Genomic DNA, 144,179 nt, shown 5'->3' on the forward strand with positions numbered 1-144,179 from the left:
TGTTAGAAAGGCAAATCAAAACCACTGCTTGACTGCAAAAGACACTCAGAAAGATTTAGCAGACTCTGGAGTGGTGGTGCACTGTTCTACTGTGCAACGACACCTGCACAAATATGACCTTCATGGAAGAGACATCAGAAGAAAACCTTTTCTGCGTCCTCACCACAAAATTCAACATCAGAAATTTGCAAAGGAACATCTAAACAAGCCTGATGCATTTTGCAAATAAGTCCTGTGGACTGATGAAGTTAAAATAGAACTTTTTGGCCACAATGAGCAAAGGTATGTTTGGAGAAAAAAGGGTGCAGAATTTCATGAAAAGAACACCTCTCCAACTGTTAAGCACGGGGGTGGATCAGTCATGCTTTGGGCTTGTGTTGCAGCCAGTGGCACGGGGAACATTTCACTGGTAGAGGGAAGAATGAATTCAATTAAATATCAGCAAATTATGGAAGGAAACATCACACTGTCTGTAAAAAAGCTGAAGATGAAAAGAGGATGGCTTCTACAACAGGATAATGATCCTAAGCACACCTCAAAATCCACAATGGACTATCTCAAGAGGCGCAAGCTGAAGGTTTTGCCATGGCCCTCACAGTGCCCCGACCTAAACGTCCTCAAATCTGTGGATAGACCTCAATAGAGCAGTGCATGCAAGACTGCCCAAGAATCTCACAGAACTAGAAGCCTTTTGCAAGGAAGAATAGTGCACAGCAGAATTAGTTTCCTTCTCTTTCTATTTTTAATCATTGTTCTTATCAACCTGATGGGCATTTGGTGCCATTCATTACAAATCTGTGGAGATACAGTCACTTTAGAGTGACTTTAAGTGTTCTCCAGTTTAAGGGCAAAATTAGACTCATGGATGCTTGTTAAAAAAATGGAACCCATTTGATTACCAAGGAACCTGTGTGTGTCTTCACATTTAGCGTTGGCACCCAATGGGAATTCCTTTCCCAATCTAGTGTGAGATTTCCTTTTGGTTATACAAGATATTAAACTTAGTCTGAATGAAGTGCACAACAAAACAATTTATGCTGAGAGGAATTTACCAACAGGAGGATTTGCATCAGACAACTGGACAGCAGAAAGGAATTGAATCTCTAATGTATATTTTCATCTGCTTATATTTTTCTAAAAAGCATTCTTTAATATTGACGTTATGGGTATTAAAAGGGGTGCCAGTAGCATGATGGTTAATCTGAGGACCTGGGCCAATAATCTGCAGGCTTGAGTTCAAATCCCACCATGACAGCTAAGGAGAGTAAACTAAGGAAACATTATTATAATTCTGGATTTATAAAGTATTAGCAGTGATGTTTAGTTGTATTAACCCATCTGACATGGGGCTGCATGGTAGCTTAGCGGTTAGCATAATGCTATTACAGTGCTGGCAATGTGGGTTCAATCCCCACTGCTGTCTGTAAGGAGTTTCCTCCAGGTGCTCCATTTTCATCCCACATTCTAAAGATGTACGGGTAACCAGGTTAATCGGTCACTAGGTGCAATTAGGTGGCACAAATTCATTGGCCTGTTATCTCTGAGTGTGTGAGGCCACCATTGGTCAGGGTTGACCATGGATGTTGCAACCTAGCTGTCTAGATACACTGGCAGTACAATGTAGAGAGCAAGCTGTTGCCCATGTAGCAAGCTCCCACACATTTGAGGAACCCAAAGGAACGGAAGATACCGATACAGTTTGGTACCAGCAGCATGCAGAAGTTGCCAGTCAACATTGAACTCAACGTAGGACTGCCTTAGGAACTCCAGCTCCGGATTTTACTCCCGAAGCTTTCCCCTGTGTGATTATCACCGCAAGGCAGCAGAGGTTTAAGATCAGAGTTTTCCTTCTCGGTGAGCTACCAACCATGGCCGACAAGCCCCGTCTGTCCAAAGTGACTGGTCTTAAGGTGCCAGTAACCTGCCTTTGCCCCTTCTCCCGACAGTAGAAATGGTTCCGCCAGGCTCAGTAACTAAGCCACGCGAGACGGCCAGGTGCTGGACTTGGTTGTCAGAGGCTATTTGAGGTGTTTGAACCTGAGTGCATATCTTATTCCAAGGAAGGAAGTTGTGTGGGCTCAGAGATAATTATTTTCACCTGGGAATTGTGTAGGTCAGCAAGTTTCTCGTTGGAAAAATAAAGTGACTAATTACTTCTCTATGCCCCCACATTTCTTACAATTGCACAATTTTCTCAAAGGCAGCACAGTGTCTGCCAAAGCACAGTCCACAGTACTTACATTCAGTCATAATTCTGAAAACGGACCATTGGAGTCAGAGTTACACATCATGGAAACAGGCTCTTTTGTACGTTCTCCCCGTGGTCACGTGTGCTTCCTCCCACATTCCAAAATGTTAGTGAGTTGAAGGGAAGCTACGTTGGTGCCAGATGCTGCCCGGTACCCCCAACTAATCTGATTTGTTGCAAACAATGTATTTCACTGCATGTTTTGATGTACATGTGACAAATAAAGCTAGTCTTTTAAGTTTTTATTGTACCTGCCTCAACCACATCCTCTGGCAGCATAGAGGCCGCCCTTTGTATAAAACAAAGTTGCCCCTCTGCTTCCTCTTTCCCACCTCAGATTAAACTTAAGTTCTCTAGTTTTTAATTTCCCAACTCTGGGAAAATAAAACTGAATGCATTCCATGTCCCACATAACCTTTCATACTTCTATAAGATTACCTCTGAGTATCTTATGCTCGAAGGAATGAAATCCTGAAGCAAATTTAAATAGAAAATAGATATAATTTAGGAATCTATTGGACATGGCTTTTAAACAGGAATTGTGTAAATATTGACAATCTGATTCTGTTAGCACTTTAAGACAACTATAAGATACCTCAGAGAGTCTGAGGTCGGGAAATGTGCCCAGAAAATGATGGAATTAAATAGCATGGAGATAGGGTCTTCAGCCCAAACAAGACATCCATCTGAGCTAGTCCCATTTGCCTGCATTCTGTCTATAACCCTCCAAACACTTCCTGTCCATAGGTCTATAAAACCATGAGACATTAGGGCAGAATTAGGCCATTTGGCCCATCGAGTCTGCCATTTCATTAAAAAGATGCCATTTCATTGGTTTTTCACTCAACCATGGAACATCTGGACTGCAAAGATAGATACATCAGGATGCTCTTTATTGACTACAGCTTGACATTCAATACTATCATCCCCTCAAAATTAACCAATAAGCTTTAAGACCTTGTCCTCAATACCTCCTTGTGCAACTGGATCCATGATTTCCTCACTTGCAGACCCCAGCCAGTTCTGAATGTCAACAACATCTCCTCCACAGTCTCCATCAGAACAGGTGCCCCCTGCTCTACTGGTGTTATACTCATGACTGTGAGGTGAACCACATGTCCAATGCCATATTCCAGTTTGCTGATGGCACCACTGTCACTGGCCGAATCAAAGGTGGTGACGAATCAGAACACAGGAGGGAGATTGTAAATCTGGCTGAGTGATGTCACAGCAACAGCCTCTCACTCAATGTCAGCAAGACCAAGGAGCTGATTATTGACTTCAGCAGGAGGAAACCAGAGATCCATGAGACAGTTCTCATTAGGGGATCAGAAGTGGAGGGGGTCAGCAACTTTAAATTCTTCGGTGTTTTCATTTCAGAGGACCTGTCCTGGGCCTGGCATGTAAATGCAATTATGAAGAAAACACAGCAATGCCTCTACTTCCTTAGGGGTTTGCGAAGATTCAGCATGACATCTAACACTTTGACAAACTCCCTATAGATGTGTGGTGGAGAATATATTGACTGGTTGCATCACAGTCTGGTATGGAAACACCAATGCCCTTGAATAGAAAATCCTCCAAAACTCTGTTGCCCGGATTGGGGAGCATGCCTTATGACAATAGGTTGAGTGAACTTGGCCTTTTCTCTTTGGAGCGGCAGAGGATGGGAGGTGACCTGATGGAGGTGTATAAGATGATGAGAGGCATTGATCGCGTGGATAGTCAGAGGCTTTTTCCCAGGGCTTCAACAGCTAACATGAGGGGGCTTAGTTTTAAGGTGCTTGGAAGTAGGTACAGAGGATATGTCAGGGATAAGTTTTTCTCACAGAATGGTGGGTGCATGGAATGCACTGCCAGCGATAGTGGTAGAGATGGATACAACAGGGTCTTTTAAGAGACTTTTAGATAGATACACGGAGCTTAGAAAAATAGAGGGCTAGAGTAGGTTACATGGTCGGCACAACTTGTGGGTAGATTTCTGTGTAAAAGGTGCAGTCCAGTCCATCATGGGAAAAGCCCTCACCACCATTGAGCACATCTACATGGAGCACTGTTGTAGGAAAGCAGCATCCATCATCAAGGACCCCCACCATTCAGGCCATGCTCTCTTCTCGCTGCTGCCATCAGGAAGGAGGTACAGGAGCCTCTGAACCCACACCACCAGGTTCAGGAAGAGCTATTACCCCTCAACCATCAGGCTCTTGAACCAGAGGATAACTTCATTCAACTTCATTTGCCCCCATCACCGAAAAGTGCCCGTATCCTATAGACTCACTTTCAAGGACTCTTCATCTCATGTTCTTGATATTTATTGTTTATTTATTTATTTGTTTGATTGTACCAAAGTAACATGTCTGAATGACTGGTGTCCTGTTGCACTCACCTCAATAGTAAGCAAATGCTTTGAGAGCCTGGTCAAAGATTATATCAGCAGCTTGCTGCCACCCACACTGGACCCCCTACAATTTGCCTACCGACACAACCGATCCACAGATGACACAATGGCCACAGCTCTACACACCGTCCTTACACATCTGAAGAAGAAGGATGCTTATGTGAGAATGGACTACAGTTGGACTACAGTTCAGCGTTCAACACCATAATTCCCTCCAGGCTCGACAAGAAGCTCAGAGACCTCGGCCTTCACCCTGCCTTGTGCAGCTGGATCCTGGACTTCCTGTCAGATCGCCGGCAGGTGGTAAGAGTGGGCTCCCTCAACTCCACCCCTCCAACTCTCAACACATGTGCCCCTCAGGGGTGCGTACTGAGCCCCCTCCTTTACTCCCTGTAAACCCATGACTGTATCGCCACCCACAGCTCCAATCCGCTAATTAAATTTGCTGATGATACTGCATTGATTGGCCTAATCTCAAATAATAATGAGGCAGCCTACAGAGAATAAGTCATCATCCTGACACAGTGGTCAAGAAAACAACCTCTCCCTCAATGTCGCAAAAACAAAGGAGATGTTTGTGGATTACAGGAGGAATAGAGATGGCCTAACCCCTTTAGATATCAATGGATCTGGGGTTGAGGGGGTGAACAGCTTTAAGTTCCTCGGCATACACATCACCGAGGATCTCACGTGGTCTGTAGATACCAGCTGTGTGGTGAAAAAAGCACAACAGTGCCTCTTTCACCTCAGATGGTTGAAGAAGTTTGGTATGGGCCCCCAAATCCTAAGAACAGGGGTATGGAAACACTACCTGGTATGGGAACTGTACCTCCCTCAATCACAGGACTCTGCAGAGAGTGGTGTGGACAGCCCAGCGCATCTGTAGACGTGAAATTCCCTCTACTCAGGACAATTACAAAGACAGGTGTGTAAAAAGGGCCCAAAGGATCATTGGGGACCTGAGTCACCACAAACTGTTCCAGCTGCTACCATCTGGGAAACGGTACCACAGAATAAAAGCCAGGATCAACAGGCTCCGGGACAGCTTCTTCTACCAGGCCATCAGACTGATTAACTCATGCTGACACAACTTTATTTCTATATTATATTGTTGTACATACTATTTATTACAAATTACTATAAATTGCATGTTGCTCATTTAGATGGAGACGTAACGTAAAGGTTTTACTCCTCATGTCTATGAAGGATGTAATAAAGTCAATTAAATTTTCTTTTGCATTGGCACTGTTTGTTGTCTTTTGCACATTGGTTGCTTGTCCCTTCTGTTGGGTGCGGTCTTTCATTGATTCTATTCTGTTTCTTGGACTTACAGAGTATGCCCACAAGAAAACAAATATCCGGGTTGTATATGGTGACATATATGTACTTTGGTAATAAATTTACTTTGACTCTGCTCTGCCATTCCATCATGGCTGATTTGTTTTCCACTTAACCCCATTCTCCTGCCTTCTCCCTGTAACCTTTGATGCCCTTACCAATCGAGAACCGATCAACCTCCATTTAAAATATAGCCAATGACCTGGGCTCCAACAGCCATCTGGGGCAATCAATTCCACAGATTCGCCATCCTCTGGCTCAAGAAGTTCCTCCTCATCTCTGTTCTAAAGGGACGTCCTTCTATTCTGAGGCGAAATGTCTTTTAAATGTTGTTATTGTACCTGCTTGAGAGCAAGAAGGAGATTTGCCCATGATTGAGATGAATAAAAATAATGAACAGTACACCTACAATGAATAAACAGAAGCCTGACGGTCAATAAAACTCCAAATACTGGAAATCTAACATAAAAATAGAAATATTGGATGCAGTAAGCAGGTCAGGTAGCATCTGAAATGTCAATATCCAGGAACAGAAAAGACTACAGAAATTGGTGGATGCAGCCAGTCCATCAGAGGCAAAGCCCTCCCCACCAATGAGTACATTTACATAGAGCACTGTTATGCGAAAGCAAAGCCTTAGGAGAGAGAAACAGAGTTTATGTTTCAGATTGAAGAAGAATTGTAACTGGAAAGGAGACAAAAGAAATTTGCTAGCTGCAGTAAGGTTGGAGGGTGTCAGTGGAATGTCTTTGGTGGGGGTAAAACCAGGGTAACCATGGGGATAAACTATAAACAGGATTATCTAGTCAGTGAGCGTCTGGGAACAGTCAGAGGGCAAGAACATCGAGAAAAGAATACAGACAAAAGAATGGTTGAGCTGTGAAACGCAGAGCTGGGAGACGTGCATGGGCATGTCCTCCGATTCGAAAGGAAAAAAATACAGTTGGACGACTTACAACTTAACTTTGCTGAGTACAATATTGGTAACCAAATTACATGATTTGCATGATGAAATTCTCACAGTTGCGAAATAAATACTGCAATGCTGAATCGCAATATAATAAAATAGTAAAAACTAGCTGAGATATCAAACATAACAATTCACTTAAAATAGACTGCAGAATGTTGAAGGGGCTCTGTGGAGGCAAAAAAAAACAACCTCTCATGTTGGCTCAAGAGTGGTGATTGACATGCTGTGACGCGCAGTCTTCCAGACTGACCAAGTTCTTCCAGCGTAGTAACAATTTATTTTATCATACTTCCACATTTCAGGTCCTTCCCCCACTTCATTCAGTGGGCATCCTCCTTCCAAAACTGAAGAACTAATGAGGGAAATTCCAAAAATAGAGAGAGAGGAAGAGGGAAATACTCTCTCAGAGTGCAAGTTCACTGTGATCAAAGTTGAAAGCAAATTTAACATCAAAGTATGTATATGTTACCACAAACTACCTTGAGATTCAATATCCTCGCAGGAAAAAAATAATACAATAGAATTTACAAAAAAGCAATAAAAGAGACTGACAAGCAATGTGCAAAAGACGGTAAACTGTGCAAATAAACAAAAATGATACTGAGAACATGAGTAGTCCTTGAAAGTGAGTCTGTAGGTTGCAGCGTAACAACTGTTCTTGAACCTGGTGGAGTGCGGCCTAAGGCTTCTGTCCGACGATGTAGCCTGAGTGGTGGGGTCTTTGATGATGGATGCTGCTTTCTTGTGCCAGTGTTCCATATTCAATGCTGGGGAGGGTTTTGCCTGTGATGGACTGGGCTGTATCCTCCACTTCTTGCTGTCATTTCCATTCCTGAACATTGGTGTTTCTATACCAGGCCCTAATGCAACCAGTTAGGATACTCTGCACTGTGCACCTATCGAAGTTTATCAAAGTTTTTGGTGACATGCTGAATCTATGGAATCTCTAAAGAAGTAGAGGCACTGCCGAGCCTTCTTCTTGATGACACTTAAGTGCTGGAAGACACCAGCAGTATTGTGGAAATTCCAGGTGTCAGGGGTCATGAAGTGTGTGAAGTTACCATTACTAGCAAGAAGGTTATTGGGAAACTAAAAGGCCTGAAGGTAGATAAGTCACCTGGACCAGATGGTGTACACCCCAGGGTTCTGAAAGAGGTGGCTGAAGAGATTGCAGAGGCATTGGTAATAATTATTCAAGAACCACTAGATTCTGGAATGGCTCCAGGAGACTGGAAGATTGCAAATGACACTCCACTCTTCAAGAAGGGAGAGAGGCAGAAGAAAGGAAACTATAGGCCAGTTAGTCTGACCTCAGTGATTGGGAAGATGTTGGAGTTGATAATTAAGGATGAGGTCACAGGGTACTTGGAGGCACATGATAAAATAGGCCATAGTCAGCATGGTTTCATCAAGGGAAAATCTTCCCTGACAGATTTGTTGGAATTCTTTGAAGAAATAACAAGCAGGATAGACAAAGGAGGATGGATTGATGCTGTGAGTTTGGATTTTCAAAAGGCCTTTGACAGGGTACCACACACGAGGCTGCTTAACAAGCTATGAGCCCTTGGTATTACAGGAAAGATTCTAGCATGGATAAAGCAGTGGCTGATTGGCAGAAGGCTAAGAGTGGGTATAAAGGGAGCCTTTTCTGGTTGACTACTGGTGACTAGTGGTGTTCCACAGGGGTCCGTGTTGGGGCTGATTATTTTTATGATATATGCCAATGAATTGTATGATGGAATTGATGGCTTTGTTACAAAGATTGTAGACAATACAAAGATAGTTGGAGGAGCAAGTAGTTTTGAGGAAGTAGAGACTACAGAAGGACTTAGACAGATTAGAAGAATGGGCAAAGGAGTGGCAGATGGAGTGTCAGCAAATGCATGATCATGCACTTTGGTAGAAGAAATTAAATGGTTGGTTATTTTCTAAATGGAGAGAAAGCAGAAAAACTGAGGCACAAAAGGACTTGGGAGTACTTGTGAAGGATTCTCTAAAGGTTAATTTGCAGGTTGAGTCTATGGTGAGGAAGGCAAATGCAATGTAGCATTCATTTCAAGCGGACTAGAATATAAAAGCAAGGATATAATGTTGAGACTCTATAAGGCACTGGCGTGGCCTCATGGAGCATTGTGAGCCGTTTTGGACCCCTTTCTTAGAAAGGATGTATTGAAACTGGAGAGGGTTTAAAGGAGGTTCACAAAAATGCTTCCAGGTTTGAACAGCTTGTCATACGAAGAGTGTTTGATGGCTCTAGGCCTGTATTCACTGGAATTCAGAAGATTGAGGGGTGATCTCATTGAAACCTATCAAATGGTGAAAGGCCATAGGATGTTTCCTATGGTGGGAGAGTCAAAGACTAAAGGACCCAGCCTCAGAATAGAGGGGTGTCCTTTTAGAATGGAGATGAGGAGGAATTTCTTCAGCCAGAGAATGGTGAATCTGTGAAATTCTTTACCACTGGCAGATGTGGAGGCCAAGCCTATACGTACAATTAAGGCAAAGGTTGATAGATTCTTGATTGGTCAGGGCATGAAGGGACGTGGGGAGAAGGCAGGAGATTGGGGTCAGAGGACAAATAGATCAACCAGGGTGAAATGGTGGAGCAGATTTGATGGGCCAAATGGCCTAATTCTGTTCTTATGCCTTATGGTCTTATTGGCTTATGGACTGATGGAAAATAATGCTGGAGGGGTAGTAATGGGAGAACAAAGAAATGGCAGATGAACTTAATAAACATTTTGTGTCAGTCTTCACTGTGGAAGACACTAGCAGAATCCCAGAATATTGAGTGTTGGGGGCAGAAGTGAGTGTTGTTGCTATTACTGTGAAGATGCTTGGTAACCTGAAAAATCTGAGGTAGTTAAGTCACTCAGAGCTAATGGACTGCACCCCAGGGTTCAGAAGGAGGTACCTAAAGAGATTGTGGAGGTACCAGTAATGATTTTTCAAGAATCATTGACTCTGGAATGATTCTGAAGGACTGGAAAATTCCAAATGCCACTCTTTAAGAAAAGAGGGAGGCAGAAGACAGGAAATTATAGACAATAGACAATAGGTGCAGAAGTAGACCATTCGGCCCCTCGAGTCTGCACCGCCATTCTGAGGTCATGGCTGATCATTCACTATCAATACCCAGTCCCTGCCTTGTCCCCATATCCCTTGATTCCCCTATCCATCAGATATCTATCTAGCTCCTTCTTGAAAGCATCCAGAGAATTGGCCTCCACCGTCTTCCGAGGCAGTGCATTCCACACCTCCACAACTCTCTGGGAGAAGAAGCTCTTCCTCAACTCTGTTTTAAATAACAGACCTCTTATTCTCAATCCATGCCCTCTGGTGCTGGACTCTCCCAACATCTGGAACATATTTCCTGCCTCAATCCTATCAAATCCTTTAATTATCTTAAACGTTTCAATCAGATCCCCTCTCAATCTCCTCAATTCCAGCGTGTACAAGCCCAATCTCTCCAATCTCTCTGCGTAAGACAGCCCTGCCATCCCAGGAATCAACCTAGTGAATCTACGCTGCACTTCCTCAATTGCCAGAATGACCTTCCTTAAACCTGGAGACCAAAACTGTACACAATATTCCAGGTGTGGTCTCACCAGGGCCCTGTACAAATGCAAAAGGACATAGGCTAGTTAGTCTGACCTCAGAGGTTGAAAAGATGTCGGTCTATTATTAAAGATGAGGTTTTGAGGTATTTGGAGGCACATGACAAAATAGGCCAAAGTTTGCATGGTTTCCTTGAGGGAAAATCTTGCCTGACTAATCTGTTGGAATTCTTTGGGAAGTAACAGTCAGAATAGACAAAAGAGAGTCAGTAGATATTGTTTATTTGGATATTCAGAAGGCATTTGACAAAGTGCCACACATGAGGCTGCTAAACAAGATAAGCCCATGGTATTGAAGGAAGGATACTCACATGGATAGAAGATTGGCTGCCTGGCAGAAGGCAAAGAGTGGGAATGAAGGGAGCCTTTTCTGGTTGGCTGCTGGTGACTACTGGTGTTCCACAGGGGTCAGTGCTGGGACCATTTTTTTCATGTTATATGTCAATAATTTGGATGAAGGAATTGATGACTTTGTGGCCAAGTTTGCGGATGATACAAAAATAGGTGGAAGGGCAGGCATTGTTGAGGAACCAGGGTGTCTGCACAAGGATTTAGACAGATTAGTAGAATGGGTAAAGAAGTAGCAGGTGAAATATAGTGCAGGGAAATGCCTGGTCATGCACTTTGGTAGAAGGAATAAAGGCATGGACTATTTTCTAAATGGGGAGAAAATACATAAATCAGAGTTGCAATGGGACCTAAAAGTCCCCATTCAGGATTCCCTAAAGGTTAGTTTGTAAAGGTTAGAAGGCAAATGCAATGTTAGCATTGATTTTGAGAGGACTAGAAAACAAAAGCAGGATGTAATGCTGAGGTTTAATAAGGCTTTGGTCAGATTGCACTTGGAGTATTGTGAGCAGTTTTGGGCTCCTTATCTAAGAAAAGATGTGCTGGCATTGGAGAGGGTCCAGAGAAGGTTGAAGAAAATGATCCTGGGAATGAAAGGGTTAACACATGAGGAGTGTTTGATGGCTCTGGGCCTGTGCTCATTGGGGCTTAGAAGAATGAGGGAGGATCTCATTGAAACCTATTGAATATTGAGGCCTAGATAGAGACGATATGGAGAGAATGTTTCCTACAGTGGGGGAGTCTCAGACCAGAGGACACAGCCTCTGAATAGTGGGACGTCCATTTAAAACAGAGATAAGGAAAAATTTCTTCTGCCAAAATGCGGTCTGACTAATCCCTTCTGAAGCCTTAGCATTACATCTTTAACGCATTATCTGTCCTTTCAAGTTGATGATCATTTCTGAGAACTGCGTCCTCTCCTGATGCAGGGTCTTGGCCAGCCCTATCCCTCTCCAGATGTTGCTTGACCTGCTTTCAATACTTACAGTACTGCCTGCATCAAGAATATTTAGAGTGATACTCTGTTCAACTCGGAAACTTGACATATGCTCTGACCACCTCTCACTCATGTCAGCAAAACCAAAGAGCTGATTATTGACTACAGAAGGTTGAAATCAGGGTCCATCAGCCAGTGCCCATTAGGGGAACAGAGGTGGAAAGGGTCCATAACTTTAAATTCCTGGGCTTTATCATATCAGAGGATCTGTCCTGGCACTAGCACATAAATGGCATTTCAAAGAAAGCACCTTTACTTTCTTAGTTGTTTGCAAGAGTTAGTATGTCATCTAAATCCTTGATAAACATCTATAGATGCACAGTGGGGAGTATCCAGATAATTTGCATCACAGTCTGGTATGAAAACACCAGTGCCCAAAATGGAAAAGCTTACAAAAAAGTTAATCACAGGAAAACTCCTCCACGCCAATGAGCACATCTACAAGATATGCTGCACCAAGAAAGCAGCTTCCATTGTCAAGGACCCCACCATCCAGGCCATGCTCTTTTCTCACTGCTACCATCGAGAAGGAGGTACAGAAGCTATAGGTCCCACACTACCAGGTTCAGGCACAGTTATTACCCTTCAGTCATCAGGCTCCTGAACCAGTGTGGACAACTTCACTCAACACCACACTGAACTGAGAATTGAACACAACTTATGAGCTAACATTCAAAGACTATACAATCCCTGTTCTCAGTATTATTTATTTATTTACTGGCATATTTGCGTAGTTCGTATTTTGCAAATTCATTGCTTGTCAGTTTGTGTGTAGTTTTTCATTGATTCTATTGTACTTCTTTGTTCTACTGTGAATGCCTGCAAGAAAATAAATCTCAGGTTAGCATTTGGTGACAAATATATTGATAATAAATTTACTTTGAACTTCATATTTAATGTTTTAACGAGCCAGTTATCTCAATTAGCATTTGTTGGTCAACATACAAGCAATTCAGAATTTTTCAGATATAGTAGATTTGCAGTTGGATATGGAAAATCTAACCTTGCTAGCAAACTTCTGGCCTTATTGTATGCAATGACTTCTATAGATGCACAGTAGAGAGTATCTTGAGTATCTTGACTGGTTGCATCATGGCTTGGTCTGGAAACACCAATGCCTATGAACAGAAGAGCCTACCACAAGTGGTCGATACAGCTCAGTCCATCACAGGAAAAGCCCTCCCCCCCCCATTGTACATTTACAAGGAACGCTGCGGCTAGAAAGCAGTATCTATTCCCATTCACGTTCTGACATATTGGTCTGTGGCCTCCTTTTATACCACGATGAGGCCACTCTCAGAATGGAGGAGCAACACCTCATATTCCGTCTAGGTAGCCTCCAACCTGATGGCATGAACTCTGATTTCTCCTTCTGATAATTTTTTTCCCTACCCCTTCCCTCTTCTTCTATTCCCCACTCAAGCCTCTTACCTCTTCTCCTCACCTGCCCATCACCTTTCCCTGGTGCCCTTCCTTCTTCCCCTCTCTCCTCTCCTACCAGATTCCTTTTTCTCCAGCCCTTTACCTTTCCCACACACCTCTCACCTTCTAGTTAATCCTCTTTCCCCATGCCCCCATTCACCTTTTTAATTGTGGAGCCTGCTCCCTTCCTTTCCAGTCCTGAAGAAGGGCCTCGGACTGAAATGTTGATTGTTTATTCATTTCCATAGATGCTGTCTGACCTGCTGAGATCCCCCAGTATTTTGTGTGTGTTATCTATCATAAAGGACCCACACCATCCAGGCCATGCTCTTTTCTCGCTGCTGTCATCGGGAAGTTGGTACCACATCACAAGGTTCAGGAACAGTTACTACCCGTCAACCATTAAGCTCCTGAACCAGTATGGATAAACATAAATGCCATTGAACTGATTCCATAATCTATGGACTCATTTTCAAGGACTCTAGAACTCAAGATTTCAGTACTATCTATCTATTCATTCATTAATTAATTCTGTATTTGCACTTTTTTTTGCACATTGGTTTTTTGTCAGTCTTAGGGTGCAGTTTTCATTGATTCTATTGTACTTCTTTTGCTGATAAAAGAATTAATATTTGGTACAAGAGCCACTACCAACCACTACTCCGTTATTTTTATTGCAAAGCATAGGGGCATTGTATAGAAGACAAGGAATGCTTTTGGAATATTGAATTTCCAACCTTTGTCTTTTTAACACTCCTCTCTGGACACCACCTGTCTATTCACTAACAGGCTTTTAGTAATTTGCCAACATTTCCATTCATCATAAATTTCGTTGAACATTAACTGATTTATATTTAAATCCAGTGAACTCATTAGTTGCTGTTTAGTTCTCTCTTGATGTATACACAATTTATTAAATACCACATCCAATTTTTTTTCTTTGTCCAGTTATACCGAAGCAAACTGCAATGCCAAGTATAGAGAGCAGTGTTGTGACTATGACCGAGTCACTGGAGAGAGAAGCTGAAAATTGTCTTTATTCAAACCAAGCAGGTCTTCAAAAAAATCTAGTTTTCCTCTCTCACACTCAGTAGCAATGTCTTTCTAAACTAAATGCCAATAAGTAACAGTCTACGTTCAGTGGCCATTTTATTAGGTACGCCTGTACACCTGCTCGTGAATGCAAATATCGAATCAGCCAATCATGTGGCAGCAACTCAATGTATAAAACCATGCAGACACGGTGAAGAGGTTCAGCTATTCCTCAAACCAAACATCAGAATGGGGAAGAACTGACTAAGTGACTTTGACTTTGATTGTTGGTGCCAGACAGGGTGGTTTGAGTATCTCAGAGACTGCTGATCTCCTGGGATTTTCATGCATAGTCTCTGGAGTTTACAGAGAATAGTGTGAAAAACAAAAAAAAATCCAGTGAGTGTCAGTTCTGTGGGCAAAAACGACCACAGAGAGGTGGGCAAGAGGTCAGGGGAGAATGAGCAGACTGGTTCAAGCTGACAGGAAGATGACAGAAACTCAAAGAGCCATGTGTTACAGCGGTGGTGTGCGGAGGAACATCTCCGAGCACAAAACACATAAACACTTTTAATGTAGACAGGTAATTTTGCAGAATTACATATTTACAAAGCAAGCACATTGTAACTGAGAATCCCCTTAAATATTCAAATAGCAGTGGCCGACGGGGATTTGAGCACAACACACCAAACAATATTAATAGGTCAGTAGATGTGTTCTAAATGGTACATTATGTGGGAGGGATATGTCTCTAATCATGTGTTAATACAGGAGATGGCCACTTATTTCTTTCCCTAATCTCATCATGAGAGTTTCAATAAGGGTAGTAGATAAACATCACATGCTGTACCGGCCAGACAGCATCTATGGAAAAGTGCAAGCAGTCGATGTTTCGGGCCTAGACCTCTAATGAGGCCCTGATGAAGGATCTCGGCCCGAAACATCGACTGCTTACTCTTTTCCGTGGATGCTGCCTGGCCTGCTGTGTTCCTCCAGCATTTTGTGTGTGTGGCTTGGATTTCCAGCATCTGCAGATTTTCTTGTCTTTGATTCACATAGTGTTTCCCTGCATGGTTACAATGGTATAGAACTTTTGGCATCCAATGACTCCTTTCGATGGCTTATAGTATCTCTGTGGAAGTTACACTGTGCAAAGCTTTTTTTAAGTATTGTTTCTCATTTGAATTAACCCCAAACTGCAGAAGTCTTGAAGATGTCCTAGGTATTCTCACACAGCAGTTACAGTTCTACCACCAAGACCACTTTAATTACGACTAGTAGAGCCAGCACAGATCAGGTAAGGAGGGACCGACCAGTTAATGCAAATGGCAGCACTGTAGCGTAGTGGTTAGCATAACATTATTCCAGTGCCAGTGACCCGGGTTCACTTTCCACCACTGCCTGTGAGGAGTTTGTATGTTCTCCCCGTGTCTGTGTGTGCTTCCTCCGGGTGCTCTGGTTTCCTTCCACATTCCAGAGACATATGGGTTAGTAATTTCTGGGCAGGCTACGTTGGCGCTGGAAGCATAACGGCCACTTGCAGGCTGACCCCAGTAGGACTCTGTTGGTCAGTAATGCAAACAACGCATTTTACTGTATGTTCATCTTTTATCTTTGATCAGAAAGATATTGCCTTTTGGCAAAGAATATTAATCCTTAATTGTGAATGGTGTAAACTGATTGATGTTTCTCTCTCCTCTCCTCATTCCAGAGATGTATGGGACAGTAGGCTACATAGCCACATGGGTGTAACTGGGTGGCATGGGCTCATTGAGCCGGAAGGGCCTGTTACTGAGCTGTCCGTCTCGAAATCTAAAATTAGAAATGCTAACATGAATTGAAATATTCAAGTGTTAAATTATATGAACATTTGGATGAAGCACATCAGAATTCAAAATGTTAAAAACATTCAAGTAAAAATGGTTGCAAGAAAGTAAATTCTGAACACTCACAAAAATTAATTATGAAATTTTCTTGAAGAGTTAGCAGCAAACATTTTGTTGGGACACATGCTGTGGAAACTCCTGTATATTTGCTAATCTGTTAGAGCTGAATCATTTCTAAATATGACACTTCTTTATGAAATATTCCTCCATTTAATATTTAAGCATTAAAATACTCCTCAGTTTAATGGCCATTCAACATAGAACAAGCTTAGGTTTGCATGGGCTAATTACTCACCCAATCCTGTTCTCCACTACAGAAAGAATACAATATAATATCAAAGGCGACATGAGTGAATCTGCATATGCTGGAAATAAATAAAACACAAAATGCTGGCAGAACTCAGCAGGCCATACAGCATCTGTGGGAGGAGGTAGTGATGCGAAGGGTTTCAGACCGAAACGTCGTCACTACCTCCTCCCACAGATGCTGTCTGGCCTGCTGAGTTCTGCCAGCATCTTGTGTTTTTATTTTCAATATAATATCAATTGGGTCTCATGCTGAAATGAAGTTCCAGGCCTGCTGCTTCTACACACAAAATGTTACATTTATAATTACACCTGTATTTTAAATAAAACTTTCAGTTCTTTTTCTGATAAAACTGGTAAGCATGGTGGCATTATGAATAGGTAGAAGATAATTTCCTCTTCCATTCCCGATGAAGGGTCTTGGCTCAAAATGCTGACCCTTTGTTACATTCCAAAGATGCTTCTTGACCTGCTGAATAACTCTGAATTCCTCCAGCAGTTCGGTTTTTTAAGTATAGAACAGCACATTGGATTAACAATAAAATTAAACAAACTTTTCAACCCAGAGATAGCATCTGTATGAAATTATTTTATTTTATTCTGAAAACCCATCAAGTCTCCCAGCAGTAAAGATCATATACAAACTGGATCCTCAGTTGTCTTACACTTCACACTGCGATTTCATTAACTTGATGAAAATATGAAGCTTGACCCGAGTATGAAATGTAGCATGTGTACAGATTTCCAAATATAATTCTTCTTTTTAAATGATCAAGAGCACAAACCCATGTCAAGCAAATTATTTTAATGTTACAGCTTCCAGTTACTTTGAGGTTACAGGTATCACCCGATCTATGATGACCACTTCTCAGGACTCCTACGGAATTTGCAAGTTCATGGTGACCTAAGCTTTGCTCCTCTAATTCAATGTGTTTGTCTGTCTCTTTTCTCTTTTCCTCTCTCTCTCTCTATCTATCTTTCCTCACCTATCTCTCTCTCACACTCTGTCTTTCATCACTGTTTCTATATCACTCTCTCCATCTCATTTCTCTATTTCTAACTTGCTCTGTCTATCTCTCCACCCATCTCTCTCACTGTCTCTATACCAGTCTCTCTCTCTCTCTGTCTCACTCTCTCTCTTTCCAGCTTGCTTTCTCTATGTATTTCTTTCCCTCTCTGTCTGCCTATTGCTCTCTCTGTCTCTCTCTCCATCTCTGTCTCCCTCCATCTCTTTATCTCTCTCTCCTGTTAACAAAGGAGACAAGATTTTCAACAAAGACAAGATATTCTTTTGTTTTAACAACTTCCATTTTCAAAACAATAATTTTCATTGGTTTAGGTGAATTACTTTTAACTCTAGTTGTTAGGCCTAATAAATGTCTTAAGGTACCCTATACCCTCATTTAGTGCCTTCAGAGTACTACAGAATGTAAAATATATACATCAACTCAAATGTCCTTTAGGATATGGGAATTAATTCCATCACTTGAATGTCCATTAGGATATGGAGATTAGTTCTAACCCTCGATGTTGATACAGTTCATAAGGTACCAAATGCATTCAACAGCACAAGAGCTGGAGCTCCCTTCCTAGTGGGACAGTCAGCTAGTTGTTTCCTTTGTAGTTGATCATAGCAAGTGATGAATTTTCTGTGCTTTGACAAGTTCCTTGATGCTGCTTATCTCTAGATGAAGCCTCTTCTCTGTAACTGACTTGTTGGATTTGATGGCACCAACCAGAGAGTAGTTGCCCGTGAACCGAGGTATTTGTAGACCTTTCTTCTTTAGGTAGCACGGAAAAGCTCAGAATAGAGTGTGGCCAGATAAACCACATTGTCAATAGCTTCAGGCATTGTAAGGGTTTCTTCTGCCAGCATACAACATACAACACTTCGGATCCTTTCTTATTGCCAATAGAGATATGAAACCCTTCCCTCTTCTCCCATCAGTACAATAAAATGACTCCTTGAGTATCTTCATCAGGAAGATTTCCAAGAGAGGCATCACTGAAGACAACGAGCCTCAGTGAGCTATCTTTTCCAAGCTGTTGAAACTTCAAGACTACTTTTTCAGATTGAATTCTGTGCACTCCCTTGTTTGCCTCATGTAAAGTTTGTACTGTGGCATTTTTTTGTGCTGGACGCCATGTTGCAGGCATCAAGCATGATGTCAGGTCTGCTCTGCCTTGCCACCCATACAATCTGACCTATCTTTGACCTGAGTTGCTCAGCCTCAGCTCCACTGAGTGGTGCATTTCATTGTGTGGCATGTGAGGATTCCATGTGGATTGTCTGAAGATTCCTGATATAGCTCTCTTGCTGCAATTGTACTGCACCAAGGGTATCTACTCCTACTTTAGAATGGAAAAGTAGTTTCATCTGGAGTCATGTTCTCTGTGACAATTAGTACTTCCTTCTCACATTGATTCTCAGTAATGTCTTTATCTAGAATGCTCGCACAGCAATGTCCAGAGCTGGTGAGCTCAAGAGACACGGGTTGCTGAAAAGCTGTTGCTTCGTCATTCTCCATAACCAGCACTGCCCCTGCTTTGTTCCAGGAAGTTTTACTCAAGGGTAATGGAATGTTAACTGGTACCACCTCTGTTTTGATGTAACATTTTGTCTGTACTTATTTTTGTGGGAATTTTCACTTTTTTGGTAGAATGTACAATCTTTCCATCTCCAGATTTGAATGCTTTGTTACTAGGTGTATCTGTGTTCACCAGTGTTTCACACTTCATTCTGGTTTAGTTCACTTACATAGCTTTCAAGCCATTTTTCTCTACATACTGTGTGTGTGCATGATGTATCAATAACAGCAGATCCTAGAGATTCTATCTCTGCATCAGTGATTCCTTTGCAAACAGTGTGATATGGCTCTCTTCTAAATCTTCAGATTTATTATTTTCTTCAGTTAGCTTAACTTGTTTGCTTCTGTGCAGTTTTTTTTTTGTCCCGTGATAAGTACTCTAACAATAAGCACTTTTTGATCTCCTGCTGTACTTGTCTAGTGGATTTGTGCCAGGTAATGTTGCCCTCGTCTGGTCACTCAGAGAACTATACCTGCTACTTTCTTATTTCTGCTCAGCGAAGTACTGTATATTGTTTCCTCAAATTAATCCTGGCAGTTGTCTTGGTGGCATTTTCTCCAGAAATGCTCTTCAGTGCCGATTTCACACATGCAAGTCTAAGTCCTGTACATGTAATTAAAGCTAGCAGTATCCAACAATTTTGAAAGCTATCAAAATTTTGAAAGCTTCCTGTATCAGGAAGGTCCATTTGTATTTACACATGTGACTGTACTGTTGTTCAAGATCAATGAAATAACTAGCTGCATTTATAGAAATATTTAAAAATGTCAGAGTCTGAATAGGCCTCATAAATCCAATCCTTTTCTTCCTTCAGAAAAACGGAGTCAAGTGCATTTATTAGCTTAGTCATTCCGTCACCTTTGTTCAAGTCTTCCACTGAAATTTTCGTCCCAGTCTCTCTTCGCTATTCCCTAAAGTGACAGTACATCTGCAAGTATTCACCTCCTTTAATATGACACACTAAATCATCACTGGTGCAGCCAATTGGTTTTAGAAGCCATATAATTAGTTCAATGGAGATCTATTTTTGGAGACCTGTGTTGCAATTGATTGTAGTAAAAATACACCTTTTTCTGGAAGTTAGTATCCTGCCAACAACTACACCATGAAGACAAAAGAACACTCTGAGAAAAGGTTATTGAAAAGCTCAAGTCAGGAGATGGATACAAGAAAATTTCCAAGTCACTGAATATCTCTTAGAATAATTAATTGAATCATCAAGAAATAGAAAGAATGTGGCACAGCTGTAAATCTGCTCACAGCAGGCCATTCTCAGAAACTGAGTGACTGTGCAGGAAAGGGACTAGTGATGGAGGCCACCAAGAGACCTATGACAACTCTGGAGGAGTTACAAGCTTCAGTGGCTGAGATTGGAGAGATTGTACACATCCCTACCAGATGAATATATAGCCCGAATGAATAGAACTCAACATCTTCTCCCTTTATCACTCTATCTTTATCTCTCCCACTTTCTCTCTGTCTCTCCTTCTGAAAATCTGTATCTCTCTCTGTGTCTCTCACTCACTCTGCCTCTCTAACCCTCAACACACATGGCTGTGTCCTAAGCCCACTCCTTTACTCCCTGTATACCCATGATTGTGTCACCACCGACAGCTCCAATCTGCTAATTAAATTTGCTGATGATACGACATTGATTGGCCTAATCTCAAATAATAACGAGTCATCACTCTGACACAGTGGTGTCAAGAAAACAACCTCTCCCTCAATGTCGCAAAAACAAAGGAGATGTTTGTGGATTACAGGAGGAGTAGAGATGGCCTAACCCCTATAGTTATCAATGGATCTGGGGTTGAGAGGGTGAACAGCTTTAAGTTCCTCGGCATACACATCACCAAGGACATCTCACGTGGTCTGTAGATACCGGCTCTGTGGTGAAAAAAGCTCAGACGGTTGAAGAAATTTGGTATGGGCCCCCAAATCCTAATAACTTTCTACAGGGACACAATTGAGAGCATCCTGACTGGCTGCATCACTGCCTGGCATGGGAACTGTACTTCCTCAATTGCAGGACTCTTCAGAGAGTGGTGTGGACAGCCCAGTGGATCTATAAATGTGAACTTCCCACTATTCAGGGCATTTACAAAGACAAGTATGTAAAAAGGGCCTGAATGATCATTGGAGACCTGAGTCACCTCAACCATAAGCTATTCCAGCTGCTACTATCCGGGAAGTGGTACAGCAGCATTAAATCCAGGACCAACAGACTCTGGGACAGCTTCTTCCACCAGGCCATCAGATTAATTAATTGATGCCGACACGATTGCATTTCTATGTTCTATTGACTGTCCTGTTGTACATACTATTCATTACAAATTACTATAAATTTCACATTGCTCATTTGGACGGAGATGTAACGCAAAGGTTTTTACTCCATAAATATGAAGGATGTAATAAAGTCAATTCAATTCATCTCTATCTCTTTCTATCACTATCTTTCTCATCATCTGTCTCTATTTCACTCTCTACCGCTGTCTTTCTGTCTATCTGCCTCTCTCCACCCCGTCTATCTCTCTTTATCTCACTCTCCTCCTATCTCTAACTCTGTCTCTTAGATAGCATGATGTTCCTTCCACCATGAAGTTTTAGCGTTGGTGTGCAGTGTCTTTTTTCCTCCAAACATTGTGTGCATTTCTGCCTACACATTCAACTTTAGTCTCACCTATCCACAGAATATTGTCCCAGAAGAGAGAGCAGTGGTTTCCTGAACAGTGTCCTTCCATGAACACCATTCTTGTTGAGTGTTTTTCTTATAGTGGACACATGGACAGAGACTTTAGCAAGTTCCATTGATTTCTGCAGGTCTTTTGTTGTTACCCTTGGGTACTTTTTCACTTTCTTCAGCATTGCACGTTGTGCTCTTGCGGTGTGATCTTTGCAGGATGCCCACTCCTAGAGAGAGTAGCAACAGTACTGAGATTCCTCCATTTATAAACAACTTCTCTTACTGTGGACTGATGAACATTCAGGTCTTCAGAAATGCTTTTGTAGCCTTTTCCAGTTTCAAGCATCTCTACAATTCTTCTTTCAAGATTCTTTGAAAGTTGTTTTGAACGAGGCATGGTGCACACAGATTTCTTGAGAAGAGCAGGCTCTGTCAGTAGCCTGCCTTTGTGTGCCATTTTTTGTAGGGCAGGGTTCCTCTACAATCCACACCTATCTCATCTCATTGATTTAACTCCAAATAGCTTTTGCAGAAGGTATTATCCCAGAGGTTCAATTGTTTTAGTGCTGACTTAGATGAAGATCAGACCACATTTTAAGTAATGCAGAAAACCAGGTAATTGCAAAGGATTCAATTTTTTCCTCCAACTGTCTCTCTATTTTATTCCTCTCCCTCCCACATTGTCTCCATCTATTTATCTATCCTCCTGTCTTTCTCTATCTCTGTCCATTTCACACTGTTTCTATCTTTCCCTCCAGAGAACCCGGTTTCATTTAACTTGATATACAAGCATTTTTGTGTACTACTTTAATCAATGCTTGAATCAATCCGACCATTACCTGATAAATCCAATGATTCTACAAATGTTGTCAATAAGTATGTGGTATGGCCACATAACAAGATCAAGTGGACTCTCAAAAATCATTCTTCAGGGAACGGTGCAGGGGAGAAGAAAAAGGGGCAGACAACATTGCAGAGTGGACCAGAGAGAGCTCTACTGCAACCCAGGCACTCACCCACAACTGTGAGAAATGGAGGGAACTGGTAAAGTGCTGATCTGTACAGCATCCATAAGACCCAAGCAGGTCACAGGATCTGTATCTGTAACAAATGTATCAACACAATAGATGCTGGAAAATTCATCAACATACTAATTTGAGGACTTGATTGAGGGTCTCAACTCGAAATATTGACTGTTTATTCCCCTCCATTGTTCAGTTCAGCCCCACTGGTTCCATCCACTTGGACCATGTGGGAAGCTTCAGAAGATATTGTGGAGACCCTTGCAGTGTATTTTGCTTCATCTCTGGTCATAGATGAGATTCTGGAGGACTGGTGAGTGGCTAATATGGTCATCATCATCATTATGTGCTGCATTGTCTGACAAGGTCAATCACTGTCTTTGACTATGATTGTTCTTGGCAATTTATGGTTTGTCATTGCCTTCTTCTAGGCAGTGTCTTTACAAGACACGTGACCCCAGCCGTTATCAATACTCTTCAGATTGTCTGCTTGGCATCAGTGGGAGTTGCAGAACCAGAACTTGTGACATGCACCATCTGCTCCCATGGCTTTGTGTGACCCTGATCAGGGAGCTAAGCAGGTGCTACACCTTGCCCAAGGGTGGCCTGCAGGCTAGCGGAGGGAAGGAGCATCTTGCATTTCCTTTGGTAGAGATGTATTTCCACCCTAATAAGGTACCATTGTTTAAAAAGGGTGGCAGAAGTAAGCCAGGAGACTACAGGCCAGACAGTTGGATCCACTAACATTTGGAGATACATGGTCTGTTTTTAGGACTTGCAGCATGGCTTTTGTGCACGGAAACTCATGTCCAACAAATCTCTTTCAGTCCTTCAAGGTAACCAAGAGTGTAGACAAGGGTAGGACAGTGGATGTTAATTAACAATATAGACTTTAGCAAGGCCTTTGACAAGGTCTCTCATGGTAGGCTAGTCTGCAAGGTTAAACTGCATGGGCTTAAGGAGGAATATAGTGGATTGGATTCATAATTGGTTCATTGGTAGATAGGATGAGGTGATGGTCAAGGGAGATGGGGTGATGCCACAAGGATTGATACTAGGACCTTTGTTATTTATAATTTACATAAATAATTTGGATGTGAATGCACAAGACATGGTTAGTAAGTTTACAGATGATAAAAGCAGCTTCAAAGGTAAATATGGTGATGAAGGCATGCTGGCCTTCATCAATCAGAGCATTGGGAAGTTATGATACAATAAGGCACTGGTGAGGCCACACGGCATATTGTGTACAATTTGTCACCCTTTTGTGGCACCCTTTGGTGGGAAAGATGTTATTAAACTAGAAAAGGTGCAATAAAAATTATCAGGATGTTGCCTGAACTTTGGGGGAGGGTTAAATTACAGGGAGAGATTGCGTAGACTAGGGCTTTATTCCCAGGAATGTAGGATATTGAGGGATGACCTGACAGAGATATACAAGATCATGAGGGGCACGGACAAGGTGCAAGTACATAGCCCTTTTCCCCATGGAGGGGGGTGTTATAAAACAAGATCAGCGGTAAGAGATTTAAAGGGAGCATCAGGAGCAGTTTCTTCACACAAAGGATGGTGCATATTTGAAATGAGTTGCCAGAAATAGAGGTTGAGACAGGGACATCAAAGGGCAATGGGCCAAACACAGGCAGATGGACTAGTTCTTTGAGCAACACTATTGGCATGGACCAGTTGGACCAAAAGGCCTGTTTCCATGCTTTATGAATTTCAAAGTCCTCATAGCTCAGTATAAAGTTATGACAATTCCCCAGGACAGACATTGCAGTATAGAGGAATGGCAACAATGAAAAGATATTAAAGTAACCAGACACAACAATTTATTTTTTTTCCTCATTTTAAATGAATTTACATGTTTTACTTTAGTAAAAAAAACAAATAAAAATGACTTTAATACATTATTAGCATTTCTGAATATCAGAGTCATTTAGAAATATTCATAGCTTTTGACGAGTTTAGCAGCAGGCTAAGCCAGGAGGCATGGCTTAGTCAATTGCCAGAATTCATTTCCAACTGTTTCTTGCATGGAGCTTGGTCCAACAAAGCCCATGGAGCACCTCATCTGGGTAACTGAGCCCTTCGTTCCAAGCCCTGGCCACCAGGGATATGGATATCTTCATCCAACAGGTTCAAGCTGCAGGATGTGATTAAATAAGTGCATGTTTAACAGAAAGTACAGTAGTGAGACTGGCCATTTGTCACTGACCAGAATACCTAGGTCTTCCATATATCTAGAATTAATATTGAGCTCCACAAACCTCAACATTTTTACATCTGTCATCACAGACTAAGTTGTAAGCAAGTGACTAATCAAACTCCAGCAGGGAATCTGTGGTTATCTGATCCGACCAGACAGTATGTAAAATTGTTCCTAAATATGCAATTCAATGAAAAAATTGACGTTGGATTTTTGCCACAGTTGTTCTCAAACTTTCTTTTCTGCTGTGCTGTGTTAATTTCTTAGTTTAAAAGAGCATGAATTTAAATAGATAGTCATTAATCATAAAGTAAGAATCACAGAACTAGAGAACTAATATATTACCCATGGAGAGCAGATTGGCTGAAGGACAGAAAGCAACATAAGAATAAATAAGTTATTTTTAGATTCACAGTTTTACTTGTGGGATTAGCCCTGGTATCTTCAGTTCATCACAGCTTATACTAATAACTTAGATGAAAATACATCAGTCAACATTGATTATCTATGTACAACATTACTGTTTACTTATGACCCAGAAGGGAAACTGAAGACACAAAATGTCTACAAAAAGATGATAGATTAAGCAAATGACAAGATAGCATATGAAGTCAATATGGGAAAGTGTGAGGTTTCTCTTTGGTTACAGGAATAGCAATTGTGAGAAGATAATAGATGGGTCATAAGATACAGGAACAAAATATGCAAGTACACAATTAGGAAGGCAAATGATAATCTGGCCTTCACTGCAGAAACATTGAATTGCAAAAATAAGGAAGATGTTGAAATTTTACTGGACTTTGGTCATAAAGTGATAAACTGTTACAACACAGGAACCTGCCATTCAGCCCATCAAGTTCATGTCCACCACCAATCAACCATTTACACTAAACTGCATTAATTCTTTTATTAATTCTCTACACATCCTCTTTAATGCTACCAGATTCTACCTAATGATTTACATTGCCAAATAACCAACCTGCATGCCTTGGGGATGTGGGAGGATACCTACAAGTCACAGGGAGATTGTGTCAACATAGCATTTGATGTCAGGATTAAACCCATGTCTGGGGCTAAGAGGCATAACTCTACTAGCAGCAACACCATGACACCTCACAAATGGAGTACTGTGTGTAGCTTTAGTTTTGCAGCAGAGATCGACAAGATTTATTGGCTCTTTATCCTTTAGCTCTCTAGTTTTAGACATTCTGTGCCAAAATGGAGAGTGTTGTGAATGCTTAGTGCTTAAGTGCTTCTGATACTGAGATTGATTGCTTCTCAATAGTGAGAGAATTGAAGAAAATGTTAATCAGGTGACAAAGATCAGCCTTAATCTTACTGCAAGTAGAATAGGTTCATGAGTCTCTATAACCTACATCTGCTTCTATTTAAGTTCTTACACGAATACAAGTCCACGGTATCACATGCATGCGACAGGATTTATCAACACACAATTACTCTATACCAAACTAGGCCTGGAGACTCAACAACTAACCTTTAAAGTGCAGCAATCGCCTTTGCAGCAACCCTGCGTCCCAGAGGGAGACCCAGGTCAGTTATTGCTAGCACAGTCTTTGGTTTGGATAGAGCAGGCAATTTCATGAGTTCAGAAACCTGTTTTAGAAAAAAAAATGTACAGTGCAATCAAACACAAAGAGCACCTGAATTGTAAGTGATACTGAGATGCAAGGGCTCATTCGGAAATTTCCGTTAGGTTTTACTTGTAACTGGCTACATGATTTATGTTTTTTTTGTTTACAGAGAAGATCAACTAAATACGGTTATATATTGTAGCTTCATTTTTTGAAAATCTAGTCCTGTTTGCAATTTCTAGACAAGAAATTATATTCCAAAAAACATTCATTACTTAATGGTACAATATAATTAAATATAATATTGTATGTCACATTCATATTTAAACAGAAGTCATCTAGTTTTGTAATGTTATATTAAAAACAAGTGTGGAGTAACTTAAAAACAAATTCACAATCATTTTGCACCTTTTACAATAAAGCACTCAAAGCTTTATCATTTTTATTTTACAGCCAATTAGGCAATTTTGAATTTGTTAGACAGTAGGTACACAACAAGTAGAAATAAACAATTACAAATAATCATTTATGGGGTATTAGTTGAGCAATAATTGTTGATACTGGAGAACCTATCTGATTCTCTTGGGATCATTTATGTAACTATTCAAGAGGACAGGCATGGTCTGGGTTTAAACCACTGATGAAAAAGAGCATGTTCAGCAGTATATTTTTCATCCACTAAAGTGCCAAACAGGATTGTACAGTTAGTTCTGAACCATTAATCAATAATCTGAAATGTTAACCTTCTCTAACTCTGTATACTTAGACTGAAAAGAGTCCCCTTGTGAAGAACAGGATATACTTGGGGCACCCACAACATAGCAAAACGTTGCCTTCAGTAGAGAATAGGGCAAAATAGAGCAATACTACAAAGAATTTATTATTGATCATTCAAACTAGTTATCTATTCAAAGCTATCTTAGAACCATTTGCAACAGAGAGACAAGGCATTAAACTAGCAAGAGGGAGGTTCCATTCTGATGATACTTTCCCATGAGTGTTTCAGGGAAATTTCACAATTAGTTCACAACATTTTGTTCCTTTGGAAATTCAAGCTTATACTTGTTTCTTGTTCTATAATGAAGATTAATAGCATGTACAAAGTGAATAGAATGTAACAATCATCAGCAAACACTTCAAGTTCTGATTTAATGCTGAAAGGATAGTCTGAATAATGAGCCCTTAAACAAAGCTAACCTGAAGACCATCGAGTTGTTTAACCATTTTCACAAGATAGCTTACATCTGAACCTGACTCAACACCATAAGAGCGTGTTTCACAAAAAGGACTAGCTTCAGTTCTTCCCAGTGAGGCAACATTTCACCTGTGAATCTGCTGGGGTTGTCTATCCGGTTGATGGAGTCTCCTCTACATTGGTGAGACCCATTGTAAATTGGGGGACCACTTTGGCAAGCAACCCCACATCATCCACCACAAGCAGGACTTCCCAGTGGCCAAACATTTTAATTCTGATTCCATTCCCTTTCCAACGTGTCAATCCATGGCTTCTTCTTGTGCTGAGATGAGGCCACCCTCAGTGAGGAGGACCAACACCTTATATTATTGTCTAGGTACCCTCCAACCTGATGGCATGAATATCAATTTCTCCTTCCGGTGAACAAAATCCACCACCCATTCTGACCTTTTACAACTATTACTTTCCCCTGGGTTCCCTCTTCCTTCCCTTTTCCCTATTTTTCACACTCCTCTCCTGTCAGATTCTTTCTTCAGCCCTTAATTAACCTTTTCCACCCACTGGGCTTCACCCATCACCTTCTTCCTTTCCCCTGTCCCCACTATTTAATTCAGGCATCTCCCCCCCCATCTTCTCAGTCCTGAAGAAGGGTCTCGGCCATAAATGTCGACTGTTGACACTTTTCCATAGATGCTGCCTGACCTACTGAGCTCCTCCAGCATTTTGTGTGTTGCTTTGGATTTCCAGCATTTATAGATTTTCTTGTGTTTGTGGTTTGTTAGTTTTACATACCTGTTTTGTAGCATTCAAAGCTAAACATTGAGCATGCAGAAAGATCTACAAAATTTATGCACTCATTTATATTTGGATATCAACCAATTTGAAGAATTGACTTACCATAGTAAAAGGCATGAACTGGAGAATGCTACCACGGCTTCCTTGGTCCAAGCATTCTACACATTCTTCCATAAACCACTGGACAAACTGGGTGTGTGGACCAGCCACCTTTGAGCTCAGGATTGAGGAAATCAAGAGGAACAAGTTTGCTGAAAAGGAAGTTGAGAAAGTCAGTGCTTCACCTTGTTTTGACCAGCTTTTAATGAATATTCAGCAGCATCAATTCAACATTCTGTTGAATCTGAAAGACTCTCCACTATAATAACACCTTAACATGATTTAGATTTCTATCAGCCGAATAAAATAGAAATGGATGTACATCTGGCTCTTTATCCTTAGCTCACTGGTTTTACACATTCCTGCCAACACAGCATGCCCACGATGTTCAGCAGAACTGCGGAACACCTGCCCAGTCTCATCATTTACTAGCCCTGATCTCTAACTCCCCATCATCCCTATCCCTAAACCCTAACGGATTCCCTAACTCCCAGTGCTTCCCCCAAAACTATCCCTATGAATAGTTTAAAAAAAACAACCAAGTTTGAGCCACAACATTGGTGGAAATCATAGCTTGGCACCATCTTGACTGGAAAAGTCCTGACCTTGGGCGTTGCTTGTAGAGTTTGCACATTCTCCCTGTGACCACATCCCTAACACTTTGAGTTAATTGGCAATTGGCTACTGTAAGTTATCCAAATCAGTGTAAGTGGCAAAATAATCACATTGGAGTTGATTGGCATGCAAGACAGAATAAGTTACAAGGTTATAATAAGGTGGAAATAGAATAGATAGGATTAAACACAAGAGATTCTGCAGATACTGGAAATCCAGAGTAACACACACAAAATGTTGGAACTTAGGAACTTAGCAAGTCAGGCAGCATCTATGGAGGAGAATAAACAGTTGATGTTTTGGGTCCAGACTTTCATCAGAACTGAAAAGGGGGAAGAAGGAAGTGGGGGTGGGGGATAAGAGTACAATCTGGCAGGTGACGGGGGAAGGTGGGTGAGTAGGGGATCTTTCCAGCAACCAGCTTGGACTGAATATTCATTTTGTGTTACAATAAGTAAATTTAGAAACAGTAGGAAAAGCCTTCTTACAGCACAAGCTCACATAAGGTCATGCCAGTATGGCTGGGGAGATAGGGCTTATGAAATGTTCACAGCAGAGAAGCATTGAGGACACCAGGAGCTGTGCAGCTGCAAATGTTAAATGTAACTAGGAGCATTCAGTGGGAGGCAAATGTGAGTTGTAGTCCAGACAAGCATGACTACACCCAAATAGAAATAATGTTTAATTACTATTTTTCAATGTTACTTGAGTATGTCCCAAACACAATGTGCTGAAATTTTAAAACTTTGACTTGTACTAGAAGTCATTTAATATGCTTCAAATGCTCTTAAAACTGTATGTCTATTGATCTGGCTCTTCTTCGTGTACAAGATGATCATTGACACCCAAGAAGATGTGTATTCAAAATGTGCTTATCTGAGATCAAATTTCACCAAATATCAAAGTGGAGTGAGCAGCAATTAACAGTATGGGAACTTCTCTCCTAATTTTTAAGAGATGGCAGAACCATTATACAGAGATCGCATAGACAACCTTCATAAGCCAATCTATACTTTCTGTATTAGTGAATCTGCAGTGTTATCTGGAAAAAGAGCACTGATTTTCAAGTGCCCTGACAAACCTCTTCTCATCAAAGTGAAATAAAACTAGCAACCATTTAAACACGAGAAAGTCTACAGATACTGGAAATCAAAAGCACCATACAAAAAATGCTGGAGGAACTTAGCAAACCAGTTAGTATCTATGGAAGTGAACAAAGAGTCGATGTTTCAGTTAAGATGCTTCTTCTGGACCATTTATCTTATTGTTTTGCATGGCATCTTACTTCAATGGTTTCAACTTTTACCAAAGTGAATAATTATAAATGCAATTAGTCGGCTGTACAATGCTTTGGAATTTCTAGAGGGCTTTGTTGTCAATTTATTTCCTCAAAAAGTTCAAAATACAGTATATATTAAAAAATCCCTTTTTAATTTTATGGACTTTCAATCTACAGAAATTTGTTCCAATGATTTTTTATACTGCCTTTGTCAAATCATATTGTGATATCAGTTTAGCAATAAATACTACCACAATCGCTTTCTGTTTTATTTTATGCAAAAACCTTTATTTTATGTATCTATCTAACTGCGTAATGAGGCAAAACAGTTTCCCCTTTGGTGTCCCCGTCAGCTGCAAGCTCCCACTGAATAAATATGATACTAAACAATGACCTCTCAAACATTGCTTAACTTCTTCCTTTCATCAGTTTTTGTCCTATTGTCGATTACATAACTCATCAGAAAGATCACTTCAGTATCAAATTCAGATAATAATTTCTGAGAAACTCCATTTGAAGTAAAGAATCAACTTACCAGTATATCACAATTTCAATATGCTTTGTAATGAAATAGCAAAAAATAGATATCTGTAATTCAGCAGAATATCTGGATACTGGGTAAAGTAATATGAAAACAAATTTAAAATCTAGATTCCAAAGAAGGAACCAAGACAGCATCTTTTGGACTATTTGAATATCCCAATGTGATTTAATCAGAATTAAATACAGCCCTGCATCTAAGTGTATACACAACACACACCTGAATGTGTTTGAATGAACACTGAGAACTTACCCAATACTCTTTTCAAGGGATCTCTCATGTTTATGTTATGAAGCTGAGAGGCTGACAGTGAGCTGCTCATTGAACGGTCACCTGAAGATTATATGTTAAAATGATTATAAAATACACATAAGTAATGTGAGAGAAGCAGAAAATTTTAACAAATGGCTGGAGCCCTGATATCTAATTAAATCATAAAAGGGAAGATTAAAAAAAGAAAAACTGAATTGTCATCATTATTTCAACATATTCATGGAAGAGAGAGAGAAATAAATTTAAAATTCTTTGGAACTGAGTCATCCAGAAGTTGACATGCCTGATGATTGAAGTTAAATTAACCGAGGGGCAGAAATTGTGATTAACATTCAAGCTTGGCAGGCAGCTCTTTATTTATTTCATTTTTATTTGGATATACACTGCCTTATTTAACACTAGCCTAATCAAACAACGATTTATAATGACCAATTAACCTACTAACCAGAACGTCTTTGGACTGTGGGAGGAAACCCGGTCACACAGGGAAAATGTACAAACTCCTTACAGACAGCGCTGTAACTGAATTCCAAGCTCGGAAAACCAGAGCTGTAATAGCATCGTGCTTACAGCTATACTTCCAGGAAGTATAAATGAACGACCAGTCCAACCTATCAATGAGAACTGGAGCAAAAGGTTGGACAATAAGGAGATAGATATCTCCCTATTTTGTACTCAATATAAAGTCTTTCCATTTAGAAAACAGTCAACCCCTTCATTTCTTCTACCAAAGTGCATGACCATACACTTTCTGACACTGTATTCCATCTGCCATTTCTTTGCCCATTCTCCTAATCTAAATCCTTCTGTCGTCTCTCTACTTCCTCAAAACTACCTGACTGTCCAACTATTTCCATATCGTCTACAGCTCTGCCGCCATCCCTGCCAGTGTTCTTTTCCAATCAATTCTGGCCAACTCCTCTCTCAAGCCTCTGTAATTTCCTTACTCCACTGTAATACTGATACATCTGACTTTAGCTTCTCCCTCTCAAATTGCAGGATGAATTTGATCATATTATGATCACTTACCCCTAAGGTTCTTTTACCTTCAAGCTCTTTAATCAATTCCAATTCATTGCACAACACCCAATCCAGTACAGCTGATTGCCTAGTGGGTTCAACCATGAGCTGCTCTGAAAAACCATCTTGTTGACATTCTAGAAATTTCCCCTCCTGGAATATAGCACCAACCTGATTTTCCCAATCTACCTACATATTAAAATCCCCATTGCAACACTGCCCTTTTGGCATGTATTTTCTATCTCCTGTTGTATTTTGTAGACCATATCCTTACTACTGTTTGGGAGACTGTCTCCCATCAGGGTGTTTTTACCCTTGCAGTTCCTTAGCTCTTTGCACAATGATTCAACACCTTCCAACCCTATGTCATCTCTTTGTAATGATAGGCTATAAGACATAGGAGCCGAATTAGGCCAATTGACTCTGCTCTGCCATTTAATCATGACTGATCCTTTTTTTCTCCACCTCAACCCAATTTCCTGGCCTTCTCCCTGTAACCTTTGATGCCATGTAAATGATATAATTTCATTTATTTTTATTTTTTTACAGAGCAATGCCACTCCCTCTGCCTTCCTGCCTGTCCTTTCAATACAAAATGTATCCTTGGATATTAAGCTCCCAGCTATAATCTTCTTTCAGCTATGATTCGGTGATGCCTACAACACCACACATGCCAATCTGCAACCGTGCTACAAGTTCATCTACCTTACTCTGTATACTGCATGAATTCAAATACAACACCTTCAGTCCTGTTATTTACCTTTATTGATTTTGTCCGCTTTTTACACTGCAACTCATCCTGTTGACTGCAATTGCTTATTGCTTATCCTCACTACACTTGCCTCAGTTTATAAAACAGCCACCTCATCTTCAGCGCTATCATCCACCTTTCCTACAATACTTCTTGCATCGAAATATAAGATCCCTGAGGAACATGACTGGTCACTGATCTCTAGCCAACACAACACCCTTCCACCATTACCCTTTGTCTTATATGGCCAAGGCCAATTTGGAATCCCAGTTACCTAGTCACTGGATACAATGCATCTTCATCATCTGGATCTAAGGTGACCTGGTAGGGGCTGAATGGTTTACTCCTATTTCAGTTTCTTAGGAGACAGAAATATGGAAATGCTGATATGGAGCAGATTCTACCTAATCGAAAATAAAAATGAACTTTGTGTTTAAAAATTAAGCAGTGGCCTCATTGACCCATATGTTTTGGTCTTGTCCCACTTTACATAATTATTGGAAGGATATATTTACTACTATTTCCTCAATTTGGAATATAGATTTACAACCTCATTTTATTACTGCAATTTTTGGCATACCAAATGAAGATGGCAATCAGTTTTCCCCCTCAATCAGACGAATGATTGCTTTTGTAACATTAATGGCCAGAAGGTCTATACTACAAAATTGGAAAGAAGTAAATCCTCCTACTACATTTCAATGGCTTTCTCAAACTATTTCTTGTCTGAGTTTGGAAAAAATTAGAAGCACTATTTTTGACTCATCAATTAAATTTGAAGAAACTTGGAGACCGTTTATTCGACATTTTCATATGAATTAATTTGGCCTTCTCCAGACCTTTCTGCTTATTCATGTTCAGGTATGGAGTTCCGGAGTTCTTTGACACTATCTTATACTTGTAAACTGTTATTATTGCCTATGTTAGTTTAGTTTAGTGTTTTATATTTTTTTTTAATATATTTTTTTTTCTCACATATTTTTTAATATTTTTTTTTTCTTTTTTAATGGTTATTTGTTTTTTTTTCATATAATCATGTGGACTTGATTAAGGTATTTTCTTTTGTTGATGTTTAGTAGGATATTATTATCTTATTATCAATGTGATTTCAAGTCTATTGTATTTATAATTTACTTATTACTATGTTATTTTTTTTGTGTATATGTGAAAATCAATAAAAAGATTGAAAAAGAAAGAAAGAAAGAAAAATTAAACTTTGTGCAAAGTAAACCACTGGATCATTGGCAGGGTGATTACTATCTAGCACCTCCCATTCTCTCAGGTCAACAGTTTCGTACTATAGCTATCAACTGCAATTAACAAACACCCACACACATCCAATTAATTTTTACATTTAATCTTTGGTAATGACTCTGTGAAAGAAAACGCAAGGTCTTTAGAATCACAAATCCTAAATTTGCGGAGCTCCTGTTGCCAAAATGCGTTGTCTTATATTTTATAGTATTACTCAAAACAAACATACAATTTGACTTCTACCCACAAATCTTTCTAAGCGGTAAGCTGTAAAACAACATAACAGCACATCCATATATATCTAAATGCTCACTGCTTTTTACTAGGCTGGGAAATTATTTAATTCAAGAATGCCTACCAGGGCTAGAAAGGATATTTGGATCCTCTTCATTTGAACTTAACAATCGCAACAGTTTTGACGGCTGGCTGTCATCCAAAGGAAATAAGTTGATGTAGTCCTGTGGAAAGAGAAGCCCAATAGTTATCCAAGCCACCATTTATTGATGATACATTTCCTAGAGAGCTAGGATGCAACATCTATGATCGACCACAGCCAATGGAGGGCCTCTTTTTCAATTAAAGCAAATACTTCAGGTGGAAATATTCCAGCTATCTGATTGGTTTTAAATCAATTGTGAAAGCTGCATGGAAAACATTACGTCTAATTCAACACAATTAGCACTTCAAATATACCTCATTTCAGTTGCTATCACCAATCTGTTCCGATTAAAACCAAAGTGGAAGGAGCAGTTTTCTTTTGAAATTTATTGGAGGCAATTCTATACTTTTGAGTTGAGTTGTAGACAAATTGTAATGGTTCATGAGAAAATTTCATTGCAATATATGACAGGATGGAGATTTTAATGGGGTGTCCACAATGGACGAATGACTACTAAAATCACAAGATAAATACGTAGTGCACAATGAATAGAAAATGCATGGACAGATACAGAAAGCAGTTCTACACCAATGCAGGAGTATATATACATGTCAGATATGAGGCTCACAAACGAGACACCAAACCCCATCTGTATTTTCTATGCTTCAAATGATTGTTTAAAATTGATCACCTATGAAAGTGATCAATATAAGAGGCATTTGCTGAGGCAACCACTGAGGGTCACAAATCTTGAACTGTACCTTGTGCTTCAACTCTGTATAACCCTTTCTGGTACGGTGCATGTCACATCCATCCTTATCTCATGTCAATACACATTGACATTTCATTACAATACAGACAGACAGACATACATTATTGATCCCAAGGGAAACTGGGTTTCGTTACAGTCGCACCAACCAAGAATAGGTAGAAATATAGCAATATAAACCCATAAGTAATTGAATAATAATAAGCTGATCATGCCAAGTGGAAATAAGTCCAGGACCAGCCTATTGACTCAGGGTGTCTGACACTCCGAGGGAGGAGTTGTAAAGTTTGATGGCCACAGGTAGGAATGACTTCCTATGACGCTCAGTGTTGCATCTCGGTGGAATGAGTCTCTGGCTGAATGTACTCCTGTGCCTAACCAGTACATTAAGGAGTGGATGGGAGTCATTGTCCAAGATGGCATGCAACTTGGACAGCATCCTCTTTTCAGACACCACCGTCAGAGAGTCCAGTTCCACCCCCACAACATCACTGGCCTTACGAATGAGTTTGTTGATTCTGTTGGTGTCTGCTACCCTCAGCCTGCTGCCCCAGCACACAAAAGCAAACATGATAGCACTGGCCACCTCGTAAAACATCCTCAGCATCTTCCAGCAGATGTTAAAAGACCTCAGTCTCCTCAGGAAATAGAGACGGCTCTGACCCTTCTTGTAGACAGCCTCAGTGTTCTTTGACCAGTCCAGTTTATTGTCAATTCATATCCCCAGGTATCTGTAATCCTCCACCATTTCCACCACCAGCTCCTTAATCTTTTTCACATTAAGTTGCAGATGATTCTGCTCACACCATGTGACAAAGTTTCCCACCGTAGCCCTGTACTCAGCCTCATCTCCCTTGCTGATGCATCCAACTGTGGCTGAGTCATCAGAAAACTTCTGAAGATGGCAAGATTCTTGTGCAGTAGTTGAAGTCTGAGTATTGCATTATATGGAAAAAGTCTGTACATAATGTTAAAATAAAGCTGCATTTCCCTCCTAAGGGAGGAACCAATGATCTGATGGTTCCGTAGGCTGCTTTCTGTTATTAAGGTCACACGTTAATAAGAAAAAAAATCTGAACATAACTCAATGCTATTTATGAAGTCTTACTATGTGTCAAGATTCAGGAGCATCTACACTCCAAAAGTATGTATTATTCACAATCCAATTTTGAATATCACCAAGAAATGAAAGATGCTTTATTAATCAAGTTTCTGTCTCTCTGGAACAAATTGCATTTCCATGAATTAGTTTCATAATTTATAATCAATTCTAGTGGTCATAGATTAAGTAATGGTTTTACCAATCTATTTTCCCAACAAGACCAATATATAGATGGATGCCAGTCCATGGCCTCCTCTACCGCCACAATGAGGCCACACTCAGGTTGGAGGAACAACACCTTATATTCTGTCTGGGTAGCCTCAGCCTGATGGCAGGAACATCAATTTCTCAAACTTCCATTAATTGCCGCTTTCCCCGACCGTCACAATTTCCCATTCCCTTCTCTCACCTTATCTCCTTACCTACCCATCACCTCCCTCTGGTGCCCTTTCTTCCATGGCCTTCTGTCCTGTTCCATCAGATCCCCCCACCCCCCAGTCCTTTCTCTTTCACCAATTAACTTCCCAGCTCTTTATTTTACCCCTCCACCCTTCACCTACTACCCTGTGTTTCTTCCTCCGCCGCCCCCCCCCCCCCAACTTTCTTACTCTGACTTCTCATCTTTTTTCTCCAGCCCTGATGAAGGGTCTCGGCCTAAAATGTCAACTGTTTACTCTTTCCCATAGATACTGCTTAGCCTGCTGAGTTCCTCCAGCATTTTGTCTGTGTTGTATAGATGGATATGACTATTGAAGTGGCACTGCTCTTACCTCAATATCTTCTCTATGTCTTTTCCTCTGCTTGGCTGTGGCCTGACCCTTGCTATGCGAGGAATGAGAGCTCAGAGCGCACCAGACAGAGAGCCTACATTAAACAGAGGAAATAGGTAAATTCAAAGAATATTTCCCATAACCAAGCAATGAATCAACAACTGAAATTAAACTGATAAAAAAAATCAAGGAATATAATCATGACATTAAGACTTGGTGGTTGGAACCTTAACTGCCCTATTCTCCATTCCTAGGTACAAGCATAAGTTTAAACATCTGAAGAATACACAAGGTAGAATCTTTGATCTCCAAACGCTTCAGGCTCTGGCACATTTAAAAACCTCAAAGAGGACCACAACCTTGCTGTGGTTTGTAGGCTTACATGCCTCAATGACCGGAGAGCTATGCTGACTGGAGTCAGGGCTCTTGGTAGGGCACCCATGCCAAAAAGGTCAAAGGGTAGAGGCCAGACCAAGAGTGGTCCACCGGTCCGCTGGGTTTGGGGGTTCAGGGCTAATAACCTTGACTGGAAAAGAAAAACTTTTACAGAAACAGCACTGAAGAATCCTTCTACGTCTGTTTGTGATGGCACTCCTAAATTTCCATCGAGACTTGCATGGCCCCACTTCACTGGATCCCTGAAAAGCGGAGGAAACACAGGAGACCAAAGACAACTTGGTGCTGTATCATAGAGGTAGAAATAATGATCCTGATCTACACCTGGGGCTCAATAAAGACAGTCATGGACAGACAAAGATGGAGGACCTTCTTCATTGCCCTAAATGCCAGAAGATGTAAAAATTGTTCAATGTTGTCCCACAAGTTGTCAGTGGACTCTCACATCACTTCATTCTTGAATCAGATCTTGCGTCACAGCAAGGACTCCCATTTCGTTTCTTTCCTTTCTTCCATGCCCTTCTCCTGTACTTGCTTAAAATCTGTTAAATCTTGAAACTCTCAGAGAAGGCCCTCAATCCAGAATTGTCACCACAGATGCAAGCTGACCAGCTGACTATATCTCGCCCTTGGTCTTATTCCAGATTTAGATTGTCTATTTGTTACGAGAAGCCGAAATTGCTACAGACTAATCAGAAAACAAAAAAAGACAAAGCATGTCATAAATCTGAAACAAAAATAAATAAGGCAGTTATTTGGCTTGAAACGTCAACTGTTTACTCTTTTCAATAGATGCTGCCTGGCCTGCTGAGTTCCTCCAGCATTTTGTCTTTGTTGCTTGGATTTCCAGCATATGCAGACTTCCTGTTTGTGAAAGGCTGTCAATCAAGTCAGGCAGCAGCTGTGGGGCACAGAGGGACATACATAAATTGGATGGTCACAGTCTTACTCACAGGGTAGAGGAGTCTCAAACTAGAGAGCATAGGTTTAAAATGAGAAGAGTAAGATTTAAAGGGGATCCAAAGGGCAAGTTATTCCATACAGATGGTATGTGGAACATGCCACCAGAGGAAGTGATAGAGGCGGGTACAATTACTACATTTAAAAGACATTTGGACATGCTTATTGGTAAAAAGGGTTTACAGGGATAACACATCAAATGGGACTAGATCAGGAAGGCACCTTGTCGGTATGGGTGAGTTGGGCTTGAAGTCCCATTTCCATGCTGTTTAACTGTGACAACACAAACAAGAGCTGAATGCTGCAATTTAGACTGGTGTGAAGAATAAATCCATTCAGTTGGTAATTTAATTAATTAAATGAAACAGCAATTCAATGTTGCAGTACCAAATTACGCTTAGAGGTAAATTTCTGGGTGAAGGAAAATTCCAGTTGGAACGTTCACAGTTTGTTAGTGCCAATGAAAGCAGAATTAGGGTTGGCTACATTATCTAGTCAAAACCTGAAAAAGATGTCTTGGGTTACTTTTCAATCAAATTCTTTTAAAGCACCTATCTTAATTACAATAAAGCTGTTTATAAAAATGACAAAAGTTTTTAATAATTCTTGGTAATTCTATATCTTTAGTGAGTTATAATACAAACCCACAAGTGCTGCTGTCAATCAAAATAAAGTACAAAAGAAAATGACCAACTTAGTAATAGGAAAGATTAAGATAATACAAAAAATTACTTGGCAAGAGCTCGTCCAGGTGGATCCATGAGCATCTGCCACTTTAAGGAGTTGGTCAGGAGCCCAGGCAGGATGTGGCCCAGTAGACCCAAGGTGATTTGCTGCATGTCCAAGCAAAACACACTATGAAGGAGCTCAACAGCTTTGTAACAGTGTTCCTTCCTCGTCTCCTTCAATAGCTCCTAAGGGGAAACAGAATACACGTATTAAGTAATCAGTTGGCGACAGAGTCAGTAATCATTCTCAATAAGAACAAATGAGACAGGCTAATCAAATCAAGTTTAACTATCGTTCAACCATAATAGATACAGTGAACGAAAGAGCATCCCTCTGTGGCCAAAGTACAAAACAAACAAAATAGCACTTTCAAAATAGTGAGCAAAGAAGCACATTCACGCAAAAATAATATATATCGTCTAAGACACTCAGCAACAAGACCTGCAATTGACGGTACTGTCTCCAGGCAGTGTAGACACACGTAATCCAGCCCCTCATTCCACTGCTTGAACACGGGAGGGCTGACCCCAGCGACTGAGGATGCCACGCTCCACTGCTTCAGCCATTTTCTCTCCTGGTGTACAGCAACAGGCAAACCCAAGGCTTGAGGCCTAGTCCTCTCTACAACCGAGGCTACACAGCTTCCGCGCCACCAGACAAGAGTAACAGGTCTGCGGGAACTTCTACTATTACTGTCCAGCAGTCTTGTGACCACAAGTGAAATGTCTGAGACAACCTCCCACGGTTATATTACATGCTCCAGGCAGCAATACAGTCTGCAGCCAGGTCAGCTCCTCCAGCATCCTGGCCGGCACCTTTCTCGACACGTCGGCTGGCTCCGTCTCCAACATCCTGGCCAGCTCCGCTGCCCGGCACCAATCCAGCTACTCCGATCAATGAACTGATGGAGTAGCCTGGTAAGGTCTTGGAGTAGAATTATCTTGTGATTGTAAAATAACACACTGAACAAAGAGAAGCACCACCTTTGGTTGGCCCCCGAGAGGCCGCTGCATGCAAAAGCGTCGCCATCTTACTGGAAAGAATAAAATTCTTGTGCAATAAAACTCAAGGAAAAAAATGGCTGGGTGAAGGGAATGTAAATTATTAGATGTAGCTCATGCAATGGAACACCCATATTCTGCTGCATTTGAGAGTTCCACAATTTTCAAACATATAGGAGGAGCTTAGGAGGATTATTGGCACCTAACAGTGACTACTTTGCTTGCATCTTTGAAAACAACTCTATTTCCATCTTTAATACCTTTCAGGGTACTTTTAAAGACACTGATCTGGAGTTACACACTGACTACCTTTCTTTGTGGGAATGGGACCCACTCTTGGGGTTTCATGACTGGCTGTTATTCGGCACACCAAGGGATCAGCTCGCCTTTGGAGGGCTGAGATATTGTGGCTCTGGAGACAGGTGGATCAGTGCGTCGTGGGAGATGGAAGGTCTAAGGCTGTGTGCCCAGAGACACGAGATCTTTGGGCACAGAACTCAGAAAAAAACGACACAACAGACTTTTAACATCATAAACCAGCGAGTTGTTTGTTATGTCTCCCCTCTTGCTGTGAAACGGAGACATCTCTTTCTCACTTATTAGTGAGAGAGAGAGCCTGTGGTATGTTGAATACCGGGTGAACGAGTAGTCTTTGGAGTAACTGCAAGTCTGTGTCTTCGCTGTTGCTTTGCTCATGCTTGAGTGCTCGGTGGTGGGTGCCGGTGCTTTTTTTTTGCTGGTGGGGGGGGGGTCGTTGCTTGCTGCAGGAGGGAGGGGAGCTGGGGGTGGACTTTAAGGTTCTAACATTTAACTGTCATTCATTCCTTGGGGGCACTCCTCTGTTTTCGTGGATGGTTGCGAAGAAAAAGCAGTTCAGGTTGTAAATTGTATACATTTCTCTGACATTAAGTGTACCTTTGAAGATTTTATTTTTGCAACGCAAGAGACTGCAGATGCTGGAATTTGGAGCTGATCTTGTCAAAATGGACAATTTCACAATTTTACGACATCAAACTTTATCCACTAATTTAATTCACATTCATCCCTTAGCCTCCTCCTCTCCTCTTCCAAAATTATTTTCTAACCAACTTTTGCATCAACAGCACATTTATCAATCAAACCCTTCGTGAATTTATCAGTCACTGAACTATGTTGGAAAAGGTCAAGACCTTAGCACCATTTGCTATGATGCAACTCTCAATATACCTTGTCAACCAGAAAAGGTCCTGTATCTTAACAATAAGCAGTTACTATGCAACAGAAGTTGTTTGGACAGAGACAGTAATTATATGTACATCAGAGAAGTGTCAAACATCCTGTATGCCCCACAGCATGTGCCCTTGAGCTATGCAAGGCAGTTGCAGCAACTTCTCCTTCTGGCCTTCCACCTAACCCATCTCAGCCCAGTAAACACTTGTATCTTCTTTGCTTGGGAACTTTTGTCCTAATGAAATCAAGCAATTACTATGAGATTGTGATCATCCAGAACTCCTCACAATTTCAATCAAAGACTAGCTTTATTTCTCACACGTACCGAGTGAAATATGTTGTTCATGTCACCAACAACACTGCCCAAGATTGTGCTGGGGGCAGCCCGCAAGTGTCATCACACTCCCGATGCCAACACAGCAGGCCCACAACTTATTAACTCTAACCTGAACGACTTTTGAATGTGGAAACTGTACACCGGGGGGACATTCATGCAGTCATGGGGAGAATGTGCAAACTCCTTACAATGCTAGGAAATGAACCCCGATGATCATAATTGCTAGCGCCGTAAAGCATTATGCTAACTGCTATGCTACCTTGATGCCCATCAATTTAACTTTTTGACTGGAAAATTATTACTAAAAACCAGGAAGCATCTCTGCATGATCCTTGAAAATCACACTTAAGATAATGGCACAAATGACAACTTGCACTGTTCCATTAGATGTAAGAGTAGTGCAAGTTACAAAAGTCAAATGTCACTGAATGAAAAGACGGATTGAGACATGTTCCCTTACACAAAGAGAGCAATTCTCATGACAGGCAATGGCAGTTAAGAAACATGCAATGACTGTGGAAATTATTAAATGTCTTGCGTAACTAGATAAAAGATTAATCAGGCTCCCTAACTTCTTCCAGATCCCAAGCCCTTACATAATCTTACCACATCCTCAGTTTGGTAACCCCTACTGTCATGAAATCAAGCATGAATTAAACTTTCCATCCAAATCACCAAAATGGTACATTTAATCACACTTTTTAATTGCCATCTCCCTAAGTCATAAAAATGATGAGTAGCATTTTAATTTTAGAAATATCGATGCAGAGTGCAAGAATATGGAAGTAATAATCTTGCACAAAAATATTGGCTACAATAGTAGATTCAATTTATAGGAAATAAATCACATAATAGTTAAAGCAATAGCTAGAAACTCAACAGCTTCTGAACAGAACAGTTGTATTTAACTTACAAGATCTTGCCATATACTTCCTGTAAATAAATATGCGCACTCAACTGACTAAAGATATACACTCAGTGGCCACTTTATTAGGTACAGGAACGGAACCCAATATGGTCTTGTGTTGCTGTAGCCCATCCACTTGAAGGTTTGATGTGTGTTCAGACATGCTTCAGTACACGTCGCTGTTGGTTATTAAGTCACTGTGGCCTTCCTGTCAGTTTGAACCAGTCTAGTCATTCTCCTCTGACCTCTCTCATTAACAAGATGTCTTTGCCTACAGAAATACTGTTCACTGGATTTTTTTTTTGTTTTTCACACCATTTTCTATAGACTCCAGAGACTGTTGTGCATAAAAATCCCAGGAGATCAGCAGTTTCTGAGATACTCGAGCTGTCCCATCTAACGCCAACAATCAAACACTGTCAAAGTCACTTAGATCACATTTCTCCCCCATTCTGATGTTTAGTCTGAACAACAAATGAACCTCTTGACCATGTCCGCATACTTTTATACACTGAATTGCTGCCACATGATTGGCTGATTAGATATTTGCATTAACAAGCAGGTATACAGGTACCTAATAAAGTGGCCACCAAGTATAGCAAGAGTGAGACTTGCAATATTGAGAACTCTCAGTTTTGGTTGTTAATAGATGTAATCAGAATAATAGTTTATGCCAGTCGGAATTAAAAACGGGTAATTCCCAAATAACATGCAGCCAATTATTCCCAATCAGAACAAACTGTTTTATTATTTCTAAATAGATTGAACTTTACAGCGTGCTATATTAAAAACAGAGAATTCACACAGAGATGAATTATAAATATGTTAGGCTAGCTTAACAAAGCTTTCTCAATATGTCCACCCACCTTGACCAAGTTATTGCAGAACCAGTATACACCTCCCATATGCAGCAGTGCCTCAAATACATGGATGGAACGGCTATCCACCCAGCCTTTATTCAGTATGTTGTTGAAATTGGTAATGAGCACTTCTTTTATTGGTTTTTTAACTGGTAGAAGGTTGCGGTATGGGATAGGGTCCTGGTTTGTTGAAAACTTTATGGAGGTTGCTGTCTGCTGCAGGACATCGGCACACATCTGTTCCAAGATCAGGCTCATGATAACAACTCTGGGAGAAAGAAGGCAGAGGGGTACAAATGACAGGTTTTCCCAGTAACCAAGTGAATAAATTATCTGACTATGGTTTTTCAAATCAATACAAACCCTAAGATTCCTAGATGGAATAGGTTCAAGTACAGACTATACTGATTTGTACTTGTAAATATGGATTCATACTCGATTACTTAGATAAGTTAACAGGGTGGGATGGGGGACACGGACACAATGAAACAACCTTCAGCACAGGGAGTAAACTAACTTTAAAATAAAAAAAACAAAAAAGCATTACTTCATTAACTTCAGCCACTATTACCAAAGTGTATTTAACCTTTACAGTACCAGTTACAAAACACAGAAAAACAATGAAGGTTCCTTCGAAATAATATAATGGATAAAAAAGCATAACGTTCATGTCACGGGTAGCCATATTTTGTGCTTTTACTTGGAAAAATATGAAATTGAATGGATTACTACAAAATTGAGAAATAATGCTGAACTATGATTTGTATTCATATAGAATTTCAGACAAGGATCTTCTGAAATCCAATTGTTAAAATATTCATAATATTTCAAAGATTGTCAAGAGATAACATTAATTCTCTAGGATTATGCAAAGGAATTTGTGCAGAGTGATTCTTCAAGCAACAACTTACAAGCATTTGATTATACATGAGCCAGGATAAAGAGTGAGATTAAAAAAAAATCACAGTATTTATCACACTTTTCTTGGGTACGATCACTGCAATCAATAGCCTGTAACTTTCCTTTCAGAGTTGAGCAGTTGAACTGCCTGAACAACCTGGCATTTTGGAGGTGTGAATTGAAGTCTAAAAGGTGTAGGATGGTGGCGGCGTGGTGGATACACGGAATTGAGGTGGTAGGGCCCAGACATGAGCCAATGTTTGATCATTGCTAGACCAGACTTGGACACAATTTGATGTGGCAGAACTGAGGTGAGGTGAGCAGGGGCAATGAAAAATCAAGCTGGTGGAGCCCAGGTCCAAGAGCGAGGGACAATGAGGTTCGTGAACTTGAGGTCTAAATGCTATTTGCTTACTTTTATTGTTTGCATGATGTGTTCTTTTTTTCTCCTGCTGCACATTGGGTGTTTGATGGTCTTCTTTAAAAATGGGTTTTATTGGGTTCCTTTGTTTTATGGCTGCCTGTCAGGAGATGAATTTCAAGGTTGTATATATACTTTGATAATAAATGTACTTTGAACTTTGACTTTGAAAATGAGGTGCAGTCACTTCATGCACATAAATCCTTACATTATAATGGGCATCTATGACTGGAAGAATGCAATGCAACACAATGCTTTGAGTCATGAGGACAGTAAAATCTCATATTCAACCAATTTGGTCAGAGAGAAGAATCTAATTTTTTTTGTGAAGCATCTCAGAATCAAGGGACTATCGAAGCCAACTTCAGAGAAAAACTGACAGGATTCTGGAAACTAAGCACCATCTGCTTTTCAGCCTTGGAAAGTTGAAGAAAGGATAAAAGAAACATATTTTAAGACAGTTTTCAAAAACCAAACAAACAGATTTGATAGGATTTGCTTTCAAAGCTAGTATGCAATGAAATTACCTTTCATTGTAGAATTGAAGGGTGTTTTCTGCATAGACTGGTGTTACAAGTTGGCAGATCATTTGCAGCGGCTTCTCACGCTCCTCCAGACCCAACATCCTAACATGCGCCACTAACCATGCAACTGCACAGATAGCCATGCTGCAAATCTTCCCCTTGATATTATCAGTGATTTTCTAGTTAAGAAATTGAGCAATGATTCACATAAGCTTATTCATACTTGTAAAAGGTCATGTACTATTTGCATGGAATTGAGAGTAGTAACACACTTTAACATGGATAATGGGATATGATCTTTTACTTTTACGCAGCTCCCATTAATCCTTCTCAGGCATTCTTGAGTTTTACAATCTAAATGGTAACTGATACAGTACTAGTTTATAGAGTAATTGGGAGCTTCTATAAAAATCATTTTACAACAGTATTGATCTTTAAACACTTCCCCTAAATTCCAACACATGCTGATTTTAAGGCACAGTTGAGGCAAGACTGTTTTGACACTTTAAAAAAAAATAACTTTAGTTTGTATTATAATAAATTTAACAACTATAAGCAGAAAGACTTTTCTAAAGTCATTGTGTCATAGAGTAATACAGTACAGAAACAGGCCCTTCAGCTCAACTCATCCCTGCCAACCAACAAACCCAGCGCGTACCCATTTGCCCATCCTTCTGAACCTTTCCTATCCATATACTTATCTAAAAACTCTTCAATTAAAAGCAGCTGAAATGAATTAAAGGGCAACAAATACCCTACAACAAAACATTCAAAGTAAATAATTGAGGAAAGATAAAAAGCCAACAGATTTAGTCAGGAAAGTCATGGAAATGATTTTCAAAATTGTTAGAACACAGAGGATATGAATTAGCATTAGAATAAAGGCAAGATCAACAGGAGTTCAAAATCAACTTCACAATTCTGTACTTGCAGGTTTCTTTTATATTAAGAGATATAAAAGAGAGTATTGTATCTACTTTCTTATGTTATTAATCTCACCTTTTCTTAATATTGATGTTGTGCTGGGTATGCAGTTTCATACCTACCAGCCAGCCTTCAGCTCTTTACCTATCTCGCCAACCTTGATCTTGGAGGGATATTCTACACTCTGAGGATCATAATGAAGACTGATTTTTTTTCTTACTTGATAGCATATATAGTTGCTGCACTCTAGCAGGAACTACTAAGCACTGAATAGGAGTGGGAAATCTTTTCTCATTTTCCATTCCATCATCCACCCAGGGGTATTCAAGTCAAATGTGCACCCTATTGTTACCTTGGTGAGTTCAGGTAGATTGGCAAAAGTTCTAAGGCTTAACTGAGTAGCGACTTGCCAATTAGACATTAGGCCCAACACACTTCGTGATCATGGTGCAATCTAAGACAGAAATTTGAAGGTTCTGTTTGTATTTGAGATACGGGCACTAAAATATTTGACATATTATTTTAGTTACTTTTTTAATGTTTTAACTATTTGTCTTCTTTTGCACAATGGTTGTCAATCTTTGTTATTTCAAGTTCTTTTAATAGATTCTATTGTTTATATTTCTCTGTAAATGCCTGCAAGAAAATGAATCTCAATGTAGCATTTGGTGCCATATAATAAATTTACTTTGAATTGTTAAGCTTTGAAGCACAGTCATCAATTAGACTCCCATAGCAGCAAAACCAAAGCAATACCTGCACGGCTTCAAAAGTTAGCAACCCATGTTCCCAGGCATTGAGGACCTCCAGAATAGCCGCTGGTGTACAAGAACATACTTCATGCCATTTCACCTGGCTTGAGAATAAACAGGAGTCTGATTATTCCTGGTACACATATACAACCAAATGATAAAGCAGTAACAAAGCTTGGAGAAAAATCACAATGAATACAGGAAGGGAAATTTGTTTTGAAGAAGCATTTTTATCAAAGAGATCTAAAAACATAAAATAAATAGTTTTAAAGTTTTGCCAATTATAAAACAGCTAACTTTTTGATATTGATGGAGGTTGAATAATGTGGATTCCAAATATAGCACTAAAACATTGTGATCTACTCATTGTTCTTCTCAATCCATTCGCAGTCTTGGACACAAATGACCTCTCCACCTCCTCCAATCTTTCTGTGCTTCCATCTGACAGGCTGAGTTCACACTCCGATGGTTCAGAACTCACCTATGTGGATGCAGCCAGAAAATCGCCTGCTCTGGATGAACCATTCCTCTGGTATCTCTCAAAAATCTATCCTTAGTTCTCAAAATTTGCTTCTCCAAAACAGCATTACTGGAAAACATAGTTTCCATGCATACAATGACAACATCTGGCTAAACTTCAACACTTCTTTTGACTCTGCTGCAATCTCTACAAATTCTTGGACTGCTAGATGGCAGAATTGTCCTCCAGCTGCTCACTAGGAAGATGTATGCCGCTCCATGCCACAAACTTCAAACTCTGGTCACAGATGCACATGCCAATTGTTAAGATACAGATTCCATCTCTTTTCCCTGCATTCATCTGATTGTCTGTAACCTTATTTCAACATACTTGTCTGAAACTCTGCTGCTTACCTTCCTCCTACCATCAGAATTTTTGCTGACTTACATTAGATCTCAGTTAAGCAATGTTTCAACTTTAAAATTCTTACCATTTTCACTGTGATCTCTTTCAATCCCTCCAAGATAACAGTGTGCCATACTCTGCTAGAGCCTCGGTGATCACTTTTTTTTTTCAAGTGGTTGTCTTGGAGGAAAGTTTCTGTGAGTGGTCCCCAACGTCCTTCTCACAGTGCAGTTGTTTTTTTTAAAATGAAGCCGAGTTGCGAACTCGCCACTCAACCCAGCACGGATGGAAAGCGTGTCTGGGAGCGGCCCAATTTGGGTTCGAACTCGGGAACCTTCGCTCCGGAGTCCGGCGCTGATGTCACTGCACCACATAACTGCAGTCCTCTAATTTTGTTTTCTTGACCATCCTCAAATTTAATACTCCAGCTCCTAGGAATAGCTTGACTAATTCCTTTGCTCCCCTCTCCTCCTAAAATACTTCTTAATATCTTCCTCTGGGTAAGCTTATGCCCCTCTGCCCTAGAAGATCCACTTGTGACGCAAAGTCAAATTACGCTTGATAACCATATGCTTTTGTTGCAGTGTATTGTATAATTCATCAGATGTGATCCTGTCTTCTTGATCTTTTACAAAAATAGATGGTCGTCTTAGCTGACATCATATTGATACTCTGCAGTCAGTTAGATACCATCTGACTAAACTGAATGTTTTGTTTATATTAGTCACTTAACATTCTATTGTAATTGTTCAGCGACTTGTTCGACAGAGCTGTTGCTCAACATTCTGAAGAAAGTATTCACTGAATTGCAAATTTCCATGAGGCTAGGCAAACCATCCCAACAAACACTCAGATATACTGAACAAAATACTTTCAAATAGAATTAATGGAAAGTAAACAGAGCACCATACACAAGTTTCATTTCTGCAGAGGAATTCAGATGAACCACCAGAGACTCCACTTTAGTGGGGTCAGCACGGAACCCCTGCTCTGGATTTAAGATTTTCCCTTCCTCTGGCATGCATGTCAGCATCCATGTCTCAAAGAATGCCACCTCTCCTGATGGACAAGGGTCTGACAGAATCACCTGCAAACAAAACACAAAGTTACTAGCTCTTCCCACCAAATTTGAATGAGATGACTAACACACGTCTTCTGTCTTTTGAGTGTTCTGTACTTATTTGTAACTTCAAAAAAAGCATCAATGTACTTGCAAAGACACATGATTATAATCAACCTCTTAAATGGTGGTGACAATCTGCGCTGACAGGAATGAATGACCACAATGATGTTTAAATACACAGTGTTTATTATGCATAGCAAATTTTATTTCTAACAGATTTATGAGCTGAAATTGCACTTACATCAGATCCATAAGTTTGAGCAACATGACACAACATGAGGAAGGAAATGTCAAATAGTAATGCTCGGACAGAGGCTGCTTTTGCTGGAAAAAAAACAGAATACATCAGTTAATGAGTTTTAGCCAGTCTGCTCTTCATTGAAAGTTTTCTTATTGATCTAAAAAGAATTTTTCAAGAAGCAAACCAATAAACTTTGTTTTCTTTTTACTTTGTCAGCTTTCAAAGATATTGCTCACAACTAAATGCTGCTGGAAGTTGATGAGTCAGCTTATTAAGACTACTGAATCCCTTTCAGTGAATATATTCTGCTAGTGCTATTCTGTAGGATTTACTTCAAAAGGCATTAAAGGATCATTTTGTTACAAATTAAAATAGCGTGCATTTTGGACAGCAACCCGAACACAGCTATGGCTGTGATATTGGGTTTGAGGATCTAGCAGGTAATTTTGGAGAGGCCTGGGTGAATAACTGCAGTGCATTTTGTAGATTGTTCACAGGTGCAGCTATGTCCACCAAGCACAAAGGGAATTAATATTTAAGACAGATGCTGCATTTACTCCTGATGCTATCGAGCTTCTTGAGAGTTGTTGCAACAGTGGAAATCATTCTATCACACTCTGGACTTGTGCACTGCAGAAGGTGGAAAGGCTTTGGTGTGTCAGGATGTTAATCATTCATAGCAGGTCAACCAGACTCCAATTTGTTCTCAAATGGCTAATCTGGTAAATTGTGAGGGCTTCACAGATAGTACTGCTACTAAATGTCAAAGTAGAGAGTGAGGCTCTCTTGTTGGATATGATCATCTTCTCACCCCTTCATTTATCAGCCCATGTCTGAATTTTGCTTAGGTCTTGGTGTATGCAGATATGGCTTCTTCATTTGCTGAGGACTTGAAAATCTAATTGAATATTGTGCAGCCAGTGGACATCTCATTTCTGACCTTATCGTGGAAAGAATGTTATCGATGAAGCAGCTGAAGATGGCTAGCCTAGGACATTATCTTGAGGAATTCTGGCATTGTTATCCTGGGGTTGGAATGATAAACCTTCATCAGTCACAACAATTTCCCCTTGCACAGTTTACTGGAATGTTGTTTCTTTGATGTCAACTGATTTAAATTTTTACAAATGGTGCTTGATGCCACACTGAAAGGTATGAGGTATTTTTCTCACCCACAAAACACTGACTTTACCAGACTCTGCACAAATCTCAAAACTCAGCTCAACAGAATCAGAAAAATGGCCAAATGCACAATCAATTAAAGATCTCTGACTCAATGCAAACCAGAAATAAGAACTTCCAATTTTACATTTTAAGTGAACTGATGATAGAAGCTAAAATATAAAAATTTAAACAAGACAACTATTTTAAAGTAAACTGATTGAAAGGATTAGATGTTACAAATTAAATCACATTTTTAGGACCAAGGACATTGTTCAACAATAATTATGTCTTTATAATTTGAGTTACAGCTAACTTAAAGCATAAGAGTTGACTTTTGTACTTCAAGAACGTGACATAAAATAATTAAAATTCACATTGTAATCTGCACAGTATTACTCATTCAATGTTGAAGACTTGAGCAATTTACATAATAGAGGAGTACAGTATCAATGACAACAACAGCTGGACTCCAGCATTTAAATCCCACACCACCACCCCCATCTCTCACCACATGTGGTTACCAGAAGTTGCTTCACAGAGTTTTCATTTATCCATTCCTAGGACGTAGGTAGTAAAGCCAGCAGCGTTCTTGAACTGCTGCAGTGCATGTAGTAAAGGTACTTGAATAGCCCCCAGTGATTTTGAACAACTGAGTTGTTTATGTGGCCGTTTCAGTGGGTAACAAACTGTTAAGCAAATTTCTCTAAGTTTGGTATCATATTGGATAACCAAAGTATATTTTCTTCCTTAAAAGGGCACTAGTGATCAAAATTGCTATTGTTTTACAAGAATATAGTAGTTTTACATTCACCATTATGTACATTTGCTTTTTATTCCAGATTTAGTTAAATCATTCTTTTTCAATCTTTTTATTAATATCAACATGATAAGATTAGTATATAGATAGTGGGATTACAAAGTTATAAAATTAAAATGAACATAAAAGGATACACAAGCAATAAGTACATTATAGTTAAGTCTTCCCAAATTATGAATGATACAAATATCATATAAACGAAACCAAAAAAAAACTAAGTAATTCATGTTGGAAAAAAAACAGAAAAAAGGAAAAAAAAATTACACCCTAAGAAAAACTAAACTAACAAACTAACCACTAACTATTAAGAAAAAAAAAGAAGAAAAAAATGGGCTGTTTATAGTATCTATAAAAAAAATTACAAAATCATCAGTGTCCCCAACTCCGATCCTCTCAACATATATATATATAAATATAAAAAAAATCAAAACCGGCCATTAATGTAAGAAATGCAATCATCCGACAAGCAGAAGAAGATACATGGATTGACCCCATCATTGGTAAACCAAAGATTCCAGTAATAGGATGTGGTTGTAAATCAATGTTCAATACCGTGGAAATAATATTGAAAATGTCTTTCCAATATTTTTTCAAAAGCGGACATGACCAAAACATATGAGTTAAAGAAGCTATGACATCTGTCACATATAGGATTTATATGGGAATAAAAAAGAACCAATTTATCCTTGGACATATGAGCCCTGTGCACAACTTTAAACTATATCAATGAATGTTTAGCACATATAGAGGATAAATTAACTAATTGAAGAATTTTATCCCAATTCTCAATAGGGATAATAAAGTTAAGTTCTCTTTCCCAATCATTTTTAATCTTATAAAAGGCCTCTGAACGTATTTTCATAATTATATTGTAAACATTTGACATTACACCTTTCTGAAAAGGATTTAGTTCCAACAATTTTTCCAAAATACCCGAAGTATCAAGATTTGGAAAGGTAGGAAGTATAGTATTTAAGAAATTCCTAATCTGTAAATATCTAAAAAAATGTGATCTGGGCAAATTATATTTATTAGATAATTGTTCAAAAGATATAAAACAATTATCCAAAAATAGATCAGAAAATCGTAGTATTCCTTTAGTCTCCCAAGCTGAATAAGCTTGGTCTATAATAGAAGGATGAAAGAAGAAATTGGATACAATAGGAATAGTTAAAACAAACTGATTCAACCCAAAAAAATTTCCGAAATTGAAACCATATATGTAAAGTGTGTTTGACTATTGGATTGTCAATTCATTTATGCAATTTAGAAAGAGCGAAAGAAAGAGAAGTTCCTAAAATAGAACCCAATGAAAATCCTTGCACAGATTTAGTTTCCAGATTTACCCAATGAGGGCTAGGAGATAAATCCCAATCCCTTAACCAACATTTCAAATATCGAATATTAATTGCCCAATAATAAAATCTAAAATTAGGCAATGCCAATCCACCTTCCTTCCTTGCCTTCTGTAAATATCTTTTACCTAATCTAGGATTTTTGTTCTGCTATATATATGAGGAAATTTTGGAATCAACTTTGTCAAAAAAGGATATTGGAATAAAAACTGGTACCGCTTGAAATATATATAAGAACTTGGGTAAAATAATCATCTTAATAGCATTAATCCGACCTATCAGAGATAAAGACAATGGTGACCATTTAGTGAACAAACATTTAATCTGATCAACTAAGGGTAAAAAATTAACCTTGAATAACTCCTTATGATTTTTTGTAATTTTAATCCCTAAGTATATAAAAAAGTCATTAACTAATTTAAAAGGTAAATTTCCATAAATTGGAACCTGTCTATTTAAGGGGAACAATTCACTCTTATTAAGATTCAATTTAAACCTGGAAAAATTACTAAACTGAGCCAACAATGATATAACTGCAGGAGTGGATTTCTCAAAATCAGAAATATATAATAACAAGTCATCTGCGTATAATGATAACTTATGTATATCTATCCCACGAGTAATACCAAAAACATTAGGTGATTCTCTGATAGCAATTGCCAAAGGTTCTATAGCAATATCAAATAATAATGGACTAAGAGGACAACCTTGCCTGGTATCCCGAAATAAACGAAAAAAGGGAGATCTTTGTTAGTAAAAACCGAGGCTACTGGAGTATGATATATCAATTTAATCTAGGATATAAATGTTGGACTAAAATTAAACTTCTCAAGCACAGTAAATAAATATGGCCATTTAACTCTATCAAATGCTTTCTCCGCATCTAATGAAATGACACATTCTGAGGTGCTGCGTGGAGTATAAACAATATTCAATAATCTCCTAATATTGAAAAAATAGTGATTTTTAATAAAACCAGTTTGATCCTCCGAGATAATTTGAGGTAATACCTTCTCCAGCCTGGTCGCCAGTAACTTGGAAAAGATCTTGGAATCTACATTCAATAAGGATATTGGTCTATAGGATGCGCAATCAGTAGGGTCTTTATCTTTTTTCAATATTAAAAGAAATGGAAGCTCAATAAAAAGATTGTGGCAATTTACCTAGTCTAATTGCCTCTTCAAAAATCTTGCATAACCAAGGAGAAAGAGTAGAGAAAAAACACTTAAAAAATTCCACTGTATACTCACCTGGACCTGGTGCTTTCCCAGAATTCATAGAGGAAATAACAGCTTTAATTTCTGCATCCGTAATAGGAGGTTCTAATATTAAAAGTTCTTCTGATGATAATTTTGGAAAATTCAATTTCCCAAGAAAATCATGCATGGTATTATGATCATGAGGGAGTTCAGAATGATACAGAGAGGTATAAAAATCTTGAAAAGATTTGTTTATCTCATCATGGTTAACTGTCAGTTCACCATTCTGTTGACGAATCTTAATAATTTGACGTCTAACTGAAGCATTTTTCAATTGGTTAGCGAACAGTTTACCCGATTTATCACTATGTATATAAAAATCAGTTCTGGTTTTCATTAATTGATTTTCAATTGAAGATGTAAGTAATAAACTGTGTTCCATTTGAAGCTCAACCCTTTGTTTGTAAAGCACCTTACTAGGAGCGATCGAATATTTCTTGTCAATTTCTTTAATCTTATCAACCAATAAAAGAGTTTCCTTCTTAATACGTTTTCTCAAAACAACAGAATAGGAGATAATCTGTCCACATATATATGCTTTAAAAGTGTCCCAAAGTATTCCGCAGGAAATTTCATCCGTGAAATTAGTTGAAAAGAAGAAATCAATCTGTTCCTTCATAAATTTAATGAAATCCAGATCTTGCAGTAAGGTAGAATCAAATCGCCATTGCTTAGTACTAGAAGCTGTATCCATTAATTTAATAGAAAGCTTCATTGGAGCATGATCAGAGATGACTATAATGTCATAATTACAACCAATTACAGATGGAATAAAACGAAAGTCAATAAAAAAAATAGTCAATTCTCGAGTAAGAATGATAAACCTGTGAGAAAAATTAAAACTCTTTGTCCTTAGGATGCAGAAATCTCCAAATATTGAAAATTCCATTATCAGTCAAAAAAGAATTGATGTAAGTGGCCGACTTATTGGTAAAGTCTGAATGGATATAGATCTATCCAGCAAAGGATTTAAACAACAGTTGAAGTCACCACCCATTATTAACATATATTCATTCAGATTAGGTAGAGAAGTATTTGGTTTCAATTTCGTAAATTTTTTACTCTAAAAAAACTTTGTTCTTGATAGCCCTATCTTACTTAATTTTTTCTTTAAACCCTCTTTAACAGATCAAGCTTTTAGTATATGGAAAAGGAAAGGTATAATATGTTTTCGTGATCTTTTTTCTGAAGGTGGTTTGATGTCTTTTGATCAACTTTCTAACAAATTTAAATTACCTAAATCTAATATTTTTAGATACTTACAAATTAGAAACTTTTTATATAAAGTTTTACCATCCTTCCCTAATTCAACTTTGATAGATTTTTCAGATATGATTTTTACTTTAAATCCCTGTCAGAAGAGATTAGTGGCTCTTATTTATAATATGATTATGAAGATACAATGAGAGATATCAGGTAGAATTAAACAGGAATGGGAAAAAGAACTTCAATACAATATTTCAACGGAAAAATGGGAAAAAAATTTACAAATGGTTAATTCGTCTTCTATATGTGCTAAACATGCTTTAATACAATTTAAGGTTGTACATAGAGCTCATATGTCTAAAGATAAGCTTGCTCGATTCTATTCTCATATTAACCCTCAATGTGACAGATATCATTTAGATGTGGCTTCATTGACCCACATGTTTTGGTCATGTCCTACTTTACATAATTATTGGAAGGACATATTTGCTACCATTTCCTCAATTTGGAATATTGATTTACAACCTCATTTTATCACTGCAATTTTTGGTATTCCAAATGAAGATGATAGTCGATTTTCTCCTCCAATTAGACGAATGATTGCCTTTGTAACATTAATGGCCAGGAGATCTATATTACAAAATTGGAAAGAAGTAAATCCTCCTACCACATTTCAGTGGTTCTCTCAAACTATTTCTTGCTTAAGTTTAGAAAAAATTAGAAGTACTATTTTTGATTCATCAATTAAATTTGAAGAAACTTGGGGACCGTTCATTCGACACTTTCACATGAATTAATTTGACTTCTTCCAGACCTTTACTCTTATTATTCTTGTTCAGGTATGGAGTTCCGGAGTTTTTTGACACTATCATATACTTATAAACTATTATTATTGCCCATGTTAGTTTAGGTTTAGTTTTTTTTTATTATTTCTTTAAATATACATTTTTTCTTATATTTTACATTTTTTTCTTTTTCTTTTGATGATTATTTTTAATCGTTTCATGTATAATCTATATAGATTAGATTGATATTATATGATCATTTTTCGCCGATAGTTTAGTAAGATATTGTTATCTTGTTACCAACTCAATTTTAAATCTATTGTATTCATAACATATGTAATATTATTATGTTATGTTTTTTTAAAAAATTAATAAAAAGATTGAAAAAGAAAGAAAGAGAAGTAAATAATGACTTAAAGAAATCAGGATAATCCACATTTGGAGCATGAACATTAACTTTAGCAACCTTAGTAACCCAGTAATTAACAAAAATCTACCACTTGGATCCAAAATAATATCGTGTAGAACAAAAGCAATAGAGGAGTCAATAAAAATTGAAATTCCTTTTACTTTAGCATTCGAACTCGAATGGTACCCCTCCAAAACCTAAAAAAAACGTTGATTGTCCTCTTTCCTCACATGAGTTTCATGTACAAAAATAATATGCGCATTCAGTCTTTGGAATACTTTAAAAATCTTTTTCCGTTTAATCGGATTGTTTAAGCCATTAGTATTAATGGTCTGAGCCATATTTCTAAAATCAACCCTTTGGTATATAAAGAGTTAACCAAAGTATGAACTCATGCACCCGGAAGAGGAACAAAAATAAGGGGAGGACCTGGAAATGATGACATTGCAGACATTTTAGTAGTTTGAAATCAGCCCAAATGAAAAAACTAGAAAAACTAATAAAAAGAGCAATAGAATTAAAAAGGAACCCCCGCCCACCACCCACGGAAAAGAGACCCTCCTGAGCCTGAAGAAGGCCAGGAAAAAAAGAAATTGTGAGACTAAATCTACCCCCATGTCTCCAGAAGGCGACTCCTCCAGACATATAAAGGAGAAAAAAAAGATCCACTCAAAATCCTAAAAAGTAATTAACACTATACTAAAACAGACTTCTTAATATAATAGCTAGTAAAAAAAAAACAAGAAGAATATAAACACTGGTAACTTATAAATCGGGTTTAAAACCCGAACAAATAAAAGTTAGGATGTGATAAGAAAGGCATTATAGGAAGAAGACAACAAAAAAAAATGGCGAAATTTTAAAAAAAGCAAGAAATATTTTTAGAAAAGAAACCACCATCTTAGTTACACAAAAAATGAAAAAGGTATATATCAAAACATTAAAAAAAGAATTCACCTTCAAAGGATTAATAATAACAACCAAAAATAAAATACAATGGTTAAAGTAAGTAAATTGAAAAGATTAGTACGTCGATAAAGAAAAACTTTAATTGGAATATAAGATGTAAAATAAACCTACACCAATAGTCAGAAACAAAATCTGGTTTTGGAAACAAAAAACTATCTTGTAACGATCAAAACCATACATTTATTAGAGATGAGAATCTGAAGCTGTAGGATAGTTCTCATCCAGAAAGCTTTGAGCATCAGATGTGGAGAGAAAAACACGACATGGTGCATTCAAAGGCGAGATTCTAAGTGTCGCAGGGTATAAAAGCACTGGTTTTAGGTTTTTCTCAAAACATTCAGACATCAAAGGTTTAAAAATGAGCCGCGCCTTCATCACTTCTGGGCTGAAATCCTCCACAAGCCGTAACTGGAATTCTCTCAATTTACCCATCCCTAAACGCTGAGCCAAACGAATAAGGTGCTCTTTAACATGCACATAATGAAATTGAACAATTACAACAGGTGGTTTAGATGAAGGACTTGGTGATAGGCGCATAATTCTATGGGCACGACCAAGTAACGGAGGACTATCTGGAAATACAGAAGGGAACGCATCCTTTAAAAGTTGAGCGAAATACTTCGAGGGGTCCCCTTGTTTAATACCTTCCGGGAGACCAAGTATGCGTAAGTTCTGTCTTCTGGACCGATTTTCAAAATCGACACTCTTGGCTTTAAGTATTTCCGACTGTTTAATCGCCAAAGATAATTTCTGCTCCAGTTTCTCGATTTTCAAGACTCGCTTCTGAGCGTCCTCTTGCAGAGTCGTGATTAGAGTTTGATGCTGTTTAATTTCATGATCAATCTTATCCTGAGAATCCTGGAAAGCCTTTAAATCTGCTTTGAAAGTTTGTCGTTGTTCTTCAAATTTTTCATTCAAGAGCTCCAATATTGCATCATAAGTCAATTCAGTACGCTTAGGATCAGTCCTTTTTTCCCTTCCATTGCCATTAGAATCTTTCCCAAGGTCTCACCCTTTAGATCTTAAAGCCATTTCAGTACTCATTTCTTCAAAATTCAGAGTACCCTCTTAAAGATAAGTCCAAAAAAGTAACAAGAATCTTCTAGAATAGGTAAAAATAAGTTAAATAAGGGTGATCATAGGTTAAACAAAGTAAAGGTTATGGAGCAAATCTAAAACAGAGCTCACTCCATGGGCGTCTCCTAGTTAAATCAGTGAGTTTAGCTTCCCCATCTGTCTTGATGCATTATTACACTATGCCTGTATATAACAAGCCCAATGACACATCTACTGTTCTATCAAAGCAGCATTTCTCCATTGTTACAGTTCCCCGTGAAGGTACAGTTCTCTGCAATTATCAGGGAAACTCAACGTGTGCAGTAAGTGTACCGTTTTATCATTCAACATGTCGAGTGCAATCACCATGTTCTGAGAATTAAAGATCAGTAATGAGTGAAGTTCCATTACTAAAGCAGATTTAATAATCAACACCCTTTACTTGGCAGTTCATTCCTTCATCTCACTACAATAACATGATGGAACATTCTGGAAAGTGCAGTGGCTCATTATGCCACATTGTGTTATGTTGAATCACATAGAAAGGATGTTTGACCTGCTCTGTTAGTTAATATAGACAGATCGGTTTCCAGCATTCAATGGTTTGGCAAAAAATGCAGTCAGGTTTTTGCCTCTTACTAATCCCACTGGCTGAAAAATGCACGCATTGTACACCTCAGTAATCATTAGCCCCACATTAGAACTGTGAATACTTAATGCTTATGATGCTAAAAGAACAGGCACTTGGACATGATATCAGATAGAAGACAAAACTAATTAAATCAGATCTTAATCTTACATAAACATACTTACACCCCTCTCCGCTGATGTGCTTGGCGAACTCATTTAACCTAAGACAATTAATTCAGAAAATCAGAAAATTAATGATATAGAAGGCAACTACTTGACTCATCAAGTTTGTACAGGTAAAGAAAATGCCCTCCAGCTTAACCTTACACCCAACTTTACAGGTCTTCAAGAACACACGTGTTGCTCGAATACGAAAGAGTTTTCTGCTTCTGCCACCCTATCAAGCAGTCATTTGCAGACCCATACCAAATTCTCGGATGCTAGATTGCCTTATTTTATGTATTAGGGACATTTTTTATACTTTCATACTTTATAATGTGCTAATAGCTGCGTCAATATGACATTACAAGATTTAACCACTATATGCAAAAATGTTAGGCACTTAGACCATATGACAGGTGCAGAATTAAGCCATTCAGCCCATCAAGTCTGCTCTGCCATTCCATCATGGCCGACTTCTTATCCCTCTCAATATCATTCCCCTGCAACCTTTGATGCCCTGACTAATCATGAATCTATCAACTTCCACTTTAAATACATCCAATACCTTGGCCACCACAGCTGTCTATGGCAATAAATTCTACAGATTCACCACCCTCTGGCTAAAGAAATTCCTCCTCGGGGGGTGGAGTTTCAAGATGGCGACGTAAACATCTGCCTTTTAGGCGCTCTTCACTTTTCTAACTATAATCACCCTTTAATCAAATCTTTTCGAATTTAATCAAATGAGTTGATATTTTCGATTGACTTTTTTTTTCTTTTAAAACTATATTTGATCTAACTTTGCCAAACTTAAAATGGCTACAAGTAAGAAATCATCTAAGGGGCCTTTATCTATTGATGCAATTTCTAATCTTCTGGACACTAAACTTGCAAGTTTGGATAGCAAGCTGGAAAGTAAAATGGCAAGTTTGGAAAGTAAAATGGCAAGTTTGGAAAACACGTTTACCACGAAAATGTCTGAACTTGAAGGAGCTGTTAAATCGCTTGATACTAAGTTTCAGTCACAGGCAGCGGATATTCAGCGGCATGAAGATAGTTGGAGACCCTTGAAAAATTAATTGTTGAAAAAGCATGTACACTTGAGGAGTTGGATAAGAAGGTACAATCGACTCTTAAAGTTGTAAATCAGCATAAGTTTAAAATTTCTGATCTCGAAAATCGATCTCGCAGACAGAATTTGCGTATTATTGGGTTTTCCGAAAAAGTTGAGTCCGGTGATTTAACTGAATTTTTCTCTAATTTACTATGGGAAATTTTCGGTGAAGGTTTGGAAACTAAACCTGTTATTGACCGTGCTCACAGAGTTGCGAGGTTTTCAGCTGCGACTGATAAACCACGAGCGGTGATTGTTCGCCTTCATTATCCTCGTGAGAAAGAGCTTTTAATTCGATTAGCTCGTAAAAAAGGTATGATTTCCTACAAAAACTTTCAATTTCGAATTGTTGAGGATTATTCTTATGAGGTTATGAGAGCCAGAATCGCTTTTAAACCAGTGATGGCAGAGATCCACTCGATTGGACTTAGACAAGCTTTAATGTATCCAGCGAAGCTTAGAATTGTGCTGGACGACAACAGTCAACGATTTTTCAACACTCCGGAAGAAGCGAAGAAATTTGTTGAAGAATTTCGATCTTCTACTGCAACTTGAACTATGTGTTATGTGGAAGATTTTTCGGAGAGAGGATATCTTTCTATTTTAAGTTTTAACCTATGAAGCTGGGTTATAACTTTTTATTTTTTTGATCTATGGGTCCGGTTTTTTTTTTACTAGCATCATTGTTTATAGATGTTCTTTTTAATTTTGATAATATCCTTTTTTTTCTTTCTGTTTTGGTTATATACGTTTATATTTTGCAATAATGATTTACCTTTTTTTTTAAGATGTCGTTTCTTTTTCCCGTAAGATTCTGTTTTTTACAAGCATTTATCTGTTTGCCTGTACTCAGATATGGGACGAATATTTTGGATTTTTGGTTTTTTTTTATATATATGTTGTACTGTTTATTATATCCCTTTTTTTTAAATGTTATTTTGTCTTTTAACAGATTGCTGAACTCACATTTGTATTTAGTAATATGGCTTTTTCAAAATGGCGTTTCTTCTTCCCATAAGTCTTTGCTTTTGAAACGTCATCTTGTATTTGAATATGGGATTTTTTTTTAAAGGTATATTACACTTTTAAATTTTGACGTTTATACTTTTTTTATTAATAATTGTTGTATTATATTAGTTTTCTTTTATTCTGATTGATATATATATACATTTTTTTTGCAACTCTATATCTTAATTTGGGTGTTATATAGTTTTCTTTTAATCTTTTTTATAGAGCTGCCATCTTGAAATGGGGGTAATATAAGTATTAGATTATGCGCCTGCCGCTTGGCTTTTTTTCGAAGGATGGGGGGAGGGGGTAGGGATCTTTTTTCACGCTTTTGCTTTTTATTTTTTTGCTTTTAGTTTATGGGCCGACTTTAAATTACTAATATTGTTGAGGTGTCATGTTCTCCGGTTGCTCCTGAATCAATTTTCCTCCTTCCTGAATTGTGGGTTATGTGTCTTTCTAACCTTTTATGATACACACAATTAATATTGGTATGATGGATAGATCTGTTAACTTTATCTCCTGGAATACTAATGGTTTAAATCATCCGATTAAAAGTAAAAAAATATTTAAAGTATTCCATAGACTGAATGCTAATATTATCTTTGCACAGGAGACCCATATCAGGAGGGAGGATAATCAACGTTTTTTTAGGTTCTGGAAGGGTCAACAATTTCATTCGAATTGTACTGCTAAAATTAGGGGTGTGTCTATTTTTATAGATCCCTCAATATCGTTTACACATCATGAAATTATCTCTGACCCACAGGGTAGATTTTTGTTGATAACTGGCTTACTCTTCCATCGGAAAGTTGTTCTAGTTAATATTTATGCTCCAAACTTTGACTGCCCTGAATTTTTTAAACGTTTATTTACCTCTCTTCCTAATCTAAATGAATATATGTTGATAATGGGTGGAGATTTTAATTGTTGTTTGAATCCTTCGATGGATAGATCTAAACCTATTCGTACTCTTCCGAATAGATCAGCCCTACTTATTAATTCATTTATGGTTGACTCGGGAATTACAGAAATATGGCGGTTTTTGAACCCTAAAGATAAAGAATTTTCATTTTTTTCACATGTATATCATAGCTATTCTAGAATTGACTATTTTCTTATTGATCATCGGTTATTAACGGATGTTATTGATTGTAAATATGATTCTATTACTATTTCGGATCATGCACCTTTGAAGTTATCTATTAAGATTTCGGACTATTCCAATAATACCAGATCTTGGAGACTTAACGCTACTTTGCTTCAAGACCCAGAATTTATTACTTATATAAAACAGCAAATTGACTTGTTCTTTTCTACAAACTGTACTGAAGAAATCGACAGAGGAATACTTTGGGACTCTTTTAAGGCTTTTATTCGTGGTCAAATTATCTCATATTCTGCTGGTAAAAGAAAACAAAGATATTTAGATATTGCTTTATTGGTGGATAAAATCAAGGAAATTGATAAGATTTATTCCGTGACTCCTACCAAAGAACTTTATAAGAAGAGAGTTGAGCTTCAAATGGAACATAGTTTACTATTATCTTCTTCAATTGAAAATCAATTAATTAGGACCAGGGCTCAATTTTATATTCATAGTGACCGTACTGGTAAACTGTTAGCTAATCAATTAAAGGCTATCTCGACTAAGCGACAAATTATTAAAATTTGCAAATCAGACGGTAATTTAACTACTGATCATAAAGAAATTAATAATACCTTTCAAGATTTTTATAAATCTTTATATCATTCAGAATTTGATGGTGACCAGTCCATGATAGATAATTTTTTTAACAATTTGAATATTCCTAAACTGACTGATGAAGACCATAGCCTGTTAGATGCTCCTATTTCTATGGTGGAAATAGGAGAGGCTATCTCATCAATGAATTCAGGGAAAGCTCCTGGTCCTGATGGTTATATAGTAGAATTTTTTAAAACTTTTTCTTCTTTGCTTTCTCCTTGGTTATGTGAAATTTTTAATGATGCGTTTGCTAAGAAGAGATTACCTCAATCTTTTTATGAAGCTAATATTTCTCTAATTCTTAAAAAAGATAAAGATCCTACTTTATGTACATCTTATCGCCCTATATCACTATTAAATGTAGATTCTAAGATTCTTACAAAAATTTTAGCTATTAGATTAGAAAAAGTACTATCTCAGATTATTTCAGAAGATCAAACTGGTTTTATGAGGAATTGGTATTCCTTTTTTAATGTTAGAAAATTGATTAATATAATTCATACTTCACCACCCACAATCCCAGAATGTGTTATTTCATTAGATGCTGAAAAAGCTTTTGATAGAGTTGAATGGATATATTTATTTAATACATTGAGAAATTTTAATTTTAGTCCTAACTTTATATCATGGATTAAATTAATATATCATAAACCTGTTGCTTCTGTTTTTACAAATAACTACAGATCCTCTTTTTTTCAATTATCTCGTGGTACGAGACAAGGCTGTCCCTTAAGTCCTTTATTATTTAATATTGCATTAGAACCTTTAGCTATTGCTATTCGTGAATCTCCTAATATTTTTGGTATTACCCGTAATGAGAAGTTATACAAATTATCTCTTTATGCTGATGATTTGCTGTTATATATTTCTGACCCTGATAGGTCTATTCCTGCTATTTTATCCTTGTTGGTTCAATTTGGTACTTTTTCTGGTTATAAACTAAATTTAGATAAGAGTGAATTATTTCCTTTAAATGCACAAACTTTATTGAGTGATAGGATACCATTTAAAGTTGTTACTGATAACTTTACCTATCTAGGTATAAAAATTACCAAGAAATATAAAGATTTATTTAGACTGAATTTTTTACCTATGCTTCATCAAATTCATCAACTTACTATAAGATGGTCTCCTTTGTTTTTATCATTAATTGGTCGGATTAATGCTATTAAAATGATGATTTTACCGAAATTTTTATACTTATTTCAAGCCCTACCAGTTTTTATTCCTAAATCTTTTTTTGATAACATTGATTCAAAAATTTCCTCATTTGTGTGGCAAAATAAAAACCCTAGGTTAAGTAAAAAGCAATTACAAAAATCAAAAAAAGATGGTGGTTTAGCTTTACCCAATTTTAGATTTTATTATTGGGCAAATAATATTCGTAATTTATTGTATTGGAAACTAGATTTGGATTCACCATTGTGCCCACAGTGGGTAAATTTGGAATGTAATGAGGTAAAGGGATATTCTCTATTCTCTGTTCTTGGTTCTTGTCTTCCTGCGGATTTAGTTAAATTTAATAAACAAATATTTAATCCTGTTATTAAACATACATTACGAATTTGGTTTCAATTTCGTAAGTTTTTTATTTTGAAAAACTTTGTTCTTGATAGCCCTATCTTATTTAATTTCTTTTTCAAACCCTCCTGGACAGATCAAGCTTTTAACATATGGAAAAGGAAAGGTATAAAATGTTTTCGTGATCTCTTTTTTGAAGATACTTTGATGTCATTTGATCAACTTTCCAACAAATTTGAATTACCTAAATCTAATTTTTTCAGATATTTACAAATTAGAAATTTCTTACATAAAGTTTTACCATCTTTTCCTAATTCAACTTTGGTGGACATTACAGATTTGATTTTTACCTTAAATCCTTGTCAGAAGGGATTAGTAGCTTTTATTTATAATATGATTATGAAGATACAACCAGAAATATCAGTTAGAATTAAACAAGAATGGGAAAAAGAACTTCAATATAACATATCAACAGATAAATGGGAAAAAATTTTGCAAATGGTTAATTCTTCTTCTATATGTGCTAAACATGCTTTAATACAATTTAAAATTGTACATAGAGCTCATATGTCTAAAGATAAACTTGCTCGATTCTATTCTCATATTAACCCTCAATGTGACAGATGTCATTCAGAAGTGGCCTCATTGACCCATATGTTCTGGTCATGTCCCACTTTACATAATTATTGGAAAGATATATTTACTACTATTTCCTCAATTTGGAATATAGATTTACAACCTCATTTTATTACTGCAATTTTTGGCATACCAAATGAAGATGGTAATCAGTTTTCCCCTTCAATCAGACGAATGATTGCTTTTGTAACATTAATGGCCAGAAGGTCTATATTACAAAATTGGAAAGAAGTAAATCCTCCTACCACATTTCAATGGCTTTCTCAAACTATTTCTTATCTGAGTTTGGAAAAAATTAGAAGCACTATTTTTGACTCATCAATTAAAATTGAAGAAACTTGGAGACCGTTTATTCGACATTTTCATATGAATTAATTTGGCCTTTTCCAGACCTTCTTTCTGCTTATTCATGTTCAGGTATGGAGTTCCGGAGTTCTTTGACACTATCATATACTTGTAAACTGTTATTATTGCCCATGTTAGTTTAGTTTAGTGTTTTATTTTTTTTTAATATATATTTTTTTCACATATTTTTAATATATTTTTTTTCTTTTTTAATGGTTATTTTTGGTTTTTTTTTCATATAATCATGTGGACTTGATTGATTAAGGTATTTTCTTCTGTTGATGTTTAGTAGGATATTGTTATCTTATTATCAATGTGATTTCAAGTCTATTGTATTCATAATTTACTTATTACTATGTTATTTTTTTTGTGTATATATGAAAATCAATAAAAAGATTGAAAAAGAAAGAAGAAATTCCTCCTCATCGCTATTCTAATTGGACATCCATCTATTCTGAGGTTATGTCTTCTTGTCCTAGCTATAGGACACATCTTCCCACATCCACTCTATCCAGGCCTTTCAATATTCAATAGGATTCAATAAGATCCCTCCTCGTTCTTCTAAACTCCAGTGAGCACAAGCTCAGAGCTAGCAAATGTTCTTCATACGTAAACCCTTTAATTCCCAGAAACATTCTCATGAACCTCGTCTCTAATGCTATAAGATTTCCATTTTTTATATATTTACAAGATGGTGTCAACGACACTATCCCACAGACAGCTCACAAAACTACCACTTCTTTAAATATGTTTTTTCTCCTGTGCTGTGATTGATTGCAGTCTGTAATTTCCATTTTGATTACGTATTTTTGGGCCAACTGAGTGAATGAGTATAGTTATGTATTCACACTGTAGTTAAAAGCCAGGGATTGGGCTGAGGTGATTTTTTTTTTTGTTGACTGTTACCACGTAGGACAACTGATTACATTATTAGACCGCTATATTGCTAGTTTTGCTTTTGTTAGTTTTTTATCACTACAAGATCGTTTGCCTTTGTTGGTTTCATAATAAAGGATAGTACGTACTTTCCTCGATTTGGAAATTCGCTATTTTGGAACTGCGTCCTACAGTCTCAACCTCCCCACCTGTACTCAGTGTCTGAGTGGTTTTGGTTTGTTTTCAAGTAATTGCTGCAGGTGTGTTTGCAGTTACTCTTTTTTTTACTACTTGCCTGATTTGATTGCTGCGCTTTGGCACGGAACTGGTTCCGTGGCTAAGGGCTGCAGTCATCGACACAGTGCTAAACTGAACTATTCCAGTGACTGTTCTCGGGGACTCTGCAATTTGATGATTAATATTCTGTGTGTTATTTACTGATTGCATGATTTGCATATTTTTCCTTGCGCATTGAGTGTATGATGTTTTTCCTTTAAAGGGTTCCATGGTGCATCTTTGGTTTGTGGCTACCCATGGGAGGACAAATCTCAGGGCTGTATACTGTCTACATACTTTGATAATAAATGTACTTTTAACTTTGAGCATCTTTCCTTAGATAAGAGGCCCAAAACAGTTCACGATACTCCAAGTGCAGTCTGACCATTGCCTTATAAAGCCTCAGTATTACATCTTGCTTTTATATTCTAGTCCTCTCAAAATGAATGTGAACATTTTATTTGTCTTTCTTATCAGATTCAAAATGCAAGTTAACTTTCAGGGAATCCTGCCTGAGAACTCCTACGTCCCTTTGCACTTTAGATTTTTGAATAATTTTTTCCCCATTTGGAAAAGTCTTTATTCTCCCTACCAAAGTGCATAGCCATACACTTCCCCACACAATATTCCATCTGCCAATTCTTGGCACATTTTCCTCATTTGTCAGAGTCCTTCTGCAGGCTCCCTGCCTGCAAACTTGGCCACACAGTCATCAATTCTGTCATCCCAATCATTGACATACAATGTGAAAAGAAGCAGTCCAAACAATGACCCCTGTGGAACACTACTAGTCACCAGCAGCCAACCAGAAAAGGCTCCCTATATTTAAACTTGCTCTCTGACATGTTCTATCACCACCTAGTTTTGATACATCCTGTACTAACCTTCACAGCTTACATCCAGAAAACTTCATAAACAGCTCATCAAAAATTGAGATTATATATCTTACTCTGCTGGAGGTTTTATACATCTTTCAATTCACTGGCTTGCAAAAGCTCAAATAGTAAAATAAAAAGTGCTGGTAGTAGGCAATCTGTCAAAAGGCTAGGAAAATATCTGAGACATTTACCTTCACTCAATGTAAACCAACACTGCTATTTATTCCGCAAATTTCTTGTCTCGCCTTATATATGAGTCAATTTGAACAGAATTCACCCAGGGATCAAACCATACATATAAGCTTACTTTGCAAGATAATATTGAATTAATTTGGTCAATCAATTACATTAGGTAAGAAATTACTGCAATCATGTTATGAAAATATCTAAATTGCAAAGCAGGCCTTCAGTGAACTCTAAACCACTTTGCACTTACTTGACAAACTTCCGAGCGAAGGACTTCAGTTTTCCAGTGGCTGCAGCAGCTGCTAGTAGTAAATCCAAGCTCTTCCCTGAGAGCATGTGACCCAGGACTCCCAGCAATCCCTCAGGGGATTTGGAGTGGTCTGCATCCATGGTCTGGAAGAAATAGAGTAAAATATTGTATTGTTTTAATGGTCAGATTTAAGTGCATGATATTGTAGCTTCGTTGATGTCAATGGAGCAGAACTGCAGAAGCAGGATATATATTCTGCCTTTTCATTGCAAATGACAGGACAATGAAAAGACCCTTGTGGCTTTGTAAGCAGGAGCAATTCAGGGATTGCTTTGAGGTAGGGTATATCTTTTCATATTATTAAGTTACATGAGGAACAACTTAACAATTTTTAAACTCTCAACACCTCATATTGATGTTGGAGAAGTAACAATTCATATTCCATCTGGGTAGCCTCCAACCTGGGCCGGCCAGAGCTGTAGTGGGATCAGCACTGGACTTTGAGGCGGATGGTCCTGAGTTTGAATCTGGCCGGGTCTCAACCTGGGCAGCTGCTGTATCTGCACGGAAGAAAGGCCTGGCAATCTACTTCAGTATCTTGCCACGAAAACCCCATGGGCAGCAATAACAGCCTCCAACTTGACAGCATGAACATCAATTTCCATAAACTTGTAGTAATTTCCCCATCTCCCACTCTACTCTTTTTCTATTACCCATTATGCCTCCCCTTCCCTTTAGGAGAGGGTCCAAAGAAGGGTCCTGAGAGTGACTCCAGGAATGAAAGGGTATGAGGAGTGTTTGATGGCTTTGGGTCTGTACACCTGGAGTTTAGAAGAATGAGGGGGGATCTCATTGAAACCTACTGATAGATAGGCCTAGATAGAGTGGATGTGGAGAGGATGCTTCCTATAGTGGAGGGGTCTGGGAACAGAGGGCATGGTCTCAAAATAGAGGGACTTCCATGTAGACCAGTGATAAGGAAGAATTTCTTTCATCACAGGGTAGTACATCTGCAGAATTCATTGCCAAAGACAGCTGTGGAGACCAAGTCATTGAAGATATTTAAACTGGAGGTTCATATGTTCTTGATTAGTCAGGTCATCAGAGGTTATGGGAAGAAGGCAGAATAGGGTTGAGAGCGATAATATATCAGCCATGATGGAATGCTGAAGCATACTCGATGGGCTGAACGGCTTAATTCTGCTCCTATATCTTATGGTACTACCCTTTCTCTTCTCAATTGCCTATTACCTCACTCTGGAACCTGTCTTCCTTTCCTTTCTCCCATCATCTCCTATCAGATTCCATCTTCTTCAGCCCTTTAGTTTTTCCAAGTTCAAGTTTAATTGCTATTCAACCATACATGAATACCCATGAATATAGCCAAATGAAAGAGTGTTACTCCAGGTCTAAGGTGCAAAACAAAGTACCAACAGTCACACAGTACAAGGCACATATAAGATATCAGTCAAACACAGACACACAAAAATAGACTGAGACCCTGAGTCCATGGATGTTGCGGGGGTCTGTTACAGGTTGCCTTCTGCCGAGCGATCATTGGGGGCAGCACCGAGTCCAGCTTGGACATCACGCCACACCACCTTCACTGGAGTGCACTGACTCGAATGCCTCTCTCCTGGGCGGCTGTAAACAGGCTACACCGCAGCTTGAGGCCTAGTCCTCGTGACAACCAGGGCCACGCAGCTCCTCTGCCATCCACTAATAAATGAGTTGGACTTGTAGCATTCCACATTAACAATGTCCAGCAGGGTCTTACGATCACAAGAAGTGACTAAGATGATCAATTTCTGTTAGACTGCACACTGCCTTTGTACACCGACTCTCTGACGCAGGCAGCAGCATGATCCACACCAAGTCCAGCTTGCTCACTTTCTCCACCAATGAGCACCTTGCTAATTGGGTAGACCTGCTGTACTTTGTCTTCATATCTAGCAGGGTTTTGTGCTCATAAAAATTGTTTAAAATGGACAATAGCACCTTTGGTTGGCCCCTTAGAGGGCACTGTGATTGAATATGCCACCATCTTACTGGAAGGAGAAACCACTATCATCACCCAGCTTTTCATTTCATTCTCTCTCCCCCACCCACTCACCTTCCCGTACCTAACACCTTCTAGTTTGTACTCCTTCCCAAAAGACCATAACACATAGGAGCAGAATTAGGCCATTCCATCATAGCTCATTAATTATCTCTCTCAACACCATTCTTCTGCCCTCTCCCCATAACCTTTGATGCCCTAATCAAGAACCTATCAACCTTGGCTTTAAATATACCCAATGTCTTGGCCTCCACTGCAGCCTGCGGCAATGAATTCCACAGATTCACCTCCTTCTGGCACTTTGCACCTCCAACATCTAATTTTCTCCCCATTTAGAAAATAGTCTACACCTTTATTCCTTCAACCAAGCTAGATGTCCATACACTTTACTACACCATATTCCACTGGCCACTTCTTTGACTATTGTCCCAATCTGTCTACATTCTTATGCAGACTCCATGCTTCCTCAACACTGCCTGCTCCTCCACGTACCTTAGTATCATCTGCAAACTTGCTCACAAAGCCACCAATTCTGTCATCCAAATCAATGATACACAACATTAAAAGTAGCAGTCCCAATACTGGCCCCTGCGGAACACCACTGGTAGCCAACCAGAATAGGCCCCCTTTATTCTAACTCTTTGCCTCCTGCCAGTCAGGTAATCTCCTATCCCAATAAATAAATAATATAAGCAAAAATCATTGAAAAGTTAGAGGATTGGGAAGCTTTTAAAAACCAACAGAAGGCAACTAAGAAAACCATAGGAGAGAAAAGATGAAACATGAAGCTAGATAATAATATCAAAGAGAATAGCTGAAGTTTTTTCAGATACTGTATATAAAAGAGAGGCAACAGTAGATATTGGACTGCTAGAAAATGACAGTGGAGAGGTAGTAATGGGGGACAAAGAAATGGTAGACAAACTTATTAAGTATTTTGCATGAGTCTTCACGAGTTGTATGCCAGAAATTCACAAGTGTCAGCGGCAGAAGTGAGTGTAGTTGCTACTACTAAAGAGAAGGTGCTTGGTAAAGTGAAGGGTGTGAAGTAGGTAAATCACCCGGACCAGACGGACTACACAGAATCAGAATCAGGTTTATTATCACCAGCACATGACGTGAAATTTGTTAACTTAGCAGCAGCAATTCAATGCAATACATAATATAGAAGAGGAAAAATAATAAAAATAATAATAAATAAATCAAATACAGTATACGTATATTGAATAGATTAAAAATGTGCAAAAAACAGAAATGCTGGATGTTTAAAAAAAAGTGAGGTAGTGTCTAAGGGTTCAACGTCCATATAGGAATCGGATGGCAGAGGGGAAGAAGTTGTTCCTGAATCGCTGAGTGTGTGCCTTCAGGCTTCTGTACCTCCTATCTGATGAGAAAAGGGCATGCCCTGGGTGCTGGAGGTCCTTAATGATGGATGCTGCCTTTCTGAGATACCTCTCCCTGAAGATATCCTGGGTGCTTTGTAGACTAGTACCCAAGATTTACAACCCTCTGCAGCTTCTTTCAGTCCTGTGCAGCACCCTAGGGTTTTGAAAAAGGTAGCTGAAAAGATTGTGGAAGCAACAGTAATGATCTTTCAAGAATCACAGGATTCTGGAATGGTTCCAGAGGACTGGAAAATTGGAAGTGTCACTCCATTCTTTAAGGGTGGAAGGCAGAAGAAAGGAAATTATAGGCCAGTTAGTGTGACTTCAATGGTTGGGAAGATGTTGGAGTCCATTATTAAGGATGAGGTTTCAGGGTACTTGATAAAATGAGACATGATAAAATAGGCCAAAATCAGCATAGTTTCTTTAAGAGGAAATCTTGCCTGTTGGAACGCCTTGAGGAATTAACAAGCAGGATAGATAAAGGAGTCAGTGCAAGTTATTTACTTGGACTTTCAGAAGGCCCTTGCCAAGATGCCGTTCACGAGGCTGCTTCACAACATAAGAGCCCATGGTAATACAGGAAAGATGCTAACATGGGTACATCCATGATAGATACATACCAAAGATGAAGTAGTATTCTAAAGGGAGGATGAGGCAACCGTGGTTGACAAGGAAAGTCAAAGATAGCATAAAACTAAAAGAAAGAGCACATTATCCTACTCTTCAGCCTCTTCCCTAACTCCCTATACTCACTGCACAGGACCTCTACTCCCTTTCTAGCTGTGTCATTGGTGCCAGTGATCTCTGGTTGCTCATCCTCCCTCTTGAGAATCTTTTGCAGCTGCTCTGCGACATTCTGGACGACCCTAACACTGAGGGAGTAACACATCATCCTAGTTTCCCATTTGCAGCTACAGAACCTCTTGTCCATCCCCTTAACTATCGAGTCTCTTATCACTATCACTCTGTGTAACTTTACCCTTCCCTGCTGAGCCTCAGAGCTGGCCACAGTGTCACTGGCCTGGCTGCTGCTGCTGTGCCCTGGCAGGCAATCCCCCTAGCAGTATCCAAATGGGTATGCTTGCTGCTGAATGGAATGGCCACACGGGAACCCTGCACTGACTGCTTACTCCCTGTACTTCTGGTGGTCACCCATCTACTATCTGAAGCCTTTGCTGAATGTGAGCACCTCAGTAAAAGACTCATCTATGAGGTTTTCAGCTTCCCGGATGGACCCAAGTACATCCAGCTCCAGTTCCAGTTCCCTGACCTTGTCAGGCAGGAGCTGAAGTTGGGTGCACTTCCCTCCACATACAGTTATCCGTTGGGTACCCTGAAATCCCACATCTCGCAGGAGGAGCATTCCACTACCTGAACTACTTTCCTGGCTACACTTGTTATAACTCTGATTTCTCAAACTTAAGTTCTAGCCTACGCCTGTTCTCGCCCATGCCCGACCACTCTAACACTGGCCCACTCCCAGAATGGCCACTCCACTTATATGTCACTTCTTTTTATTGGCCCTTGCTGAGTGTCTAAAAGATTGTGATGATTTCAAAAGGCCCTGAGCTCCTTTTAAACCTCGCACAGCCGCACCAATGAATGAACTCTTGTGATGATTGCAACCCACTGAAAAACAATTAAACTAGGAAGTTAACACATTTCCCAGAACCTTCAAAAAAAAATTTAAATGTAGACTATATTTTAATTAAATGACTGAAATTAATATCATATCAGAAGAGCAGATAATGTGGGTATAAAGGCTAAATGGAAAAATAATGCTGTGTATGACCGTGGACACTAAAGTGAGAGTTTAGATTATGTGGTCAAGTCTTTGCAGCAGGCCTCAAACCCATAAACTAGACAGAAAATTGTGTCAGAAATTAAAATAAAATGCAGTAAAATTCACCTTTAAAATATTTGTCACCGTGGGCTCTGCACGCAGAATAAGACCGGGATTGGGCTGAATGCTGGCATTTTCAGCAGATTTTAATCGTGGAGCTAATTCTCTATCTGCTGTCCTGTAATGTGAAAAAGAAACAAAACTTAAAAACAAATTCAGCGAGAGCAATGAAGTTTAATGTCTGGTTAAAAGATGCATATTTCTTTACAAAGACTGCCAGTAATACAGAAGGAAAATTTGTAGGTTATTTTAATTAGAAACATTAGGGTTTGGACTTTTCCAAGAATGTCAGAAGTATTGCTTGGAGATTGCAGCATTCATTAACCTGTAAACATTAGGAAGTTTGTTAAGCCAGCTGAACCTACACCAATTTAGATCTGCTGCTATAGATATGAAGAGGAATAATTGCAGGAAAAAAGGCAAAATTTGGCTGTATATTTAAAATTTCATTTCTAAATTTATTTTAGGATATTTTACACACTTCATTTTAAGGTTCTTGTAGGTTTTTGAATCAATCAGTAAAAAGGATAGAACACAAAGAGAGGCCATTTGACCTTTCAGCTATTCTGGCTCTTTGCAAATACAATCCTGCCAGTCAAACTCTTCATCCACTCTTCAGAGCCTTGCTAATTTATTTCCTTTCAAATACAGTGGATTCCTGTAATTGGGACATATTCCGATCGGTACATTTTGGCCAATTAAGTAGCTATCCCAATTGGCCAAAGTTTCATGGACATAGTTAAAGAAGTATAAAAAAGACAAACTGAGTAATAAATTATTTATTTAAATGAAATACAGAACAAATTAGAACACCCCCAATACTACTGCAGTTCAATAAAACTGTGTATTAGATCCTAATACAGAGGAATTCATCCACATTGTGTTCTTCTGACTGTAAAAAAACACGTAATGCAGATAATGGGCTGTCATCATATACTGCTGTCGCCAACTGCATCCTCTAAATCTTCATTTTCATTGTAACGTTTTAGATGATTGTTGATACCCTCAAATTCTCCATAGTTTCAAACTTGTTGAAACATAGAAACCCTACAGTACAATACAGGCCCTTCAGCCCACAAAGCTGTGCCAAACATGTCCTTACCTTAGAACTACCTCGGCTTACCCATACCCTGAAGTAGTGAAACAGTTTCATTTCCACTCTAAGCCATTTCTGGCATTTCAAGCCTGAATGCCTGAAACTGTAGTGAGTGAAACAGTTCTGATTTGTCTTATTGCTTACTTCTTGCCAACCATCAGTGACAAAAATCACTGCTTTTTGAACACAAACACATGCAAGTAATGCTATTTAAAAACTATTCACCTGAAGCACAGTGCTGTGTCTAACGGCCACGCAAGTGCACACGATTGATGATGGCTAGAAACTGTTCGGCAACAGTCTCCTGTCCCAATTAAGTGTCTCAAATAAACACAGGGAATACTGGCTATTTTCTCAATTAGTTTTTGTTCTTTAAGAGTTGGCCAAAATAAGCGGTTGCCCAATTAACCAGAACCTGTTTTCTTATGAATAAATGAATCCGCCTTCACAGATGTCACCGGCAGCTCATTTAAGATTCCACTCCACACACCGTAAAGTTTATCCTCCACAACTGTTCACTTGGTTAACTGCTTTTTTTCCAATATCACAGGATACTACATTTTCTGCTAATGGATACAGCCTCTCTCTTACTGTGTCGACAATTGTCATGATTTTAAATAGCCAAATTTGATCTGTTCACAACTTGCTCTGTTACAAGACAACACTTTTCCAGGTCTCTAGAGACATGTAATTCACCCGAATCCTTCCTCTCTGGGATTGTTCTAATATATATATTTCTTCCGCACTCAGTTTCTAAGGCCTTTATAACTAAAGACCAAGATATTGTATGCATTTTTAATTACTTTCTTGACCTATCCTGTTGCATTCAATTAACCATGTTGCACCTTTTAGAACTTAATCATTTGCGGTCTATTTCCTCTTCTTGATCTTTCTATGTATTAAATGTTATCAACCCCACATCTTTATCTGCTTGTAATCTAAAACCAAATCCAATGCACAGTTCATTGCACTTCTCAGTTGGTGCCATTTGTAAATTCAGAAATTGTTCCCTTTAACCCAAATTTAAATTATTAATATACATTAAGAACAATAGTGATACCCAGTACCAGCCCTTGTGGAATGCTACAATCAGTGGCCAATTTATTAGGTACACCAGCTCGTTAATGCAAGTATCTAATCAGCATCATGCGTCAGCAACTCAATGCATAAAAGCATGCAGACATGGTCAAGAGGTTCTGTTGTTGTTCAGATCAAACATTGGAATGGAGAAGAAATGTGATCCAAGTGATTTCGACCATGGAATGCTGGTTGGTGCCAGACGGGGTTGTTTGAATATCTCAGAAACTGCTGATCTCCTGGGATTTTCACCCATAACAGCCTCTAGAGTTTACAGAGAATGATGTGCAAAACAAAAAAAAAAAAATCCAGTGAGGGGCAGTTCTGTGAATTAAAACTCCTTATAAATGAGAAGTCAGAGGAGAATGCCCAGACTGGTTCAAGCTGACAGAAGGGAGACAGTAACTCAAATAAATGGTGTGCAGAAGAGCACCCCTAAATTCACAACCTAACAAACCTAGAAGTGGATGGGCTACAGCAGCAGAAGACGAGGAACATACCCAGTGGCCACTTTATTTGGTACAGGAGGTCCCTAATGAAGTTGTCACTGAGTGTATGTCAGAGATATTTATAAATACAAAGCATTTTGATAGCTGACTTGGGCTGGGGTGGAGGAGGGGCACTAGTGGCACAGTTACCATCTTTCTCCAGCATTTCTACGATCAACGCTTGTTCTAGCCATACTGCTTCCTTGCCTTAATATGTAGAAGGATTGTAATACTTGCTTCAAGGAAATTCTTACCAGGGATGTGCACATGCTGACCATAGGCTTAGTGCACATGCAACAGATTAGCCTGGCTGATGGATCAGTTTCAGGAAACACTGTGGCTATGATTCTGAAAATTCTAAGTAAATTCAGTCTTCAAAAAAACTACTCACCAGCAGAGGCAATCCAGATTCTATTCCATAAGGTATTTTTATTAAAAATAAAAATAATTCTACATGCAAATGCATATGGTAAAATTAAAATTTCTTCTACTCCAAAATAAGTTAACAATATTTAGTCTGTCAATATTTGCATCTTAAAAAGTGAAATAAACTCAAATCATAAATTTAACACAATGGGGTTTACTTGTAGCTTTGTCTGGACAATCAAATTAAGCAGAAAACCAGTTATTTCTCTTTTAACTACACAGAAAGAGTTTGGCCCATTTCCCAGCTTCCCAAACCTCCCCATTTCCACATCCAAGATGAGGGCAACTCTGAACTCTGCTGCCAGAACACAACAATAACAACTGGTCAATCTACCTGAAGAGGGGACAAAACACTTCCATGCAGACATGTTTTCAATGAGAGGCGTTAGTTTCTAGTAAACGAAAGGGCAAATATAATAACTGCTTTTATTTTATAGGGTTCAATAAAATTATCTTCTTGTCAGCTGGCAGTGTTCCCTAATTTCTACTATTAGATTCAATTAACATAAAGTCTATCCTAAGTGATCTGTCAATGAAATAAGTTTTTCTTTCCATAAGGACCTAAGCAGAATATTTTCTAAAAGTTAATATTTCAAGCAATCTAAGCTTACCAGTTGTTTTTAACTGGAGGATATTTTTCTCCCATCAAATTGTAAAAATTATGTCCCATCTTTGAAAGTGGAATGCAATGCACCATAACACTGAAGGGCAAAAAAACCAGCATTTCACCTCCCCTCAAAATGGACGATAGGCAGCACCAGTCTCACCTTTTGTTAACCAGGTTTTTCATGTTGACTTCTGAAAGCAATCCCAGTTTTCCACATTCCTGAAGCAGGAGACTGACACAATCACAGCTATGAGAAAAACAAAAATACATCAGTCTACTGGTTTTAGATTAATTAAACCAAACCTCTTTGCAGTGGTAGTTGCTATTTTCTTACCACGTAGCTCAATTCCTTTCATCTCCATTGCCTCCAGCCTTTTTAAACTTTGTACTTTGTTTTGCTCAATGATTTAAGGACTTTTAATAAAGGGTGTACAATCAGGAAATTTCACTTTGTGAATATGCTTGAAAGGATGAAGCATTATGAAGACTAAGAGTTAGTTTCCTTGTTTCTCAAGATGCTCTAGCCCTAGCTTGGAAGATCAATACATGCATCTGCAACAATGAAGGGTCTTTGCCAGAAACATCATCTGTTTATTCCTCTCCACAGATGCTGCCTGACCTGCTGACCTCCTCTGGGCCTTTGGGGGGGGGCAGGGAGGAGAGAGGGGGGGGAGAGAGGGGGTGAGAGAGGGGGGTGAGAGAGGGGGGTGAGAGAGGGGGGTGAGAGAGGGGGGTGAGAGAGGGGGGTGAGAGAGGGGGGTGAGAGAGGGGGGTGAGAGAGGGGGGTGAGAGAGGGGGTGAGAGAGGGGGTGAGAGAGGGGGTGAGAGAGGGGGTGAGAGAGGGGGTGAGAGAGGGGGTGAGAGAGGGGGTGAGAGAGGGGGTGAGAGAGAGAGAGATTGAGATTGATTTTCTGGAATGTCATTTTCTGGATTTCCATCATCTGCAGAATCTCTTGTGATTATAACCTGCAACAAAGCTTCATTTTTGTTTTTTCCACTCGAACCTATTGAATAACCTATTAACATGTAGCGCAATTGCCATTTAGGTTACATAGTGCTTCCAAGTAATAAGTAGCAATCCAACAAACATTCAGTAAGCTAAGCTAGCCCAGGAACCAGGGGTAAAACATAACTTCATAATCTCATTTGATATTTTTGCTTCAAGGCTTTCCAATTGCAGGTTGATGGAACTTAGCAGAATAAATTTGGCATGGACTAGATGAAATGAAGGGCTCGTTTTTGTGATGTGGTGCTCCATTACTTTATGACTCTAATTTGTTAACGATTTTAAAACAACTGGATTGTCAAACACAAGGAATGCCTCTCAACTGATACTCTCAATATCTTTTCAACCTTCTCTCAAATAATTTGCATGCTATCCTCTACTTTCAAAGGCAAATCAGCTCCCACATTCATTGCTCTCTATAGAGTATAGTCTAAATTGTCTGTGCATAGCAATAAGCTTGTTTTCTTGGATTTTATAACTAGTAGCAAGATATTGTCTGTGTTCCAATTGCACATCATTATTAATTCTGAATATCTGAATAATAACTTTATCATATATTATTTTTTCCAAACTTTTCCCACATTCAGACACAATGATTGCAGCAGTTTGGAAGCATTGTCTATTTCTTCCAAAACATTTGTAAGTATGCTTTCTTAATTTAATTAACTCACAGAGCCAGATTTGCCTATTGGTATCAAGAAATGCTTTAGCCAACAAAAACACAAGCAACTATCTCCACACCACTTGCTGCACTGTGATCAACATTTTAATTATACATCAGACACAACTGTGCATTTTCAACCACTAGATGGCAATAAGTATTGTGAGTCAAGTAAATAACTGCCAAAAGTACATGTAGTCAGGTTCTGTAAAAGTATTCTAACAGATGAGAAGAATCCATGTAGTATAATAACTCCAATTACTTTGACAGCTTGCTTAAACTGTATGAATGTGAAGCCGAACTAGATCAAAATGAGAAGACTTGAACTAGCTTACTGTGGGTTCATTATGTGCAAATCTTTAGATTGGATTAGATTTTGTTTAATCTCAACGCAAAACTCCACCTTTGGCAGCTAATAACATTTTCCTAAAAATTTAATACTATACACCCACCCTTTTTCTGCTTGCAGCGGAAGGGATTAACTTCAGCAGCTCAAATTATTATTTTCTTTACATAAATCCTTTCTTAACCTAAAAATTATACTCTATCCATCAACCAAACTTCACAGAAGGATACCGCATTCCCAAGAGCTGGATCAAGTTACACTATTAATTAGTATGTTAACCAGTTTTCAGGTGGGGCAGTATTATGGCTTTCAATAGCTGACTGCTTTGCATCAGAAAAACAGTAGAATTGCAATCAATGCCACCAAAGTATTAACCCACCCAACTCTTATATAACAAGCGATCAAAGGTACCATCATGAATCAGAGTAGCACTGAAGGTCCCTCAGGCTAATGGAGCTGTTGCCTCATCTCCAATAACTTGGATTCAATTAAGACATGCAATTTGGTAGGTTAATTCAGAAATGAAGATCAGCCCAAATGTGTAGGTGAGTTGTAGAATCCGTTGAGGGGATGACATGGAAAATAAAACTGGATTTGCATAAATCTAAGCTCTGTGGTTGGTGCAGACTTGTTGGGCCAAATGGCCAGTTTCTGTGCCAGGTGACTACAAAGAATCTGATCAATCACTTACTTGCATCGCTGATCCGCTTTGTCCAAAAGTGGAGTAAGCTTGAGCAAAAACTCAAAGGCAGTGTTCACATCCTCAGTGAAGTCCTGTGTCCAAAAATAACATAAATATTAAGAAACTTATCCAACTGACTTCAAGTTATACGCCTGCAATTTTTGTGGTGGATAACTAGAGAGAATCCAGGCAGCCAGTAGCAGATACAATCTGAAATAATTATTGTAAACAAGAAATCAGTAAATTTTTGTTCACCAAATTTAAAGGGATATGCAGCAAAAATATACTGAGCTAGGGCACAGATTGGTCACTGATTTCACTGAATATCATTGTAGATGACCTGTTCCCATCGATCAAACAAGCACCAATCTTTGAGTGTGTTCCATAAGTGAATTTTATTTTCTTTTGGCGTTCATGAATGAGCAGAGTGGTGGGACAAGGTGACATATAATTCAGTGGGTGCAGATCTGCTTGTAGTAATAGCATGTGTTGTACATATGTACATGGGAGCCATAGGATGCATTAAGATTTCTAGAAGGCATTTGTTCATCATTGCAGAAAAGCTCATGCCATTGGATAGCAATTTGGTATAGATAGAAATTGGCTAGCTAACAAAATACACAGTAGACATGAAGTTCCTCACTGGAAAGAAGCAAGTAGTGTGTCACAGGTGTCAGGACTTGGGCCTCAACCTTTTATAATCAATATAATGGACTTGGACAAGAGGACCCAAAGTCTAGTTGCTAAAAATGTCAATGACACAAAGCTAGGTATAAAAGTATGCTGTGAATAGGACACAAGGACAGTACATGTTATGTATATAAACAAAGACCTAGCAAACGATAGGTAATGTGGTAAAAAATGTAAAATAGTCCATTTTGTGGAGGCAGAGTTAAGATGGCGCTAAATGGTGACCCCCTTTGTTTGCATCTTCGGAAACAGCTCTATTTCCAACTTTAATAACTTTATTTTTCTCTTTCAGGGTTCTTTTGAATACCCTGACCCGGAGTTAATGCAAACTTCGGTTCTTTGCAGGAATGGGACTTGTTCTCGGAGTTTCAAGACTGGCCATTATTCAACATGCCAAGGGCTCGGCCTGAAAGTCTCGCTCGTATTCGGAAGCCTAAGATCTCGGGGCTCTGGAGATGGGCGGATCGAGGGTCGGTGTCACGGTGGGAGACTTGTGTATCGTCGGGGAGGCTGGAAAATTTGTGGGCCCGAAGACCCGAGATCTTTGCAATCTTCAGGCACAGAGCTCATAAAAAGTGATGAAACGACCTTTTAACATCGTAAACCAGCAGGTTGTTGTTACATCTCCCGCTTGCTGTGAAAATGGGGGACACCTCCCTCTCCCTTATTAGGGAGCGAGAGAGCCTGTGGTTTGTCGAATGCCGGATGAAATTCGAAGTCTTTGGGGTAACTGCCAGTCTGTGTCTTTGCTATTGCTTTGCTCACGCTTGTGCTCAGTGGTGGTGCTGATTCGTGGTTTTCTTGCTGGTGGGGGGAGGGGGGATTGTCGCTTACTGCCGCTTACGTGTGGGGGGGGAGGGACTTGGTGATTCTCACGTTTAACTGTTGTTCATTCTTTTGGGGCACTTCTCTGTTTTCATGGATATTTGTGAAGATAAAGCATTTCAGGATGTATATTGTATACATTTCTCTGACATTAAATTGGACCTTTGAACCTTTTGTCACAAAACAGAAACATTATTTAAGTGATGAGAATTCGCAGGATTCTGAGATGCAGAGGGATCTGGTTATTTTAATTCACGATTTATAAAAGGCTAGTAGGCAGGTACAATGAAGTTTTAGAAACAGAAACATTGTTGATTGCTAGAGCAACTGAATAGGAAAGTAGCAAGGTTATGCTTGTTACTTAGGATGCAGGTGAAACCACATCTGGAACACTGCAGTATTTAAGAAAAGATGCTAATGCATTGGAAGCAGTTCACAGAAGGTTTACTAGACTGATACCTGGAATAGGCTAGTTGCCTGATAAGAAAATGGTGGATTAGTGAGGTAGAGGGGTAGATATGGAGAGGAAATTACCTCTTGTGGCAGAATTTAGAAGCAAGGGTCAAAGTTTAAAAATAAGAGGTCACCCATTTAAGATAGAGATGAGAATGTGGCTTTGGAGTTATTTCCTCAAAGGTTAGTGGAAGCAGAGTTTATGGATATTTTTGAAGAAGATAGGTACTTGTTAAGGAAGAAAGTGGAAAAATTACAGCAAGTGGGTAGAAATGTGAAGTTAAGGCTATACTAATATCTGTCATGATATGAATTAACAAAAGGGGCCTGTGATGTCAAAAGGCTACTCCTATTAATTCTTATATTGTTTCCTTTGGCTGAGGCACCTGGAATCAGGGGATCATGGGTTAGCTAATCAGGAAGAAATGAAGGGAAACTTCTTCACCCAACTGGTGGTGAATCTTGGGAAATTACTACTTTAAAGGGGATGTGGAGAGCCAACTCAGCTACATTCAGCACAAAGATCAATCTTTTATTTTAGAATTAAGGGAACCAAGGAATACAGGTGAACGCAGGAAAATGGCAGTGATCAGCCATGTTTTTATTAAATGGCACATCAAGCACAAAGGGACAAAGGGCCTCTTGTTGCTTTTGTTTTGTATGTCAGAAAGTTTACGCTGGTATAATAACAGTGGGGTTAATTGCAAAAGAGCAATTTTCCTCTCTCCATCACGTGTTCTTTGCCCTTTGTTTCTCTCCCTCCCAACTTTCCTAATTCATCATAACTTCAAAATACAACACCAGCAACACATCTCTGATAACAGAAATCCAGCAATCAGGGATCAAAAAATTATCAGGATAATCAGGATATCAAAACGGTGGAATTTAAAAAAATATCTTCAGTCATTCTTACAAGTCTACAAAAATCTTGTATAAACTGAAATCATCGACTTCTTTAACTTATCTCGTTATTCCAACTTTGTAGCATCGTAACAGTGGGTCCTGGTTCTTAAACCAGAATGCTGAAAATAATATAAATTCTCCGAGCTACTGATATTACCCGAGTTAACCAATAAACTCTTGTTGAGCTTCATGAAGATGGCAGAGTTTGTCACTGAAACACCAGTTATAATTTATATCTGTACCCGGCTGGAAGCCCGAGAAGAGCTTACTCGTCATATATGCTGGGAAAGCACTAGATCCTTTTTCACCTGCCCAAGTTATTTTGAACAAACAAAAAGACATTCATTAAAAAGACATCTTAAATCAAAAACAACTTACTTTATCACCAAGAGGGTTTTTCTTAAGCTTCAGTAGTGCCTGTGGAATCTAGAAAAGATTAGACTTCAGATGAATATATAATCACAACTACATTCAAGTAGAGTTCCAAAGTTGTTTTTAACACAAAAACATTGTTTAGACTACATCCATGGTGTTGAATGGAACTTGATGACATCGTGATTGAAGAGGAAGATGAGACGGTTTAAGTTGAGAAGGCCCTTTTTTTTGTGGCATGGTGGGGGAAGGGAAATACAAATAAGCTGTTGGACAGAAGTGTGGTTAAAACAAGTTACTGAACGCTGCCAAGAAAGCACAGAATGTTATCACTGAAAAATGTCATAGTATGGTGGAAGAATGAAATGGTCCAAACAATGCAAAAACACCATTCTGGATTAATCTGCTTGCTAACGTTAAAGCAAAGAATCCAAGTTTACTTCCACTCTGCTAAGGCAATCAAATCATGTGTACAGCAAGAAAATGAATCTCATTGTTGTATATGGTGACATACATGTACTTTGCTAATACATTTGCTAATACATAAACAAAAGAGATGGTTGTTGACTTCGGGAGGGCGCGAAGCGACCACTTCCCACTGGACATCGACGGCTCCTCGGTAGAGATTATTAAGAGCACCAAATTTCTTGGTGTTCACCTGGCAGAGATTTTCAACTGGTCCCTCAACACCAGCTCCATAGCAAAGAAAGCTCAGCAGCGTCTCTACTTTCTGCAAAGGCTGAGGAAAGTCCATCTCCCACCCCTTCCCCCCATCCTCACCACATTCTATAGGTTGTATTGAGAGCATCCTGAGCAGCTGCATCACTGCCTGGTTCGGAAATTGCACCATCTCGGATCGCAAGACCCTGTAGCGGATAGTGAGGTCAGCTGAGATCATCGGGGGTCTCTCTTCCCGCCATTACAGACATTTACACTACACGCTGCATCCGTAAGGCAAATAGCATTATGAAGGACCCCACGCACCCCTCATACAAACTCTTCTCCCTCCTGCCGTCTGGGAAAAGGTACCGGAGCACTCGAGCTCTCACGACCAGACTATGTAACAGTTTCTTCCCCCAAGCTATCAGACTCCTCAATACCCAAAGACTAGACTGACACCAACTTACTGCCCTCTACTGTGCCTATTGTAATGTCTATTATTTATTGTAATACCTGCACTGTTTTGTGCACTTTATGCAGTCCTGGGTAGGTGTGTAGTCTAGTGTAGTTTATTTTTCTGTGTTGTTTTTACATAGTTCAGTCTAGTTTTTGTACTGTGTTACCATGGTCCTGAAAAACATTGTCTCGTTTTTACTGTGTACTGTACCAGCAGTTATGGTCGAAATGAGAATAAAAAGTGATTTGACTTGATATTTACTTTGAAATTTGAAATTTTGGGTCACTCTAGAAAGATTGAATCTAATTTCAATTAAAGCAACAAACGTGTTAACAGTCCCAAAATGCTGGAGGAACTCATGATCATGTATTATCTGTGGAGGGAAACAGTCTATGTTTCAGGCCAAGACCTTTCATTAGGACTGGAGATTCAGAGGGCAGAAGTCAGAGACAGGGAAAGGAAGGTGTACAAGCCAACATGTACAAACAAGCTGGAGGAACTCATCAGGTCGGGCAGCATCCGTTGAAACGAAGAGTCAACGTTTCGGGCTGAGACCCTTTGTCAGGACTGAAGGAGGAGGGGGCAGGGGCCCCATAAAGAAGGTGGGGGGAGGGTGGAAGGTGCCAGGTGGAAAACCAATCAGGGGTGGGGGAGGGGATAGGCAGGAGAGGTGAAGAAGGAATGTAAGGGGAAAGCACTATGGGTAGTAGAAGAAGGCAGAATCATGAGAGAGGTGATAGGCAGCTAGAAGAGGAAACAAAGTGAAAGTGGGATGGTGGAAGGGAGAGGGAGGGAATTACCGGAAGTTGGAGAAACCGATTTTCATACCAAGGGGCTGGAGGCTACCTAGACGGTATATGGGGTGTTGCTCCTCCAACCTGAGTTTGGCCTCATCATGGCAGTAGAGGAGGCCATGTCTGGACATATCTGAATGGGAATGTGAAGCAGAGTTGAAGTGGGTGGCAACCAGGAGATCCCGTCTGTTGCGGCGGACGGAGCGGGGGTGCTCAACGAAGCGGTCCCCCAATCTGCGTCGGGTCTCGCCGATGTGGAGGAGGCCACACCGGGAGCACCGGATGCAATAGATTACCCCAGCAGACTCACAAGTGAAGTGTTGCCTCACCTGGAAGGACTGTTTGGGGCCCTGAATGGTGGTAAGCGAGGAGGTGTAGGGACAGGTGTAGCACTTATGCTTGCAGGGATAAGTACCAGATGGGAGATCTGTGGGGAGGGATGTGTGGACCAGGCAGTCGCAGAGGGAATGATCCCTGCGAAAAGCAGAGAGAGGTAGACCTTGTAGAGGTGTACAAGCCGGCAGGTGATAGGTGAGACCAGATGAGGAGAAAGATGAGTGGGTGGGTGGGTGAGGATGAAGTAAGAAGCTGGGACATATAATATAGAAATCTACAGCACATTACAGGCCCTGCAACCCACAATGTTGTGCCGACCATGTAACTTACTCTAGAAACTGCCTAGAATTTTCCTACCACTTAGCCCTCTATTTTACTAAGCTCCAAGACCCTTTCTAAGAGTATCTTAAAAGATCCTATTCTATCTGCCTCTACCACCATCACTCACAATGCATTCCATGCACCCACCACTCTCTGTGTGAAAAATTGACCTCTGACATCCCCTTTGTACCGACTTCCAAGCACCTTAAAATTATGCCCCCTCATGTTAGCCATTTCAGTCCTGGGAAAAAGCCTTTGGCTATCCACATGATCAATGCCTCTCATCATCTTATACACCCCTATCAGGTCACCTCTCATCCTCTGTCGCTCCAAGGAGAAAAGGCCAAGTTCACTCAACCTATTCTCATAAGGCATGCTCCGCAATCCAGGCAACATCCTTGTAAATCTCCTCTGCACTCTTTATAGTATCCACAAATAGAGGTAAAGGGCTAAAGTAAGTGGAATATAATATAAAAGGACAATGGAAGAAAGGGAAGATGGAGGGGAACCAGAGGGAAGAGAAGGGCAAATGAGAAGGGGGTAGAAACAACCAAAGTTAGAGAAATCAATGTTCATACCATCAAGTTGGAAGCTACCCAAAATTAATATCAGGTGTTGCTCCTCCAGCACGAGTTTGGCCTCATCATGGTAGTAGAGAGGCCATGGACTGACATGTCAGAATGTGAATGTAAAGTTAAACTGAAGTGGGTAGCCACTGCCTTTTGCAGTGGACAGAGAGAAGGTCCACTAATCTGCATTGGGTCTCACCAATGTAGAGGAAGCCACACTAGGAGCACCCATATAATAGTTACCCCCAAAAGATGCAGATGAAGTGAAGCTTCACCTGGAAGGGCTGTTTGGGGCCCTGAACAGTGGTGAGGGAAGAGGTGTAGAGGCAGGAATAGCACTTGTCATGTTTTTAAGGATAAGTGCTAGGAGAGAGATCAGTGGGGAAGGACACGTGGAGAAGGGAGTTACAGAGAGAGCAATCCGTACAGAAAGCAGAAGGGGAGGGGGAGAGAAAGACATACTCACTGGTAGGGATGCTGGGAATTACCAAAGTTACAGAAAATTATGTGCCTATTAGATTCCTCTTTCTTCAGTCCTCTATCTCTTCCATCTTACTTCATTCTCCCTCCCCCACATACTCACCTATCTCTTGTCAGCTTGTTCCCCAATCCCACATTCTTATTCTGGCTTTTTCCCCCTTCATTTCCAATCCTGAGGAAAGGTCTCCACTTAAAGTGTAAACTGCTTATTCCCCTCCATTGATGTTGCTCTGACTTGCTGAGTTCCTCCAGCATTTTGTGTGTGTTGCTCTAAATCTCAGTTAATGGTAGGGGTGCATGGCATAAAAAAATGTTGGCAACCCCTGCTCTAAACACAAGTCTGATCTGTTGCAGAGAACTGAAATCAAAAGTAGAATGTTGAAATTGCCCAGCACAAGAGGCAGTGTCTGTTGTTAACCAAAATAAATTTCCAAAATATCACAGCCACGTAATGAATCTTTACCTTGAGAAATGTGAATGCAGTCCACTTTAACTCTTCAGTTCCCTCTGGTGATTCAATAAGGCCAACAAAGCAGGCCTTCCAAATTTCTAGTAAAAAGAGGGGCGAAGGGATCCGCTAAAAAAAATACAACTATTAATACTTGTAATTAAATTATCTTTCATCAAGCTTCTTGCATTAGAATCATTTCTGATTTCTAATCACAGTGGATTTTGAAATTACATATGAACTTAGCACAAGCATTTTTAGTATTATCATCATCAACATCACAGCAGGGCTACAAAGTAACAAAATTATGGAACATTCTGACTCCAGTCTGACTGGGACTATGTGCTAGTTTTATAGTGACACACTGTTAGAGCACAAGAGCACAGAACCTGGCTATATAGCCCCTTGAGGTACCTGCCTATTTAATAATATCATGGTTCACTTAGTATCTAACAAGCAGTCTCAGCATGGTTATACTCAATGAATGAGAATACATAGCCCTTAGAGAATTCCAAAAATTCAAAACCTGTGACAAGAGATTTCCTCACAGCTTGCTCCTAAATGACTAAACTCTTACACAATGGTATTAAGACAAGTTCTATACTGTCCAGTTAGAGTCCAGAGTCCCAATCAGAATCTTAGCTTTGATCGTAGGAGCTTATTGATTACTGACAACCTTGTTCTAAGCAGAACTGCTTTACTATTAGGGCAAATTATGTGCTTATGAAGTAAGGAAGCCAATTTCAGTAACCTATGTTACAAATGTGCCACAACTCTGAGGGGCCGAAGGGTACAAAGTAGCCCCTTCCTTTTTGAGAATCGCAAGATTGCTATTAATTCGGGTCTGGGATCCAGGAAATGAGAGAGAGACACGCAGAATCCTCAAGGTTTGGAATGTGTCCTGGGCACAAAGCCAAAGCCACGGATAACGGCCATTGTCTCCTGGAGACAGAATTGTGTATTGAGTACTGTACTATTCATTGAAGCCCTCAGGGAATGAACAGAGTGGGCTGGTTGAGGGATTGCATCATCCCAACCTGATTGACATCTGAGACCCCGTGAGTAAGGATAAAACAGGGTCTGGGGAACAACCCCTTTAGACACACCAGGAGAAACACTAGAAATCCCGTGACAGCGTTTACTAGCGACAGCCAGTGGGGCTTGCATGCGTCCTTTTCCTTTGCCTAGGAATTGGCAGGCTTCCATGGAACGGCTTAGCTAAAGGACCAACTACAAAAACTGAACTCTCGAAGGATCGACATCATAAAAAGGAAAAGCTGGCAAGTTTAAAAGTCTCTCTCTTGACTCCAACCAAAGACTGCAGCCCGAATGAACTAAGTGACTTTAATATTTCCATTGGACAATACATTATCCCCTAGACAACGATAGAGCTATTTCTTATTGATTATTATTATACCCGCACTTTTAGAGTTAGTATTGACAACATATATTATCTGTATGTTTGCATTGATATTATTTTTGTGTATTTTTACCAATAAATACTGTTAAAAATAGTACCATCAGACTTCAACGAATCTCTCTATCTTTGCTGGTAAGTGACCCAGTTACAGGGTTCGTAACACCTATTAGAACCTTAGATCCATGCACTTTAAATACAGAATAACCGCTAGCAAACACAGCATTCTAACAGTAATAAGCTGCCTTTGTCAACACCAGCACAATTGCAACTTATATGCTTTCCTACTGAGTTTATTCAATCACTATCATAGTCCCTAAACCATGGTAGATCCTCTTAACTGTTTCACTTTTCCTTGAATGTGTCCTTAGGAATAATGCTGGATTCAGCCTTTGACTGCCTTCTCTACGTAATACTCACTTTGAAGCAACGGCCAAATAGCCATTTATCCCTTTTTTTTTCATTTTGGAAATTGAAATGATTACTTTAATTGTTTTTTCCCCAGTAACACACATCCATAACTTGTAAATATTTTAGTTCAAAACCATGAATGCAGATGAGGAGTAAAATATAACAAAATTGTAGCTGATCTCATACTGCTGGTAAAAAATTTTATTTGCACACATGATATGCTTGATCCTATTTTAATCTGTGAAACAAAATGGCAAGATGATAGCAATGATATTCATTATTTTGTTTTTAAAGTTTAAAATTCCAGTGGCTGCCAGTTACCTGCATCCGTTTCACCATGATTAGCTGTTCAACAAGTGACTGTGTATCAGACGTGAGATTGAGAGTTCCTTCCAACATAATCAGGGCATGAACAGTGGGGAATTCCATCTTGGTGTTCTGCTCAGTCTGAGCTGTTATGACTGGAACACTAGAAATAAATAATATTGCTTAATACTGCAAACAAAAACAGCATTTTGGTTAAACTTTATGGTAGAGCTATCAAAGCTGCTTTTACACAGAATCTAAATGTTTGAAAATGATTTTTTGACAAACGTCACTTTTCTGCAAATTAGTAATATGCACAACAATGAAAAAGAGGCCCATGTAAATCTGGAACAAATAACAAAATTACTTAGCAAATAACTTTGCTGTATTCCTACATTCCTCAAATTATTCCACTCTAAAAGGTATTATCAATTAATTATCTTTACTTATTCATTTCCAGGATACTAGTAAAACACCGCCTACATCTAATTGGTCTTGGAAAGTGAATGGTGAGCTGCCTTCTTGGACTGCTCAGTCCTTCTGCAGAATATACTCACACAATGCACAGGTGCAGTACATTTTGTAGAAGGCATAAACTTCAGCCACTGTGAATGGGCTGACTGGAATGTTTAGGATGACAAATGAATGCCAATGAAATGCACTGCTTTGGCTTGGATGATGCTGAACTTCATGAAAGCTGTTGGGAGTTACAGTCTGCCAGGAAAGTGGAGAGGATTCCATCATGCTCCTTATATGCCTTAGACATTCAGTGGCCACTTTATTGGGGACCTCCTGTACCTAATAAAGTGGCCACTGAATGCACGTTCATGGTTTTCTATTGCTGTATCCCATCCACCACAAAGTTTGACATATTGTGCATTCAGAGATGCTCTTCTGCACACCACTGTCATAATGTGTAGTTATTGAGTTACTGTTGCTTGAACCACTGGTCATTCACATGTGACCTCTCTCACATTAATAACACAAGAGATTCTGCAGATGCTGGAAATCCAGAGTAACACACACAAAATGCTGGAGGAACTCAGCAGGTCAGGCAGCATCTATGGAAATGAATAAATAGCTGACGTTTTGGGCTGAGGCCCTTCCTCAGGACTGAAAAGGAAGGGGAAGATACAAGAATAAGAAGATGGTGGGGGGGAGTGAAAGAGAGAAGGAGGAGGACAAGCTAGAGGTGAGAGGTGAAGCCAGGAGGTTGTGGGAGGGCTAGGATGTAGTAAGACGCTGTGAGGATAAGTGGAAAAGGGACAGGGCTGGAGAAGAAGGAATCTGATAGGAGAAGATAGTGGATTACTCTCACTAACAAGGCATTTTTGCACACAGAACTGTTGCTCACTGGATGTTTTGATTTTCATACCATTCTCTGTAATCTCTAGAGAACGTGTGTGAAAATCCCAGGAGATCAGCAGTTTCTGAGATACTCAAACCACTTGGTCTGGCACCAACAATCATTCCACGGTCATTCATTCAGATCACATTTGTCTATTCTGATATCTGGTCTGAACAACAAATGAACTTCTTGACCACGCCTGCATGCTTTTATGCTTTGAGTTGGCCAAATGCATTAGCGAGCAGTTATTCCAGTTTACCTAATAAAGTGGTTACTGTGTGTAGTTTTAGGTGTCAATTGAGGGGAAGAACACCAGCCTCTGAGCTGCTTCTGAAGTTGCAGTATTTGGTGATCCTCAAGAAATTGATGGTAGATGACTCAGCAATGTTAGTGAGAGCAGGCCTGAGTGTTCTTGGCAAAATGCAAGCTTGGTACAATAGAGTAGATTACTGGCGAGTATAATGGTCAGGACAAGTTCTAATATTTGTGGTGTTTGTGTTGGTTTACATACAGTACTACAGCGCAATATAACCTGACAGAATCATTATCTTACTCAATGTGTAGTTAAACTAGTGGAGTTAATCCAACTATTTAGCTATTGCGCAAACTGAATTCTCACATGGCAGAATGTGTCTACAGCCCTACAGCCAACAACAAATCCATCTCACCAATCTCCCAAACAATTGATGTACATAATTCGGGCATTCATAACCTGGGGAGGAGATGTACCACTGTAATGGAGAAATCTGGCACATTGTCAAGATAATGATTCTGAGTGTATGATTATGTCAGTCCATTTCCTGGCTAGTCTATACTAGCTTTCTCAATTCAGAAACCAATTCCCCGATGCTTATAAGGTCCATTAAGTAGGTTGTCTGGGCTGGGGGTGAACTTGTATAACTGAATGTGATATCTAGGCTTTGCTGATGAACAGATCATCAACAAAGCACAAGGCAGGGCTAAATAGGATGAAAATACTGCTTCATTCAAACTGTTTGAACATAGAATGAGTTGGGATTTGGAATCCATATTGACGGTGGGAGCTGAATAAGCCATTTAATACAACAGTTGAGTCTACAGAGGTGGAAGAATAGATCTGGTTGTTAACAGATTATATAAGAAAGACAACATGTATCCAATGTCAACACAGAAGGCCAGTTTTCATGTATTAATTTTATATACTACAAGGAATAGAGCCTAAAGCAGTATTATTGCAGCTGTTGTTTCATGATATGCTTGGTGCAAGGCAATATCATTTCATGACCTACGTACTGTTAAGATTACTATTTTTGGTACCTTCTCTTTCTAGATCATTCTTACTGTCAGTTATTAATTAACTTTGACAGTAATTATAATCTGGACATCATCATCATTGAAATTGTTTAATTAAAATTGAACTCTACACAATTACATTACCCAACTTTCCCAGTAATACATTATTAGGTAATTTTAGGTCAGAATAATAAAAATTACTGGGACACAAATTGCTAATAATCACATCACCACCTAACTCACAGGAGTTAATTTGTAATAATAGGACATCAGACTATATTCCAAGTAATAACATGGGTAGATGAAATTAAATGCATCACTTCTGAAGTAACTAGACGTGAAATTTCATGCAACTTTGATGGAATAATAAATTCCAAAATTAAATCTGAAAAATCATGTCAATTTTTAATTTTGAAATTGAATGCAAAAATAATGATCACACTATATATACACGTCTTTCCTGTTCTGCAACAAAAAGAAATGTAACAGATAATGAACAGATTTTAAGAGCAAGTTTTAACAATGGCCAATTTAAAAAACATACACCGTTATTTACAAAATATATTTATATATTTTAAAAATATATATAATATATATATATATATTACATATCCTCAGGAAGTTCCGAAGTTCTTTACAGCCCTGAGTATTTTTGAAATGCAGAGAACTACAATATGGAGGGGTCTGTTGGTCATTTTGCACGCAGCAAGGAGATAAACTATTTCAGTGACACTGATTTGAAGAACAGACATTGGCTAGGAGATGTGGAAGAATGCTCCTCCTTTTCTTCTCAGAAAGCAGTTCAGGCTTTCTTTATATCCAGCTAACGGATGGACCTTAGTTTAATACACAAAATGCTGCCTCCAATCCACTCTTCTGTCACTACCACCCTGGAGGATTAAGCTGAATTTTATGTCAAAACCTGAGAAAGATACTCGAGGACTCCCGACTTACAACAATAACTGACAAGTCTGATATTCCAAAACAGGACATGCTTTGCCACAATATTCTGGTGTTATACCTCTTCCAGTGTTTGAGATTATGAAACTTAATTCCAGAAACAAATGATCTGGGGGAATATCTAAAGTAGATTTTTCACATTCAATTTCAAAAGGTATGAGTGAACTTATTCTCAATTCAAATCCATTTGAACTTGTAAATGGTACTAACAGCTTAGCATGACAACAAAACAGGCAGCCTTACTTTCTAATCAATCCAATACATTCTTCCAGTCTCAACCTGAGCTGCTGATTGCTTATTTTATTGCAGTTCTCTGTTAGCTTAATGAAAGCCTGCTCCACATTTGCCCACGTAACTAAAAATGAAACACATGAACAGATTATAATCTTAATGCACATTTGAGACATCTTAACATTCAATATATAGCTGAGTACCATCACTGACATTTAACTGAGACTTTTTCAATGAGCGTATTGGAACAGGTTATGACATATATGCCCTGAATATGAAGATTAGAAATTGATGAAGATTACAAGGGAAAACCTAATTACACTGTAGAAAAAAACAACTAAATTTTCTTATTAAATTTTTTTGAAGTACAATAATAGAAAAAGGACGGGTGGATAGACAGATGCTGATCACAACTGAAAGGAAACAGTAGACATAAATAGATATTTTTCTGGTTGACAAAATTTAATAAGTGATTTGTAACAGAATTGGTTTTGGAGTCTCAACAGCTTGGTGTCTTTATTTCAGGAAAGGCCTTTTATTTAAGGTAGTTCATATAAGATTCACTAGATATATCCAAGGTATGGAGATTGCCTTGTAAAGGTAATCATTGGAGTTTAAAAGAATGAGAAACATCTTAATGAAAACAGATTACACTGGACAACAAAAATATTGCTTCCTGAATACCTTTAGGTGTATCTTCTGAATTTTGGGCTACTGATCATGAAAATCACCATGAAATGTCCCCATCATGCACCTTTTTTAATAAACTTATGTTTATTATTTCAATTCATAATTCAAGTCAATTAAAATGTTGCCTACAATGTAAGCTGGAAAGTTTCCTATCTTGTTCAGGCATGCTTGGGCATGCTTAGGCGGCCCGGCTGCTGCACTGCAGGACAGGTTTTAGTAATAATTATTGGGTTCAGGACTGTAAGGCTAGAATTTGCTATCACCAGGCACAAAAATTTCTATAAAGGATTTTGATATTTGAGACCGATGCTTCCCAGGATAACTGATGCCAAGATTAAGGAAAGCATTTTTGTTGGTCCACAAATCAAACAGGTCATCAATGACAGGCAATTTGAAGAATTTCTCGTAGGACCGAAGAAAATCGCATGGAAGGCATTCAAGGAAGTTGATGAAATTTTTCTCGGCATATACATAGCACCAAACTACATGCAGCTGGTTGAAAGCATGCTTCAAACATATAAACCCATGAAATGCAACATGTCACTAAAGATTCATTTTCTGCATTCCCATTTAGACCTCTTCCCTGCAAATCTTGGTGCTGTTAGTACGGGAATGGTGAAAGGTTTCACCAGGACTTTGCGTTCATGGAGAAAAGATACCAGGGCAACTGGAATCCATCAGTGCTGGCGAATTATTGTTGGACACTTAAGCGAGAAGCCTCAGACACTCAGGACAAATGAAAATCATTAACAAAATATTTTTAACTTAGTTTAACTATTGCAAAGAATCAGCACCATTATGCAATTAAACACATTATATTCAATAAAAGTTAATTTTTTGTTTCTCCAAATTCCAACGTGATACAAGTAGTCTGAAATTATATTTGTATTCATCTTAGAGCAGTCTATCATAAACAAAAAAAAATCTGAGGAAGCAACACCTTTGAAAAAATTTATTGTCCAGTGTTAGGACTTGACAGGGTAAATTCTCAGAGAATATTTCCCCTTATGGGATCGTCTATGATCAGAGGGCCCAGTTTCAGAAATAAGAGATTGCTCTTTTAAGATGGATAAAGAAAATAATTCTATGCTCAAAGGGTTATGAACCTTTATAATCCCTTGCTCCTGAGAGCTGTAGAGAGTAAGTATAAGTAAGTATTGAATATACTCAATGTTGAGATCAACAGACTTTTTAATTTGTCAGGCAATTAATAAATACTGGGATAGGGTGGAAAAGTAGATATAGAAAGTTGGATCAGCCATGATCTCATTGAATGGTAAAGCAGTTCAAATAGCTGTGTTCCTATTTAATCCTATCAAGTATTTGTGTTCCTATTTCTTGTCATCTTATGCTATCATCCTCTCTTTGCTCATTTAACATAAGGATGCTTTTTAGCTTAGCTCCAGCTATCTAGTTAGTTGGTAAGGGAATAGATTTTCAGATCTGCATCTTTGTAGTTTTTTAAAATGCAGCAGAGAAAATTATGCCAGTTTTAAAAATATCATGTTGTCTAGTACTGTGCCATGATTAGAAGGGGCTTTTGTAATCTGTCCGCAGACATTCTTCATGAGTAGACAGTCAATGCCCAGGGGGTTCAAACACTGGAGTGCATCATCAGTTGAGACATATGATTAGACAGCAAACTGGTGAGGAAATGTGTCAATTTTCACCTATTACACCCAAGGTCAATGAAGTTAACTACAGTCCTTCAACAGCTACTGATGTCTAGTTCATATCAGAGATGGACTGAAGTTCTGTGCCTTCTGAACTCAAGCTTAGTACCATACTGCATTCTCGTGCAATTAACTCATTACACCATCAAAAGTGAATTCTTTTACATAGAAAGTGGAGTAAAGGTATTAATTTATGAATGTCAGTAATTCAGCCCAGCACATGTACCTTGCTCTTCCAGCCTCGCAATATGAAGAAGAGCTCTATTCTTCCTACTATTCACAATATTCTCAATTCGATTAACACAAAGTTGGAGTTGTTCTTCCCCTGAAGCCGCATCTGGTCCCTCCTTCAGCCTTTCAGTAAAATGTGTAGCACACTTCAGCAACCATCCCAGCGTGCTTAGCAAGGCTCGACAGAGATTTATGCATTCTTCTGCTTTGCCATGACAGCTAAAGGATTAGAAAGCACCATTAGGCCTTGACATAGAAAGCTTTGAAAATAATTCAGTTATGTAGAAGCGCAGAGAGAAATGCGAATTTCTTAGTATGTCTAAAAATATTTACATTTGGTCACTTGAAAAATTAAGGGTGGTGACATACATAGCAGATTTGCTGCTGTGAAGATAATAAACAAATGAAGACTATTTTGGTCACGTACCCATGAGCAGGCACTGATGGAAGGTACGTGCCCAAATCATAATTTTCTTCATCTTCCTTTACTGCTGCATAAATATTTATAACTCTCTTGATCTTTCCTCATAGTTGAAATATTAAAGGTCTTTTGTGGTTTTGTTGCAATCTTTTCTATCAATAGTATTGTCATACTGCACTTAAGGGCCAGGAAGTAGTGAAGAATGGAAGAACAATTCAAAAAGGTATGAACGACTACTGACCTGAGTCGATCACAAAACATATCCATTAGTTCCAACAGAGCTTTAACACACAATTCCCTGGAGTAATCTTCAAACTGAAACAAAACATTCTATTAAAATCAGTTACTCATTGCAGATATAGTAATCTTTGAAATATAATGATCATGTCTCTTTGATATAGTAATTAGAACAAATGACGTTAATGAACATTGGAAAACAATATATCTGCCTGCGAGGAAACAAATCCATTCAAAACTGTACTGTTTGCCTTCATTTTTTAGAGGAACAGAGAAGTAAGATAATTCCAATTTCCTTAAAAAAAATTAAAAGGCATAAAATACCAGTTCATTGGTGTTCAAGAGATTAGCTTTGGTTGTAAATTCTTCATCAAAAATGATAAAATAACCCCCAAATGAATAAATTGAAATAAGTCAGATGTCATTAAAAGAATGGCATCACTAAACCAACTCAGATATTATGAATAATACATATTAATTGATATTCTGTGTTTAACTGTCTGTACAGATGTTTCTTTAAAGAAATAAATGGGAATAAGGTGAAAACCTACAAATGGTATACATTGATGTAGCCACAATCTTACCTTCTACTGTAGTCACTGAAAATATGCTACATACTAGACTTCAATTGATATCTTAAAATAAATGTATCAAAAGCACCAAACAAACTTTTCAGACACAATTACCACCAAAATATAGTTATGACATTTAGTTAGTTAATGCTTCATCTTCACTCCAGACCACAAGTAGGGAAAGATAGACAGGAAGAGTAAACAGTATGGATTCTAATTCCTGCATATCATAAGCATAATTGGTTATGTTTCATATTTCTGCATTCTAAAATGACCCTATTAATTCAAATACAGACCTTTGCAATAGCAGACATTACGCTTGCATAAGACACCATCTGCAAAAGCAAGCACAAAAAATTCAGAGCCCAGAGTAAGAGTCTTTCTGAACATACTTCTAGTTATAAAAGCACTAGACTCTTAACAATTAACTCACTGGATACTCCTTCAATGTCTTTGTAATAAAATTAACAAAATAATTTTAAGTAAGTTGGTGAGAACAACATTGAAAAACAACTCAAAAACAAGATGAGTTTTTAGCCTCCATTTGTGCCAGTCTTTTTTTCCTTGTGTAACATGATAATGAACAACTAAAAGAGAGGGGCTTTGTAAATGGTATATTTTTTTAATTAGCAGAGAATTCAATAAGATGGATGACAGAATTTCTGCAGCTGAGAATCCTGCAAGCTTTCTTAAGTATTTCATGTTGACACTTCCACATTGACGTGAAGCAAATGCATCATAACAGCCATTAGTTTCACAAATGATAGCTAATCATACCCACATTGTCAACAAGAAGCACTTAACCTTTAGCTAAATACTATATTTGTGTAGTTAGAAATACAGGTGAAAAGCAAAGTATTTAGCAAAAAAAAATGAATAGAACACATGGTTGTAATGAATACATCTACCAGGTTCTCCTGGAATATCCCTCTCATTTTTCTTTTTAAAATTATGCTACAAATCCTTTTGCAAGTTAATACACTTACATGGTCTCAGTCAAAAATCTTATTGCAAGGATTTCTACTTTCTGGCCCATAGCTTGAACACCATGCAGCTGTAAAACCCCACATGAAAAGCTGAATTCTAAGTTTCCACAGTTTGCTTGTTGAATTTAAACAGATCCTTGTCCTGCTTTATCACTGGCAAAAGAAAGCTTTTCTAACATTTAGGTGGTTAGTTAAGTTGATGGAGAAGATCCTGAGAGGCAGGATTTATGAACATTTGGAGAGGTATAATATGATTAGGAATAGTCAGCATGGCTTTGTCAAGGGCAGGTCGTGCCTTACGAGCCTGATTGAATTTTTTGAGGATGTGGTTAAACACATTGATGAAGGGAGAGCAGGAGATGTAGTGTATATGGATTTCAGCAAGGTATTTGATAAGGTACCCCATGGAAGCCTTACTGAGAAAGTAAGGAGTCATGGGATTCAAGGGGACATTGCTTTGTGGATCCAGAACTGGCTTGTCCACAGAAGGCAAAGAGTGGTTGTAGATGGGTCATATTCTGCATGGAGGTCGGTGACCAGTGGAGTGTCTCAGGGATCTGTTCTGGGACCCTTACTCTTTGTGATTTTTATAAATGACCCGGATGAAGAAGTGGAGGGATGGGTTAGTAAATTTGTTGATGACACAAAGGTCAGAGGTGTTGTGGATAGTGTGGAGGGCTGTCAGAGGTTACAGTGGAACATTGATAGGATGCAAAACTGGGCTAAGAAGTGGCAGATGGAGTTCAACCCAAATAAGTGTGAAGTGGTTCATTTTGGTAGATCAAATATGATGGCAGAATATAGTATTAATGGTAAGACTGCTGCGCAGGTTGACTCTGTGGTTAAGAAGGCATACGGTGTATTGGCCTTCATCAATCGTGGAATTGAATTTAGGGGCCAAGAGGTAATGTTGCAGCTATATAGGACCCTGGTCAGACCCCACTTGGAGTACTGTGCTCAGTTCTGGTCACCTCACTACAGGAAGGATGTGGAAACCACAGGAAGAGTGCAGAAGGGATGTACAAGGATGTTGCCTGGATTGGGGAACATGCCTTATGAAGACAGGTTGAATGAACTTGTCCTTTTTCCTTGGAGTGACAGAGGATGAGCGGTGACCTGATAGAGGTGTATAAGATTATGAGAGGCACTGATTGTGTGGATAGTCAGAGGCTTTTTCCCAGAGCTGAAATGGCTAGCATGAGAGGGCATAGTTTTAAGGTGCTGGGGAGTAGGTACAGAGGAGATGTCAGGGGTAAGTTTTTTACTCAGAGAGTGGTGAGTGCGGTGAATGGGCTGCCTGCAACGGTGGTGGAGGCGAATACAATAGGGTCTTTTAAGAGACTTTTGGATAGGTACATGGAGCTTAGAAGAATAGAGGGTTACCTATAGCCCTCTAATTTCTAAGGTAGGGACATGTTTGGCACAACTTTGTGGGCCAAAGGGGCTATATCGTGCTGTAGATTTTCTATATTTCTATGTTTTTATGTTTACTCAGTACGAAGAAATCAACAAATCAGCTCAATAAAAAAATAGAATGCTAACATGACTGACTGCTCTGAGCTGTATGCATTAGACACCAAAATTTTAGAATTACAAATGGTTCACAACCTGAAGCTTGATTTCCTTTGTTTACTGAGTTTTAAACCCATTACCTGTGAACTAATTGCATACTTCAAATAGGACATAATCAGAGGATTTGGTGATGGGCCAACCAAGGCTTGCTCCAGCAAATGATCTGGAAGAAATTCAAGAAAGATTGGAACCATTTTATTTACAGTAAATATCAGCAATCTGTAAAGTTTTGAGTACAAGATGCACCCCATAACACTACCAATGAAGCACTAATGCCCAAGATTATTGGAATTTATCCATCAAAATGAAACAATAATTTATTTTACTTAGATACAGACAGAACAATTTACAATGACCAATTAACCTACTAACTGATACATCTTTAGACTGAAAGAGGAAACTGCAGCACCCGAAAGAAACCCATGCACTCACGGGAAGAACATACAAACTTCTTACAGTGAATGCTGGAATTGATTTCTGAACTCCAGGACGACGCAAGCTGTAATAGCGTTGCACTAATCACTATGCTACTGTGGTGATCTAATTAAATGGAAACCTAAAGGCAGTTTCCAACAGTAAGTGAAGCCATCAGATTTCTGAATGGACAATGAAAGCATGTACACTACCTCAATTTTTTTCTTTTTTTTGTTCTCTTTCTGCATGACTTATTTTATTTAATTTCAAATTATATATTTCTAAATTGTAATTTACTTTTTTTATTATTATGTATTGCAATGTACTGCTGCCATAAAATTTCATGATATATGCCAGTGGCATTAAACCTGGTTCTGAAATTAAAAAAATATCTGCGGACATTGAGGAAAATGGTAGAACTACTTGGCAAGTTAGGCAGCATATGTGCAAAGCAAAATTGATAGAATTAACATTTCAGGTCAAAGTTTGCCATGTCATTACACATTAATGCCGTTGTACTATTTGCTATATAATGAAGTTAACTTCAGATTCTGGAGCATAATCACGATTGGTGGAACAATTTCTCATTAGCTCCACAATTGTGAAACATTTGTTGGCTGCAAGATGCAGCATGAAGGTGTAAGAACAACGATGCAGCCTTGTAATACATTCATCTTCATTGCCTGGCTCTGTTGTACATCCACAATTTAGGATTATGGCTTGCAGACAATCAGAAAACAAATGTAAAAGAAATTCTGTGGACAACTGAATTTGAGGAGAGGACCACATAGTCCATAAGATATAGGAGCAGAAGTGGGCCATTCAGCCCATCGAATCTGTTCCTCCCTTCAATCATGGGCTGATCCAATTCTTGCAGTCATCCCCACTCCCCTGCTTTCACCCCATACCCATACCCATACCCTGGCTAATCAAGAACCTATCTACCTCTGCCTTAAATATACCCAATGACTTGGCCTCCACAGCCACTCGTGGCAACAAATTCCACAGATTTACCACCCTCTGACTCAAGTAATTTCTCCGCATCTCAGTTCTAAGGCATCCTTCAATCCTGAAGTTGTGCCCTCTTGACCTAGACTCCCCTACCATGGGAAGTAACTTTGCCATATCTAATCTGTTCAAGCCGTTTAACATTTGGAATGTTTCTATGAGATTCCTCTCTCATTCTCCTGAACTCCAGGGAAAACAGCCCAAGAGCTGCCAGATGTTCCTCATACGGTAACACTTTTATTCCTGGAATCATTATTGTGAATCTTCTCTGAACCCTCTCCAATGTCAGTATATCCTTTCTAAAATAAGGAGCACAAAACTGCACACAATACTCCAAGTGTGGTCTCACGAGTGCTTTATAGAGCCTCAACATCACATCCCTGCTGTTATATTCTCTACCTCTAGAAATGAATGCCAACATTGCATTCATCTTCTTCACAACTGACTCAACCTGGAGGTTAACCTTAGGGTATCTTGAACAAGGACTTCCAAGTCCCTTTGCATCACTGCATTTTGAATTATCTCCCCATCTAAATAATAGTCTGCCCATTTACTTCTTCCACCAAAGTGCATGACCATACACTTTCCAACATTGTATTTCATTTGCCACTTCTTTGCCCATTCCTCTAAACTATCTAAGTCTCTCTGCAGGCTCTCTGTTTCATCAACACTACCCGCTCCTCCACCTATCATTGTATCATCAGCAAATTTAGCCACAAATCCATTAATACCGTAGTCCAAGTCATTGACATACATTGTAAAAAGCAGCGGCCCCTGTGGGACTCCACTGCTAACCAGCAGCCAGCCAGAATAGGGTCCCTTTATTCCTACTCAGTTTTCTGCCGACCAGCCAATGCTCCACATGTACTAGTAACTTCCCTATAATTCCATGGGCTCTTATCTTGCTAAGAAGCCTCGTGTGCGGCACCTTTGCAAAGGCCTTCTGAAAATCCAAGTACACCACGTCTACTGCACCTCTTTTGTCTACCCTGCTTATAACTTCTTCCTCAAAGAATAGCAGTAGGTTTGTCAGGCAGGATTGCCTCCAGGTACTCCATAATCTCATCCCTAACAATTGATCCCAACAACTTCCCAATCACTGGCATCAGGCTAACGGGTCTATAGTTTCCTTTCTGCTGCCTCCCAACCTTCTTAAATAGTGGAGTAACATTTGCAATTTTCCAGTCATCCGGTACAATGCCAGAATCTAGTGATTCTTGAAAGATCATCGTTAATGCCTCCGCAATCTCTCCAGCTACTTCCTTCAGAACCCGAGGGTGCATTCCATCAGGTCCAGGAGATTTATCCACCTTCAGACCATTAAGCTTCCAGAGCACCTTCTCATTCGTAATTTTCACTGCACAAACTTCACCTCCCTGACACTCTTGAATGACCAGTATACTGCAGATAACTTCCACTGTGAAGACTGATGCAAAATACGCATTCAGTTCCTCTGCCATCTCTGCATCTCTCATTACAATATCTCCAGCGTTATTTTGTATTGATCCTATATCTACCCTCAAAACTCTCTTTTACCGTTTATATACTTAAAAAAGCTTTTAGTATCTTCTTAGATATTAGTCGCCAGCTTCCTCTCATAATTCACCTTTTCCTTCCAAATGACCTTCTTAGTTTCCTTCTGCAAGTTTTGAAAAGCTCCCCCAATCCTCTATCTTCCCACCAGCTCTGGCTTCCTTGTGTGCCTTCTCTTTTGCTTTTACTTTAGCACTGACTTCACTTGTCAGCAATGGTAGTGTCCTTCTTCCCTTTGAAAATTTCTTCTTATTTGGAATACATCTGTCTTGCACTTCCCTCATTTTTCACAGAAATTCCAGCCACTGCTGCTCTGCTGTCCTTCCTGCAAATGTTCCTTTCCAGTCAACTTTGGCCAGTTCCCCTCTCATGCCAATGTAATTTCCTCTATTCCACTGAAATACCAACACATTGGATTTTATCTGTTAGCTTTTGTGCGAGGGAGGGGTTGGGGGTGTTTGGGGTTTTGAGTTTTTGTATCTTTTTCTTTACGAGTGGGAGGGATTGATGCCTTTCTTTCAACTACTTGTATGGTTTTCTGTATTATATGGCTATCTGGAGAAGAGGCAAATTTCAGAGTTCTATTTTGCATAAATACTTTGATAATAGTTCAATAGTTCCATTTAATATCAGAGAATGTATACAATATACAACCCAAAATTCTTACTTTTCACAGACATCCTTGAAACAGAAGAAAAATCCCCAAAGAATGAATGACAGAAAAAAACAAAAGAACCCTAAAGCTCCCTGACCCTCACAAGCAACAGCACCAACCCTCACCCCACTTATTCTAGCATAAAGCATCTTCATTCCCACCATCCACTATGCAAGCAAAAGCAAAATCACCAGAGATCATGGTCTATAGTCCATCAAAAAGTAAATGTTCACTCCAACACATTGACATCCCACAGGTTCCCTCTCTCACTAACAAGGGAGAGACAGACTTTGCTCCTTCCACAGCGACAGGGAGACAGTCACTATTTTAACGTTACAGTCAGTCGGAAGTGTTGCTTTTTTATTTCGAGTTCCCTGACTTGAGAATCAGCAAACTGGTTACTGAGTGCAGAGCCCTCCGACGGCTTCCTATCTTCAATGTTCTGGCTCCTGCTACACTTCAGTAAGCAACACCTCTGAAAATTTGTGTCCACAGGGCCACGCAGGCCTCAAAGGTGGCCAACTTGAGGCCAAATCTGGGCATGCACAAAGAGGATATTATCTTTTGAACTAAAGATTAAACTGACAAATTAAAGAGATTCATCTGCTCGCTCATGGTCTAATGGTATTTTTTCAAAGACAGAGGAATTATCTAATGTGTCCTCACCAATCTTTATCCCACACTCAGCGTTACTAAAAAGCAGGCTTTTTTGTAATAATCGCATTGATTTTTGAGAGACATGCTCCATTTTTATTTAATTAGCACAGGAACAGTACCACTTTGGTTGCAAACCTTTTTGGTATGCAAGAGATGTATAAATGCAGTCCTACTTTCAGAGCATAAAAACGTTAGGAAATCCATGAAGTATATCATTTCTTTTAAGACAGTCCCTCTAAAACAGGGGCTCCCAACCATTTTTTATGCCATGGGCACCAACTATTAGTCGAGTGGTCCATGGACCTCATGTTGGGAACCCCTGTTAGACGATGATTTGCTTCACTTCAGTCTAGTTTTGTATGTTCTGGCATGGTTAATGGGGCCAATGTGGGAACAGCAGAATTACTCAGAGAAGGAGCAGGCGGCATCTCACAGAATAAGAAGGTGAGCAGAGATAACACATTCCTCTGTCTATTCACCTTAAGCTTTTCTGGGCTCTTGATGCAAGAACTCGAGATATTCTCCAATCTGAGCAGTCATACCCCAATGTTGACATCAGTTGTATTTTTTCCAGGAAGGCTTCTGAAGCATACTTGAATCTTTTCCACTGCCTTCCTCACAATCCCTTCCCACAACAGACACAGATAAGTGTCTGTTTTGAGAATCTGGTGTAGGGCACATGATCAGTTGACTGTAATTAGAAGTTCCATGTTGCGTATATTGTTTTGGAACATAACATTGATGTTGGCTGGCTTATTCTTCCAATTGGAACATTGAGATCAAATGAAAAAGCTGCTGAAACTCATGCTCTAGGTACAGTCATTGGGCAGTTAAGCGAGGCTATTGCAATAAGGCAGAAGCTAGTATGCAGTGACTTGAAAATAAATAGTAGGAACCCGAGTGTAGCTCAAATAGTGAATACAAAGAAAATTCTCAAGAGATTATAACTGAAAATTAAGCTGTTGGAAAGATATTTTGAAGAAGGAACTTTATTTGTAACGTTAACTTATATGTCAGACAACGTGAACACTTCTGACATATTCTGCATATTTAACACAATCACATATGGATATCCAATTAGACTGTTGCACATTAGCTGCCAAGATAATTACAAAAAGATGATAAAATAAAATGTTTGACTTATTTTCTAATTCAGTTTAAACCAAATGTTAATTCTCATTCGCTTCCACTTTCAGATTCTGAATAGCTGAGCAATCCCATCTCAAAAGCTGCAGAGTCTTACCTGAGAGTCCGAGAAGGTCCCAGGTTGGCCCCCTTGGAAAGAGTTTTTTCATATTTATGGCCCATTGAAAATCTGCCCATCTCTCCTTCCAAGCCTGGAGAATGGCCTGCCTTAGATTTACCACCTTCATCTGTGAGCCCTATAATCAATAACAGAAAGGGGGAAAATTAAAAAAAACATTTCCACTGTGTCAATATGCCAATTTTGTTACCCACATTGAAATGTCATCAGCTTAGCCTTCAGCATTATCAGGGGGGAATCACACTGAACTCGGCCTGTGTCTAGTGTTCAGCTCTTAATGAGTTTCCAGCCTTGTGCTGTTGAAATGCATTTTCTACTGATTCTGATATTTAGAAATAGTTACAAAAATAATTCAAGATGAAAAATAAAATAAATTCAAAAGCAAATTGGATACGTGTAACTTACTTGGAAATAGCAACTCAAATTAAAATTAAGCAAAAAACAAAAATAACATACTTTTTTAGTGAGTCTGCAACTTTACTACTTAACTGGGTATGGAACATGTACCAGAAAGCAGGGCGGCAGACACAAATTGAATGTCACCTCTCAATCAGCTGAGTATATTGCAGAATGACTCTGGACTTGGTGCTGAATTCAGAGTGGGAGATGAGATGAAACTTCAGCACATTTGAACTGCACTGTGAACTGGCCCACTACACATTTTGTTCTAAGTTGTTTTCCGAGCAACACACACAAAATACTGAAGGAACTCAGCAGGCCAGGTAGCATCCTGGAAAATAGTACAGCCTGCCAAGTTCCTCCAGCATTTTGTGTGTGTTACTCAGATTTCCAGCATCTGCAGGTTTTCTCTTGTTTACAGTATTGTTTTCTGGTTGGGGAGGATGTAGACATTATAAATCAGGCTTTTTTATGAAGATAGCAGAATTAGAAGTTCATCCCCGACTTCATTTTCAATTTCTCAGCTGAAAAACCATCCTAAAAGTACAAATAGTGTTTTTCCACACTCAAGTTTATAATTGGAATGCATTGTTTTGGCTTTAAAGACATTTGATGCTACAGATAATCAAATAAATTGAGAGCAGAATCAGCAAAATATACAATGGGTAGATAACTTACCCACCACACCTGGGTCAGAACTTTGCTTTGCTACTCAAGACCACTGCAGTCTCCATTACCACACAGATTTCCAAATCTCTTTGGCAGGCTGGTTTCCTCAGCATCACTACCCACATCTTCTTTCACTAACATCTGTAATACTTTGCTTCACCTATACAAAGCACATCAGTTGCTTCTGACAAAGTCTCTCTTCAGCCCTACCAACACCCTTTCTTCAGTTAATTCAGTCCAATGTTTCTGAAGAACACCAGGATACATTTATAGTTAAATCAGTGTTATTGTTTGATAGCTACCTACTTGGAAATTTGAACTATTACAAATTACATTTATTTATTTGGTATATTTTTTGGTTTAGTTTTTCTGTAAAGACACAAGATTGTTAACACTGAAGTGGTTTCAAGTGGCCACATTAGGACCGGCATAAGGCCATTCACTGGATCATCCTGTTCAAGCCTTTTGTGAAACAATCCTTTCACTAGTTTACCATTTTTACCTAGTAATCTTGTAAACTACTTTCCCTCAATTGAGTGCCCGATTCCCTTCATAAAGGCCCAATTAACTATTCGTACCAATTTTAGTCACTCACCAAACTACCCTCACATTCCCTTTATACTTTCAACGCAAAACATTAAATCAATGTAGTTTCATCTGTGATCCTTCCACCAACTCATTTCTATATACCCTATGGAGATGAGCTTGCATATCTCTATCAAATCACTTCCGAATCATCTTTGCTCCAAGGAGAACAAACTCAGCTTCTACAGTTTACATCTTGCAGCTGGAATTCCTCAAGTCTGAAACCTCTCTAGCAAATTAGCAGCCTTGTGCAACCATTGCATAGTAAATTAGGTAAAGCTAGTCAAACTTGTATTGCTTTCTCTGGAGTGTCAGAAGCTAAGGAAGCTGATAAAGCTCTTAAATTATGATTGGTACAGATAGTGTGAACTGCGAGCACAAGATATTCTGCAGATACTCGAATTCCAAAATGGCAGGTGATAGGTGAAACCGGGTGAGGGAGAAAGGTGAGTGGGTGGGGGAAATGAATTGAAAAGATAGGAGGTGATAAGCAGAAAAGGTGAAGGACTGAAGGAGGAATCTGATGCAGATCATGGGAGAAAGGGAGATGAAAGAAGAGAGAAGGGGGATGGGAGGGGGAGGAATGACTGGAAGTCAGCAAAATCAATTTTCATGCCATCAGGTTGGAGGCTACCCAGACCATTCTCTCCATGATAGAAATATGATGGGCAAAGAGGATATGCATTTAAAGAGAGAGCAGGAAAGTTTAAAGATATGCGAGGTGAATTTTCTTTTTACACAAAGAATGGTAGGTGCTTGGAATTGGCTACCAGGGCTGGTGTTGGAAGTAGATGTGATAGTAGTATTTAATATGCAGGGACTAGATAGATATGGGTCATGTGCAGGCAGAAGGGATTTAGTTAATTTGGCATCGTGTTCAACACAGACATTGTGGGCTGAATGGCCTGATCCCGTCCTGTTGTATGAGAGGGGAGAAATTGGTGGTGATGGGCATAAGAGAAGAGTCGGAAGACGAGTATGGTCAAAGCTAGGAGTCACAATTGTGACCATGACAAAGGAAGAAGGGAGGTGATAATTTTGCTTTGACCAGTTGGTGTTCCGATGGATTGTTCTATGTCCTACGATACCAAGGCGCCCTTGTAGGTGACACTTTGGGAAGTGATGCTAGAGTAAAACGGAAGACATTGTGTCCCTATCCTCAGATGTCTGGTTCGTTGTTTTGAAAGCATAAAGTTATGCTCGTGAACATTCCTTCCCCCCACCTTAGTAAAGATAAGATAACGCGGATAAAACTGCAGCTCCGGGCACTTTACCTGAATATTTCTGTCTAGATCGAAACAATCTACGCCTCAAGCAAAACACTCCGCCATCTTATTCAATTACCAACACGGACAAACAACGACCACGGCAATTGGGCGAACACAGACCAAGTCAAGCCAATCAAGTCAATGAGGTGACTGCTGCCCCGATGTTACCTGGGAGTTGTAGTCGATCTGGCCCCGAGTTTACCCGAAGGGCGAGTACTTGAACGACATTTCCCAGAGCGCACTGCGAGTAGCTCTCTGTCACCTGCGCTGGAAGCTGTGAGCTGGTGAGTCAGATTGCTTTTGCTTTTGAAAATACATGAGATCTAATTTTAGTATATTGTGTAGTATTTGTCTGCAGATTTCTGTGTATTGGGGGACGCGCATGGTTTTTATTTGCCTAAGATGCCCGTGCTTAACCGGTTTATAAAATGACCTGTGCTGCTTCTTTTCTCATTAATATTGGCGGAGGTCCAAAGATTTCGGTTCATTTACTCTTTTAAACACTTGTATCGCTCCCGTGGTTTCCTCGTCCTTCTTTCACATTTGATAGTGATTTTGAAATACTTGCATTGCTAACGGTACTAACGAAGATTGTTCCCTGATCCTCCACCCTGCCTGCAGGTTGGATGCAGCAACAGACGTGCTATTGATTCTGTTGCGCTGTGCGCTTCCCGGGAAATGGGGTCAACTTGCCTTTTTTTTGGGTGTGAACATACACGACAGTCCGTGTAAGTCCATATGCTTCGATTACGCAGCTTGAATGTGGGTTCCTTTCATTGTTTTGAGCCTATAAATGATAAAGTCGTTTCTCAACTTAAATAAATACATTTCATTCTGCTTAGTTCGGAGTGATAGAAGATTCTGCTGCATTGGTTTCTTCTTCCACGCGCTTAAATTCTATAATGGAAGATTAAAACGTACTCTCTTTACATTTTTCAATATCCACGTACTATTTTAACGCCAATTTGTTGATCTCCCTTCTCGCTCTTACTTTAATATTTTCACACCCACATTAGCTTTGAGGAGCATTTTTCCTTCGCTGGGGACCGATATGTATTGATGTTTTAGGGTAACAGAACTAAACCCAACACAATTCCCTTTCTGGGGCGAAAACGTATAGATATTTTCCCTTTTTCCCTCCGAGTGTTATTCAAGTTAATTGATGTTCCTATTGGCACTCCAAATGATTTTGGCTAATTAAGCACAGACAGGAAATGCATAGAATTGCAAAATGGTTACAGCTTGGGGAGTCCATTTGGCATATCGAATCTCTGTGCTCTGTGTCATACTGAACCAGGTAGTTCCACTCCCTGCGCACTGTCCAAAGCCCTACAATCTCTTTGATTTTAAGGTAGCATGTGGGAACAGCACGATGCTGCAGCGGACAGCGCTGCTGGGTTCGACCCTGACGCCTGTGTGCAGTTTGCATATTCCCACTGTGACCATGCGGGCTTCCCTGTTCGCGTCCCGATGTCTATTCTCTATTCCAAAGGTGTGCTAATTGGCTACTGTAAAATTAACTCCGGTGTGGGTGAGAATCAGAATCAGATTTATTATCATTGACATATGTCGTAAAGTTTGATGTTTAGCACCAACTGTACATAAAATACTATAAATTACAAAAAAATGTAAACAAATTAAACAAGCAGTGCAAAAAGAGAGCAAAATGTGACATGTTAAGGAGAGTTGTGGAAAAATCAGGTTGGATTGACTAAGAACTGCCATCGGGAAGGAGGTATGGGAGCATTAGGTCCCACACCAGCAGGTTCAAGAACAGTTATTACTCTTCAACCATCAGGCTCCGGGACCAGCGTGGATGACTTCATTTGCCATAGTACTGAACTGATTTCACAAACTGCGGACTGACTCTACAACTCGGACTTTCAGTATTATTTGTTTCTTTGTATTTGCAGTTTGTCTTTTGCATATTAGTTGTTTGTCAGACATTGGAGTTCTTGATTCTATTGTATTTCTTTGTTGTGCTGCGAATGCCCGCAAGAAAATGAATATATATAGTGACATATAGAGACTATAATAATAAATTTACTTTGAACTTTGGATATTTTGCTGGGAAGTAGGGGAATGGGATTGCTTGTGAGCTGACATTGATTTGATGAGCTGAATGACCTCCTTTATCATAAAATATGGAAGAAGTTCTAGAGACGCGGGACACAAGATGCTGGAACTTGCACCAACGAACAATTTGCTGGAGGAACTCAGTGGGTCAAACAGCATCTTCGGGAAGGAAGAAACCATTGCCTTTTTGGTTCAAAATACTGCATCAGGATCTCTTATCAGAAATTCTTATCCAGTTTCCTTTTGAACATTATGATTGAATCTGCCTTCCCAGTTATCCTTGACAGTGTCTTCTTGACTCTAACCACTTGATGCTGCATAATCTTAGGGATTGAATCTATAATCTGACAATGCCTAATATAATCAATCATGAGCTTTCATTTAAAGTGAAGACTGCCACTGAGATCCAGAGATCTTGCCTCAGTTACTATAATCATAACTAGCAAAATGTCACAGTAAAAAAAACCTCTGGTTCATCAGAATCAGGTTTAACCTCACTGGCATATGTCGTGAAATATGTTAGCAGCAGCGGTACAATGCAATACATAATAATAGAGAAAAATGTGAATTAAAGTAAATATATTTAAATTATAGTTGAATTAAATAAGTAGTGCAGAAGTAAAAATAAGAAAAGTAGTGAGATAGTGTTCATGGATTCAATGTCCATATAGGAATCGAATGGCAGAGGGGAAGGAGATGTTTCTGACTCACTGAGTGTGTATCTTCAGGCTTCTGTACCTCCTACCTGATGGTAACAGTGAGAAAAGGGCGTGTCCTGGGTGCTGGGGGCCCTTAATGATGGACGCTGCTTTTTTTTTGAGGCATTGCTCCCTGGATATTACAGAGGCTGGTGCCCATGATGGCACTGACTAAGCCTACAAATGTCTGCAGCTTATTTCGGTCCTGTGCAGTAGGACCCCCAAACCAAGCAGTGATGCAGGCTGTCAGAATGCTCTCTCTCCATGGTACATCTGTAGAAATTTGCAAGTGTCCATGGTAACACACCAAATCTCTTCAAACTCCTAATGAAATATAGCTGCTGCTGTGCCTTCTTTATAGCTGCATCGATATGTTGGGCTCAGCGTAGATCCTCAGAGATATTGACACCCGAGAACTTGAAATTGCTCAATCTTTCCACTTCGGGTCCCTCTCAGGACTGGTGTGTGTTCCCTCATCTTACCCTTTCTGAAGTCCACAGTCAGTTCTTTGGTATTACTGACAGGAACAGAAATACCTTTATTAGCTTGGGCCTGCGTTAAGATTCCTGACATACTGTTGTGCTTGACTCTTAATCTTACCCTCTATCTGGATCCATTAGGGATTGACAATAAATGCTGGTATTGGTGAACAAATGACCACCATTGCTCCCTGTTCTGGTCTGCCTTTTGCACTGCTCATTTCCCAGGCAGACCTGATGGCCTCTTAAGATGTTTGCATCAGTTGTGAAGTTATTGTTGCTGGGAAGAGGAAGGCAAGAGAAAGCAAGACAGTAAAACAGTAACTCAAACTGCAGAATACAAGTAATGAACATTCAGGAAATGTGTATCAGTCCATTCAGCATTTGAAAGTGAGGTGAAGACGTTGGGTGGAATCCCATGAAATTAGCTTTGATTCCACCTAGCTCTTAGTGGAATGTCCCTACAATATAAATGTGGGGTGTATTGGTTAGCATAATACTATTATAGTGCCAGCAACCTGGGTTCAATTCCCGTTGCTATCTTTAAGGTGTTTGTAAATTCTCCCTGTGACAATGGCGGTTTCCTCCCACAGGCTAGGAGGTTAATGGGTCACATGGGTGTAGTTAGGTTGTAGTTGGGTTGGAAGGGGCTGTTACTGTGTTGCATCTCTAAATTCAAAAGTCTCTAATTTGCTGCTGAATTGGCATTGGAATGTGGAAATTTACATTTGTTGCTCATGGCACAACATACTTGTAGCACTATTAGATGCATGCATCCTGATGCTTGTTGTCTTTAGTATTGTCCCTGTAAAATTCTCAATAACCTTTATGAGCACAAAGTATACCTCCAGATATGACAGCTTGGCTTGACCCATTTCCAGGGTGATGTACTGAAGCAACATTAGTCTGTTTAAAACCTTCCTCTGCTTTGTGCTCACAGTTGTCAATTTACTCCTACAGAGTAATGACAGCAGTACTTGTCTGAGTAATAAATGTTCATGTGCTTGTTACCCCTTATTCTCACACTATTTACACAGCTTGATTCCAATCGTATGCTTGATTTGGCTGTTGCAGCCTTAAATGTGGTTGAAATCTGTCAGGCAAAATTGACTCGATTTGAAGGTGATGTGTGCACTGTTAAGGATTAGTTTGAAGCTGCCAGATTTTTAATAAAGCTATGCCTGAGCACATTACTCTGGAATTTAGAAGATTCTTTACTGCTGTTCTAAACTGACATAGGTTGTATAACCTTTTATCTAATTTGCTCATCTGTCCACATGGCAAGGAGGTCTACATTTTTCTGTATTTACGTTTGGACATGTTTTCTCTTGCTCTAATTGCACTTTTAGAAATCAAAAGGCAATACAGAGTAAATAACTAAAGAGCTCTCTCCCAGAAGAGCAGAAACTTAACTTGACTCTTAAAACCGATCTCAAATATAATATTTGGTTTTGAGTAACAGGTTTCTTTCTTGCATTTTCACACTTTCAAATCTCCTTTGAAAAAGGCAAAAATTCTTGAATGCTTGTTTGCAATAAAGATATGACATGTAGGGAACAGCCTTCGAAACAGAGATCTGCCACAGATTTAATTTGAGAAGTACCCTAACAACTGCAGTTTCTAAAGTGTATACTTATTCTGAAGGCTTCATAATGGGACAAGTGGATTTGTCAATCCAGGAAGAAGATTGCATCGCTATTTTGCAAACAACACTTATGGAGGGTGAGGTTATCTTGTGCAATATTATAATAAAATATAATTCAAAATGTATGTAGCACAAGTAAACCACTCTCTGTCCTAGTGATGAGACCACAGTGATAGCAGGGTATTCATCAGTCTCAAGGTCTGGTGGAAGACGCTGTTACCCATTCTAGCAGTCCCAGTCCTGATGCTTCTGCACCTTCTCCCTGACGGTAGTGGGTCAGAGAGATTATGGGATGGGTGTTAGGGATCCTCAACAATATTTACAGTCCATCGTCTACAATGCTCCCAGTAAATGTCACGAATGGAGAGCGGGAGACCCCCGATGATCCTCTCGGAGGTTTGTACTATCCTCTGTAGGGTCTTGCGGTTTTTGTACCACACAGTGATGCAGCCCACGATCTTGTGCATGTTGAGATTCAGGGTGTTGCTCCCACACTGTTTGTCTGCCAACTTATCATTGTTACTGATGAGGCCACCCACTGTAGTATCATTGGTGAACTTGATGCGGTTTGAGCTGGATCTGACGCGGCAGACGTGAGTCAGCAGCAAGCTGAGCATGCAGCCCTAGAGGATTTTGGAGCTTGAGATGTTGCTGCCAACTCTGACTGACTGGGGTCTTTACATCAAGAAGTCCAAGATCCAGTTACAGAGAGGGGTGTTTAGTCCAAACAAGGATAGTTAACCTGCCAGCCTCTGAGGAATGATCATGTTAAGTGCCGAGATAAATTTGATCAACACCATCCTTGTGTACGAAGTATCGTTTTCTAGGTGGGGCAGGAAGGAGTGGAGGACCAAGGCTATGGCATCATCAATAGACTGGTTTGAGTGGTAGGCAAACGTGAAAGGGTCCAATGTAGCTGAAGGGAGGGATTTTATACGATCCATTACCAGCTGCTCAAAGCTTTTCATGATTGTCGAAGTCACTGCCATTGGGCAGTAATCACTTAGGCCAGTTACCTTCACTCTCTTGGGACCAGAATAATGATGGCTGCCTTAAAGTCTGCAGGGGCAGTGAACTGTTTCAAAGAGATATTAGAGGTGTCTGTTAAGTCCTCTGTTAGCTTAGCTGCACAGTCCCTCAGCACCTTACTAGGTATGTTGTCCTGCCCCGCAGCTTTGCATGGGTTTACCCTGGCTAGGATTCTCCTCAGCCGCAGAGATGGGGCCTGTTGCTTGGGGGAGAGGGGGCTTTCCTCAAGGTTACATCATTCCATGAGTCAAAATGTGTGCTCTCCTGACTCTGCATTTAGAAGCCACTAGTGGTTGAGATGGTGTAACAAAGGAAAATCCATGTTTTTCTGTAAACTAGAAGAAATAAGTTTAGAGGTGAACAGACAAGAAAACAGAAGTTCTTTCCCAACATCTGAAACATTGTATTTTTAAATCTTAATAGTTGTTTTGAATGCACAAAATGTCAACCTTGAAGTAGATGGACTACAGCAGCAGATGACCATGCTGGGTTCCATCTTATAAAGTTGCTACTGAGTGTATAACCTTGTTGCAAACTGAAGAATGCCTTTTACAAATGCATTTTCAGTGTTAATATCATAAGTTGTCACTGGAACCATAAGTCCTGAGGCAGTGTTTTGAGCCAAAATGTTGACAATTTCCTTCCAGCCTCAGTTGCCGCTTGATCCAATGAGTTTGTCCAGCCGATTGATTGTAGCTCCAAATCCTAGCATCCGCAGTCTCTTCTGTCACCAATTTCCAGCGATTCCCAGTCTCCATTCACCTTCCACTGTGCACCATCTCCCGACTCTTGTCCCATTACCCAGACCTCGTCTCTCACTATGAAGGGAAATAATGTTGTCCCAATTCAGTAGCACCTTGAATACAGCTGAACTTTGCAGTAACAGGTGCCACGACTGAAACAGTCATTGAAGAACCACTTAATGACCCTTCAGCACCTTCCTTCAAGGCACAGTTACCAAGGCATCCCTTTAAAGGAGCAGTCTGCCTTTCTCCTCCCTTCTACAGCAAACCACCCCCTTCCAAATTCCCTCTGCAAAAAATTATTAATTGTCTAAGAATGGAACATAATTTAATTAGTATATTATTATTCAATTTTGATGTAACTTATCCAAACAGCCAACTGTTTTGTGCTAATAACTTTTGGCTTAATAATGAATAACGTACTGAGGTCCCTCTTGTGGTTTCTGAATATGGAACATAGATTCAAAATTGTTTAATGTCATTTCCAATGCACAAGTTTAAAGAACCAAAGAATTGTTACTCTGGATTCAGTACAGCACCAAAGAAACACAGGATAAAGAATACAATAACAGAAAACACAATAAATATAAATACATAAGATGGCTCATTTACATAGATTGTATGCCCATAAAGTGATGCTAGGCACAGGAGAGTCTGCACTTGAGGTGATTGACAGGATATGATAAAGTAGTGGTGGTTAGGGGTGTGCTAAGGTGGGTTAGTGAGTGGAAGTATTGATCAGCCTCACTGCTTGGGGAAAGCAACTGCTTTTCAGTCTGGTGGTCCTGGTGTGGATGCTATGTAGCCTCATCCCTGATGGGAGTGGGACAAACAGTCCAAGAGCAGGGTGGGTGGGATCCTTTATGATGTTACTGACCCTTTGCTGGCACTTTTCTGTATACGTGTCCTTGATGGCAGGTAGGCTGGTGCTGCTGATGCGTTGGGCAGCTTTGACTACCCATTGTAGAGCCTTCCTGTGTGCTGCAGAGCAGTTTCTGAACCATGCAGGGATGCAAATTGCTAGGATGCTCTCTACTGCACATCTGAAGAAGGGCGTGAGTATTGATGTGTAGAGTCCAGCTCCCTTCAGCCTCCTCAGAATGAACAGGCATTGGTGAGCTTTCCTCATTGCATAGGATGTGTTCTGGGACCATGAGCGGCTATGTATGCTAGAGGGGTGTGAGTGGTGCAAGTCCTCCTAAAATCAATAACCATCTCCTTGTTGAGATTGAGGAACTAGGCTGTAATGTTCTATATAGAACATAAAGCATAACAGCACAGTACAAAGTCTTCAGCCCAGGATGGTGTGATGACCTTGTAGCCTACTCTAAGAACAATTTAATCCTTCCCTCCTATGTAGCCCTCCATTTTTTTAACCATCCATGTCAGTTTATTAAATCTCCCTAATCTGTCTTCTTACCTGGCAAGGTGTGTGTGTGTGTCTTGCCTTTGACACCCCTCCCCAATCCTCCAATCGTCATGAAATTATGCCCCCTTGTATTAGACATAACTGCCTGGGAAAAAGTCTGTGGCTGTCCATTCTCTCTATGCCTCCTATCATCTTGTACACCTCAATTAAGTCATCTCTCCACAGGGAAAAGCACCAGCTTGCTCAACCTATCCTCATGAGACATGCTTTCTATCTACATAGCATCCTACTAAATCTGCTCTGCACCCTCTCTAAAGCTGACCAAAACTAAACACGATATTTCAAATGTGGTCTAAAGGAGCTGAAACATTACATTGTCCTCTTGAACTCTGAGACAAACTAGAAAAAACTGGTAAAGGTAATTTATTGAAGTGCAAAATGATTTGCATTTATATCATGTTTCTGTATTACTTTAATGTCTCCAAGCATTTCACACGACTAATAGTTGGAAACAGTGGACCTTTTCACCTGAGGTAATAAAAAACCCACCCGTTTGATGTGCAAATTATTCCTTAAAACTATCAGTAGTTAGTTTGGCTTGTTGTCGTGTATACCAGTGTGCAATGAAGGTTCAAAGTAAAATTTGCATGTCACTACATACAAGCTTGAGATTCTTTTTCTGCAGGCATACTTAGCAAATCGATAGAACTGTAAACATGAGGAACTATAAACTGTAAACAAACTGTGCAAATGCAGATATAAAGAAATAGTAATAAATAATGAGCATTAAATAACTATATAACCGAGTCCTTAAATTAGTGTAGTTACTCCCTTTGTTTAGGAGCCTGATGGTTGAGGGGTAGTAACTGTTCTTGAACTTGGTGGTGTGAGTCCTGAGGTACGTGTACCTTGTACCTGGTGGCAGTAGTGAGAAAAGAGCATGGCCTGGGTGGTGAGGATCTCTGATGATGCTGCTTTTCTACGGCAATGTTTCATGTAGATGTGCTTACTGGTTGGGAGATACAACCTGTGACGTACTGGGCTGAATCCATTACCTTTTGTAGGATTTTCCGCTCAAAGGCATCGGTGTTTCCACACCAGGCCGTGATGCAGTCAGTCAGCACACTTTCCACCTCACATCTATAGAAGTTTGCCAAGTTTTTCAATGACATGCCAAACCTCTGCAGATTCCTGAGGAAGCAGAGGCACTTCCATGCTTTCTTTGCAATAATATTTATACGATGGGTCCAGGACAGGTCCTCTGAGGGAGTGACACCCAGGAGTTTAAAGTTACTGACCCTCTCCACCTCTGATCCTCTGATGATTACTGGCTCGTGGACCTCTGGTTTCCCTCTCTTAAAGTCTACAGCCAGTTCCTTGGTCTTATTGACGACGAGTGAGAGGTTGTTGTTATTCCACCACTCAGCCAAGTTTTACATCTCCCTCCTGTATGCTGTATCACCCCCTCTGATACAGCCCACAACAATCAGCAAACTTGTATCTGGTGTTGGAGCTGTACTTATCCACACAGTCATAGGTGTAAAGTGAGTAGAGCAGGGGGCTCAGCACACAGCCCTGTGATGCTCCTGTGCTGACCGAGATTTGTGGAGGAGATGCTTTTGCCGATCCAAACTGACTGAGGTCTGCAACTGAGGAAATCCAGGATCCAATTGCACAAGGGGGTATTGAGGCCTGCGTCTTGGAATTTACTGATTAGTTTCAAGGGGATGATGGTGTTAAACAGTATACATTATAACGATAAATACCAAAACAAGTGTAAGATAGCAGAATGGTGCAAGGTTGTCATGCAATCTGAGGAAGTGCTAAAGTGATAGTTTTAAAGTGATAGAAAGGAATAGTTGAGAGAGTTAGAGTTAAGAGACTGAGAATGTGGCAGCATCATCGGGAAAGGGGATATGAAAGGGGTGATTGGTCCAGAAGTCTGATAGCGGTGGTGCAGAAACTGCTCTAGAGTTTGGTCATCCGGGCTTTCCTGTATCTTCTCCCAGATGGTGGAAGAGAGAAAAGGTGGCAGGCATTTCAACTAAATTACCAGTTAATCAGATCTGGTATCATTGGTTGAGGGAGCCGTGTTGTTTTGAATGCTCATGGACCTCTGCCTCCTTTACTAAATGCTGTCTAGTTGATTTAAATTGCACAAGTGAATCTACACAGCTGGCAGAAGGGTTGGTTTAACTTTACACCTGAAGGCCTAGCTGTAAATGTGTCAATTAAATGTGACAAGAAAATCCAGTCAGTGAATAATTAACTCTGGATAATAAATTCCCTCCAAAAATTAAATCTCATGCTAATTGAGAATCTTTCTTTTGATAAAGTCGGGCCATCCCAATCCACAAGCCTTATCAGTTGGCACATTAATCTCAGCAAGGGCTCAGTAAATTAAAACTGAGAATGCCATAGGTCAGGGATCGGTAACCTCAAAACCCAAGGAAAAGAACAATTTATCTGAAGTGCAGCTCCATGCATTCCATTGCGATTAAGATCCTGACAGATTTTCCATTCAATGAGGAAGATAGTTATGGAAGGTTGGTAGTGGAGAGGTGCAAAGGGTAATCTGTTTATCATTAAACAATCAACTTTTTATAAGCATTTTCCACTATTCATTGCAGCCACCTCCAATCTGAATCTTAACTCCAATCACAATTCTTTTTTTTCCTTAACATTCATTCCCCAAATAGCTTAAACCTTTCCATCACAACTTTGAAAGTTTCTTTATTTTTGCACTTGCATTGCTGTCAGCTCTACAGGAGCCTCAGAGAACTGAAGGGTCCTCATGTTCCATAGTAAAGAAAATCTTCATTGAACTTGACTTGTATACGTGTACAGCAAGGTGCCTTGGTTGAAAAGGAAAGAAATTTTATGGGGTCGTTCTTTGGTCGTTGGTTGTTCATTGCTACATCACTTAGACCAGAACTGGAGATGGATCTAGGAGTATACAATCTGGAAAGGTGAATGCTCTCAGTCTTTCCTCAGAATTGGGCAATTCAGAACTGCAAGCCATAGGTTTAAGGTGAGAGGAGAAATATTTAATCGGAATTTAGGACATTTTTTTTTACACAGAGAGTGTCAGAGAAAATGGTTGAGGCAGGTACAATGACAACATTTAAAAGACAGTTGGACAAGTACATGGATAACAAAGGCTTAGATAGCAAATGAGACTAGCTTAGATGGGCATGTTGGTTGGAATGGTTGGGTTGGGCTGAAGGACCTATCTCCAAGCTGCGTGCCTCTCTGGGAAGAAAAGAATGCTGATGATTGGAGACCCCAGTGAGCCAGGGATGAGGATCAGCAAATTGGTGAGGGTGGTTAGGATGATGAATTGGCGCCTCAGGTTACTGGTGGCTGAGGGGAAAGATGTGGCATTTTGTAAGTCCAAAACATAAAACTAATCGAGAGAAAATCAAAGGAGGCTGAGAGAGGCGTATACTCTTCGTTTTTACTTTTGGCGAGACGCACACTTGTGATGTGGTGGCGTAATGGTGTATGCTATTACAAATAAACCGCAGTTCGTTATGTAAATGACAAAATGCTCAATCAAGCAATTGCTTTGCAATATTAGTCAAATTTTGCTGAAATAATAAATGCACAACACTCCTTTCTGCTTACCCATAAACTCCAACTCAACATAGAGTGCCTCTCAACATATATATAAATATATATTTACACTATACTATATAGATGCCCACAGCATCATAAATTTTAAATTGTCCCATTCAGACTTAAAGATTTAATCACTCTGGAGGGTTTCTTACTCTTGTGGGATAATGTATTTTGTTTGACAAAGGCGATGGGGTCACTCTACTTGTCAGGAGAGACTCGTGCCTGTGCAACAACCTCAAGTTCTGCGGCCTCCTCCATGGTGGCTGGAGGAGTTGACTTGAGGATTGTAGAAAGTGACAGCTGTAGACACCTTTCTTCTGCACGGGGTGGCAGCCAGGAGAGTGCACGGTGAGTTGCTTCATCTGCTGATCTATCCCAGGCCATCAGACAAAGGTTTGAGCCAACACTTTCATTTTGACCACATCTACATGACCGGCATGTAGCTCCTCCAACACTTCAGCTCTCAGCTTGGATGGTACAACAACCCTCAATCCCCACATAAAGCAACCTCTGTCATGGGTAAGTTCATCCTGTCGCTGGTAAAATGAGGGAGCTGGAATTTCTGCTGCACATTCCAGCCATTTTGAGTTGCCATGTGGACCTGAGACTGTGTGGGGTCTTTTCTGATTTCCCTTTGGATCATCTCTGCCGTAACTTTCAATTTGCACTAGGGGGAATCTGTCAAAGGAGTGTCCTCTTTTGTAATTTTTTCCTGTATTTCCTTTTCCAAGAGTAAACTGGGCGATCCATCAGCAGTTCCATGATTAATTGTCCTCTTGAATATGATCTTGTAATTGTGTCTTCCAAGAAACAGAGCCCATCCCTGCATTCATGCCGATGCTGTTAGTGGAACACCCTTCTATGGATTGAAAATGGACACTAGTGGTTGATGAGAGTAAACTCTCTCTCATACAAGTACTGGTTGAAACAATTTACACTCCAAACCAGGCTTGAGGCCTCTCTGTCAATCTGTGCATAATTTTTCTGTGTAGCAGTAATGGATTGTGAGGTTATGGAGCATTCATTGCCATCACTCATAACATGTGACATGACTGCACCTATACCATAAGGCGAGGCTTGACAGACAAGCTTCACTGGATGATGTGGACCATAATGTGTGAGTACAATGTTTGATGTCCCCACCTCCTTTACCTTTTGGAAAGACACCTCACATTGCTTTTTCCTGTTGCTGATTCTTCCTGATCTGTAGTAATGTGTTCAAGGGGTGGAGCACAGTAGCCAGGTTTGGTAGGAACCTGTTGTAGTAATTGACAGATCCTAAAATGGATGACACTGACATATCCTTTGGAGTTGGGGCATCCACCGCTACATGAATTTTCTCAGCATACTTGTGTAATCTTTGTGCGTCAATTGTGTGACCATGGAAAGTGATGCTTGGTTTAAATAATTCACACTTGTTGTGTCATGCTCCGAGCCCATAATCTTCTAATCTTTTTAACACTGTTGTAAGGTTTTGGAGATGTTCCTTAGTCATCCTTACTGGTAACAATGATTTCACCCAGGTAGCACTGAGTGTCTGGGCAGCACCTGCTTCATAGCTTTTTGCCAGAGTACAGGGGCAGATTCTGCTCCAAAAATAAGCCTCTTGTAGTGATAAAGCCCTTTGTGAGTGCTTATGGTGAGAAACACTTTGGACTTCTTCTGCCTCCATCTGTAGGTAGACCTCTACTAAATCCACTTTGCTGAAGTGTTTTCCCCAGAAAGGTTTGCCAAGATACCCTCTACCCTGGGCAGAAGGTATTGATCTTCTTTTAGTAATGCATTGTTGGAGACCTTTAAAATCACCACAGATCCTGATAGACTCATTCTTCTTGGTTACTGAGACCACTGGTTTTGCCCATGGGCCCCGCTAAACCTTGGAAGAATTCCTTCAACCTCTATGCAATCCAGCTCACTGGCTACTTGTTCACAGATGGTATAAGGAACAGGATGGGTTTTGCAAAACTTGGGTGTCACATTTTCATTTAACACAGGTTAATTTAACCCAATCCTTAAACACTGTTGTGACATCATTCAGTACCTTTCTTAATTTGCTTTCAGTTGACTCAATTGCAAGGGATGTGGCATGAAGATGGTGGATGGATCTCCAATCAAGTTGTTGTTGTCTCAGCCAATCATGGCTCCACAATCCTGGTCCTCCTGTTTTTACCATGTACAAGCCCAATGTGGTTTGTTTGTTGTTGTATTTCATTGTTATGAATGTCATTCCCACTGGAGTTCTCTTTTCTCCAGTATAAGTTCTTAGTTAGATATCTTCAGGCTTCAGTTCAGTATCTTTTGCAATGCCTTTCAAGCTCATTTTGTGGAATGACTGAAACAGCCAATTCAGTGTCCAATTGCATTTTAATTAATTTGCCGTTTACTTCTGGTGTAAGCAATATTGCTTGTCTATTGTTAGTTTTCACATTATGTATCTCAAGGCTAGCCAGTCTTGTGTCACACATTATTATCAGATTTTTCATCAACATGAAGATTAGTGCTCCTTTTGGAACTGCAACTTGCCTTTTATCTTTTTCTCTTCCCTGTGCAGTGCATTTATATTTGTCTGCCCGACATGCACTTTGTACGTGTCATATTTTGTTGCATTTTTTGCAAGTTCCACCTTTAAACCTGCATTGGTCTAGTGTACGTGTGCTCCTGCCACAACGGTAACACAATTTGTTTACCCAGGCCAGTTTCTGTTTAGACATTGTAATTTTGTTTACACTCACTTTCATTCCTGACTGCAACTAAATTGTGCCTCTGCTGTTTCCATTGATACAGTGATTTCAACTGCTGTTTTAAATTTAAGTTGTGCTTTAGCTGGGAGCCTTTTTGAATGCTTTCTTGTATGTCTCCACAAACTAAATGATCTCTCAGTGCATCATTAAGCCAATTTCCAAACAGACAATGCTTCAATTCAGCCATATACACTGAAATGGATTCCCCTTCCTTTTGCTTCCATTTGTAAAACCTAAAACTTTCTGCAATCAACAATTGTTTTAGTTCTAAATATTCCTGCATTACTTTCACAATTCAGCAAAACTCATTTCAGTTGGTTTGATTGAAGCAGTCAAACTTTTAAGCAAACTGTATGTCTTCCCACCCTATGCACTCAGCAAAACTGGCACTCTCTTTACATTGGCTATTTCATTTGCTTCAAAATACTGTTCAATACACTCAATATTCATTGTAAAATTCCCCTTTGTGCAATTGGACATCTCTCTCTTAATGATGTAGCCAATCATTTGTGCTCTTTTTTTAAATCTATGATTATTATCACCCTACAATCTTCATGAACCTGTGAATTTGTCCATTTTCTGTCTTTTTTTTACTCAACTGTTTCTGTCCCTTCCCAAAGAAGCATGTGCTGCGCTTTGTTTTTAAAACTCTAACGTCTCACTCCAATTCAACAGGTAGGTGGTCATCTTGGCTTTGTTTAAAAATACCTTGTCACCACTTGTGTTTTGTTACTCCAAAATGTACAACTAAATGAAAGAAAAACGAGAGGCTGAGAGATGCATTTACTCTTCATTTTGACTTTTAGTGAGGGGCACACTTTTGATGTGGTGGTATCATGATGTATGCCATTCATGTACTTTTACATGTAACCCACAATATATTGTATAAGCAAACAAAGGATGCTTAATCACTCAATCAAGTATCACTCAAGTATTTCTGAAATATTGAAAACACAACAAGATGAATGAAAAATTTTGAGGAGGGTTGGCAATTACGTTCGGGCCACGGGTGATCAGGGCTCACAAAGCAGATGACCTAGGATGAGACTAACTGTGGTTGGAGGGCAGATGATTTGGGAAGGTGGGCCTAGAGTGATTAGTGGGCAAGTATCAATTTACTAAGGATTGATTTCAGTAAATAGAACTTGGTTTGGTAGGCCCCAGTCTACTGCAGTGTTATTAAAAAGTAATTGTTCTAGGAACGAGAAGCCTGATGGTCAATCACAAGTCTGGAAGTCAAAGCCCAAATGCCGAAGACTGGACACTGGAAGGCCTGTCCTGGGCTTGGAGGACTGTCGGTGGGAGGGAGGAAAGGAACTTGTTTTGCTGCTGTTGCTGGTTTGTTGCTTGTGTACTGTTTTGTTCTGCTATGTCGCCACTGGTATGTGTGGCGACCCTTGCAGGGCTTCCCCCGGCTCATCCTTGGGTTGTGTTTGTTGTTTATGCAAACCAACACATTTCACTCTGTTTCACTGTACAGTACATGTAATAAATACATCTGAATGAGTAAAAGGGATATTACGAGGGGAGTCAAAGAGATGCATCATCAGGGTGCCACGGTTGCTTAGCAGTTAGCGCGATGCTATTGCAGCTCAGGCTGTCTCAGAGTTCATTCTACGACTCTCCACATTCTCCCTACAGAATGCATGGGTTTTCCCCACGTGCTTCAGCTTCCTCCCACAGTCCAAAGACGTACCAGGTAGGATGTAAATTGTAAATTGTCCTGAGATTAGGTTAGGGTTAATCAAGGTTATAGGGTTGCTGTGGTGGCATGACTTGAAGGGGAAGAAGGGCCTACTCCGCGCTGTATCGAAAAATAAGATTTAAAAAAAATTATGGAAACAGGCCCTTCATCCCACTGAGAGCACGGTGGTTTCAAAATCCTAATCTAATCAATGTATTTTATTCTGCCCACATTTCCATCAACTCTGTCCCCGCTTCTCCACTCAGCTAGGGACAATTTACAGTAGCCAATTAACCTACTAGCCTACATTTATCTAGAGCATGGGAGGAAAATGCAGTACCCAGACAAAACCCCAGCAATCGTATGGAGAACGTGGGCAGCACCAGATGTCAGGATTGAACCTGGGTCGCTGGAACTGTGAGGCAGCATTCCACTATGCCATCCTGCTTAAAGAGTATTAAATTCAGCGATTGAATCAAACCAAAATCAAAGTAAATTTACCAAACTGTGTGTATGTCACTATATACTATCTTGAGGTTAATTTTCTTGCAGGTATTTACAGGTAGATAAAAGAAATAGAATTGAATTTATGAAAAGCTAAACATAAATAAAGACTAACAATTAGCCATTGTGCAAAAGAAGGCAAATTGTGCAAATAAAAATAAATAACAGTGAGAACACGAGTTGTAGAATCCTTGCAAGGGAGTTCATAGGTTGTTCAATCAGTTCAGAGTTGAGGTGAGTGAAGTTAACCACATTGGCTCAGGAGCCTGATGTTTGAGGGGTAATAACTGTTCCTAAACCTGGTGGTGTGCAACCTAAAGCTCCTGTACCTCTTGCCTGATGATAGTAGAGGGAAGAGAGCATGGTGGGGTCCTACAAGTCCACAAGATACAGGAGCAGAAGTAGGCCATTCGGCCCATTGAGTCTGCTCCACCATTCAGTCATGGGCTGATCCAGTTCTTCCAGTCATCCCATTCCCCTGCCTTCTCCCCATACCCTTTGATGCCCTGGCTAATCAAGTACCTATCTATCTCTGCTTTAAATGCACCCAATGACTTGGCCTCCAAGTGGCAACAAATTCCACAGATCTACCACTCTCTGACTAAAGTAATTTCTCCGCATCTCTGTTCTAAATGGACATGCTTCAATCCTTGATGATGAATGCTGCTTTCTTGTGCAATGCTCTTTATAGATGTGCTCAATGGTGCGTGGCTTTGCCTCTGATAGACTGGATTGTATTCCCCACTTATTGTAGATTTTTCCATTCAGGGGCATTGGTGCTTCCCGGGCCGTGCTGCAACTCTCCACTGTGCATCCATAGAAGTTTGTGAAAGTTTTAAGTGGCATGACTAATCTATGCAAACCTGTAAGGAAGTGGAGGCGCTGTCATGCCTTCTTTGTGAGAGCCCCGCATGCTGGTGCCAGGACATCCTCTGATTATGAAAACACCAAGGAATTTTGACTTTACGTATGATGATGCTGGTGATATAGGGAAATGCTTTGTGGGCTGCTGATCAAACATGCCAGTACAGCTTCCTGCAAGAAAATAGCCAGGTCATGCTGGTAGATGAAGAAAGGTGGGAAAGGGGTAAAATGGTGCACAAACACAGACTGGTTGGGCTGAATGGCCTGGCTGTGTGCTGTATATACTGAACAATTCTGAACGTCAGAACACTAATAATGTTTAAAGTTGCAGGACTATTGCACCAAAGAACATCACAACTCATCATGACTCAGCTGAGTATTGGGAATAGCCTTCCAGTTTGACCCCTGCAACTTTCTCACTTCGGCTAGTCATAGGGTCTTACAGCAAGGAAACAGACACTACAGTCCCACTGCATTGCCCAGCAAGCTAGTCCCACCTACCGGCGTTTGCCCTCGGCCCTCTTAACCTCTCCTATCTATGTGCTTATCTGGATGGCTTTTAAATGTTGTTTTGTGCCCACCTCAACCACTGATCCTGGCAGCTCATTTCAAAAATGCATCACTCTGTGTGAAGAAGTTGCCCCTGATGTCCTTCTAAAATCTTTGACCTTTGATTTTAAACCTTTGCCCTTTTGTTTCTTGGCAGAAAAGACTACGTGCTTTCTATGCCCCTCATGATCTTGTGAAATATACCTCTATCAGTTCATCCCTCAATCTCCTACATTCCGGGGAATAAAGCCCTAGTCTACACGTCCTGTCCTTGTAACTCAGGCTCCCAAGTCCAGGCAACATCCCAGTAATTCTTTTCTGCACACTTTCTAGTTTAATAACATCTTTATTAGAACAGGCAACCAAAACTATACACAATACTCCAAGTGCACCCTCACCAGCATTTTGTATAACTCCAACGTAACTTCCCAACTCGTACTCAAAGCCTTGATTGAAGACCAGCATACCAAATGCTACCTTCACCACCCCACCCTCCCCATCTACCTGTGACACTGCTTTCAGTGACCCATTCACTTCCATTCTGAGGTCTATCCGTTCCAGAACACTCCCCAGTTCCCACCATTCACTGTATAAGCCCCAGTTCGATCTCCCAAGATGCAATACTTAAACTGATCAGGATTGAAAGCCGATTTGCCAATCCTTAGCCTAGGTGATGAAGATCCCCCTGGTGATTTTTCCATCACCTTTTATGTTATCAAAAACACCACCCACTTTATTATCAGCCATAAACTTACTAACCATGTTTTCTACATTTGCAGCTCAATCATTTATAAAAATTACAAACAACTAAAGTCCCAGCACCAACCCCTGTGGCGCATCGCTGAACAGGCCACCAGTCTGTGAAATAATTCTTGACTGTCACCCTCTTCTGAGCCAATTATGAATCCAATCCACTATCTCCTTAATTGCATGCATTCTAACCTTCCAGACCAGCTTTCTGTGAGTGACCTTGCCAAAAGCCTTGCTTAAATCCGTAGAGACAACATTGTCATCTACCTTCTTTACCTCCTTGAAGAACTCCAAGAGATTTGTCAGATGTGACTTTCCACATACAAAGCCATGCTGACCTAAATCTCACCTTGTCTCTCTAAATGTTGTTAGATCTTGTCCCTCAGAATCCCCACCAGCAATTTGAGCACCACCAATGTCAGACTCATTTGCCATGTGAATTCAGATACTGTTGCCATCACCCTTTCTGGCAATGCATTCTGGATCAAGATAACTTGGAGGGAGTAGTGAAAATTCTCATCTGTCAGTCCTGGCTCTGTTGCCCATTACAGTATACAGTATCTGTTTCCTCTGGCTGTGAACAATTACATAGGGAACAATTTTTTATTACTTTGTCAAATTCTTCATTTTTGTCATCTGTTAAATCTCCATTTACTTTTTTTAATCCTTAAAACAACAATTTGTTTCTCCATTGTTCTGATGTCCTTCATCTTGGTGTCCTTCTTAGTAGTTGTCATATTAAAATGAAAGTGGTTTGTGACAACTCGTGCTTTGCCTGAGCAGGTCTCATTTGCCAACTCATCCAAAATTGCTAGCTTCAGTCTAGCAGCTGCCCTTCAAATTTTTCTGGGCTGTCAGTTTAGATAATATACTCACATTCTGGTGTGAGCATTGAACCCATGGCCTTCTCACTTAGAGGCACTAAGCCACACTGATACATAGGAAACTATCAGTGGTTTCTGTCAAAGAGTAAAATGCCATATCAAAAGCTGAACTACTGTCATGTCCATCAACATCAATGACTACAAAGAGAGGAAAAATAGACTTAACATCAGGAAGATGGTATAGGAGCCTCAGGACTCTTACCACCAGGTTCAGGAACAGTTATTGCCTCTTAACCAGAAGGGGATAACTTTACTTCCACGATCTATGGACTCTCTTGTCAAGGACTCTTCATGTTCTCAATATTTATTACTTTTTTTCCATTTTGAATTTGCATTTTGTTGTTTTTTGCACACTGGTTGTTTGTCCATCTTGTTCTTTGCAGTCTTTCACAGATTCTATTGGGTTTCTTTGTACATACTGTGAATTCCCACAAGAAAATAAATTTTAGTGTTGTATGTATATGGTGACATAAATGTACTTGGAAAATAAGTGAAGTCTGAAGAACATTACTATGTAGGAATCAATAACATGTATTCATCAAGCCAGGCAGTATCTAGTGAGGGAAGTAAACAGTCAAGGCTGAGACCCAGCGTCAGGAATGGGCTAGAAATGTCAACTGTTTATTCCCTTCCATTGATGCTGCCAGACTTACTGAATGTTTTCTGCATTTGTGTGTGTTGCTCAAGGTTTCCAGCATCTGTAGAATCTCTCGTGTTTATCATTTTCCTTTCATGAAATCTGTTTTCCACTTAACTGCACTTGAAGGAAATTTTAAAGCAAGAGTCAAAACAGATCTGTGCATGAATTTTACATGCTTCCTGTATGAAGATATAATCAGGTGGAACAAAACTGGAAATTGGAAATTAGTCAACATCTGAGCACTTAAATTTCAGACATTTATGGCATTGAGTAGTGCAATGAAGTTTTAACATGGCTCTACAACGTGGGAGGTACCCTTTATAATGCATCCTGAAACTCCACAAAGCAGCAAATTCACTGCAAAGAATAATTTAAGCATTGGTATGGTGCCCTCAATACAGTTTTTTAGATTTATTTATCGCATGCGTTAACAACCAACCCAACCTAAGGATGTGCTGTGGGCAGCCCGCGAGTATTGCCACACATTCCAGTGCCAACAGCGCGCCCATAATGCTTGGTAAAACAACACAATAATCAGCAAAAGGAAAACAAGCCCTTCTTTTATCTGAAGTATTATTGAGATGTGTCTTCTCATCTAAATTCATTGTTACAGAAGAACAGTTGTTCATAGGCTGATCTGTGAAAAATGCATTCCTTACAATACAGACCATCGTTTAATTCCTCTTAAGTATTGAGGAAAAGGACAAGTTTTTTCTGATCACTATGTACCTGCAGCCTATTAAATAATTGACTAGGTCATATTTCTCAAGTTCAAATCATTCCCACCCTGATCTATTGAGCAGTTTCATAGCTCTGATTCGTATTCAGATGTTTGTTCCTCTGTGCTGTTGTGTCTGATCCTACAGTAGAGCTGTGGTTGAACTGGCAACATGCTTGCTAGATGCTGATTCAGGGGTGGCAGCACCTTAATATTGTTGGGCGCTGTCCTTAATCAGCAAACGGACTGCTGCACCTCATAACAAACAAGAGAAAATCTGCACAGGCTGGAAGTCCAAGTTTCGAGCCGAGATGTCGACTGTACTTTTTTCCATGGGTACTGCCTGGCCTGCTGAGTTCCTCCAGCACTTTGTGTGTGTTGCTGCACTTCATAAATTTTGTTTTTTTTGAAAAGAGGAAAGGAAATTCTGGAAATACTCAACAGGCAGCATCTGTGGGGAGAGAAATAATGTTTCAAGTTCATGACCTTTCATCAGACCTGGAAAAGTGACCCACAGTCATGCTTGAAGTTGTAGAGAGAGGGAGGAGCGGAGAGAGCAGTGTATCAGTGACCCTGCAGAGACCAAGATTGTCCAGATGACACCAATGCAGGTGGCGTCATGCAAGAGAACATGATGAATGCTCGTTGCTTGCGGTTGACTCATTTTGAAGGCTGTAAATTGAGGGATGTGACTGAGGACAGCAGAGAAGAAAGTACATGTCTGGATCTGTGAGAGAACCAGCAGAATTCAACAGTTGTCAATCCTGTTGCAAAGTCGGAGCCCTCCCTTATAATTGATGTTTGCCATGCAGCCTGAAGATGAGAGCAAATGTGCGTATTGGAGCGAGGGTGGATCCGTCATTTGTTCAGCACATTCCGTGTAGTTTCTGAAGATGTGCCAAAGGAAATGCTGGATTCTGGATCGACGAGGAATTTGCTAGAGGAACTCAGCAGGTCAAGCAGTGTATGTGGCGGGGGGGGGGGGGGAATGAATTGTCAACGTTTCGAAACATGACTCTGCATCAGGCTTTGGCCCGAAACATTGACAATTGTTTCTCCCCCTTCATTTGCTGTTTGACCTGCTGTGTTCCTCCTGCAGATTGTTTGTTCCTCCATATAACTTCCACTTGAGCAAATCAATGTGATCTTCTGAGAAGGACGAAGTGGGGGGAAATATCTGGAAAATTCCTGCTTGGGTCAGGTAAGTGATCGACACCAGTCTAAAAGATAACTCTGGTTCTGAATCCCAGTGGTGTCTTTATTAATAGGTGATCGCCACACCAGCTAGATGCAGAACTGGCTCTTGCTAAAATAAAATGATAAACATTGTATTGGTCAAATTTCTGGTCATTCATAAATTTACTTTAAACTTTTCAACTTTATTATCAAAGTACATATACGTCACCATATACAACCCAGAGATTTGTCTTCTTGCAAGCATATTTAGTAAACCCAAGAACCATAATAGAATCAGTGAAAGGCCACACCCAGCAGGGCAGGCAAATGACAAATGTGCAAAAGATGACCAAAAGAGAAAAATAAAAATAAGCAATGAATATTGAACATGAGATGAAGAGTCCTTGAAAGAAAGTCCATGGGTTGTGGGAACAGTTGAGTGATGGGGCAAGTGAAATTGAATGAAATTATCCCTACCAATTTAAGAGCCTGATTGTTGAGGGGTAATAACTGTTCCTGAACTTGGTGTGGGTCCTGAGATTCCTGTACCACCTTTCTGATGACAGCAGCGAGAAGAGAGCATGTCCTGGGTAGTGGGGGTCCCTGATGATGGATATTGCTTTCCTGTGACAACGCTCTGTGTAGATGTGATCAATTGAAAGGGGGGCCTTACCCACAATGGACTGGGCCATATCCATTACTTTTTGTAGGATTTTCTGTTCAAGGTCATTCGTGTTTCCATACCAGGCTGTGATGCAATCAGTCAATATACCACACATCTATAGGGAGTTTGTCAAAGTGTTAGATGTCATGCTGAATCTTCGCAAACCCCTAAGGAAGTAGAGGCGTTGCTGTGTTTTCTTTGTAACTGCACTTCGGTGCTGGGCCCAGGACAGATCCTCTGAAATGGTAACACTGAGGAATTAAAAGCTGCTGACCTGCTCCACCTCTAACCCTCCAATGAGGAATGGCTCATGGACCTTCGGTTTCCTTCTGAAGTCAATAATCAGCACTTTGCCTGAGAGGTTGTTGTGGTGGCAGCCCTCAGTCAGATTTTGAATCTCCCTCCTATTTTGAATACTGACATTTCAGGAGCTGAGGCAATGTCCTTGCCATGCTGCTTGATGGGCATCAAATGCAGATCTCACATCAAATGAAACTCTCAGGAAGTCCAGAAGTATCCGAAATGTTATTGTTTTTTTGTTCCAGATGTTGCCTAACACGCTGAGTATTTCCAGCTTTTTCTATTTTTATTTTACATTTCCAGCATCCACAGTTTTTATTTTGACTTATCTTTAAAGATATATGCTCTGGAGGTAAGATCTTTCTTTCTCCACTCTTTTAATGCTTTCCCCTAAAATGTCTGCACTGATATGTCACACTTTTTCAAACTTAAATGTTTTTTGCCAGTATTGAGCCCAATCTGCCAACATGTCATCATGTCGAGAACAGCAGTCAAGTATCGTTTACTTTAGCAACACATGCATAGATTTATTTTTAAATTTAGAGAAACGGCATGGTAACAGGCCTTTCTTTAGCCAGGGGGTGGTGAACCTGGGGAATTCACTGCCACAGACGGCTATGGAGGCCAAATCATTGTGTGTATTTAAAGTAAAGGTGGATAAGTCAGGGTGTCGAAGTTAACGGAGAGAAGGTAGGAGAATGTGGCTGAGAGGGTTAATATATCAGCCATGATTGAATGGTGGAGCAGACTCAATGGGCCAAATGGCCAAATTCTGCTCCTGTGTCTTATGGTCCTTCTGGCCCTATGAGCCTGCCCATTGGCACCCATGTGATAAATTAACCTATTAACCCAGAGGTCTTTGGAATGTAGGAGAAAACCGGAGCACCCGGAGGAAACCCGCGAGATCATGGGGAGAATATACAAACTCTCAGAGACAGCGGCGGAATTGATCCTGAGTTGCTCACACTGTAATAGCCTACCGTGCCACCCCAATTTATCTTATTATCAACAGCAATGTTGCTGATTCTATCCTCCACATCTTTATAAAATGTGGGGGTGGGGGGGAAAGTAAAGGCCAATGGTCTTGGACAATGTCCTGTCAGAGTTCTGAAACAAGCCTGTTGACTTTTGTGTTTTCGGAACAGATCCAGTCCCAGATCAGAATCAGGTTTATTATCAAAGTCAAAGTAAGTTTATTATCAAAGTACATATGCGGTATGTCACCATATGCTACCCTGAGACTCATTTTCTAGCATACATTTAAAGGAAAATAAAGAAATACAATCAAATTTAAGAAAAAAAACTATACATAAAGACTGGTGTGCAAAAGAAGATGAATTGTATAAATAGATAAGTAATACTGAGAATATCAGTTATAAAGTTCTTGAAAGTGAGCCTGTAGGTTGTGGAATTAGTTCAGAGTTGAGGTGAGTGAGGTTATTCCCACTGGTTCAGGAGCCTGATAATTGTAGCTGATGGAATAACTGTTCCTGAACTTGGTAGTGTGGGACCTAAGGCTCCTGTACCACTTTCCCGAAGGCAGCAGTGAGATGAGAGCAAGGCCTGGATGGTGAGGGTCCTTGAGGATGGACGCTGCTTTCTTGTGGCAGCGGTCCTTGCAAATGCGATCAGTGGTTGGGAGGGCTTTGCATTGAGCTGTATCACTGCTATATAGCATGTCCCGATGAACGGTCTTAGCTCAAAATGTCGACTCTTTATTCCTTTCTATAGATGCTGCCTGACCTGCTGAGTTCCTCCAGCATTTTGTGTGTGTGTGTGTGTTACTCTGGATTTCCAGCATCTGCCGAATCTCTTGTGTTTGTGAAAATTGTTGTTTTGAAAATTGTATTCTTTGAAATAAAATTACATGCTTGGAAAAGAAAGATATGTTGAGTTTTTGGGTAAGTGCAAAGTGATGAGACAGATCGCATAGTTAAAGAGCACTAAGACCTTCCTCAGGGTGTGGACAACAATGGCAAAGACAAAAATAAATCTTGTTACTGTAAACATTGAGCTCAACTAATTCTTTAGTTCCTGTGTTTCAATGTGATTAATCCCATTATAGTACAATGTACTCCCACTGTACAATGCCTCTTCACCGCCTGCTCTCTTGTCCTACCCCTGGATTTTTCCATCGCTTTTCTTCCTTTCTTTCTCAAAGAATAATCTTTCTGAGCAGTGTTTGTTCCTCAGGAGGATTAGTTGGCTAATTTCCATGTGCAAATCCTGGTAGTGAAGATACCACAGCCAACCTCACTGTGTCCTAACCCTATGCATATGCATATGACAGCTCGACAGTGATTGGGGAATTTAAAGTCTCAGTTTTTTTTCTGATTCAAAGGTTTTAATACCCGCATTTTGCTGAGGTTAACTCATGACAGACAGGAGATAAAGTTTTGAATCATCTTAATATTTATGGCTCTGCAGAGAAACATCTGAACTACTGGGAAAAGCAGGAGTGTAGCATTGACCATATAAGTATTTAGTATGATGTCTGTAGGTGGTGGGTGGATTCAATTGATCTGGAAGTTGCATCACTGCTGGGAAGTGATGATTAATGTTAATGCTCCACCTTAGAACACATCAAATTCCTTTTTACAAGCACATTGGTGGGAGCCAAAATCCTTAAATTGAAAGGAGTCTTGATGTTAAAAGGAAGTATGAAATGTGTTTCCTTTTTGTTATCTTTGTAAAATACATGAATTAAATGTGCAAATGGTATCTTTCTTGTAAGAAGGACTGCATTTATAAGATACTGATGCACAGACTCTTATACTTGTACAACTTAGAAACAGGCCTTTTGGCCCAGCACCTCTATGCCAGCCATCATGACCACCTCTAATAATCCCACTTGCCTGCATTAATTCCTTACCCCTCTTCCTAGTATCCCTTAGTCCAAATGCCTCAAAATAGTGTTATTTATTAATCAATTTATTTATTTAGCGATGCAGCCCTTCCGGCCCTTCAAACCACATCAAGCAACCCCACAACTCCAATTAACCCTAACCTAATCACAGGGCAATTTACAGTGACAAATTAACCTATCCGGTACGTCTTTGGACTGTGGGAGGAAACCAGAGTACCTGGGCAAGACCCTTGAATTCCACAAGGAGGATGTCCAGAGAGAAGACATCCAAACACTCCTTATAGAACGGTGCCAGAATTGAACTCTGAACTCCAGAAAACACAAAGCTGTGATGGTGTCGCACTAACTGCTACGCTACCGTGGCGCTGTTGCTTCATTGAGGACCTCAAATATCATCGAAGGCAGAGAGAGCAAGATGTGCACTCAATAGCTGCTTTATTAGGCACACCTGTACACCTGCTCGTCAATGCAAGTAACTAGTCAGCCAATCATGTGGCAGCAACTCGATGCATAAAAGCATGCCGACATGGTCAAGAGGTTCAGTTGTTGTCCAGACCAAACATCAGAATGGGGAAGAAACGTGATTTAAGTGATTTTGACCATGGAATGATTGTTGGTGCCAGATGGGGTGGTTTGAGTATCTCAGAAACTGCTGATCTCCTGGGATTTTCATGCACAACAGTCTCTGGAGTTTACAAAGAATGGTGCAAAAAACAAAAAAAAACATCCAGGGAGAGGCGGTTCTGTGGGTGAAAATGCCTTGTTAATGAGAGAGGTCAGAGGAGAATGGTTCAAGCTGACAGGACGGCGACAATAATTCAAATAACCCCACGTTACGATAGTGGTGTGAATGCACAACACATCAAACCTTGAAGTGGATGGGCTACAGCAGCAGAGGACCAGGAAAGTACACTTAGAGGCCACTTTATTAGGTACAGGATGTACTTAAGTGGCCACTGAGTGTATATTTTTATAGATGTATCTTATAATTCATAGCATTTTTATTGCACTGTACTGCTGCAAAACAACAAATATCACAACATATGTCAGTGATAATAATCCTGATTGATTCTAATAATGAGAAATAACAATGAAATACAAAAGAATAATTTCCTTTATAAATATTTTATACTGTATAATAAGATAAATTGGTAACCTGTTTGAAACAACTGTTTAATATTACAGTTGCTGGTCTTCCATATGAATTCTGATTTAAGTATTCCAATTAAGCACTTGGTCCTTTGATTAATGTTCATAAATGTATAACTATGTATATCTAAGCGTGGGCAATTAGGAATTGTTCACCTTTAATTATGCCAGCACGGTGATGCAGCTATCTCACAGCACTAGAGACCCAGGTTCCACGCTGACCTTGGGTGCTGCCCGTGCCAAGTTTGCACCTTCTCCCTGTGACCATGTGGGTTTCCTCCGGATGCTCTGATTTCCTCCCTCATCTCAAGACCTGCAGGTTGGTGATTGTAAATAGCCCCAGGAAGTAGATGAGTAGAACCTGAGGAGTGTTGATGAGAAAACAGTAGATTTAGGGGGTAGGATTAGTGTAAAGGGATGGTTGATGACCGCCACAGACTTAGGGGGCTGAAGGGTCTCTTTTAATGGCGTTATCTGTCTATAATTTGGACAGAACATTGATTGTATTGAATGATTTTGAATCTGTAATTCAAGCTAAATATTCAGAAGATAACGGATTATTCCACCCCAGAAATGGTATTGGATGGTGTTTGGATTCTCTCATCGTTCATACATTTTCTTCTGATTTTGGCGCAATTACCATTAGCTACTCTGCTTGTTCACCCACTTTGCCACATGCCGAATGGCATGTTTGTTTGAGTCTTTGTGTGTTGGCCTCCTGTTGTTTGCTGTTGCTTTCATTCCAGACACATTACATACCTTCAGGCGTACGCTGCCATGCACTGTGTCTGTTTCCACATCAACCGGCTCTCTCACTGATACAACTCGAGCGTGAAAAGATAAGGGTTTGACAAGCTTGACACAATAAAACTCGGCCAAGTCATGACATCATACATTGTCATAGTGTGCTCACTGGAACTATAGCTGGAGTACTATTGATTTCAAGTTAGATTGTGGCTTCAAGCCTGATTCCAGTACCTGTGAACATAATGTAGGTTGGCACCAGTGTTGCTATAATGACTGCTGGGATGGTTAAACTTGGTGCATTGAAATGCTTACATGACTTTGCCCCTCCCTGTTCCCCCAATCTCCTCCTACCTCTCCTCTAATAACCCCGTATTCCTCTATCTCTGTCCTACTCCCTTTCCCGCACCACAGTCGACCTTGAGTCCTGGAACTCCTCAGTAAACCTATCTGCCTTTCTCCTTGAAACCTATCTCTCCGCCAAAGCTTTCAGTCATCCTTTCTGGCTTTCACATTCTTTGGCTTAATGCCAGTTTTTATCTCATTACCATTCTTAGAGCAGTCTAAGGCCTAGATCATAGAAATGCGGCACGACCTCGTTTTGGTGGTTAGTCTTCCATCATACCACTCTACTTCAGGTTTTCACCAATCTCTCCTAAATAAGCCATAAATTTTGTATAACTTATGTTAGTGTTTTTTCTTGTGAATGTCATGTGGTAAGTTCTTTCATTGCAGCAGTGCATATACAATCTGTGGTCACTTTATTTGGTACTTCCTGTAGCTAATAAGGAGGCCATTGAATGTATGTTCACGGTCTTGCGCTACTGTAGCCCATCCACTTCAAGGTTCGATGTGTTGTGCGTTTAGAGGTGCTGTTCTGCACACCACTGCTGTAATGCATGGTTATTTGCGTTACTGTCGCCTTCCTGTCAGCTTGAGCCAGTCTGGCCATTCTCCTCTGCTCTCGCTCATTAACGAGGTATTTTCACCCACAGAACTGCTGCTCACTGGATTTTTTTTTTGTTTTTCTCACCATTCTCTGTAAACTCTAGACACTGTTGTGGGTGAAAATCCCAGGAGATCAGCAGTTTCTGAGATACTCAAAGCCTCCCCCATCCCCCTGCGGTCTGGCACCAATGACCATTCCACGGTCAAAGTCACTTAGGCTATGCCCACACTAAATCCGTAACCAAAGCTTTTTCTCTTCATTTTGACCCTCCGTCCACTGTAAAATGGCGTTTTCCTCCCCCGAAAACGGAGCTTTTCTAAAACGCTCTCCAGGGTGTGTAATTTTGAAAATGCTGGATTGGCTGGAGCAGTGTGGATGGGGTACCAAAGAGAAATCTAAAAACGCTGTCATGACGTGCCGGAACAGATGGTGACGGCAGCTCGCCATTTAATTGTTTTCTTGAACCTAACAATTTCAGAACAGACGGCAACGAGACTGAAGCCAGAAGAGTTAGAAATTTACTCACCAAATACTTTCGCCCATAAATTACTGAATAAATAAGTATACTCACTTTGGCCTGTTTTCTGTCCTTGCTCGTATGAAGGTGTTTTATCTATTTATGCAAGTACTTCTCTGACAATAGATGTGTACCAGCCTAATGTAACATTGTATGGAAATACAAGATAACACTGATGCAGACATGTTTTATACATTTAACAAGGTGCTTTATTAATGCAACAGAGTTAGTCAGTTTTATCAATGTTCATTGTCAGCCGGGTCATACAGTCTGTGAACTCCCTGTCGATTGCCTCCATACGCTCCAGTATTTGTTTTTTTTTACTTTTAAGTCCTCCTGCATGAGAGCCAACAGCTGTCCGTCATTTAAGTTTCTCTAGTCTGTAACTGGACAAATGCGCACCAAGTCTTTCACGGTGAGATTCGACACCAAACACATCGCTTGTTTTCGGTAGATGTGTCCTGCGCATGCGCAGTAGGAGGAGATTCGCCAAAATATCTGTCTTAATGTGGACAGAAGTATTTTCAAAAATGCTTAATGTGGACGCCTATCGTTTTTACGCAAAACCGGCGTTTTCAAAATTATCCGGTCTAGTGTGGACATAGCCTTAGATCACATTTCTTCCCCCTTTCTGATGTGTGGTCTGAACAACAACTGAACCTCTCGACCATGTCCACATGCTTTTTATGCATTGAGTGGCTGTCACATGATTGGCTGATTAGATATTTGTGTTAACATACAGATGTGTTTGGTAAAGTGGCCACTGAGTCTATGTACTTGTGCAGATAACAATAAGCTTGACTTTGAATTTTCACTGCTGTCCACCCTCTCCTGTCAGTCGCAATTATATCAATTGTCTACGTTGACGTCAGTAATCATATTGCAGGATTATTCTTTGGAAAAGCTCCACACAGTCCTATTTCCCACATGGTGGGATTTTCTAGTTTGGCAGCATCCTGTTAGTTGTGTTGAGGTAAACAGCCACTCGGTCCAAACACCTGCTTCGTCTTCAACCATTGGGAAATGCAAGCAAGTATTGTTTGTCTCAATGAGTAGCTGGAAACGGTTGTACTTGTTGCTCCAAGCAGCTAGTATCTGTACAGCCATCAAAGGAAAAAGTGGCTTTTTAGCTGTCAATTAATAGGATTAGCAGATAGTGATTTTCTTTTACTGTACAATTGGGATTTGATGGCTTTTGAAAATTGAGCCTTTTTATTCTCTTCTATCTGGTCCCAATGTTTATCATTCCAAATAAAATGTTGTAGCATGCCTTGGAACAATAAGTCTGGGCACTCCCTTCATTATACAAGCTTCAGTGAAGCCTCCTCAATTTGTATGATGACAAGTCACTACAGATGCTGGACACTTGAAATGAATGCACGAAATGCTGGAAATAATCGGCAAGGTTGGGACAATCTTTAGAGAGAGAAACCTATTTAATGTTTAAGGCCAGTAGGAATCCTATGTGTTTGGTCCTCTGTACAATCTGCATGGGGTCATATGAGGAGTGTTTGATGGCTCTGGGCCTGTACTTGACGGGGTTTAGGAGAATTTGGGGGGGGGGCATTCTCATTGAAGCTTATCAAATATTGAAAGGTCTAGCTGAAGTGCATATGGAGAAGATTTTTCCTGTAGCGGGGGTTTCCAGGACTAGAAAGCACAGTCTCAGAATACAAGGATGTCATTTTAGAACAAGGGTGAGGAGGAATTTCTTAGCCAGATGATAGAATTCAAAGTTCAAAATAAATTTATTGTCGAAGTACATGTGTGTCACCACATAGAACCCAGAGATTCATTTTCTTGTGGGCATTCTCAGTAAGTACAAAGAAACACCACAGAATCAATGAGGAAATGCACATAAGATGGACAACCAATGTGCAAAAGGCAACAAACTGTGCAACTGCAAAGAGAAATAAAAACAATGTGATAATAATAAATAAACAATAAATATCTAGAACATGAGATGAAGAGTCCTTGAAAGTGAGTCCATTGGTTGTGAGAACAGTTTAGTGATGGGGTGAGTGAAGTTTATCCCCTCTAGTCCAAAAGCCTGATAATTAAGGGGTATAACTGTTCCAGAACCTGGTGGTGTGGATCCTTAAGGCTCCTGTACCTCCTTCCTGATGGCAGCAGCAAGAAGAGAGCATGGCCTGGATGGTGGGAGTCCTGGATGATGGATGTTGCTTTCCTGTGACAACCCTTCTTGTAGATGTGCTCAGTGGGCTTTACCCATGATAGACTGGGCTGTAACCATTACTTTTTGTAGGCTTTTCCATTCGAGGGCATTGGTGTTTCCATACCAGGCCATGATGCAACCCATGCAGATTGTACAGAGGACCAATCACATAGGATTCTTACTGGCCTTAAGCATTAAGGTTAACCTTAACTAGGTTTCTCTCTCTAACTTTTATTATTTCTGAACTTTTGAACTTATGTCTGAACTTTTATTATTTCCAGCATTTTGTGTTTTTATTTCAGATGTCCAACACCTACAGTGACTTGATGTCATACAAACTGCAGAGGTTTCACTGAAGCTCATATAATGTTGAGAGTGCCTGGCTAATACAAGGAGGCATAATTTTGAGGTGTTTGGTGGGAAGTAGAGAGGGGTATGTCGGGGGTAAAAAATTTTTTTTTACACAGAAAGTGTTGGGTGCGTGGAATGCATTGCCAGGGATGGTAGAGGCAGATACATTAGGGGCATTCAAGAAAATGTTAGATAGATACATGGATGATTGAAAAATGGAGGATTATGTGGGAGGGAAGGGTTAGATTGTTCTTGGTGTAGATTAAAAGGTTGGCACAACATTGTGGATGGAAAGGTCTGTTCTGTGCTATAATGTTCTATAGATTTGCAAGACATCCATAAATTGCATGAGTGAAATCAGGAATACTACACTAATTTGGACTTGGCTATATGGCTCCTAGAATGAAATGAGTGTGCAGAAGTAACTAAAGTGGGTTTTCTCAGGAGAATATGAATGAATATTCATTTAATCAACACAGTCAGAAGCAGAGCTGGATATTCATCTCATTATTTTATCTGCGAATTTGGCATAAATTTGCCATATCTGCTACCTCTTTCTAAATCAGAACAGACTCTGCAATCAATTAATGCAGTAAGTAAAGGCAATCTTAGTCTCCCTTCTTTTCCCAATCACTTCCTCCTTTTACATCCATTCTTATGACACATCAGAGAATAACCTCAACCCCAAGAAACCCGGAAAGCTGATAGGTAAGGGTTATAAAATTTAATGAAGTGTTCCTTAGAAGAAATCTTTTTAAAGATATGATTCAAACTGAGCATATTTTAAAGGTTCTTCTGCAGTTGATTAATGTATCTCCCTTTCCCCATGAGGAATATGCTGAAGCCATTTCCCTTGAACAATTACTCTTTAAGCTTCCCTCCCCGTGAGTAAAGAATGTTTAATTTATTAAGAATGTATTCTGTGCCACTAATACTTCTGCTTTAAATTTTAAAGTGCTGCTTTCAAAGCGTGGTTTGAGGCTGCCCACAGCTATTTTGTAGCTGGTGGTCTACACCATCTGCCGCACTTAGTCAGTAGGACAACAGCATGAAATCTCACCCTTAAAACTGCAACTCCTTCAGTAGCATTGGCATCACTTGCATCATATAGTGGAACAAATGTATTTTTTTCAGCTACACCCTCCCCCAGTGCTTTTTTTTTCCACAATTCAATTTGACAGTGCTCATTTTCTGCTTAATACCTTGTTGGAGCTGTGTACATGATGCATTGTACACTTTCTGTATCGGAATAGGAGAAAGAGAGAGAGATGGCATTTGCAATTTTTTATTGTTTGAGTTTTGACAGACTAAAGCACACAGGAGCAGAAATGGCATGGAGAAATATGAATGTGAAAACATTTCTGGATACACCAGATAGTTATCCACCACTTAGCTTCCATCCATAATACAGCAAACTAAGGTTAATAGTCCAAAATACATCAGCCACGTTCAGCATTTACTAGAGGCAGCACAAAGAAACAGTTGGCTCTGAAAGCAAGATGAATCTTATTGGCAAATGGAGACCAGAAAATAAAACTGTATTGATCATTTGTGATTGGACTCTAATAGCTCAAGTTTACTGTCATTCACCTATACTGCCAAATGAAATCAAGTTCCTCTAGACCAAGATGCACAGATAACACAAAGTAATACTGCCACAAATAAAAAGGTGCACTTCCGGCACAAGTTTAAAAAGTAAGCCTTATAATGCTACTAAACACAAAGGACACTGCGGATGCTGTGGTCAAATCAACACGTACAAACAAGCTGGATGAACTCAGCAGGCCGGGCAGCATCCGTTGAAACGAGCAGTCAACGTTTCGTGCTGAGACCCTTCGTCAGGACCTGACCCATCCTAACCCTCTGGTACCTCCTGGCTGATGTAAGGGGTCAAAGACATTGTTGGGTGGATGGAAATGGACCATTGATAATACTAGGGGCCCTGCTGATTAGATAAATATCTCTGATGGGTGGAAGAGACCCCAATGATCCTCTCAGCAGTCCTTGCATTCCTTTGTAAGGTCTTGCAGTCAGATGCCTTGCAATTCCCATAACAGATAATGATGGTCAGTGGTGTTCCTGCATAAATTAGTTAGAGTTGGGGGGGTGGGAGGGGGGAGCGAACCTCGCTTATCTCAGTCTCCTCAGGAAATGGAGACCGAGTTTTGATGATTTTGTAAAGGGACAATAACTTAAAGGGCAAACCTGCAGCAAGTGTCTGTGTGATGTGCATATTCACAGCTTTAGCTAAATGTGGCAGGTTAGGTTTTGTATCCAACTCTGACTAACTGAAGGTTCATTTAAACCAATGGTACAAATGCTAATATGCATTTATTGCTATCTCATTTCTATAGACATTATATAGTTATACATGTAATATATATATATATATATATATATAAAACACACTCTACCGTTGAAAGAATGCACAGCTATGTACAGATATACATTCGCATGTTGTGTATTACTGAGTTCGATAGTATGATGGAGTTACTGGACTACTATTGAGAAACCACCACCATTTATTAGGAAACATGAGTTCAAATCCTACCATGATAGCTGGGGGATTTTAAGTTCAATTAAAAGAATATAACGCTGGTATTTGCAATCATGAGTGCAACTACTGAATTATCTGGTTCATTAACATTCTTTGTTTGCTCTGGTCTGTATTTGACTTTAGACCCATTGCTGTGAAATTGGCAAGTGACAAAGTGTAAGGGGGAGTTAAAGGAGAATAAATGCCTGTCTGTGCGCGTGCGCGCACACAGACACACACACCTTGACATCCAATATGTAATAAGTGCTAAAATGTCCATATATCGGAGCAGAATTAGACCATTCAGCCCATTCTGCTCCACCATTCCATCATGGCTGATTTATTATCCCTCTCAATCTCATTCTCCTGCCTTCTCCTTGTGATCTTTGACGCCATAACTTATCAAGAGCTTATCGATTGCTTTAAAAAATACCCAATGACTTGGCCTCCATAGCTATCTGTGGAAATTAATTCCACAGATTCAACACCCTCTGGCTAAAGAAATTTCTCCTCATGTGCATTCTAAATGGATGTCCCTCTATTCTGAGAATGTGCTCTCTGGACCTAGACTCCCATACTATAGGGAATATCCTCTCCACATTCATCTATTTAGGCCTTTCGGTATTCGATAGGTTTCAGTGAGTTCCCCCCTCATTCTTCTAAGCCCTACTGAGTACAGGCACAGAGCCATCAAACACTCCTCATAGGTTAAAACGTTAATTCCTGTGATCATTCTCGTGAACCTATTTTGGACTCTTTCCAATGCCAGCACATCCTTTCTTGTATATAACAAGCCCAAAACTGCTCACAATACTGCCAGTGTGGTCTGACCAATGCCGTATAAAGCCTCAGCATTACATCCTTGCTTTTGTATTCTAATCCTAAAGAAATGAGCACCAACATTACATTTGCCTTCCTCACCACTGACTCAATCTGCAAATTAATCTTTAGGGAATCCTGCATGAGGACTCCCAAATTCCTTTGCACCTCTGATTTTCAAATGTTCCCTGTTTAGAAAATAGTCTATGTCTTTATTCCTCCTACCAAAGTGCATAACCAGATACTTCCCTACACTTATAATGTCTTAAAACAGTAAGTCCTATGATTCATTGCAGGCAGCTCTAATGCAGATTGCTGGTGTAAACTATGTCCCCCTTAGAAGTCACATTCTGTTACAAATGGAAAATAATCTCTCAATGAAGTCATTTATGAAACTCATTTTACAGATAATGATTTTTGCACCCATTAATTAAAAAGCTGCCAATTAAACTTTAGTAATTGTTGAACATGCTGGTTATTTTTAAATTGGTGATTCAGTTCTGAGCCTATCAACATACAGTCTGTTAAACAAATCATTAATTGGCTCTTTGAATCGATGAGTTGCTGGCAGACTCACAGTGGGACTATTACCATTTTTCTCTTAAGAATCAATATATACTCAGTGGCCACTTTATTAGACACAGGATTGGAACTCGGTGTGGACTGCTGTTACTGTAGCCTGTCCACTTCAATGTTCAGCATGTCCACTGTTGTAACACTGTTGTTAGTTGAGTTAACCACACATCAGCTTGAACCAGTCAGGTCGCTCTCTGATCTTTCAATTACATTTTCACGCACAGAACTACTGCTCACAG

At 39.6% G+C, this 144,179-nt stretch overlaps 1 protein-coding gene across 2 annotated transcripts; it reads right to left on the bottom strand.

Moving 5' to 3' along the window:
• Positions 1–12,623: 12,623 nt before the first annotated feature.
• med24 (mediator complex subunit 24) lies at positions 12,624–108,207 on the bottom strand. Of its 2 annotated transcripts, none has more exons than XM_059956404.1 (27): positions 108,130–108,207; positions 105,182–105,320; positions 99,752–99,834; positions 97,410–97,448; positions 96,546–96,619; positions 95,879–96,102; positions 93,302–93,413; positions 89,494–89,641; positions 87,360–87,473; positions 83,286–83,333; positions 80,046–80,128; positions 77,502–77,588; positions 73,654–73,765; positions 68,298–68,440; positions 59,482–59,519; positions 49,649–49,731; positions 49,196–49,371; positions 47,424–47,523; positions 45,747–45,922; positions 43,905–44,166; positions 39,588–39,769; positions 37,500–37,593; positions 34,838–34,937; positions 31,434–31,514; positions 28,750–28,898; positions 26,561–26,679; positions 12,624–12,735 (listed from the first exon to the last, which is right to left on the bottom strand). In XM_059956404.1, the coding sequence occupies exons 2-26, from the start codon at positions 105,309–105,311 to the stop codon at positions 26,563–26,565; spliced, it is 2,955 nt and encodes a 984-aa protein (XP_059812387.1). In that variant the 5' UTR covers positions 105,312–105,320; positions 108,130–108,207; the 3' UTR covers positions 12,624–12,735; positions 26,561–26,562. The 2 variants fall into 2 exon arrangements, with proteins under 2 accessions (XP_059812387.1, XP_059812386.1); XM_059956403.1 differs by lacking the exon at positions 12,624–12,735 and adding an exon at positions 24,672–25,002.
• Between the last annotated feature and the right edge of the window lie 35,972 nt (positions 108,208–144,179).

The sequence above is a fragment of the Hypanus sabinus genome, chromosome X1 (genome assembly GCF_030144855.1).
Source record: "Hypanus sabinus isolate sHypSab1 chromosome X1, sHypSab1.hap1, whole genome shotgun sequence".
NCBI lineage: Eukaryota > Metazoa > Chordata > Chondrichthyes > Myliobatiformes > Dasyatidae > Hypanus > Hypanus sabinus.

Coding starts and splice junctions, on each gene's coding strand:
- med24 (XM_059956404.1), bottom strand. CDS start 105,311: ATGAAGGTGGTAAATCTAAGGCAGGCCATTCTCCAGGCTTGGAAGGAG. Junction 99,835..105,181: donor GGACCTTCTCGGACTCTCAG/GTAAGACTCTGC, acceptor AATTTCTTCCAG/ATCATTTGCTGGAGCAAGCC. Junction 44,167..45,746: donor CTTCAATTCTACAATGAAAG/GTAATTTCATTG, acceptor TCTTTCTCCCAG/AGTTGTTATCATGAGCCTGA.